This window comes from Thunnus thynnus, chromosome 4 (genome assembly GCF_963924715.1).
Source record: "Thunnus thynnus chromosome 4, fThuThy2.1, whole genome shotgun sequence".
Classification (NCBI taxonomy): Eukaryota; Metazoa; Chordata; class Actinopteri; order Scombriformes; family Scombridae; genus Thunnus; species Thunnus thynnus.
This window is the reverse complement of record NC_089520.1, coordinates 8,764,616-8,904,006: the sequence shown is the minus strand read 5'-3', so window position 1 is coordinate 8,904,006 and position 139,391 is coordinate 8,764,616. Positions and strand designations below refer to the sequence as shown.

General features: G+C 40.0%; 3 protein-coding genes across 6 annotated transcripts; all 3 read right to left on the bottom strand.

The window, feature by feature from the left end:
• Window positions 1-1,796: 1,796 nt before the first annotated feature.
• Window positions 1,797-16,710, bottom strand: cept1b (choline/ethanolamine phosphotransferase 1b). Of its 2 annotated transcripts, none has more exons than XM_067586452.1 (10): window positions 16,478-16,710; window positions 14,122-14,424; window positions 12,649-12,823; window positions 10,825-10,972; window positions 10,586-10,727; window positions 9,580-9,664; window positions 7,031-7,162; window positions 6,674-6,832; window positions 6,262-6,387; window positions 1,797-5,444 (listed from the first exon to the last, which is right to left on the bottom strand). In XM_067586452.1, the coding sequence occupies exons 2-10, from the start codon at window positions 14,310-14,312 to the stop codon at window positions 5,322-5,324; spliced, it is 1,281 nt and encodes a 426-aa protein (XP_067442553.1). In that variant the 5' UTR covers window positions 14,313-14,424; window positions 16,478-16,710; the 3' UTR covers window positions 1,797-5,321. The 2 variants fall into 2 exon arrangements, with proteins under 2 accessions (XP_067442553.1, XP_067442552.1); XM_067586451.1 differs by lacking the exon at window positions 9,580-9,664 and adding an exon at window positions 7,492-7,576 and having other exon boundaries at window positions 16,478-16,709.
• Window positions 16,711-20,053: 3,343 nt separating this feature from the next.
• pth4 (parathyroid hormone 4) lies at window positions 20,054-25,238 on the bottom strand. The gene is made up of 3 exons (XM_067586450.1): window positions 25,153-25,238; window positions 22,752-22,840; window positions 20,054-21,196 (listed from the first exon to the last, which is right to left on the bottom strand). Exons 2-3 carry the CDS (start codon window positions 22,835-22,837, stop codon window positions 20,926-20,928), a joined length of 357 nt encoding a protein of 118 aa, XP_067442551.1. The 5' UTR covers window positions 22,838-22,840; window positions 25,153-25,238; the 3' UTR covers window positions 20,054-20,925.
• An 8,703-nt stretch (window positions 25,239-33,941) lies between these two features.
• Window positions 33,942-139,107, bottom strand: LOC137181083 (plasma membrane calcium-transporting ATPase 1-like). 3 transcript variants are annotated; one of them, XM_067586447.1, is made up of 22 exons: window positions 138,611-139,107; window positions 95,642-96,078; window positions 82,313-82,510; window positions 81,188-81,445; window positions 80,590-80,715; window positions 79,840-79,965; window positions 74,804-74,839; window positions 67,416-67,601; window positions 64,483-64,697; window positions 64,154-64,396; window positions 63,062-63,303; window positions 62,708-62,945; window positions 59,640-59,819; window positions 58,443-58,530; window positions 58,043-58,149; window positions 55,352-55,543; window positions 52,241-52,454; window positions 51,887-52,098; window positions 49,960-50,067; window positions 48,370-48,552; window positions 43,602-43,727; window positions 33,942-40,463 (listed from the first exon to the last, which is right to left on the bottom strand). In XM_067586447.1, the coding sequence occupies exons 2-22, from the start codon at window positions 95,835-95,837 to the stop codon at window positions 40,218-40,220; spliced, it is 3,720 nt and encodes a 1,239-aa protein (XP_067442548.1). In that variant the 5' UTR covers window positions 95,838-96,078; window positions 138,611-139,107; the 3' UTR covers window positions 33,942-40,217. The 3 variants fall into 3 exon arrangements, with proteins under 3 accessions (XP_067442548.1, XP_067442549.1, XP_067442550.1); XM_067586449.1 differs by having other exon boundaries at window positions 40,331-40,463; window positions 43,517-43,727; XM_067586448.1 differs by lacking the exon at window positions 43,602-43,727 and having other exon boundaries at window positions 138,611-139,106.
• Between the last annotated feature and the right edge of the window lie 284 nt (window positions 139,108-139,391).

Genomic DNA, 139,391 nt, shown 5'->3' with positions numbered 1-139,391 from the left:
TACATTTCAGTGTAATTTATTTTCTGAACATGAAAACCATGGGCTCAGAGTTATGTAAAACAGAAAATACTGTAGTTCCATTTATAAGCCTCTATTGAATCATCTTTCCCCTCAACACTAACACCACATAATCAATGATCAGTCAACCATGCCATTAAAACAAATGCATTAACATAAAAATATAGTTTAATTTCTAAAGTGCCCATTTTTATGTTTGAGGTAGATTATGTCCATCTTTGCTGTCTGACATATCAACTTGTATTCTTCTGACTAACTGAATCATGCAAACCATCTGCACGCTGCGATGACATAAGTTACTATGACATTAAATGCAGGTGGTGTGTTGATTTGGCCATTTCACGTGGAAAGGTTGCAATAATTTTGCCAAATTGCAAGCTCTTGCAAATATTGTGGAGATTTCCAGTATCTACGTTAATTATTGCAATCACAAAATCGCAATTTCCTGGAAGGACTGATTGCAGAGTATACAGCAGAGGCCACATTTAAGATACAACTTCTCATAATTAAACTGACTCAGACAGGCTTTCATAATAATCAATATTTTGCAAAAAACCATAAAGTGTGTGATTATGAATAATAAAGTAGAAACTAGCACACAACATTGTTCTCTAATTAATTATACGGCTGTAATGAGGTATTATCAATTCTCAGAACACATAGGACAAAACAATCATTAACCTTGTTTTATTCAAATCATGCTTTCTTACAGTGTAACCTCCTTCACTGACTAAAATTTCCACTAAACCTCTCTGCAATTTTTATCAATTTTTCTGACTTAATTTGTCTTTTACACTCATGTCTGTTGATGTCTGCCCTCAATTGTCTTGCTTTGTTTGTTTTTTTTATTTATACCATGTTTGAAGCCAGATAATTTTCTATAATTTTCCTGTATGAGCTGCCTCTTCTGTATCTTTAGTTGTTCTGTTTTTTAATTGTTGAAATTGGAGAGACTGAAGAAAACAGTTGCATCAGCTGTTGCAGCTTTATGGGAAACTTTATGAAAACTTCTTATATTTTGTGTATTGTGATTATGTATTATGGAGTTGGGACATGTGCTTCAATCTCATCTTGTTCACACCAGACGAAAACATACCGTCCTTTGGAACTTGAGGAGTTCGGTCATAAAAGTTGTTTTCAGTGGCATCATCAGTAGTTTTCCACAGACGACACTAAGCCGCAGGACTTGGATCTGTCTGATGGTTTCCAGTAAAAGACAAGTAGAAACCTGGTTCCAGGTGGGAGTATGAAATTTATTTGCATTGGTAAGTGAAGGAGAGATTGTCAGGTGATCTTGTTTACCATAGTCGTCTAAGAACACACTGTCCTGCACACTGGTGATATACCTGAGCTTGGCAGTCTGGCCAACAGAAGACAAACTTTTACACAAGCCTTCGACAGTAGAGACGCACACAGTGACAATATGGTCATTGTGAAAGGCTTCATCTCTGTACAAAACAATAGAAAACAAACGCGTTTAAGGCAAACTTTTACTAGTAACAATGAGAGAGTGGACCTGACATCAGTAACTATATGCACACGACGATGCTGAGCTGCGGCTGTTGATACTGTATCTCACAGGGTCATTATGAAAAGTTGTTTAGTTGTGGATTTCACGAAGTGGGTTATACAAAGAATCTTCAGCTATAGTACAAACTGTACAGCAGTATAGTACACATGCAGATTAGGGCATCAGTCCATCGACCATTTCCTCCTGAAACACCCAGTGTGAACAGACATGACTACAGAGACATCAACAGTAGAAAATAAAGGATAAAAAAAAATCAACACTGTTCTTTAATGCATAATACACGTAATCATTTACACCCATGTAATCTGTCCAATTAAAACACTTTGAGAGAAATGGACCTTTAGCTATGTTAACATTGAGCTGTGTTCCTCGTAGGGTTAATTCACACGAATCACAAAAAATCCAAGTTGTTATCCAGCCATTCAGATGATTTTCTTTTTATGTGTCAATATTTTAAAAATTTCCGCTGCTGAGATTTTTGATTTCATCCCAAATACAATAAACAGAAGTTAGTTTGTGGTGTTCAAAGGATTCAAAAAGTACATTAAAAAACAACAGTGTCTATTGTTGAACTACAGCTTGAAATATCACAATTCTTCCCCTCAATATTACATCTATGATTTTTTTCATAAACTATTAAAACTTTTTTCTTTAAATATTGCAACTTTATAGTAGAATTACTACTTCATTCACATATTATGTCTCAAGGTTACACCTTTATCTCAATGACTTCTCAAAATATTGCAACTCTTTTCTCTTAAAACAACCACTTTTCTTCATATTTCGATTTTCTCAATAGTTAGAACTTACTTTTAAATTATGACTTTTTTTCTCAAAATTACATCTGTAGTCTCATGACTTTTCAAACTATTGTCTTTATTCTCAAACTAGTGCAACATTTTTTTTTAAATTATGACTCACTGTCAAAACATTAAATTTCTTTCTCCCCATAGTAGTTTTTTTCTTCTTATGGCTCAATGCATTACATTATTCTCAAAACATCACAACATTTTTCTTTATAAATTACGACTGTACTCATGACTTTTTTTTACAACTTTATTTTGTTATAACTTTTTACTCAAAATTAACACTTTATTTTCATTATTTACAATTTTTTTTTCTCAATTTTTAAAAAAATTCTAATGATTCTCTAATATCCCATCATAAAGACATCACAAGGCATTAAAGGACCGATGTTTTTGTGATTTGGGTGAAGTGACCCTTTAACACTTGTATGTGGAAGGCTTTGTTTCTACGAATCAATGACCAACAAGCTTTTTTTTTTTTCCCTCAACAGTGTTCAGATAACTGTGGCTTACGACTACACCACCGTGAACTCAAACAAACACTGTTCTGAGGTTATTGTACACAAAGGACTCCCACTACAGTCAACACTTTGCATTATAGATCTTCTTGAACATTTGTAACAAACTGCAGAGGCTTGATACAGTATCTGCAGATAGAACAGTTCAACGAAATATAAATAAAACAGGCACAATATGCAAAAGCAAGAAACTAATCTCTGCTGTTAAAGACAGACATGTTCTCCACATTAATACAGGCCATCACTACAGGTTTTCTTCAGAAGCAGCAACATTGAAACACCCACTCAGCATGAGGTGCTGTAACAGTATTGGATGATGTTGGTAGATGTGGAGGCAGAGCGAGCAGCAGCCACTTCAAATAAACAGGTTTTTATTAACTGTCAGAGACATAGTTTGATCCGATTCTCGTCATTTACCACCTCAAAAACTGTGATGTCATCATGTGACCTCATTTCCTACACATTCAGTGCATGTGCAACTGTTCTGCTTCAGCAGGTATGTTTTGGGGAAACATAATGCCGACTAGATTATTATATTAATGGATGAATTTTCAAAACAGTGATTGAGTGAAGTAGCAGCATCCACCGGCAACGTAGGAAGGAGTGTGATGTTTACATAAATAACCAACATGGCATCAGTCTGGTGATATTCAATGTTTTTCTGGTCAACAAATTCCATGAAAAGACCAAAACCAACAACAAACCAATCGTATTAACAAGAAAACTATTGCCTATGTATCCACAGCCTGATATACAGTATCTTATTCTTCTGTGCAGTGAAGCTACTTTGTTATTCCACATCCTACAAACATCATAATGTTGCCAAAAATACTCACTAGAGCACTAAATATGGATTAATCAACCACTGAAAATAGTCCCCAACAATTGCACAATTTTCTCTTCTTTGAGTAATGTTTGTTAAAAACTAAAGTGCCCGGCCATTTTGGGGAATAACTGAGTCTTTTTTAAAATTAAACAGTATATTTCTGAGGGGTTTTTAAAGATATACGTCTTCAGTAGCGACCAGTGGGCTCGGGGCTGAGTGGAACAGACAGAGGATGGAAGTATTGAGAGACAGACTAACACTTGGTTTTGGTCCTTTCATGGGATTTGTTGACAAGAAAAAACTAAAAACACCAGCAGATTTATCCTCATCTCCACCTGTTATTAACATGTGATCTGTATTTGGATACGTTATCCTGATCTGATCACAGGTTTTTACATTTAAACCTGGTATTAAAAAGGTGTCCTCATTATCTCCACTGCCCACATTGTGATTATATCTCTAAATCTGCAAATTAGGTAATCAGAGCTGGCAGACTTGTCAACAGACATGGTTTGTCTCAGGTCAGAAACGATGTTAAGAAGGTGTTCAAACTGTACAGATGTCATTTACACCTGCTCAGATCGGATTAAAATGTTTGGGGGGTTTTTTCCCCTGATCCAGATAAGGTATCCAAATACAAATCACAGGTTAATAGCATGTGGAGAAGAGGGATGAGGAGTGACAGAAAGCAAACTGACAACGTGACGTGCAAGGTGCGTTTCCTTTTCTATTTACAATAAAAAGAATAAAGTGTAGAGAAAGCCTAACACCGCGAACCATTAACCAAACTATCAACTTCATAATGAATATAGCAAATAACGTTACATGTGACAATAAACACAAAAACCCTCCCATGACTTGAACAGCACCCAAAAAACCCAACGTGTACCTTCACCTAAGTGGTTTTAGTTGACAAACTACATGAAAAAACGTTGGCAGTGAATATTTTGCAGGTTTGTTCAATAAGTACATTCTGATATGCAAAAAAAGAAAAAATGTGACCAAGTCGGCATTTAGTTTCCTCCAAAACCGTAAATTTTGCTGATGTGAAATAGTTGCACAGTTTTGTGTAACATGCAGGAAATAGAGTTGCTTAAAAATGATAAACATAAAGGAAGAGTTTATAAATGTGTCAAAGCAGGATTTTTAACTTAAAAGAGAAGCACAGACACCGTACAGTTTGGTATTTACAATAGCAAAAAGGTAAAGTTATGCAAATATTACAAAAATTATAATCATGAAAAGCAGAGTGATTCATTTCCTATACATTTTTCTTGCACATGAACTGTTAAAACACACTTAAGTTTAAGTTTCTCTCCTTGAACATACTGAGTAGCACCTGTACTCTCCTGAAATATTTGCTCTGAGTTTGTCATAAGGAGAATTCCTATTACTGGGGCAGAGGATGAAACTGGTACAAATTCATTTCTGCACTGGTGAAAAAGAAACAATGACAGTAATACTCCAGTATCTTAATATATATTATTTGTCCTCACATTCAGTTGGCAGAAGCACATACTTTACACCACGTCATCCCCTGCATCTCTACGTGGAAAACAGAGTGAAGAAAAGATGAGTGCAACTAACAGGAAGGGACAGAGTCAGTAATGGCCGGCGTGTCCTCAGTGAGGAGCTGAACTGAGCACTGAACAAGGCTTGATTTTGAAAACAAAAATGTGAAGATGGCAGGCAATCTGGTTGCAAACACTGACACAGTAACGCACCAAGTCAAACAAGGAAATGACCTGCATGAGAGAAAGAAACACAGTCACTCTTTTCAAGCAGGAACAACTCGCTATGGAAGACCATTACTGCCAAGAAAAGAAAAAAAAAAAAAAAAAAGATACATCTGAAATTTTACCGACTCTTTTCAAAGGTTTTGTCAATCTCTTTATTTTAACTAGATAGATATATTATTATTTTTTAATATCTAACAATATATAACAATTTACTATCTCAAAGTTTATAAAACATACTTTCTTTTTTACAACTTGGTCTGAGATACTTTTGACTTTGTATTTCAGTCTCATAAATAGACTATCTCATAGTTTTGACTCATGAAATGATACTTTTGACTTAATGTCATAATTACAAGTAATTTTGACTTAGTTTATGTCAGTATTGTCTCATAATTTTTACTTCGTATCTCATGATTTAGACTTAATTTCTCAGCTACATTATTTTGTATTATTATGTCATACATACACAGCATGTCATACTTGTTTTTCATAGTTTCATAATCCCATACTCACATATAAAAATTCTAACTCACCATCTCGTAATTGTAACTTTGTAAGTTAAGATACTATCTCATAATTTGAGATAGCATCTCATAATTATGACTCTGTGTCGGATACTTTTTAAATTTGTCATTCCAACCATTTCAAGCATTTTTTTCTTCCACGGCAGAAATGTTCTTCCATACCACACAGACAAGCAACAATCACTGACAATATGACTCGTCCTTCGTTCTTAAATATCAGTCAATAAATAAACATTTAAAAAGAAAAAAGAACAAAAAGTACAACTGAGTGAATCAGTGTTCGTCATGTGTGTACTTACCAATGCAATCCACAGTACCAGGTACTCATCAATAAAACTATTGAAATACTGATTCAGGAACAGTAGTCCTGGTCCAAGGAAGGCTAAATCGTGGAGATGCATCTCACTTTTTGTCATATGTGCTACCTGTGGACAGATATACAAACCACACAGTCAGCATCACACTCTACTCAGTTTACATTTGTCAATATAACCTCTGCTAACCTGAAATGGGGAAAACAATGTTTGCAAAATCTTTAACTTGGCTCATCGGAGATTAGATTTTTTTTTTTTACTGAATCTCAAAAAATGTGGCGTTTGAAGTGAAGTATTGTTGTAGTTCTATACAGCAGTTGTACAAAATGTGCAAACTTCCTCCATTCCTCCAAGCATTATGTTTAACCTCTCTCTTATAAAAGTATATTCAACTTACAACTAATTTATTGGTGATTTTGGCTGAGACGAAGCCAAACGCCAGGATATAAAGACATGGGTGTTTCTCAAAGAGCTGGACAGCAGACTTTTTGTATATCATCATCGCCAAAATTATGACTGAACCAATATGTAAGACTGGAGAAAGGACGCTAGTTCCCTGAGGATAGAAACAACAAAGACACACAGTTAATGTCAGTAAAAAGCATACAGTAGAGCTGCTCAAACAGAATCTATAGCATGAACTGAAGTTGATGTAACAACAGTCTACTTATTTTGATGAGAAATCAAACTTGCTCTCCTGGAGGAAAGGGCAGCACTAACAAATCAGGGGAAATGCTTAATTTTCCAGACTTACTGCTATTGTGGATCCGTTTTTGCCCACACCTCCTGTAAAAATAACTCTGAAGTAATTGGTGCAGGAGAAGATGGCTCCTAAAAAAGTGCAGATGGCAGGGACCATTTTCATCTGGATATTTAGGATCGGAATCTGGCAATCAGACATTAAAACACTAAAATTAAGAAATAATAAAAGCAACAGACATTTTCATGAAAAGATGTAGTGATCATACTGCAACTTTCCAGCTACTTCTGTCATTTGTGAGTAAATTCATCAGTATCATGAGCAATGTTAATGTGAATTATAATAGCATTCAGAGTGACATCCTTTATACTTCTGATATAATAAAAACAGTCAAAACAAGAATGTTAGAGCAGCGTCATAATTATATTAGCAATACCAACATAAACATGATTACATAATTATGGAATCAGTCTCATTAATCTCAATCTGTAGGAATTAGAACCAATCAGAATTACCAGTGACTGCCAAAAAGCAGATCCTCCCACGGCGGCCAGCAAATACATGATTATTATGAAGATTTGTACCTCAGTCACATCAATGCTGAGTGGGAGGAAAGAAGCAGAGTTTACAGTGAAGATTAGTGATGTCTACCAACACAACAAACACACAGTCATCCTACAGCCTTCCTCCACAACACACACTGCTGGACATGGAGACAAAGGGTTGATTTTCCTCTGCGCTGCACAGGCAAGAAGCCGCATTAAAGACGCAATCAGTAATATTACACTGGCTCTTTCAACAAAAGAACAATCAGCAAAGGGGTGGTGATTATTATGTCTCCTTTGTTCCCTCAATGACTGCCGGTCAGAAAAATTAGTTCCAGCATGCATCTCCTTATAAAACCTTAAGTTGTCCCTTTTATATCTCTATACAGATTAAACAAATATTAATCAATGAGCTTTAGAGGTGTTGGTAAGTGTATTTTTGAACTTTGGACAGGGTGAGGCTAGCTGTTTCTCCCCGTTTCCAGTCTTAATGCTAAGCTAGGCTAACCACTTCCTGTCTCCAGCTCCGAACATACTGAAGAGACATGCGGCTGCTATTCATCTGACTCTGAACACGTCACTCTCAGAAAGAGTAAATAAGTATTTCCCAAAATGTTGACCTATTTCTTTAAAAAAAAAAAAAAAAAAAAAAGAAGCCCTGTGGAGTTTTATTGTAAACAAAGATTATGTTTACATTCAGTGTCCCGCATATCTAACAAAAATGTGAATGAATGCATTTCATTCCTTATTAAACATTTGAAAAGCCAATTTTTCAAGTATTTTAAACCCTGGATTGTTTACATCTGTGTTTACTAGCGATGACTTTTCTTCTTCCCTGCTTTTGCTGGCAAATTCCTGCATTTCTTGGTGCGTTAAAGCCACCTGTAGATCAATGGAATAGTGTGAAAATGTTGGCAGGACTGTAACACGTCACCCACATGCACACTCATTAAAAAAAAATAAAATAAACTGCTCCATAGCGCCACTAGAGATCAGAATCTCCACAGGGCTTGTCTGGATGTGTGTATTTACTACGTCTGCAACTGGCAAATATGTTCATTATTAATTAATCTATTGATTATTTCTTAAAGAAGTGAGTGTTTAATCTATAAAACATCAGAAAATAGTGAAAAATGCCTGCCAAAATTTCCCAGAGCCTAAATCCTCCTGGCATCTACTGTAGCTTGGTGATGTAACATAAGCCTCTTTCACACATAGTTCCCGGTAAATTACTGGGAAAACCTTTCAGGCATAGTGAATAGTGATTTTCACTATTCACCCCTGATGTTTTCACACATGCCATGGCAATGCCGGAATAGATGGGGCAAGGGACAGTCCAGCAGATGGCAATAGTGCAACACTTACGTAATATGAGAAAGTTCATAACGCAACCGCAATGTTGAAAACAAACAAGCCAAAACCAAGCAACTCGCAGTACGTCACCCACACGTCAAGTCTTGGTGATTGGTTTGCTCGCTCCATGTGAAAGTGTCACAACACATTCATACGGGCATTTTCCCTGAAACATTACTAGGTCTTGAGGTGGGAAACTGGTGGTACAGATCTCCATCCCTGCTCCCGTTCACACATGACCCCATGCAGGAAATGTTCCTGAACATCTCAGGGACAGACTGCATGTGTGAAAGGGGCTATACTGTATGTCAGATCTCCACAGCATCTTATTCACTTTCATTCATTCATTCATTACAACATCCAGCAGGTCTCTCATCGTGCCTCGTCTTGGTGGAGTCTTTCAGGAATTAAATGTAAAGATTTGAATAATAGCGTTAGCATCTAAGGTCACGTGTGTCTGATGTGTATTTTTGCCAGATTCTAATTTAGTAAAAAGTCAAGTAAAGTCGAAACCCAAGGAGGAGATCATGCAGTTTGCAGATGGTTCATTTCCTTCATCTGATGTTATTGAAGAGCCATATTTTACTGACTGCACCTTTGAGCAGAACAGACTGAGGGGCGAGCCAATGTGACTCCATAGGAGGTCAGAGGTCATTGTGGAAGGAGACAGTAGGGAGCCATGCAGGCAGCAGCCAGGAGGTTTACCATCATATTCCACAAGCAGGGACCCACAGAGGCTGTGAGTGTCTGTAATCCTGCGAGACAGATCTGCACCTCTGTTATGTCAAATCTACACACAGAATACATCCACATTGATACACTTTTTAAATAACTTACTTAGAGCTGTGAATTCATAAAGTTAAAATGTGTTTTGCCTTGATAAAAGCAGAACTTTTGTTGTTAATCAACTTTCCAGGCATTCGAAAACACGTATAACCTTTTCATGTCTACCGAAAATATGTTTTAGATTTTATCCTGCATCATCCAGACAACAATAAGATGTTCTGGAGAAGCTCTCTCAATTTGATTAACTATCGTTGTCATGGCTCCACTGTGTTTGGCACAGCTGTTTCAGAGCTATCGACCCGGTGATGTGACAGGCTGAGAGTCTATTTATTCATCACCTCACCCTTTGATCTACAGTAGGGCTGCATGATTACTGCAAAAATACAATCTCAATTCAGGCTTCAATGCAATCTGATTCTTATGTGACAACAATCCTGCCGTGTTTGGATTAGCAGTGGGAAAAATCTGTTGCACTAAACCAAACTCGCCTAATTTCTCCCTAAGCTGCATCGACAAATGACAAGTGTGCATTTCTTCTATGTGACAAACTGTGCACAGGAAGAGGATAACGTGTGTGTGAAAAACACAGGAGTCAAATGATGATGGTGAGGAAAAACAAATACATCTATTCACACTCAGCTCTGAGTTCTTTGTCTTGTTTACATATCATTTGATCAGATATTTCCTCAACACCGATGCATTCGTCAAACAAGTTTATACTCTGCAGAGTGAGATCTCATAAAGTACTGTTTTGGAATCAGTACTGAAACTCTGGTATGATATTGGTGCCAGTATTCAAACATGACTCCCAGTAGACCTGCTACAGAACACACAGTAACTGAGATGACTGAAGCTCATAGATTAATAATAGAAATTATCTTGTTACTTCGACAAACAACAAAACAAGCAGCTTTAAATAACTTACATGCCAAAGCGCAGGGTTCCTGACACGTAGGTCTGCCAATGGGCACAGTAGAACATAAACATCCCAGCAAAGCAGCAGAAGAACATCCAGTCCGGGTTTGTGCCCATCTGCACTGCTATACTGGTTCCCAACACGACAAACACTGCACAGAGACAAACAACAACACAGACAGTGTTAAAAAGGGGCTTCAGATGTGCTGAGACTAAGTGAAATGGAGGCGAACAGGAAAACAAACTAACCGGTAGAGAGGGAGTCACAGCCGTGGTCAAATAGCTCGCCCAGAGGAGAGCTGCTATTGGTTCTTCTGGCCTGCTTCCCGTCGATGGCATCCAATGACTGGTAGACAAACAGACCCACCGCACACAGCAGGTACGCCCAGAGAGGAGCCTGAAACATCACACACACACACATATTCATATTCAGCAGAAGCCCACAAACATCCAGCTGAATAGAGCGATCAATCAGCTCCAGGTTCAGAGCGGCTTTAGACCTCATGTGACCCAGGAAGTGACCTGATACATCAATACATATGATCAAAACACACATACAGTGTGAAATACCTTGTGATAAATCGGTGGTTGTTTCCCAGAACTGACTAGTTAATAAAAAGACCCACAACCGTCCCCAAATATGTCCAGAACTTGTTGGTAGAGGATCAGACTCGGATGTCTCCAAAATCCTGCTTATTAAATGCACAGCTGGATACTTTCATTCATTAATATCGTTTTATGTACTAGTGAGCTGTTCAAAAGATTTCATTTAGAGCGCAGCAGCCAAATCTCCAAACTCCCTTTTGTATTTTTTTGTGTGATACAAGGACATTTTAAGGACTTCTATATTTCCTATTGGATAAATAAAGACTCATATTTTACATATGGACTATATATTTACTAGAATTACAACAATTCATTGCCTAATTGATTAGTCAATCAACAGAAAATGAATCAGCAACTATTTTTTCTAATCTATTCATCATTAACTGTCATTTTGTCGAGCAAAAATTGAAAATATTTGCTTCTTAATGGTGAATATTTACAGCTTTTCTTCGTCTGTCTCTTTCAACATCTTTGGGTTTTAAACGGTTGGTTGAACAAAATGATCTATTTGATAACAACTTGGGGTTTAGGATATTGTGACAGGCCTTTGTCACCATTTCCTAACATTTTATAGATTTTAGACTTCATAGATTTTAAACTATTAAACTGATGAATTGTGAAGATAATCTGCAGATTCACTGATGATGAATCATTTAGTAGCAGACCTAATATTTATTGCACTTTAATGACTTAAATTAGGCTTTTCAAACAGTTTAAATTGATTAATTAATGAGTCTATATTTATAGTTTGCATAACTATAACTGGTGATGCGGGTATCCATGCCAGCAGCTCAGTCACATTTTTCTGTGCCGCTCTTCACCTTTCAGTATTCAAACAGAAAGTCCACATATGATCACATGAGACCTTTCTGTCATCAGTCTTCGAGATCGAGACCATTTCTCAGGTAGACGGTAGTTCCAACAGAAAAACTGTTGACAGGGAGGTATGTGGATGATCCAGAGTAACCAGGATGTTGTTTCTGATTTTTCTAACGCCGTTGTCTCCAGCTGGCTGCAGCACAGCCGTCAAATGACGAAACCAAAACTCTCTGCTTGGATAGATACCAGTAGAGTGATTTGGGTAAACTAATATTGTAGATGGTCCCTTACAAATGAATCACATAAAGCTTCAACTGCAGAAGGAAACCAGGAAACCATATTTTGGACTTAAGTGAAATATAACTTAATAATGTAACTTATATAAATGTAGCTTTAATGTTTATAACTTAATAATAAAAGCTACCTAAGTCTTATGACTTTAAATGCTCTTAAATTTAAGAGAGGCCTCTGATGTTTGTTTATTTCTGTTTCTGTTCTGAGGTCACCCAGTATCGACTCTGTTTGGAGTGATTGTATAAAACATAACTGGTAGCAGTAGCAGAGTTTATGTTTACATGAATTTGAGCCTGTTTAATATGTTTTAAAGACCATCCAGAATAACACTGTCTCAGGATGAACTGAACTAACCTGTTCAGTGGCAGTTGGGCAGTAGTAGACGAGCACAAGGGTGGTGAAGACGTTGGTAGCCAGGCCTATGATGGTGATTAGATTGGGGGCAATCCAGGAGGGGACTCGTCCCACCAACCATTCCCAGTAACGCTGCATTAGAGGCTCCAGCAAGGAGCGTCCAGCACTGCTGTACCTGCGGCAACAAACAACAGGCAGGTGAGGACCTGAAAACTTAACCCTTGAGATTTGGGCCATGATTAATATAACTGTTAACTGGCTTTCATTACGGCAAAACAATTATTGGTTGAGTGAGGGCAATTTATACATCGCAAGAGCTGCAATTTTAAATCATAACTTACATAATTAACAGTCCCATAAGAGGCTGGAGAAAGTGACAGTTTAAGCCGGCAACTATTGATTTCATCAGCTAAAATTAAAACTGTTGCTGTCAAATGAACTCAGTGGTGGATAATTGAAGTCAACTGTGTATGTCGGAGTAAGGAAAAAATAAATCTTAGCTGTTGCTTGATTGATACGTTCTCAGTGAGCCACTGTCTGTAACAAAGACGGCCTTGTTACAGAAAAATAGTGCTCTGTATAATTGATGTTTGAGAAAATAAGGCATGGATTGTGTCTTTTTGCTGCTCAAGAAAAAAAGACCAAAGTGGCAAGTTTTTTTCGCCTACACGAATAAGTTAAGTGATCACCTCACATCAGTTTCAGACAGGAAGCAGGAGATAGCTCGGCAGTTGTTAAGTGTCAATTAAAACAGCTAACAGGGACAGAGAGGTCAGAATCTCCCACTAAACTTTTAAGCATATCGTCATATCATCTTTTTAAGCTTATAAACTCAAGAGTTCTGAGACCTCCAGGATTCAGAGCTATGAATCAATCTGTCCTGTCAGCCTGTGAAGCTAACGTTAGCTCAAGAAGCTACATAGCAGAGCTGTCAACAGTATATAAGTTTTTGATTTTTATCATATTATGCCAGTTTTAAATGTCATATTTGATTATCAAATAGCTGAGCTGAAGTGGTCAGTTTTTTTTTATACAGAAAAACAAGTTGAGTTGAATTTTCTGACTGAATGATTGGAACTCAAGTCAAGTTTGTCAAAATCTTGGTACAATCATCTCCACAAAAACAGACCTGGAGTTTAATTTATAGAAAATAATCACAATTAAAACTTGGTCAGGACAAAATTAATAAAAAATTGATATTTTCCTTAGATTGCTCAGCCCCAGCAGCTACTACATAAAAGGTGTCCACTCTGATAAAGCTTGATGATGTCACCAACACGACTTTCATAAAAGGTGAGCCACCACACAATAAACCCATCCATATCAGACTGGTTAATCTCTGTATGTTTCTATACATACTTCTGCTAAAAAACACAGAACTACACAGAATTACATGAAGTTAAATATAACTACCGCACAATATAAAGTTTTACTTCAGTTTGTTTCAGTCAGTAGAGCAGGAGTCAGTGGTACCTGTGCTCCTCCAGCCTCTTGAGCTGGTGTCGGGACAGGGGGGGTGAAGGCAGCTCGATCAGCCTGCGCAGCACTCCGGGGGCCAGCCAGCAGGCTGCCTCCATGCCCATGCCCTGCCCAGGGTCCTTGTCCCGGCCAAGACCTCGGCGAGAACGCAGGGCCCCCCCTTGCTGCTGCCCCGTCGTGCTCATGGAGCCCTGCTGCCTGCTGGTCTGGTCCCCGATGGCTCTGGCTCTGGTTCTGCCACTGTCCTGCCTGAGGGGCTAAAGATCCACAGAGGGGCTTGATGAGGCTGGACAGTACCTAAAAAAAGAGAAACAAATATCAATAGAGCTTCAACGATTGACAACTGTTAAATTAATCACCAACTATTTTCATTTGGAGTCATTTTTAAGTAAAAATTGTCCAAATTCTCTGGTTTCAGCTTCTCAAATATGAATATTTTCTAGTTTCTTTTTCTAGTAAAACTGAATATCTTTGAGTTGTGGACTGTTGGTCAGGACAAAAGACATTTGAGGACGTCATCTTGGGCTTTGGGAAACAGTAGTGATCAACATTTTTCACCATTTTATGTCATTTTATAGACCAGAGAACTAATCGATTAATAGAGAAAATATTTGACAGATAAATCGATATTGGAAATAAACTATTTATTGCAGCCCAAAATATCACAATACTGTCCTCTTAAAATATCACAATATATAAATACAGTCTCACAAAACCCACTGCTTCTGTTTTTTTCTGGATGAAGCATTTTACTACGCTGCAACTCATGATTATTTTCATCATCGATTAATCTGACAATTAGTTTCTCAATTTATGAATTCATCATTTGGTCTATAAAATGTCAGAAAAATGACATCACAGTTTCTCTGAGTCTAAGGTGACCTTCAGATGTCTTATTTTGTGCTGACCAACCGTCCAAAACCCAAAGATATTCAGTTTACAATGAGCAAAGCAGCAAATCCACACACTGGAGAGGCTCACAATTAATCAATTATCAAAAATATCATATCCTGAGATTATAAAGATACATAACAGGGACACTAGCATGCACGTAAACATACACTCACAGAGCACTTTATTAGGAACACCTGTGCAATCCAATATAACAGCTCTGTCAGAATTTCTACATTTACGAAACTTATAAATTTTCAGTTTTTGTTGACATAATTCTACTTTATGTTTATTATGGCTGCAACTAACGATTATTTTCATTATCGCTTCATCTGTTGATTATTTTCTTATTAATAGATTAATTGTTTGATCCATAAGATGTCAGAAAATGGTGAAAAATGGTCCTTATATGTCTTGTGTTATCCACAACAGTCAACAAACCAAAGACATTCAGTTTACCGTTATGGAGGACTAACGAAACCAAAAAATATTCACATTTAAGAAGCTGGAATCAGAGAATTTGGAAATTTTCTTCTTAAAACAAATGACTCAAAATAATCAAATGATTATCAGAAAAATTTGCAACTAATCGACTAATTGTTGCAGCTCAAATGTTTATTATTATTCCTAATATTACTGCCCCCGGGGTGGAAAAAATATTAAGAACACTTCTCAATATGACACATTCCAGTATACCACCACCCACTACGACTTCAATCATGAACAGAAAGTAGAATTATCACCTTTCTGAAAATGTGTCAACAGAAACTGAAAATGTCTGAGCTTCGTAAAAATACCGGACTGCATCAGATTGCAATGGGGGTGGGGGGTTTAGTAGCACTAAAATGGTTACAAAATGAACTGTCACACGTGTTATTGTCAATACGATTGATTCCATCAGGAGTGTATAATTTCCAAATGACTGATCAAAGTGCTTGACATGTATGACACGTTACAGTCGGACTATGATAGTGAACATATTATCTGCAAATAATCAGAAAACTTTTAACTATGTAAAAATCAAAGACAGTGTGAAGGATCCACGTGATGGACCGTATCTGTGTTACTGAAGTATTTCCTGTGACTGTCAGCAACACATGAAGCACTGACAAGCCTCTAACGATAGAAAACAACCCGCTTCGGCGGTTTGTTCCTGCTGCCGAGCACACAAGCTAAGTTACCGTCAATGCTGCTGTTGATGATTAGCATTAGCCGAGCTGGTCGTCACGTTAGCTCAGCAAGTAGCTACTTAAGACACTTCGATCATTTTAAGTCACGCACATGCAGTAGACTTATAATCACTTCTTTATACTCCCGCTGCTGAAAACGTCACTGCCCTTTTCAGATATGGATTAAAATCAGACCTCCCGTGATGACTGCGGCGAGCTGGAGCTAGCCTGACAAGCTAACCCGCAGACAGCTAGCAGCTGCTGAACTCTCGGGTGTAACACCGACTGACCTGGCCGATTAAAGGACGACAGCCGCGGGCAGTCCGAGGGACGGTGAGGGCGCTTGCAAGCCGACAGACAGGACCTCTCTGTGGGTGGCTGCTTTTAGATTTCCCCCCCTTTATGATTTCAAATATCAGAGGGACGTCTGCAGCTGTAGGTGGATCTCCTCGACCGGTGTCACTGTGGTTGACACAGCGAGCTAGTTGACGTTAGCCATGACGGAAATCTCGCGTAGCGTCGTTGAGAAACAGCGACTTTATACCCCGAGTTACGTCTCTCAGGCAAACCTCCTCTTCCTCTTCCTCCTTTGATTTACTCTTCTCTGAGTATTTCTGCTCTCCACAAGACAAAGAATAGATTACTTCAATCTCCAATCATTATCTCAGATATCGACCTTTAGCATGTTGGAACCAGGTTTCTCTCTGTTTGGGGGCCTTATGCAAAATTTAGTTTTTTTTTATTATATCTTTTTTCAGCCACACCAAATCTGCATCATATTCCATATGCATATAAATGAGCCCAAATGCTACTTTTTACACATAAAAAACTTATTTTGATTTAGGAAACTTAGCTGCATTGTCAACATCAAAATTAAAACAAACATTATAAATAATGAACCAATAAAATGACTTAAAAAACAAAATGTTTCAAATAAATTATAAATTTATCAACAAGAATAAATATTAGATTAACTATTATAAAGTGACACCAGCGAGATGAAGATAAAAGTGCAAAACCATTTTGCAACATCTAAAGTATTATTTATATTTATAATTTATAGGGCTTAATGAAACTGGCATAAAGATAAAAGTGCAAATGAACTATGAACATATAACAAATTACACAAAAATATCACTATGAAGATTAAACCAAAACTTTCACTTTCACGATTTTTCAGAAGCAAAGTCATCAATGATATCATCATAGGACAGTGCTGGTCAATCTCATCAGTGATTGATACTGATTATGACAAGACTGCTGAGGCGATATCGAGGCATTGATGACCTCAGGTCGTCACCGGGAGAGTACAAGCAGTTCTCAGGGCAATTCACAGATTGGGGTACAATTATGTTAGCACAACGTACGCACACGTGTAGTCCACATATTTACATAGCAAGAAATGGCTTTGGTTGGAATGATTCTGCTTTTGCTTACTGGTCTTAAAGAACAGGTTCACACTTTTTCTTAAAAGAACAGTCAGGAGCCCAAATGAACATTGAAAATTGTGATCATTCCTCCTGTTCATATTGACCATTAGAAGATTCCTTCATAATGCATTTACAATGTAAGTGATGGGGGACAAAATCCACAGTCGTCCTTCTGTGCAAAAATGTATTAAAAAGTTTATCTGAAGCTAAAATGAAGCTTCAGCTGTCAAAATGAGTCAAATCAAGTAGATATCTTTCAACATTACAGTCTTTTTAGTGTCAAAGTTCCTCTTTTTGTTACTATACTTCCACCGCAGACTAAACATTTGACTAATCGATAAAATAATTGGCAGATTAATTGATAATGAAAATTGTCTTTAACAGGCTTCAAAACTTTCTTTATTCAGGAACACTTTTTCATCTTAACTCTTGTTATTTTATTTTATGTTGTATGTTTATAACACTGTAGCACTTTGACATTCACTGCAAATAAAGAGTGCAGTACAAATTAAATGCATTATTATTAGTAGTATTAGTTATAAAATGACATGTTAAATCTTGGCTGTGGAAGTATTGTTACTACTGTAGATAGCTAGTAAGCCAGTTGACATTTTATCAGAGTATTGAATCCATTCGTCACACTTTTTTGCTCTTGTGTTTTTGGTTTTGGAGATGTGATTAAAAAATACACTATATTCCAAACTCTTTATATACAGAATATCTTTTTTACTGCAGCTCCATATACATCATGTCAACCACTTCAACATAAACAAATCCAATACTTGATGGTTGCAAAGCTACGACTGAACAATTGACGGGGCTTTAGCAAATGGTCAGTTAGCTAAACAAAACTGTTACCAAGTTTAAGCTGAACATTAACACAGACCACAACCATGCATCCATAAAGTTTACCAGATAAAATTACAGGCAGTCAAATCATTATCATAGAACCACATATCTTTTTATGCATGCATTAAGAGAATTACTCAGAAACAAGGAATTCATAAATGTCACTCTATACATTGAGTTATTGGATACTCTGAATAGTAAAAACAATTCAATCACTGCTGAGTAAAAGTCATCAGTACAGCACTCTGGATTTTTTTTATTTGAGGTCACGGATGAAAACAAAGTATCTGTATTGAAAAAACTACAACATGTATACAGACTCTACTACACATGGATGTTATTATACACTATAAGCATGTTATAACTGCAGCCGAGAAAAGATCAATGAACAACATTCACATTTCAGACATGCTGACAGCTGAATAAAGCTGCAAAAAAATCCATAATGATGATATATTGATATACTTAATATACTTAAGTATCTCCCACTATACTAAACTTTTATCTAAATCAAAGATCTTAAAGGATTACTGGATATCATTCCCTCCTCTCCTCTGCCTCATTCATACAACTGCATCAGTCTGCCAGCTGTGGCAGATGCAGCTTCAAAGCAGAACATTTTTATTCAAGCTTAAGTCTGTCTTAAAACAATACTCACATGGCCATATAAAGTATAAAGAGTTGTTTGAGTCTGTAATCATTCCTCCTGTCCATACAGGCTACCTTACACGAGTACACTGTAAGAAATGGAGGACAATATCTACAGTTCTCATTCTGTGTAAAAAGGACTGCAGATAATACAGATAATATGAGGCTTCAGCAGTCTGAGTTAAACCATACTTTGCTGCTGTGGCATTCTACACCTCCACCTAGTATATTATTTTCTTGTATCTTTGTATGTTTTTGTTTATGTATTGTACAGTGCAACAACATATTTTTTGCATGTAAGCTTCAATATTCATCTTTTGTCTGTCAGTTGCATGGAATCTGTGATTATAAGTGTTTTTTTGAAGTTTTTTAGATAGCACAGCTCGAGCTCTCATGAGTTTAGATGACACAATGAAGCAACTCTGCATCCTAGAAATTATGTTTATATGCTACTAATTTGCTTTGAAGGAATCATAATTCCTGCCTGGATTATGTTCCGGGGAAGTGGAAGTGCTAAGATACAGTACATAGCCTGCTGCGCACAAGTTAAATGGGAGGTGGTCTGGATGGATGGTGGACAGACCAAGGTTCTCATTCAGAGTCCGACATGTTGTTAAGTTTAGACAACAGAAATGAAAGTGATGTTGCAGCTTGTAGTCTGGTAGTGTGATGACATAGTGCTAAAACAATGACTTCTCCATTTATTTTCAAACACAGTGCATCAGTGTTTCTGTTGGCTCACGGTGTGAATTTGCAGTTGAATGAAGTGAGTTAGCTGGAGAAGACTGAAACAGAAAACGTGCTTGAATGAGAAGGTATATCTGTAGTCTTGCAGACCTATAAGACACACCCACTTTACTACATGACACACACCCCCTCGACCCCTAACCCTAACCATCTCACTGCAAGTGAATGAAAGATGGAGCAAATACAGGTGAGTAGAGCTGGGCGATATATCAATTTAATTCAAGCTATTCAAGTTTTAGTTTTGATACAATGTGTAAAATGTCTACATCATGAAAGTCAAATTATTACAAAATACATAATTTTCGGTCAAAAAGCATCGTAGATTAGCTGGTTACATCAACTCTATTGGGTCATGAAAGTCCCGTAAACTGTGACATGAATACTTACAGTGTATATGTCCACAGTTTACAGGACTGTCTTCACTCCAGGTGGCTAGTTGGCTCTGGCTAAAGTGTAGTAAAGGTAACAATCCCATCGAGTAACAGACAGAAAGAAGACTCGAGACTTTTCTGACAGTGTTTGTTGATGAGGCATCGTCTCTGGTTGTAAGACATAAAGCTGATTTGTGTACAGATTATACTTTGTTCAGTCTGGTACTGACATGTTAGCTGGTTAGCTGACACGATATCAGGGCAGAAGCATCTGGTACTGACAGGTCATAGCTGTGTGGGATAACTGGTAATTGCAAGTGGTGCAGGTCTTCTATTATACTTGCTTGATTGTTTGGTCATGTGAGATTAAAACTGTGAATCGCCCCCAAGCTTGAAAACATTTTTATTTTTTGTTTTGTATATTATAGCCCTAGATGAAAGTGTAAAATGATCGTACATTAAGACAGAAAAACAGTTTCTACAGCTTCAGGCTTCTCAAATGCAAGAAACTTTCATATCTTCAACTTAAATTTGCTCTTAAACTCCTGAGACATTTGAACACGTCTGCAGCTGAAAGTGTGTCTTGACACGAGATGAGTTTGTTGTTGTGATTTAGGTGTATTTTTGTTCAAACAATGGACACATTTAATCCTTTTTACATATGTGTAGCTTCATGTGTGCATCAGTGTGATGTTAGGGATCTCTGTCTGGCAGTTGAGTCAGGTACGGATTAAAGAAGTCTCTCAGGAGGCTCTGCACCCGGGCGGGCTGGGGGCTTCCAGCAGAAGGGACCAGTGCCGGATTGAGAACCAGGTTCAGGGCCTTTGTGGGGTTGAAAGCGGCAGAGCGAGTCTGGGCGGTGTGGAGACCCTCGATGGCGCTGGACAGCCAGATGAGTCTCTTGAGACTCTGGATGGTTCGGCCGCGGTCGTGCATCAGCTGGTGTTCAGTCACAGCTCGGCGACTGGAGGGAGACAGAGGAGAGAGAGAGAGGCCATCTGTTAGTCAGAACTGGTACATCATCAGTATGTGCCCTCACTGTTCAATCTATACTGGCGTGACCGATTTTAATAAAGATGTTTGGCAAAGGTTTTTTATTTTATCCAAATGCAGAGCCAGATTCAAAATGTATGTACAGTACAGGTGATCTACATGAACAGATGAACATTTGTGATGGTTGAACATGTGATTCCGAAACTACGGGTATTAATCTGCTGCTATAACAGCCTCCACTCTTCTGGTTTCAGGCTTTCCACCAGATTTTGGAACCTGGATGCAGGGACATGCTGCTGTTTATCCACAAGAGCGTTAATGAAGTCCAACATTGATGATGGGTGATAAGGCCAGACTTGCGTTTGTGTTCCAGTTCATCCTAAAGGTGTCGGAAGTTCTTCCACATCAAACTGGGAAAACCCTTTTTTTATGAACCTGGCTTTGTGCACGAGGGCATTGTCATATTTAAAAACCTAAGTTACAAAGTGCTTCACACGAGGCAGCAAATTAAAATCAACGAATTATAAAATCCAATGTAAAATCTAAAAAAACATTTTAAAAAAAACTCAAGTAAAGTCAGGATAGATTTTCCTATAACAGAATTAAGAGGAGATTTATAAGATGATACTGATTCAGTCAGTCTGATTTCTTCTGGCTGGTTGTTACAGAGCCTCTGGGTCCTGATTGAAAACACTCTGACCCCTCCAGTTTTAATTCTGGACTCTGAAACGAAGAAGATCTCAGGCTACGTACGGGCTCGTATGTGGTCAGATATATAGCGAGGAGATGGGGACATGAAGAGCCTTAAAAAACATGGAAATCTTTCCATGTTGAAACTGGAAAGCACCTTCCCCAAACTGTTGCCATGAAGTTGAAAGTGCATTATTGTCTAAAATATGATTGTATACTGTAGCGTGAAGATTGGAACTAAGCAACCTAAAACCAAACCAGGAAAAACAGATAGAGCCCATATAGTGTGTATCAGTAGGTAAAGAACACCTGCAGACACAAAATCAACCATCCCAAAGTGATATTTGATCATTTTCACATTTCACTTTCTGATTTTGTTTTGACGCTCAGCGGTGACTCACAAATCCTCGAATTTTCCTCCCAGCTCAACTGTGATAATCTGAACGCTTTAATAAAACACATTTTTTCAACCAGCATTACAGTAATTTTGCAGCACATGTAGCCACACTATGAGCTGTATTGTTATGGTTCTGCTTTGGAGCAGGAAATATGGACATTTTGACATGTTTTGCTGTGATTCTGGGTCTCCAAATAAATCCACTGTAACCTTTCAGAGTACAGGTGACAAGAAATACTAGAAATTATCTTTTCAGTGGAGTATTCCTTTTAGCTACAGCAGATGCACATAAAACATTTCCCTACTGCTACATTTATTAAGTTACTACTCTTTTTTTCAATGCATGCAGGAACATCAAACCGCATTATGATTCATAGCAATAAAAATAATTCCTTGCGCCTTGCAAATAAGTTGAAAACAGGAGGGGCGGTCGTCTCACCTCTCGTTCTGTTGACACTGGCCAGTTGTAAAGACAACAAGAAGCATGACAGCAAGCCACTGCACAGGCCTGTGGGACATCTGCATCTTCTATGGCAAAACAGCAAGAAACACATCAAAACTCATCATGTAAAAGACAAAAAAAGTTATCTTGACCCATTAAAATGAAGAAATGCCAACTTGTAAGCCCTCATCACTGGTTGCATATGTCTACTGGTGTTCAACCAGTTCGACTAAAGATTGAATCCCCTTGCTGGTATATTTTAATGACTTCTGAATAATTTCTGAAGAAGTGAAATCATCCATGAACTCTCAAGAAAAGAGTAAAGATTTGAGAAAAGTCAGGAAAATAAATAAATATAAATGAGCAGGAGAAACAAGCTCATGTGACCTCTCAGATTTATCTTGTGACCCCTTCTGGGGGTCCCGACCACAAGTTGGAATTATAACAGTATGCAAAACATTAAATAAATACAAACTCCTATTTAAAGGCAATGTATACATGCAATTTTCAGACACTTTTCTTCCTTTTTACCTGCACAAAATCTCATTGTGGTCTTTTAGTAAATAAGGACGCTAATAATTTGACTATTTAGCATCTAAGGAAGCAGACTTGGAGAGTTGTATTGTAAGTGTTGTATATTTTGTGTTTGATCACTGACTATGACGTCAGCAGGATGTAATCAGCTTTGTGCCTATTTACAGTATCCATATAACGCTGCCTCTCACATCAATGAGGTTTTGGGAGCTTTAATCCAGTGTGCAGGTACTCTACACTTTTTCCATCATGAATGTATCCTGCACCTAAACACGCTGTACGATGGGTTGTGCACTGCAACTGTTTCTGCATTGATATCAACATCCCATCATTTTTTAACATAAATAAATACCAAACTTGTGTTTTTCTTTTCAAAAATTTGCATCAGCCTGCTTTGCCTCCCTTACCTTGTAAACCAATTTTCCAGCCTAACAGTGATGTACACAACTATAATATGAGACATGTCAGATGTTTACACCTCCCAGTGTTCTGTACTGGACTCTATCAATTCTCTATTAGATATCAGGAGGCTCAGCTATGACACAGTTATATTCAAACTGCATTTCAGTCTACTTCTCTCAAGAATCTCAAACATAGGCTTCGGACCTGTCTGATGAGCCAAACTTAACTGTCTGTACTGATCACATCTGACTATAATTGGACTTTCTCTCACTCTCTCTTTTGTAAGGAGTTGACTGAACACACTCACGTATACGCCAAAGCTCACAAACCCTCATTACATTTGCCTACTTTTCTTACTTTATGTTTGCTTTTTGATCCTATGGTTGCTTGTTTGCATATTTTTGTGGATTACATGACTTTGGTATTTGCCTATAATGAATACTGAGATGAGATTCCTCCTATAAGCCTCCAGGGGTTTTCTAAATCCAACCTGCACAATTTGCTTCTTGTTGTGTTTCTGCTATTTTGTTTTATCGTTTTTTTTCCCCCTCTGACCACAACTGCTGTTTTCTGTGAAGAAGCAAACTACAAACTCTTTACAGCCTTCTTCTTTCAAGTGTTTGATACTGAAAAGATTTTGTATGAAAAACTACTTAAAAGTGAGTCCAAATTAAAATTTCAGACTCTTGTTTTCAGTATTCTACCTTTGAAGTGTTGCTGAAAAATGGAAAAACTGATGTTAAAGGCTCCGCTTCCTGAAAGCAGGCATGACGACAGGTAAGACACTTAGCTTCCTCTTATCTCAAGCTGAATTTATGATTCTCCAAAGCTACATATAACTGTCACAGAAAGGTGTTACTGTAGGTCACATAAGAGTCAACAAGCACAACTCCCAAATCTCAGCAATGAATCACACAGACATGAGTGTCAAGCAAACTGATCAATAAATCTAACTTCTAAAGTAGTAAACATTAAAACCGCCACGTGAACGACCCCACATGTGTGTTCGCTTCTGTCAACCTGCTGCATGGATAAAAATGGAAACTACTATTTTCTATTATATTTCTTAATTTTCTTTTGTTAAAATTTTCATGTTAATTTCACAAACAAAAATGCAATTTTATTTTTTTTAAAATGATTGAATGAGACAGTTTTTATCACGTTAGTAATTTTAAAAATTGAAAATACATCACACAGAACTATGATGCCACACTTTTTAAAAACTTTAACAGGAAAATTTGACTGTTTTGTTGCCTGAAAGAGTCACAAAGCTGTTTAAACAATTTAACATAAATCATCACAGTTATAGTTTATTCACATTTTTACAGAAATAACTCAACAGAATGATGAATAATGACTCAGGTTACAGAAGTGTAACTTAAAAAATGAGGCTAAAAATATCTTGAAATTGAAACAAAATCTGACTTTTTGTATTAAAGTGATGATACTTAAAGGTACTTACATTGTCCCTGTTGGTGACAGCAGCTCCTCTGATGATCAGACACTAAACTGACTTCAGGTTCGACCTCCAGACCTTTTATAAAGCTCCCTGACACACACACACACACACACGCACACACACACAAACGTACACGCAGACGCACACAGTTTGTTCAGAACCTCACACAACAGATTCATAGTGGGGCGTTTGATTTGCTAATGACACAAACGTCATCACCATCACCTCTCTGACATGTGATTTTGTGTCTGAAGAGGGAAAATATCAAACATTTTCAAGGTTTTTTTGTGTTAATACAATCCCAAATAGCCTCCCGCACCCCATTGTGACAGTTGGAGGAGGTTTACACACTGGCAGATACTCTTTACATAATCAGGTGTTTTGAAAAGGAGGATGAAATTCAATCGAGGGATTATCATTTTTCTATTTTCTGGTCTAATCCGCCCCATTCCTCTCGGAGAGATTCAGAAGTCTGACAAAAAGGAATTTGGAGAAGTGGAGGTGAATGGTTTTATTGATGTTGACAGTGCAGACACACAGGAATGAGTCAGCGTGGATGAAGTGGATGTCAGCAAACTGTCTGTCAGTTCAGGTCGAAACTTTTCTTAACACACTCCTGTCTGTAGTTAAGATGCTTGTCGCCTGGAGCTCTTCTCCAGCTCCTTGACATTACAACCACCTCCACCCCCCCCTCCCCCCAACTCTAATGAACCCGACTAAACTGGAGTCTCTGGTTGCCGCGGTGCTGCCACAGTCACTGTTAGAAACGCAGTCGTCTTGACAACACCTTCCAGGACGAGTTTCCCTCAGTGAGAAATGTAGGCCGCCGTCAGAGGCTCGTGGGCGGAGGGATGTAGAGAAGAGAAGTGACTTAGTCCATTAGGGAGTAAATGAAGGTGGTGTGAAGAAATTCAGAGAAAGACAGAAGTGATGAAACTGAAAAGAAAAGGAAAAAAAGAGAAGAAACTAATCAGCAGATGAAGGTGAACGTTTCTCACAGCAGGAAGCACAGGAGCCAATCAGAGTTGTGGTTTGGTTCAGTAACCATTCAGTAATCAAGTTGTGTTTTACAGTTAATTAATCAAACCTCTAAAAGTGAGATTTGGAATGAAAGATAAAAGAAATGACTTTTTCACTTTGACTCTTTCTCACAAACTTAAGAATAAAAACTATTTATCAAATTTCTTATGATTTAAACAACCACAGAGGTGAAAACACCAACTTTGTTCGGAGTGATTGTTTAAAAATATCATTCGTCATGTGAAGCAATGTGTGATATAATATAATATATAATATAATACACATAAAAGGTTTACTATTTGAATTTCATTTGAATGTTTGAGTTTGATGTTGCACCACTTCTTTGCGTTTATCACAAATAAAGCTAATGTGATAGTATTATTTATTATTACTGTGACGCTGTTGGCTACAATAATCGTATCATGAAAACTGGATGGAGTTGGAATGAGTCGGGACACAAGTCTTACAACCTTTCAGACCACAGATTATGGTTAAATGACATTTAATTGTCTGTATCACTGAATTAATTCCCAGTATGCCAAAGCCTGATAGCGTCTGACCTGTGTCAAACCCTGATGGAGAGGAGGATCATGATAGAGGGTCAGCTGACGCTCATGTGAGTCACTGAACTGGGTATTAGGCCACGGTACTCTGTTGGCAAACGGTGGAACTGCTCTCCCTTTGGGTTGGAAAGAATTCAAGTATCTCAGATCAGAAGGTGGACCAGTGCGGCGCTATACCGGACTGCCTGAGCCTGAAGCTCCTGATTTGTAAAAGTCATCTATATTTATTTTAACAGTCACAGACACAGAAGTAGTGAAGAGCAGTAGTGAAGGTAACGGAAGGAGCTGGGATGTCCTGATCTGGGGGGCAAATGAGATAAAATTGCTGCTTTTCTGACGTATATCAACAGACGTTTTTCATGGGAGTCATTTTGATATGTTGAAGTAGGAGAAGCACAGGTGTAAACAATAAAATGAACAATGTCTGACTTCCATTTAGCTGGTTTTGTGCATGCTGGCTCGCACTATCACACTGTCACAGTTTAATGGGGCACTTTAATAGAACAGAGCCATCGTTAATGGTATTAATAACACCCGTGCTCTTCTGACTATGACAAGTCAAAATGTGAAATGTGGAAAAGGCTGACGCTGGGAAACATGACAGGACATCTCGAGGCGTTGACATGTGTCGACATGTGCGGGTGTGTGTGTGTGTGTGTGTGGACTTGAATAGAAAACAATGGGTGTTGGTATTTTGATGTGCATCATACAGTGTTCTGCCAGTGTGTGTTGACCTTTAGCCCTCAGTGTCTTGTTTGATGCAGATGTATGAAACAGCAGAGAGCATGAGTCAGCGGTTTGCAGCAGAGACTGATAGAGGAAACAACAGAGAGTCAGGTGCAAATATGACAGCGACAAAGATTCACGTCATACTAGACTGTCCTGGATTATCAAACACAAGTCTAAAGTCGAAGAATTGTAGAGGAATAACAGGATAATATTTTAACAAATGGTGGCAATCAGCAGAAAATGTATCAGTAGTGTGAAATCTGTGAGATCATTTCTGGTTCACAGATCACAAGCATCCAAGTGATTTTTAATTTTAATTTTACATTTCCTGCACAGACTCAATTTTGGGTGATCAAAAATCTGTGTATCAATATGTATCAAAGTCAATATTTATTGTCAAGGTGACATCGATTTGTTAATAGTCGGGTCCCCAAATGAACACTGATTGATCTTTTTCTTGCCATAATTATTCCTCCTGTTCACATTAGAAGATCCCTTCATAATGCATTTATAATGTAAGTGATGGGGGACAAAATCCACAGTCCTCTTTCTATGCAAAAATGTATTCAGAAGTTTATGTGAAGCTAATATGAAACTTCAATCATACAAATGAGTCAAATCAAGTTGATATCTTTCAACATTACAGTCTTTTTAGTGCCGAAGTTCCTCTTTTTGTTACTATACTTCCACTGCAGCTCAACAGAGAAACACAAAGAGGGAATTTGATGCTAAAAAGACTGTAAATGTGGCAGATATCCACTTGATATGACAGACTGTTAAAAGACTGCTGAAGCCTCATATAAGCTTCAGATAAACTATTAACTATAAACTAAGTTGTTTTTTTTTCCATCACTTGTATTGTAAATGCATTTGGAGATCTTCTAATGGTCGGTATGAACGGGAGGAATGATTACAGCAAGAAAAACCTCTTTCAGTGTTAATTTGGGCTCCTGACTGTTGTTTTAAGACAGACTTGAAAAATTATGAACCCATCCTTTAATTTACAGAATAAAATGTTAATACTGCACCACATCGTCCATACACAACTATGATTAGTGAATCTGGTGTAAAGCAGCCTGTGTCCACACAGTGGCAGTGTTGCACTAAGCAGCTGAGTGCTGCTGAAGAAGAGGAAGTCTTGTTTGATCACAGCTGGAGCTGCAGATTTAAAGGGCGTCCGATGTTTAACATACAATAGGACCAGGACTGTTGGGTATCAGTGGGCAGATCCACCAAACTGTCAGATGCACTTTCCTGCTGAATCCAATGTTGTTGCTGGTTCTGATTATAGTGTTGTAAAATAATAAGCTCCCAATGACATTTATTTACAATGAATATCAAGTATGATTAGTGCGATCTTTCCCCCGTTGAGCTTTAGCAGTAGTGGAGCTAAAGTGTCGAGTTTGTCCTGAAGATGGCGCTGAAAGAAAGATTTTAGCATCATTTAAATCTAAAGGATTCATCCTCTGAGGAGCAGGAACATCAATTATTATAACTTAATGTAATGTCAATCTGGCCATTATCTTAAACATGCTCATCAACTTACCTGCAATACAGTGACACAGTGAGGATAGCACCAAATAAAGCTGCTCAAAGTAAATAAAAACAGACGAGCTGTTCTAGAGCAACATTATCATTCATTTGGTGTTTCTGTCCACCTGGTGAATGTGAGTCCAATATTCTCTCTCTTTTAGCTGTTTTTTCTCTTTACCAACTCCTGAGGGAAATATCTGGCTCTTTAGCTGCTAAATGCTCCACTATGTTCACCAGCTAGTCTACAGCTAACTGTGTTTGTTTGCTGTTTGGTGCTGAGCAGGTAGTGCACAGTTGGTTTTTAGAGCTTTTTCTCTGAAAACAGCTGCCAGCCGCAGCCGAAAACAACGCTATGAGAGCGCTGAGAGTGAACCAAAACAATAAAGTTGCAGTTGGACAGATAAACAATGAGCTGAAACTCACCATAAAGCTCCGTAAAGCTCCATAAAAATATCTCTCTCATATTATACATTGTCATTTGATACATTATTATAAAAAAATATCAATTATAGATGCTTTAAGTATAATTCTGGTGTTATTCAATTTTTTTTTTCTATCATCAACAAATCCCATGAAAAGACCAAAACCAACAATGTGTTAGTCCATCTCTTGATACTTTCTGACTTCCATACCCTGCCTGTGGCTCTTAGTCCCAAGCAAATTAGCTCCTTCTGAAGATGTAAATCTTTAAAAATTGATCACAAATATAAAGTTTTGTTTTTAAAAAAGTCTCAGTGATTTCCTAAAACAGCTGGTTACTGTAGTTTTTTAGCAAATGTTACTGGAACAGGAGGAAATAGTGTATTTGTTGGGGACTATTTTCAGTGGCGGATTAATACACATTTGGTGCTCTAGTGAGCATTTCCACTAACAGGACGATGTGTGTGGGAGTCAAAATAAACTACAGTGTGTGTGTGTGTGTGTGTGTGTGTTCATGGTGATGAAGGTCAAAGTGTAACAGTGTGGCTCATTTAAGTGTTTTTAATTGTTTTTGGGCAACAACGGAGCTCTACAGCACAGAGGAATAACATATATCAGGCTTTCGATGTACTGACAATATCTATTAGTAAGATTCATAATTAGTTTGGGTCTTTGTTTGGGATTTGTTGACAATAAGGAAAATATAGAATATCAACATCATTTAATGTCCAGTCCTTCATCATAATGTCGTAGAGCTGAGGTTGTTATGGATGAATAAATAGATTCTTGGTTAAAGCATCCAGGTTTCTGTGATTTTCAGTACAATGATAAATTTCATTAAACATTTTGGATCCCACTTCAAAACCCAGAAGAAAAAAAGTCTTAAGAATACATTAAAATGATAAATAAATAAAAAAGAACTCTGTATGACAGTAATCTTTTTTTAAAAAATCACAAATTGACACTGATTTATTTCAAATTCCAATGGCTTTATTTTATGTATATAGATTTGTATATATTTATATATATTTATATATTATATATATATACTTATGTAACAACTTTTACTCAGTTGCTTGATTATCATCTTTTGTTCAGCTTAAGTTCAAACGACATGACACTAAGACCAAGGCATTCCACATGATCATATCTTACAAAAGAGTAAAGAAAACAACATGTGTGCGTGCACCTGTCGTACACACACGTACATACATCAATGTACAGGTATCGTGGTTCTGTTTGTAGAAAGTAACGGGAGGGGGGGAAAAATAAAAAGCGGTAAAAGACGGGAGACGAGCAGACAGAGTGAGAGTGCGAGGGAGAGAGAGTGAGGAACCAAAGGAACCACCGGAGCCGAACTGGAGGATTCTGTTGCATAGATTGAAGCAAACAGGAGGAGGATGTTTGATAGGAACAGACAGGATGAGAGTGAATGAGGGAGAAGGTGAAACACACACTGAGGAAAACACAAGCCAACAGCCCACCTGACACCAACACACACACACACACACACACACACACACACACATATATATATATATATATATCTACGGAAGCACAGGAAGTTTTAGTTTGGTTGCCACACAAATCACTGCTGAGGCTCAGAATCCGCAAACAGGGCCGAAGATTATGACTGAAGACACTGAGGTCACGACCTCTGTATGTTAGCAACCTGAGGGCAGTTACACTTCAACAAGACTGACAGCCATGCTAACACCAACATGCTCACAATGACACACCTTACATGCAGATGTTTAGCAGGTATAATGTTCACCATTTCAGTTTAGCCTATTAGCATGCTAACACTTGCTAATTAGCACTAAAAAACAAAGTACAGTACAGCTGAGGCTGATGGGAATGACATTAGTTTTGTAGTATTGGACAAATCAATATTTTGACCAGATGATGGTGCTAAATGGTTCACCAGAGCTATTTAAATTAATCCCTAATGAGTGTTTGTAGGAAATTTAATGATAATCTAATAGTTGTTGAGACCACACTAGAGGAAAAGAGATATTTAGTGTGTTTACAAGCACATTTGTATCCTGGTTTTGATCTTACTCAGGTTACGATGTTTTACATCATTCATATTCCTGTGTACATAATTCTAACAGTATCAAGGTTTCTGATCATCTGTGTCCACTTGTAGCATCTCATTTCTCCACCAACAGAGATTTTTCAGAAACCTGAATCAGGTGTTTACATGCCACAGTGTCCTGGTTTCTATTCTAGGTAGCATATCCAGGGTTCTGTAACCAGAATATGATGATTACAAGAGCAAAACGTAACTGGTTGCTCCAAAAACCTGATCATAACCAGCATACTGGTGCAAATGTAAACGCACTCAATGAGATATTACAGCCTGGATCAAATTGGTGAACTGACTGACTGACTGACTGACTGACTGACTGACTGACTGACTGACGCCGCCTTCACGTCACGTGGGACGGATGGTAGAGAAGGAAATTGTTTCCCATGTTTATGACTTGTTGTGCAAATTTAGGTTTCTTAACTATCTCGAACAAAAGTGTTTGGCTGACGTGAGGCGTCCACATGTGTTTGGTTTTTCTGCCACAATTTAGCGCCAAGTTGGATACATCGAAGTTTGGATGTTCACATGAATGCTTTTTACAAGTCCGAAATGGTAATTATGGTCATTCCAGCACTTTTAGACTCAACAGACTATATAAATGTGTCTACTTTTGGGCCAAATCTAAATAAATAAAGGGTTTTCTCATGTCCTCACTAGAACTGTATTCTGGCAACGTGGAGACGGCTTTGAAATAGCATTTCGACCTTCATGTTGGGGAATAAAATATATATATATATATTGTTTATTTAACTGAATAATTAAAATGGGATGAATCCAAATAATTAAAGAGTGATTAGGAGCATTTAGGATTCATGACCTCAGTGTTTCTTGAATCCTGCTGCCTGGTTTGCTTAACTACCGTCTCAACATGCTGTGTGTACTTTAACGTGACCACAAAGCTCAACATTGATACAAAACATGAACTCAGATGCCACCAGTCATTTCTTCAGCTGACAACAACCGAATATTCTCAAGAACGTCAACTAAAAGTCAAAGAGGAAGAGAAATGTTCAGTTGTGTTGTGATGATGTCGGAGTTAGCCTACGTAGGTGTATGAAACATATAATCTGGTAGATTATCACTCATTCTTCTTTCAGCCCAGTTGTTTGCTAATACAGGTTTAAAGGAACAGTTCAACATTTTATGAAATCCAGAGTCAGATAAGAAGACAGACATCAGTTTCATCTGTTCGTCCAGCACAGAGACGTATTTAGCCTAGTTTAGCACGAAGACTGGAAGCAGAGGGAAACTGCCTATGACATCATGGTCTTCTTTATGGCAGTGAACGGTCAAGATTTAAACGCCAATCCAAGTAACTATCGAAGCTTTAACAGTTTTTCTTGAATTACAAATCCGTCATTACATCACAACACAACAACAACACTGTTCCCAACCGTCAGACTGACAATGATATGACTTAGAGCCTGACTGATGCTGATAACGGTCAATGTTGGTTTATAAAACAAATTTTTAAAAAAAACATTTTTGATAAAGTTCCCTTCAATTTGAAAGAATTGTGACCAATACATGAAAAGAGCAGGAACTTTTTACTTGAGCAGAAACAATTAGTTGCACAATTGATCAACAGAAAAATAATTGGCAAGAATTTTAATGATTAATCAGTCATTTTTTAAGTAAAAATGTCAAATATTCTTTGCATTCAGCTTCTTAAAATGTGAGGATTTTATGTTTTTCTGTCATATATGATGCTAAACTGAATATCTTTGCCACCTCACGCTATAAGAAATTATAAAGGACATTTCCACTATTTTCTGACATTTTAGAGACAAAATGATGAATAATTTAATGAAAAAATAATCTTCAGATTAATAAAAACTAAAATAATAATCCTTATTTGCAGCCCTACATTTTCCAGTTGTAAAATAAACTCTGGTGGACAAATAAAATTTCTAAATTACAATTTCTGTTCTGACGTTGTGACCATCTTGTAACTCATCAGCTGACATACACGCCGATATCAGTTGAGTCGGGCTCTGACATGAGACACAGACAACTTACAGGTGAGCGACAAACTCTCATTATCCTCATTTTTCTCCCCCACCTGGTCTGCAGAGAGAAGCAGGAGGATAATGGATGATGGAGATCAATGGATGTGATTGTTGAGATGACGACACCCGCGGAGCAGAAGCCTACCTGAAGCACATGCTGAATGTTTCAGGCCTGTTATACTGGTTAACTGTCATCGTCTCCCTCCTCCTCTCACTGCACAGGTGAGTGGGATGATGAGTTCAGGAGAATCTGTAAATCTGAGCGTTTGTGTGTGTGTGTGTGTGTGTGTGTGTGGGTGAATGTGACGGGAGGATGGGACAGTGGAGACGTGGATGAGCAGACAGATCTTTTAGTGATTTTGTTTCTGGATAAATGAGACGATGGAAACAAAAGAAGAATCTTCATCTTTCATCAATCCATCCATCAGAAGTCACACAGTTTTTAATTTCCTCAGTGTGTTTCACCTCACAGTGCAAATACAGGTGTGTTTGTGTGTGTGTGTGTGTGTATGTGTGTCGGGGGCGTGTATTTGAGATTAATTTTGGAAAACAAGCCAACATTTGGGATGTTTCATTCCATACTAAAACATGCAGAACACAGAACATTGAACACATATACTGAACAGTTAGTTTTATCCAAATGCAGTTTCTCTTTTTTTTTTTTCTCTTTTCGTACAGAGTGGCTTTAGGCTACACAGAACACGACAGAACCAATCGCACCAGGTTGGACATATTGCTTTAAACCACCAAAGTTTGTATATATGTCATGCATGCCACATAGATGATATTATGTTTATACAAAAATAACACCAACGCCTATTACTGTGTATCATAGTAATTACAGAAAACAAATCTTTTTCAGTCTTTTTTGCAATGAAGTTCAACTGAGAAACCATATATATACCTATATATTTATATCTAACATATATATACACACACACACATATTAGATATAAATATATAGATACAATATATAAATATATAGATATATATGTTAAGTGGTTATGACTTTTCCAACTGTGATATTCCAGTTCATTTGAACCTTTTTTTTTTTTATTTGTGAATTTTGAAGTGGATGTGAAGGCTCTCCAAAGAACTCCTTAATATCCGACGCTGTTCTGAGAGAGGCATTGCTCTGAGGAGGAAGCAACGCAGTCAAAATGCAACTATGACTGGATAAGAAGCGAGTTCCTTCTCCATACAGAAGTCCTAATGGGAAAACTGTGGAAAACTGAGAACTTCTGAATTCCAAAAAACCTTCAGAGAACTAAAACCGGGTGAGCAGTCCGCTGCTGAGTCTCAGTGGGACAGTTTGTTTCTCTTTTTTTGTTTTTTTTTTTGTTTTGTTTTGTGACGTGGCTGAAACCAGAAGCACAAACATGTCTGCAGCGTCTCTGATGACGGGGGGGGGGCTGCACTGTGCACCTGGCATGAAACGTGAGGGCAACCAGTCCAACCAGTCCAACAGACGACCACCACAGCGACACTGAGGCCATGGCGAGAGCGGAGGGACAATCTTATCCAGGCGGGGACAGGGAGGGAGGGAGCGAGGGGTTGGGGGGGGGCGTGGGTGGGTGGGTGGGTGGGTCATGTGACTGCCAACTTTCTAAAACAAACTTGTGCAGAAGAAGAAGAAGAAAAGAAAAGAGAAAACGACTTTGGCAGAACATTCTTAAAGCTATGCTGGGTGATGATTGGCTGATTGCCCTCTCTCCCATTTCCTGTCACCGACACAGACAGCAGGTACACTTCATTCACTTATATAATATTTACATTGTACTGACTGTAGGAGCACAGGCGTTGTGTCAGATTCAGCCGTAGAATAAAACAAAGAGGAAACGCGTCGTCGCTTGGAATGTGTGTCTCATTGATAGCCACATGACACACGGCAGGAAGAGGAAGTGATGTCACGAGCGCTCTAACAGTCCTGCTCTCTTCCCGGGAACAGTTTCTGAAACTGTCAGTTGTATAAAATGGTGATGACATCTACAGCTGAAGCTGTGTCCCGTCACAGGCGCCGCCTCCTTCGACGACCAAATTAAAAAATCTGGAATAAAGCCGAGAAATGTGGCGTCCTTTCTGACTTTGGGTCTGGATTTAGACGCCACTAAATCTGTGAGCAGACCCGAGACTTTTTGGGGCCTTAGTCATGATTAGAAAGCCCCCCCCCACAACACCTCAGTATGCAAACATGTACAGCAACAGTTATGAGGATTAAAACAAACAAAATCTGTTCTGTACAAGTCAAATTTTAACCTCAAAAACTTACAGCTTCTGTCCTGGTAACTGTAATTAAATAAAGGGATGCGCCTTTAAATACTGAAATTACAACAAATTAATAATCTGTTTCTGGGTTCAAATTATAATCGTCTAATCTGATCAGGTTTGGTGGGGCCTGTTGTACTTCTCTAGGCCTCAGATCAGGTTTATGGTCCTTGAATCTATTTGGACCATCCCAGCTTTAAGGTGCTTTTGGGAAACAGGGCTCAGGTCTCTATTTAAAAAAAAAAAAAGCATCTCATTGGTTTGTTTTATTATTTGGTCCGACTCTGCTTTGGTCCTCAGGTTACTTTCTCAGTTTTTGAGGGGATGGGAGCTTGTGAATAGCGGTGGGGGGCCGACACATCTTTATAGGCCACGCCCCGTTCAAAGGAGGCGGAGCCTGAAGGAGGAACACAGCTTTGATCCTCTTTAAAGTCGTCAGCTCTGACACCAGCCGGTTGGAAAACAGCATCAATCCACTCATTGAAAGAAACCAGTCGTAGTAGCTTCAAAGTACAGAAACAAAGAAACCCAGAGGTTGGATAAATAATTATACACTCCCATTTAATGTTTGATACAGTTAGCTGTATTCACGTTGCATTTGCTGAACTCTAATGGAGCTGGATAATTGCGAAATCACATAGCGTGTAGTGTGTCACAACATCTTAGATAAAGTGAATATACTCATGTAAAAGGGGGCTGATGAATCTAGATTGTTGAGATTCCAATTGAACGGCCAACAGGAAGTAAACAAGTCACTGCAGGTTTCTGAGCCCTAACATCAGGTGACCAAGACGACACACGTGGCATAAATATTTAGAGAGCTGTAAAAAGACAGTCCACGGTAGATTCATCTCATTCATGTACTGTACTGTCACCAAACTCTTCAGCCTATACATATATATTCATATATCTCCAAAATATTAAAAAGTACTTAATATAAAAATACAGAAGAATTGTAAAAAATGAGCAAAACATTGAATTTTATATGAAAACCATGCAAGAAAGATTCCCCATTTAGTTAAATAGTAACTCTAAGATTCAGGAAAGCAAGGGAATGAAAGGGAAGTGGTCGGATGAGAGAAGCGCAGGCGAACTGCCACCCACTCGCTTTTCATGTAAACATTGTAGAAGTCCTTTAAACTTGGTTCGGCAGTGACGACTGAAGATTTTCTCCTTGCTTTTTTGGTCGCATTTGGAGTAAAGGGCCAGGGGGAGGAGGGAGGGGGAAAGGAGGAAGGGGGAGGGGGGGTCGAGGGGTGAGAAAGTCCAAAGGAAACCTCGATAACAATGAGATAAAAAACAATACAGACAACCTATAAAATATGGCTCTGAGTTACATAGAAAAAGCTCATCAGAGGGGAGAGGAAGAACCTAGTCATGACAAAAAGTTGGAAATATGGCAGTAGTAGCACATTACTTCAATAACGTGTCCTAGTTCAAAGATAGGTCGATGGCTGCTAGTCAGACTAAGAGGGAATTAGAAGCATCGTTGCTTCCGATTGGAGGATGATTCCTTCTTCTTTTAAGACAGTAATCTGAGGACAACGGCGGGCAGGAAGTACTGAGCGGCAGCAGGGACACACAGTTGATTTAACTCTACAGGCTGACTGTTGACATCATCAGTCTCCCATAAACCTCAGCGCGGCCGCCACACAGACGTCTGTTAATCAAACACAGCAGAGCGGAGAGAGAGAGAGAGAGAGGGATGATGATGATGAGAGACACCCTCTCTGCTGCTGGCTGCGTGATGTCGCTGAAAGCTGATTTAGTTTATATTAATCGAGTCTGACGAACAGGGGAACAAAAGCATCAAAAGTGGTACTAAGATTTGTCTTTAAAACACAGATAGCCGGTCTAGACCCTGTTCAGAGATCCATCAACTTCCTGTCTGGTGAAATGAACTTCCTGCTCTGTGACCAAACACAGACTCATCAATATTATAGCTATCCCCCTTTTATTTAAGGTGAGACTGAACATGAAGCAAAGTTTAGAGGTGGCATGATTACGTATGAAGTTAATGGAAAGACATTTTTGCTCATCTTGCAGCTGTTTGACTCTTCATGAACGTACAGAGAAGAAACTGCTTTCACTCAGACTCTCAGTTTCAAAATTCAGACTGAAAAAATTTCACTTTGCACCTTTATTCATGATAAAGTTATGTATAATTATATAAAAACCAGTTGTTCAAGAGGAACTATGATAAAGCGTGAGGTTTAGTGAGGTGTCGGCAGTAATGTGGACGTTGTACCGGACTGTGGTGACGGAGAGGAAAGCGATCTACGTTCAAACCCTCACCTACGGTTCATGAGCTCTGGGTCTGGAGGAATGAAATGGTGGATCCAAGCTGCTGAAATGAGTTTCCTCTGCAGGACTCAGTCTCAGAGACCGGTGGAGGAGCTCGAAGGAGAACCGCTGCTCCTTCGTGTGTTGAAAGGAGTCAGTTGAGACTGTTTACAATCTGATACCTCCTATTCTTAAGACGTCCAACTAGCAGAGCCAGAGCACACTGGAGGGATTATACATCCCATCTGGTCTGCAAACACCTCTGGAGGAGCTGGAGGACGTGGCCGGGGTCATGACAAGGTAGACTCGACCTAGATAAACGGCTGAAAATGGATAGAATATAAATAATGAATGAATAAGGACTCAAAGACTTTGTCTAAAAGCACTTCTACTTTGACGAGACAAAGCGCTGAATAACTCTCATCTTGTGGCGTCCCGGGATTAAAGCAAGAAAAGATTTGTGAGCCTGAAAGGTTGTCTAGGAAGAAATGTGTACAACGTATTGAATTAAGGATTTAAAACTGCTCTATGGTGCCTGAGAACTTTAACTCCTGGGCATCTGTGTATTCACCTTCAAGATGTGACCAAAATGTTTAGTCGACTATGACGCTGTATTGAAAAGCAGAGCAAAGCCTAAATGACGATTTCCACATGGCTGTGAGGGTCTATGCAACATGGATTTTGCCATCTACAGATGTTTGCAAGTGCAGAGAGAGAGAGGCTGCAGCCCCTTTCAATCCGGTATATATAGGTGGACCGCAACCTTTTGTACAACTACGATTTGTAGAGCACGTCCACATACGTTAACACCCACTGTAGGATGTACATCAAGTATATCGGGGCGTTTCCTGCCCTGCTACGGTTTCCTCTGCGCTAGCCAAGTATTGACGAGTCTGTTTCTTCCCGTCGTATAACAGGATGTTCAGACCTACAGACAGGAAGTTCACGGAGCTCTGAACAGACGCTGCTGCAGACTAACACATAGATGGTCGTCTAAACAGAATCCCAAATATTCATTCCTAAGTTATCATGCGACTCAACACGAATGAAACATAACATGCATCCTTCTAGAGGGGGAAACATGAACTCCTCACACTCCTGTTTCCTACTGACACTGTGGATGTACGAAGGGTGGGGGGGTGGGGGGGGGGGGGGGTGGAAGAGGGGCAGAGAGAACCAGAACCCTGACTGGATGAGATGAGGTCAGACGCGCACTGAGCAGAAAGCGAGCCCTCTCTGGATGCCGCCATGGTAGATATTTTTGGGTAGTAAACATTCTGTCCTTCCACATGCAACACAGCAGCTAAAGGAAAAAGCAACACATAAAGACACAACAAGGGAAGAACAATTTTTTTTTTTTTTAACAGGTGAACCTTGTTGACTGTAGTGTCACACTCACAAGACATTCTCAGGATTTTGAATCAACCATCAATTAACATTCGTTAGAGGTTTTAGAAACAAACAAATGCTCAACATCTAAAAAAAAAAAAAAAAAAAAAAAAAAAAAAAATTAAAATAAAATAAAATAAAATAAAGGTTACATTTTTGCATTTGCCTAAAAATCTTCTGATCACCAAACCTGGCTGTTAGCTGTGTAAAAGAGCGGAAGCGTATGTACATGAGAATCACTGCACTCTTTGAAAAGTTCTGTGCTGTTTTCGAGAGCGTTACGCAGGAATGAAGCGAGTACAGAAACACGACATGCTGCTGCGAGTCCCGCGAAGATCGAACCCAACAAAAGTTTAAAAGCTTTTCAAAAGGATCATCGAGTAAAAAATATACATGAATGGACGAGGACAGACAGGCCTTTCCGCTGTGTGGAGACTCTGGACTCCACACTCTACTGATTCATGCGTGTGGTAGTGGTGGAGGAGAAAGAGGAGGAGGAGGAGGGACGAACTTACAGGCAGAACGACGCCACAGTCAGTATGAAAAACGCAACGTGGCAGGAATGACTGAGGGAGGGGCGGTGGGGGGGGGTGAAGACGATGTGAAGCATGTGTTTGGTGTGCGTGCAGAACGAGGGGATGAGCAGAGTGGTGACTTCCCTCCTCAGTGTGACAGTTCGGTTGGTGGGATGACAGATGATGCTGATGAAGAGGAAGGAGGAAGGAGGAGGAAGGAGGAGGAGGAGGAGGAAGAGGGGAGAAGAGCTCAGATGGATGACTCGCAGCTGCGGGGGAAGGCGCTGGGTGGCTCTCCTCCTCCCCCCGCCCCAGAGGAGGGGCTGGGGAGGGGGTCGATCTCGTCTCCGGTCTCTTCGATGGGGGGGATGCGGGCCTCCTCCTCGGACAGGGGGACGAACTCGGGATGGGCCATGAAGCTGTGGATGGAGCTACGGGACTCTGGGCTCTCCAGCCCCGCGTACAGAGAGCTACGGAATGCATTCACCACCTTAATCTGAAAGAAAAAACAGAAAATAAACATCAGAGGACGAGCGGAACGACAGCCGCACTTCTATTTGTTATGAAAGCGTGATGTCAAACAGGCAGCGGTGGCTGATGGGAAACATGATGGTCGTCTGAATCTGGGCGGGGAGGTGCAAACCGCAAAAACACAACATCAACAGGTGAAACACAGGTGGGCTGGATGGGAACATGGTTGGAAAACTGAAAGAAAAAAAAATATCCACAAAACATCAACACAAAAGGTTAAAAAAAAAAGGTTGACGTGATGTTGGAGGCAGCTGAGTGCAGGAGGGCAAACTCCAACCAAAACTCTGCCAACAGGCGGCTGAATGTGGAGGGATCACAGGTCACAGAAGCTACAACAGATACACACACACACACACACACGTGCGCACGCCCACACACACACACAGTATTTGTCTGCAGCAGAAGTCTGATACACCAACCGGCTTAATAATCCCATTTTATAGTCGTATATGTAGATAATAGCTGTAATTTTTATATCTACATTCAACACTGATGCACTATGTGTCTGTTCTCAGTAATCTGCACCAGATTTTGGAACCTGGCTGCAGGGATTTGGTCCCGTTCAGCCACGAGAGCGTCACTGAAGTTCGACGCTGATGCTGGGTGATAAAGCCCGGCTGAGGTCAGGACTCTGTGCAGACCAGTCAAGTTCTTCCACATCAAACTGGGAAAACAGTTTCTTTATGAGGCTGGCTTTCTGCACTGTCATGTTGAAACAGCAAAAGACTTTCCACAAATGTTTGAAGCACACTCTTGTCTAAAATATGAATATACAACCTAAAATAAAAGATTAGCCTTTGAGGATGGATTTTTCAGTCCTCAGAGGGGTCAGATCTGTGTCCCCTAAACCATGAACACCCAGTAAAAACCAGACTGGGTGCTGAACTGCAATGTCTTTTCATACCAAAGAAAGTAGAAAATTGCTTAGTATTTGTTTTGCCAATTTAAGACTGTATTTTCTTGTATGACTTTGTGTATTTAGACAACATTTAACATTTGATAACTTTTGCCTTTTTTTTTCCCAAAAAAGGTTTAGTAGAAAAACATGTTTATATTTCTCAGAAGATAGTTTAGATTTCTCAGATTAATCGCTGTTATCGGGGCCCCGTGACAAAAAAAATGCTGTATACACTAAAAAAAATTTGTAATTAATAAAATTTGGATGTATAAATACCAAACCAAATTGCATGCAGCAGAACTGGGACTTATGGGGCCCCTGGGGGTCTGGGGCTCACTTTGCAGACCAGCGATTCAGCTTTGATGGTGTCAGCACAAGTATGGAAACATTTCAAATGACAGCCAGCCCTAGTAAACACACACACGCACACACACACACACACTCGGGGAAAAACAACAAACACATGCGCACTGTTAAGTATTTATAATCGCATTCAGAGCCAGAATCATTTTGTCCTCTAGCTGCTCTCTTCTCTCTGCCTAAAGTTGTTTCCTCTGTGATGAATCCACAGAGGCTGCAGCTGATCACACTGATTTATACGCACCAACAGACACTCTTCATTATAATTAATAACCCTGTAGTTCAAAGCTCTCTATTACTGAACCACAGGGGAACTGCAGGCTGAGCACTGCAGCTTAGAGCATACATGCAACCATCACACACACACACACACACACACACACACACACACACACACACGCACACACGCACACACGCACATGCAAAGCTCACAAGTTAAAAAGCTCTTGGCTGTTAAACCATGAGAGACTTGCTGAGCCTGACAGATTTAACCCTGCTCAGGATTAACCCATAAAATTATCTTGGTGCCCAGGCTGTCGCCTCTGAGAAGAAGAAGAAGAAAAAAAAAAAACACAACAAAGAAAATAGGGCAGGGATTTTTTTTTTTCCACTCTGTCACGAATCAGAAGGATTCACAGCTTCTCGTTGGCCAACAGTTGTGATCTGTCGTCGTCTCGTCAGCCAGCAAGTCACATCAGGGTTAATAGACGGATGTTAAAGAGTTTAAATCTCTACAACATGCAGTAGGAGACGCAGCGGGCTGAGAGGGAAGCGATGAAGGGTATTAAAAAAAAAAAAAAAAGAAGAGAAAGAGATTAAGATGGAGAATAAGCTACAGCAGGAGAAGGTGAAGAAGGAAGCGAATGGGGAAGCAGATCAGGTGATCAGGTTGTCTGCAAGTTCATTCTTAAAGATTTTACACGGTTTTCTGTTAAAGGATGAAGCTGGATGTATTATATATAGACCAGAACCAACAATGTGTGACTTCCTGGCCCTATAAACATTTTTCCCCAAACATGGAACTGTTTCTTTAAATATCTCGCTGTGTTCGGCTCTACTTTGCATCTTCTGACTGAATCACAGCGGTTTGAAGTTTCCCTCCCGCGTTACTGTCTCATCGCTGTTTACTTATTGATTTCCTACAGATGTTTCAGAGCTGTATTTTCTGTTTTAATTACTAATGCAAATGCAAACTGAATATTTCCTGCTGCTGCTGCATGAAAAGTTTTCCACTGACGAACCTTTAGAAGACTTTTACTGTCAAGCAGCTGAAGAAAAATGGAGACACTTTAATTAAGGGTGCCCCCTTTTTTTAAAAATAAAATTAGTGACAATTTTATGCTATTCTGTCAGTGGATCTGTTTTAAATATCGCCGACAATGCTTGAATTATAGAGCTATCCTCTACTGCTAGATGTGTTTTGACCCGCAAATTACCAAACTAAAAGAATAATATGCTCTTCCTGATATTTAATTTATTCTAACAACTTTGACACATCAGTTTACATCAGTTCCAGCTCTATGTAAATTACTATCAAGCTTTATGACTCGGTTATCTATTATGATGATTAGGATAATCATTCATATAATTCAGAGTAGTTCAGACGTGCAGACACCCTGCTGGTGACAGAAACAGCGTGATGCATTTAGTGAGAGTCAGTCATGCAGCGTTCAGTGTTTCATGCAGTTCAAAAAGAGAAAAAGAGACAGAGTCCAGCCAGGTGAAGCGTGGTGTTAGCTGGCCTCCGGTCACCGACTCACTGCCTGCAGTGGAGGAGGAAGCAGCAGCAGCAGGGGGCGGAGCCCCGGCCGAGTTGGTGAGAGAAGAGGAGGAGCTAAGTCCTACGTGGGTGGGACTAGAGAGAGTTTTGGCGGCAGTGGCGTCATTGTGCTGGCTGACGACGGATGGCTGGCGGCGCAGGGCGCCGGGCACAGGCCCCTGGCCCGTCTGGAAGGTATAGACCACATCCATCTGAAGGAAGGACAGCCACAACACACCGTTAGACAGCAGAGATAGAGACAGAGCGAGGAGACAGGACAGAGGAGAAGAGACGGGACGGAAGGAAGGAAGGAAACAAGGAAATACTTCTGGAGAGGTTAGAGAAAGTTTTAAAGAGGCTGGATGTTGAAGTTTGGCTGGTTTAAAGGTCAGTAATTACATTTCATTTCTGAAGTGCAACATACACCAGACAAACAGCAAAGGAAAGGTCGTCGAGGCTTTTCTGGAGTGTTGACAAGTGTTAGTAATGAGAAACAGCACAGTGACGTATCCTGATGACTTGTTGTATATTAACCTGTGAGAACGTGTAACGCTGCTGAGTGTTCAGGCTTACAAAGACACGTTGCCAGTTTCTGTGTCTCCAAATACTAATTATCAACCAAACTTTAAAAAACTCAGTTGGTTTGTGGGTCACAAAGAGGTCTCAGCTCACCAAAAACCAGTTTCATTACAGCTTGTTTTTGGTTCAGAAGGTTAATGTTTCTTTGCATCGAGAATCAATAACTGTCATGTATCTAAAGTTGTCGGATTATCAGCCTCTTTGATCAGACAGACGTCATCACAGCCTGATATTAACATGTGATCCATATCTGGATACGTTATCTGAATAATGACACCTGATCAATAAAACACAGATGCATTTGAGACATTAAGCTTATTAAACAGGGTCGACATTCTTCAATGTAAGGTATCAAATAAGTATAATTTTGGTATTAGTACCAATACTCAGGTATGGTGTCGGCGCCAGTATTAAACATTTTCAGATGAGACCCTCCAGGTGTTTTCATATCAGAACCTACACACGACTGATTTGTTCTGCAGGAGAACAGTAACACTATAAAGCTGATAACAAAGTGGAAACAAGAAAGAGAGGATGAGGGAGAGATCAGGACGGAGGAGAGAGGTTTTAGGGGTGAGGAGGAGTTTGAGAGAAAAGCATAAAGAGAGAGAGAGAGAAAGCGGTCATTTAGTCAGTGAAAGACAAAATGTGAAAAATCCAGAAGAAGAAGCTCTGACAGAACGAAGGGACACGAAGGAAGAAACGGAACAACGAATAAAGAGCTTTTGAATCAGGCTGAAAGCACTTTGAGTGAAGTGGAGACAGAGAGAAAGAGGAGAAAATGTGTCACTCGGAGTGACTGATAAAGTTTCGGCAGCGAGGTGCCGCTTGTACCAATTATTACCCCACTGTGTCTGACTGTCGAGGCGTTGAGCGGCACAACGCTGCCCACCAGGATTAGAGAGGAGGAGGACAGGAAGAGGAGCGTGGAGAGATAAGAACCTAATTAGCTTGCAGCCTTTCGTCGCCTCCCCCTCCATCCCCTCGTCCTCCCATCCTCCCATCCCAGGAGGACGACAGACTGATATTACAGATACAAAGACGTAAAGAGAAAACAGAGCTTCCTTTTTCTTTGCAGTGTGTCTGATGGGGGGGAGAGAGAGAGACCAAAGAGCACGAGAGCTTCGAGGTCTGGTTCCTCCTCGCATCACCTCCTTCTCTCATGACGCTCTGAAGGCCGGGTGAAGGTTATTATAAGACACCGGATTCAAGGTTTCCAACCTCACTTGAAATCAAGCCCCGACCTGTTGCGGAGCTTTTGATCATATCACATGATCTTAATCAGCAGAGTTTACCTAGTTGTCATGGAACTGTTCGTTTTCTTAAGGACGTCTCTGTTTCTGACTATGTCCGACATGAACAAGAAGTTTCCAAAAGTGTTTTATGACGATGCTAATTGATGGAGAGAAATGTATAATGTTGATAAGAGAAGATTTGTGGAGAACACCTGACATGTTGAACCTTGAGATGTTACACTGTGTGCTCTGACTTTAATATCCTCCCTTCTTTATCTTAACTGCTGCAGAAGGGAGGCCACCACACAGCTGCACTTTCTTCCAGGGAAACCAACACACTCACGTCTGTCGGCTCCACTTCTTACCTTATATGTACTTATAATCAGTTTTTGCTAAATGTAACGTTACTGATCAAATAAATGAAAGAATAAGTGTTTGAAATGTTACTGGTGATTCCAAGGCTGCAGACATACTATAAAATTCCCAATACATCCGTTGTTGTTCAGATATTTGTTGAATTTGTTGTTATTGTTATGTGTATTTTCTCCAGAGCTCTGTATTCAAATAAATGACTGTTAACCGTCTCCGATTCCTGCATGTTGCAGAAGGACAGAGATCAACATTAAAGACAATTAATATGACTGTTGCAGAAACGTGTTTGAGTGAAGTAAAGAATCAGAAAAGATTGTTCAAGTTGTTTCTGGAAAGGAAACATTTCACGCCTGCAAACTCTGATATTCTGTGAGTTAGCTCGAGACTTCTCAGTCAGTCTGTGTGAAGAAGCAGCGAGCTGCAGGAGAGCTGCAGAGGTCAAACAGAAAAAAAAACTCAAGAGGACAAAGGAGAAAAACATAATAGTTATTATTAATTCAGATCTGTTTACCCTCCGGCAACAATAAGTACAAGTTAGTCCGCTGCTGAGAGGAAAACACCTGACCTCTCTGACACTGAGAGAGAGAGTGTGTGTGTGTGTGTGTGTGTGTTTCCGTGTTAGTGAGTGTATGTGGGAGCAGAACGCTGGCTGCTGTTACTGTAGGTGGGTGTTAGCATCCAGTCTAATGAAGCCCAAAGGGACTGAATGGGACTGCCTGTGGATATGCTAATGCTCAGTGAGTGCTGATCAATCCTGTAGGAGGATAACACACACACACACACACACACACACACACACGCATACACAAACACAGCATAACCCCAGACTGAGATGAGTCACTGGAGAAGACGGTGGTGGTGAAGGTGCAGCTAGTTACCCTCCAACACTAACAAACTGACTGATGAATGAAAATATCCAACAAGCTTTTTTGTCCCAAACGGTGCTGAAGCTCTGCAGCAGAGTGTGAAATTAACTTAACAGCTGCAGTGTGTGTGTGTGTGTGTGTGTGTGTGTGTGTGTGTGTGTGTGTGTGTGTGTTAAAATATCTCCAGTTTTACCTCCACACACTCTGCACTCTGAGTTTAATTTCCTTCCAACAGAAACATGTGGTTGAACATGTTTGTGGAGGAGAGTTTGTGTCACAGGAGAGACAACATGAAGCTCCAGTCAGAGACACAAAGCTCGTCTGTCTGCTGCAGCGACGCTAAACTTTTATCTAAAACTCTGATCGTCTGAACTGGATTTTTAATATGATGAAAGGTTTTACCTCTGACTTGAGACAGATGTGAGCAGCAAAGGGAACAAAAAAAAAAACAAAAAACATTAAATGTCACGCTTATTTTGGTCCAAAAGACTTTCTCATGTTCCAGAGTTTAGCGGTTTCGTCTGGAAATATTCAAAAGTTAAAATTAGCAAAGTTCAACAAAATGATTCCAACACTGAAATCAATAAAGTGAACGTTCAATAACCTCTGATTTAAGACGTGTCACGTTTTCACTCACTCTCAGCCTCTGGTTTGCAGTTACACAAACATTTCAGTGGAGGTTTATGCATAAATATTTATGATTAATGTTGAGATCAGACTGCGGGATATTTTAGAGATGGTCAGCGTGTTACATCAGGTGATCATAGAGTCATAAATTCTTGCCGTGACTTGGCAGAGAGACGTGGCTACAGGTCGGATCTCTCTGATTTTGACACACTATGAGGTCATTTTGTCTGTCTGGACGTTGCGAGGCGTCACAGATGCTGCAATGGTTGTCTTCCGCTATGACACACTACGCTGCTATTTTGGCCAGATCTCGCTTGTACGAGAGAGAATTATTATTATTATCATCCACGTCTGACCCCACTCAACATTATCAGGCTAAAATCACAGAGTCTGATCCAAACATTATATGTGAACATTTAAATCCGAGCAGAAATGTTTTGTTGTATCTTTGACCTCGTGAGTTTTTCTTGAACATTACTGTTGATAGTTTTTGAGTTTTGTAGAAACTATTATTATTATTGTTATTTTTTTTAGTTTGTATTAACAACTAAAAAATCTCATTACTGCCACTTTAATATAATTTTTACCAAGATATTGTGATTATTCATTCTTTAATTTTCATTGTAAAAACACAAACATTTGGATTATTTTATTTTTATGTTTATATGTTTCCATATTAGCCCGAAATGTCACCGCTTCAAACTAATCAGCTAAACTTTCGCAAATGTTTGTAGTGAACAAAGTCTTTCCTCACTGTCTTGATGAAACACGACGTCTGCCGGGACACACCGGGGCTGCTATCAGATGTTAATCTCACGTTGGTTCATCAGACGTTTGTTTGATTTTGGGAGAATAAAGGCGAGGAGGAGGAGGATAAAAACAACAACAACAATCCACCGGCAAGACAACTAACCAAAAACAAAAAAGTAAAAAAAAAAGAGAAAGAAACCGAGTATAATCAAAAGTAAACCCAGAAAGTCGTTTTTCATCTTCCGTACGTTACCATGACAACCGATATTTTCTGCAGCTCTGGTGGCAGAACAGACTTCTGCGTCATTTTATTACCTTCAAAAATACCAGTTTGAGAAACTTGTGATATCAGAAACCCTTAAAACAAAAAGTAAAGTTAGACGAGGTTGCGTGCTGGGTGTCATGGCGATTCGCAGCAGACGTACCTGCGTCTGGATGCGGTTCAAACCTCTGAACCAGAGGATCTGGCCTCTCCTCAGCTCCATCTCAGCGTGGTCGATCTCATCGGCGTCCTCTGTCAGCTCCTCCTCGGGGATCTCTTCTTTCGTGATGCCGTGACCCGCCTCCTTCAGGAACTTCAGGCGGTGGGTCGGGATGGCCGAGATCAGCTGAGTTAAAAAAATTAATAATAGCGTTCAGTTACTTACAGGATCACTCAAAGGTCAGTTTACTGGTCATGAATAGTTCAGCCAGTGGAAACTGTTGTGTAAAGTCTTTTGTGGCTCGGGAGGAGGAAATAACCCTGATGATGTCATAGCGATGTCATCAGGGTTATCTCAGCTTGGACAGAAAACATGAGTAACAAACTGAAGGTGTGGCGTTTGGGTGTTAACTAGCAGGAAGGGTGTTATGAAACTATCTCGAGTGACATTATGGGAAAAGTTTTTGGAGTTCAACTCAAACTAGAAACTAAGAGTCAGGATATTTTCCACTGCAGGGATTTTAATCTCTCCACCAGTTTAATGGAGTGTAATTCTACTGTGATTCATTGAAGTACCGTCTTTAAGAGCATCACTGAGTCTCTCCTGGATTTTAGTGGGTTTAATGACTTGTTGCCTAATTAAATAAAATGCATTTATTCATGATATAATGCTATACTACAGAAATGCTATTCATATTTCATAATATTTAATAAATTCTTTATCAACAAGCAGGAATGCCTGTTAGCTGTACATAAATAAATACATAACTTTATTATGTATGTATTTCTGTATGTAAACCCTGTACAATGTATTTTATTTCATTTCTCTTCTTTTACTATTATTACTTATTTTATTATAAATTAAACAGATCTGTGATGAACTGAATTTATAATTTACAGTATTCTATAGTCTTGTTGTATCATTGTTTAATTAAAAACGACAGGAAAGACACACAGAGACTCCTGCTGTAGCTGTACATCAGTTTTTTTATACTTCTGTCACCTCTTCTTCTCTCTCCGTTAAAACACACAGTGTTTTACCTCTAAAATAAAAGCACAGACCTCAGATCAGTCTGTTCCTCTGTCAGCATCTCTCTGTCTCTCTGTTCTGCGTCTCTGCCCTCCAACTGAACCCACCAGGCTTCTTACCACTGAACTTTTTTTTTACATATATATAATTATATGTATAAAAACATTTTTTTAAGCCTCTGTGTGTGTGTGTGTGTGTGTGTGTGTGTGTGTGTGTTCATGTTAACAGGATCATGTGTGTGATGGTGTGTTTGTGTGTGCGTGTATGTATCCACACAGGGACTGACACGCTGGGTTTGTTTTTCCCTTGTGCTCGTGAACAGGAGTCGCGCTGCTTTCATGTGCTGAGCTCATTACCATGGCGATGGTCGTGATGGCAACGCTGCAGCAGCGCAAGTGTGACAGGCAACAGTTTGCTGCTACAAACCTCACGTATCCACCTCTTCATCATCTCCTCCTGTACATGTTGTTTATTCTCACAACTCTGACTGATTTTTCTTGTGTTTCGCCTTTCGAGGCTGTTTGTTGAGTCTAAAAGCACCTTTGGTTCTGGTTCTGGTCTCACCTGTCCCCACAGAAGCTCTCCCACACCGATGAACACACACCACAGCCACTGGTCGATGGTCAGAGCTGTGCAGGAGAAAGGCTTCCCTCCGAACTGAACGATGATGATCTGAGGAGGAAAAGACACATACAAGATACTCTGTTAGCTGATCGTAAAGTCTTTAAGTATAAATCTGGTGATATTCTATATTTTTCTTGTGAGACCCAAACCAACAATGAACTAATCCTTCTGACAAGTACTGTGTGTGTATCCAAAGCCTGATATCTCATTCCTCTGTGCCATAGAGCTCCACTGTTGTCCAAAAACTATTAAAAACACATCAGTGAGTCACAACTTTGCACTGTGTGACATGTTCCTTCATTATCATGAACACACACCGTCTTTTATTTTGACTGACTCTCACACACACCATCCTGCTGCCTCACTATAACACTCACTAGGGCGCCAATTGTGTGTTAATCCACCACGGAATATAGTTCCCAACAAAAGCACTATTTCCTCCTGTTTGAGTAAAGTTTGTTAAAAACTAGGATGCCCAGATATTTTAGGAAATTAAACTATATATTTGTGATCTGAGCATATTACCCCGCGGCAATGTCAGACAGTACTGAGAGACTGATAAACACTTTATTCATTTTGTTTTTTCCTGTTGATAGTAACAAAAAAATAGAAAAATTCCAGCCTCATCCTTTAGACCCTGATCAGACATTGGCTTTTTAGCAGCCTGGGGCAGCTTTTTATAATTGTTTTCAATGAGAGTGAAGCTTCTTGCTTGCTGCTTTTGCGTTGCTGAGCCGCGTTGCCTCGTGTTTTTCTGCTCTTGTTTTTGCAGGAGCGCCCTGAACACCTCAAGTTGAAAAAAAAACTTCAACTCAGAGCTCGTAAGCGCCTGTCATTTGCGTTTCTTCCCATTGTCCAGTTGGATGAATTGAGAGACGGGCCTTCTGTGGTGGTGACAACAACAAGCTGAGATAACCAGTCTGGTCTGGGACAAACTACTGGTCGCTGTTGCTGGATACCTGGAGCTATATGATTTTGACTGCAGGCATGGAGTGAGTTTACTTGGTGACAAGTGATTTAGTGGTTGCTGAGCAACAATAAAAAAGACGTAGTAATTGGCTGTTTTCTTTAAAATTGTATGCTTCAACAAAAAAAGGCAGTGCGGTACTCCTCTTGTTTTGCAGATCTGTCTGATCGGGGCCTTAAGGAGTATGAACAGGTCATAAGATCTGTGGTTCCGAAACAGGGTGAGTTGAAACAGGGAGAGCACAGTTAATAAATGCTTTGGTATTATAGCAAAGCACGGCCAAGTTTATGAAAGGACTGTCATATTAACGTTAAGCAGACAATGAACCAGAAAACATAAGAACATGTAATAAGGCTGATTATCATACCAACTTCAAACTGGTAAAACTTTACAACAACTTACTTATTTAACCATGAAACACATGTACAATGTGATCAATCAATCACCTCAGACAGATCCATACGCATCGTGTCTCATGATCAGTTCAGTTGATAGATTGCATCATTAACTATAACCTTATTAAATACCTGCTGGCCTTTGTTGTGTGATAGAGTGCCTCTGCTCTTTCTCCCTGAAGATTAATGTTCAATAAATATCTTAAATAGTATAGAATAACTTTAGAGGTTAGTGGAGGCAAAGTGTTGCTATGATACGCTGCAAGAATCCCTGACAATAAAGTTTTTAGAGTCAAAATGTGGAAAATACTTTGCCATGTCATACCAGTCAGATGCAACCGACCCCCTTCTTCCCTTTATATTAACTATTCAATTTAATCATTTTTATACTCTAATTTTAATCTATACTTCTGTATCTATCTATCTAGAAGAGGGGCATGATAGAAAAGGTTTGAGAATGAAATGCATTACATGATGATGATGATGATGATGATGGTGGTGTTACCTGAAGGATGAAGGTGCCCAGCACGACGCTGCAGAAGATGGGGTTCCTGTAGATGCCCTCGAACACGTTCCTCTCTCCGTGGATCTTCCTGGCGTTGATTTCGTTGAAGAGCTGCATCATGACGAACACGTTGAACACGATGGTGTAATGCTCCGACGGCGGCGAGTGCAGGGGGGCGTTGCGGCCGCTGTCGATGTCGAAGAAGTTCTCACCTGAGAGACATTGTAAGAAAAGACACAAAACAAATCCATTTTTTGTCAATAAACACACTGATTTTTATAATAATTCCAATAATTAAACATCATGAGGCAGATTCTGGTTTGTCTCGTGAACGCTGTTAGTTGTTTAACTCACCGGCGAAGAGAAGGGTGAAGATGATGACGAGCTGATACACGGCGTGGCCCAGGATGTTCTTCATCATGGTCCTGGAGATGAGGGGCTTGTTGCGGCCGTATGGTTTACGTAACAGCAGAGATTCAGTCGGGGGTTCGGTGGCCAGAGCGAGAGACGCCAGAGTGTCCATGATGAGGTTGACCCAGAGCATCTGGACGGCCTTCAGAGGAGAATCCTGCAGGAGGAGAGGTCAGCGGTTTAAGTAAACATAATTAATAACCAATAACAAGCCGTCGTCTTGTTCTTTCTGTTATTTCCTTCCAGTTTCTCATCCTTTTTCTTCTCGTCTCTGCACATACAGCTTCGGGATAACGCATGAACGCCTTTTTAACCTCTTAAATTCACAGTTTAAGCACTGAGTGACACCTTATGTTGTTGTGATGTCTGCAGGTATTCAGACCACAGCCAGGCAGACACAGAGACATTCAAAGACATGTTTGTTTTTTTTCACCTGTAACTTTATTGTATGTTTTTAACTGCTGGATCCAAGAGTGTAATTTCCACTATGGATGGGAGTTATGTGTGTTGGTGGAGGTTGTTGGAAGACCTGCAGACAATACTCAGGGCAAAAAAAAAGATTTCCACCTTCTTTCCTTATTGTTTTGGTAAAAATAAATCATTTAATCTATATAATTATTTACTACAGTTAATATTCTCCTACAAAAATGCTGAATTGAAGATACTTCAGAGATTTTTGTAGTATCAGGTAAGGAAACTAAAGGTGATTGTAGGGTTGGTGCATTAATAATGCAAATTTCCATATTATATAATCATCATTATGGAAAGCACTACAACCGATTTAATCATAGTGTCATCATCGTGGTTAATCATTTGCGACACTGATTTAAGTGAATATCAAAGCAGAAAATAGCATCTACACGTGCCCCTGGGTCCGTCCTCTGTAAATAAAGACTTGAATCAGTTTCCTGTCTCTTAATGATCTGCGCTACGTTTCAGTGGCCGAACACAAACCAAGCGAAGGATGATCAGTGAGTATAAACACGGCGCAGAGACCACAGACCTGCTGAGTCCCTGTTATATTTCAGGATTACGATGGTGACGTGTTTCCATGGTTTCAGGCTGTATCTTAGCCTACTTTGTGTTCTTGGCTCTGTAGACGAGTTAGTTATCTGTCCTGCCAGCTGTGAGCCTTTGAATTAATACACGGCCGCAAGTTACTTTTTTTTTTTTATTGTGTCAGGAGTTCAGTTTCCTGATTAGAGACACATTATGAATCAAAAAAAATGTGACACGGCCGCCTCGCCTCCTCACAGCGCTGAGCTGGTCACAGTGAAATCACAAATGACTCGCTCGGTCTGATATCTGGATATCTGATCGATTTAATTTAAGACGGTAGAGACAGTGATTTACTGACAGCTCGGTCTTTGGTCTCCTCGTTTGGTTTGTGCATCCTGATTCAGGTTGAATCATCTGACTGAAAGGAGGGACATGAAACATTTAAACCTGATGATGATAAAGTTACAAGTCTATGGTGGAAATTTTGACTTATTATGTATCTTAATTGAGCTCATAGTTCTTATAATAGAATACAACTTATCCTTTAGATTAAAACCTCAAGAGGCATGAAGGTCAAATAGTGCAGAAAATGTTATAAATTTGCTGTTGTCAAAGAAATGCAGAGTCATTCTTGTCTCTACATCACTATTTTAGTTTAGAGTGTTAGCATGCTAACACTTTTTAATTAGCAATCAACACAAAGAGGCTGATAGGCTTTAGTTTTTCAGGTATTTGATCATAAATCGAAGAATTTGACAAATTCTGGTACTAGATGAAAAGTTAAGGGATCACCAAAGCTATTATAATTCATTCTGAGAGTGACATGAACGTCTAAACCAAATAAACAACTTCAGAATGTACAAGAAAAGCAAACACGGTGCCTTGTAACATCTGCATTTCTGACAGTAAAACAAAATGAACCGAAAAATACCAAAAAAGGACTCTTATAGTTTGGATAAGTGACTCAAAGTATATATTGACTTATTAGCAATGGAGCCAGCGGGATACCCCCTCCAACAAAATCACACTGGACAAAATCAACTGTGGACACATTCAGTATATTATTAGTAAGGAGACGAATGAGCTGCAAGCGCAAAGTCTGATTTGATTCAGATAAAAAGAGATATGGACATAATAGTCATACATCAAAATCACCACCATCCCTGTCCGTTCACATCATCGTGTATGTATTCTACATATTGAGTGTTATGTTACGTCACGGTTCGTCCTTTGTCTGTGGAAATCAGAAAATGTAAATAAACAATAATATAATGAATAATAAATAAATAAATAATAATTTTCCGTCTGTGTGCACATGATGTATGATGACATTTTAATTTCAAATCATTTCATATTTGAAAATGCATAATTCCTACAAAGATGAAAAAGACAATGAAAACTCAATGAAAACACTTCCATTATGATAAAGAAATTGATGTGGTGTGATTTTTTTCAAACTGGCAAACAACGTTGAGACCTAAACTTAAAAATTTAATTGAAAACTGAAATTTAATTTGAATTCTGTCCTGATCTGGGTTCAGTTCTAATGAAAACGATGTGGAAACGGCTTTTTCATGGTTATTTTCATAACAGTGGGATTTTCCCAGGCCTCTTTTGTGCAAAGAAAAAAAAAAAAAGTCATACATCAAAACCACCAGACAGGATGTAACATCCGATTGGCTGGAATGCACCAATCAGAGGACACCATTCACACCGCTCTGATTTCTGTCTGTCCAGGATCAGTGAATTTAGGCTTGGTTTTTTTTTGCCCTAGAAAGTTATATGACATTAAAGTGTACATAATGTGCACACAAATGGAGAATTTCAATTGGATTAAATTATTTAATTTCAATATTGGCAGCTCTGGGCTTCCATAGAAAAAACACCACAGACAGCAGATGTAACAGAGACTGAATGTTAAAGCTATAAACAATGTTAATTTCAGCTTTAACAGTGAACTCATGAGGTAACGCTGACCTGTTGTGACTGGTGTGTCTAACCAGTTGTAACCAGTATGAAGACCAGAGCAGGATCCACCTGTGAGCGACGGCCTACCTGTGTGATGCAAGCGCCGGTAAACGCCACGATAACCGCGACCACGTTGACGGTCAGCTGGAACTGCAAGAACTTAGAGATGCTGTCGTAGACGTTCCTCCCCCACATGACGGCCTTGACGATGCTGGTGAAGTTGTCGTCAGTCAGGATGATATCAGACGCCTCCTTTGCCACATCTGTGCCGGCAATTCCCTAAAAGGAAGCAGAGAGGGGCGATCAGATTCCGGTTTATGATTTTAGATGGAAACTAACCTGCAGCAGCGGGTGCTTAACTTCCTGTAACATCCTGTCTCTGAGTATTATAAACCGCTGTGTTGCATTTTAGTGTCTGATAAGCCTTCAAATTCACAGATCTGTTACACAAAATTCCTGGATCATATTTCCTATCTTGCTGATACCTGAAGCAGGACGCTCCCACACCAATATTTTCAGTCTGTATGCCCGCTTACTCTGCTGAACATGTAAAACAGTTCGACTGGTACGAGGGAGATGAGACTGAAATACAATATAGTTGAAATTTATTGTTGAAAAAGAAGAAAAACATCCAGCGTTCTCGGAGGGAACAACCTGACCGGTGGCCCCCCGAGTGGTTTGAGTTTGACACCTCTGGTTTAAAAAGGACAATGCAGTTAAAGTGTACGAAGCTTTGAGAATATTTTTGACACAGTGGTAAAAATAAAAACAGGAGGATCATTCTGGTGTTAACAGTAGCAATAAAGAAGCTGTGAAGTGAGTCGATGAGTCTCTTTGCAGAGTCAGACGCTTCCCAGACAGACGGAGGTGGATCGTTCTCTGTTCTCGACAGAACAGGTGATAATTGAACGGGGAATATTTGGATGCAAACTGAAAATATTCCATATGAGACACATTAGGACTGAAGGTCATTGGTTTAAATCCCCAGACCGTCTCGGTGATGTGTTTAGGAACAGTAAGTACTGTCACGGTGCAGCTGCTCAGCATCCTGCAGAAGACTCCTCGGATGACTTTTCATCAGTAAATAAAGGTCACAACAACACACAGAGGAGTAAGCTGACGTAACCGAGCTCGTCTCTGCACAGAAGTTTGTGAAGATGGTTTTTAATTGATCGTCAGCTATACTATCAGCTGATCGGTGTAATTCGTTGTGCTCTGATGTCTCACTGTGAGTCTTTTCTGATCTAATGAACAAATAATCAGCAGCAGCTTATTCATTCGTCAATGACAAACAGAGGTTCAGGTTTGTCTCTGTTTCAGCTGTATTTCTGAGGTGAACCATGTGCTGCTGCTGCTGCTTCACAACTGCATTTAACACTTTGAATCCTCACTTTGAACCCACAAACCCCAGGGACACATGAACCACGCTGATGAGCCGTAGTTGTGTCACAAAATGTGTGAAACTTTTTTTTTCCCATTGATTGTGTCACTCATGTTGCAATGTTTTGAGTTTGTGTCACTACAGTTCCCATCATGCTTTGGGTGATGTAAACAGGGCGTATAATGTTTCCACAGAGTCAGTCGGTTAGCTGTGGGCTACAAAAGAGCTCATGACAAGTTATTACAGTCACTCCCTAATCTCTCCTGTGCTAGATTTATCCTTGTAGGGAGCGACACCATCACACATCAAATCTCAACTCTATTCTGCATTCATTAACTTCATAAGTCAGCTTAGTGAAATGATACTGTAAGACACTATAAAACATTATGGGCTATGTGCAGTATGTTATTAATAATAATAAAATAATATAAATATCAGCCTGCATTCAGTATTAAAGGGCCATACCACAAGTTTTAGCTCCTTAACTGCAAATAATGTAAATAATGTTCATATTTTTGTTGACTGTTAGTTTAAGATGTTCCTGTGTATTTGTCTTTGTCTTTTCCGTGCAGCCATTGATTGCATATTCATTTCCACATGTCATAATAATCAAACGGCAGACTCTTGAAACTCGAGCTGTCTAATCCATCACTGTGAACTAGGACTTTTCAGATCAATTTGCTCTTAAAGTGCTTTTACAAACTTTTCACAAAAATGAACCCAGACATAATGTGCTAGTACTGTGATGGATTACACGACTCAAACGATTTTCACGAGTCCGTTAATTGATTTTATTATCATACAGAAATGAATAGAAAACTAATGTATGTCTAGAATGGAAAAAAAGCACCAGCATGGCTTTCAAAATCTTAAGCTGTGGTGTAAATATATATATAAATATACGCAAATTGTACTAAACAGGATAAAACATGGGATGAGGATATTGTTGCCAGTGCAGGGTTAACTGTCTGTGACCAGGGTGTAAGACATGATTTACTGTATACAAGAGAGGCTAAAATATAAGCAAGGCAGAACCAGTCTGCCTGCTGTCCGTCTCTGTGTTGGTCTTTGGAGAATAAAGGCATTAACATGGTGGTAGAGTGGGAACCCACGACGTGGATGAGTCGAGACATTCACGCTCAACATTTATTGATTTATTCTTCCATTTCACAGCTCTCTTAATGAATCCACTGGCGTCAAATTCGGGAGTTATTGCAGACGACGTTTAGAGAAAATACCGTTTTCATGGCTGCGATAGAAATGTAATTAACTTAAAGGCTTCTTTTTTTTTCATTTTGGTAATGATGCAGAGCAAACTGCACAGCAGATGAGTGATGCAGCGAGCAGATGGAGAACGGAGAGAACGACAGAAAAAAAAGGTGGAAAAATGTTGTTACCATCGCGAAGCCGACATCGGCTTTCTTAAGGGCGGGCCCGTCGTTGGTACCGTCTCCTGTCACTGCCACCACCTGTCGGGTTTCTCCCACCGTGCTGTCGATGATGCCTGATCAACAGAGTGGAACAAACAAACAAGTCTCCGTTTCAGTGGGTGAATTAACATTTTAGAAAAAGACATTATGAATAAATTAATTCTCTCCTTTAAGAATGCAAACATGAAAGGGGCATTTACTGTGATTTAATCAGAGTTCAACCGACATGAGCTCAGATTTAAAACTACAGTTATGTCACTTTGCGCACAAGGACCAGTAAACATAGAAGCAGCAGTAAAAAATGCTAAACATTATAATTATAAAATATACATCATACAAATGTGAATCCCAGTGAGAATGAACCCACCTTTGACCAGAGTGTGTTTGTCTGTCGGTGAGGAACGAGCTAGAACACGCAGTTTGGGCCAAACTTTGTCCAGACGTTCTTGTTCCACCTAGAAAAAGTAAAAAATAGTTACATTAAAATCTTTTTATACAACACATTATGTACCAAATACTGCTGAAATATAATCCCTTACTTTGTAGCGAAAGCTTGAAAGCATAAAACCTTCATAAATTTAAAGATAACCTTCCTGTATGTTGATAACGACCTCTTTATTTGTACGTTTTGAAGTATTATTTTCCAGAATAATGGAGAAACTTTCCCTTCTGGACATAAAATAATGACTAATTTCCAGTGGAGGACAGTTTTATCTTCTATGTGCTCAAAACTGATGACTCTCAGCAACCTGCTACTAACTAAACCAGAAATAAAACACCAGAGAATACTGGACTGACACTGGACAGGTAGCGAGAAACATCTGAAGGTCGACGATAAAGTCAATACGAACATCTGCTAAACTCAACACTTTTGTTTAGTTGCACCGTCTCCTCTGACACTACAACTTCACAAGGTTGACTATAATTAAAATACTGCTGCAGAAAAGTGATGTTTTATTCTGTGCAGCATTCAGGTACAACAGGAGAGAAAGAAACTTCAAACTGGTGACAGAAAGAAAACAGCTGGTTTTAATAAAAACAAAGAAATGTGAGCTTTCACTTCTATGAATATTTTTTTGTCTGGGGTGAGTAATGGCTGGATCACACATAAATATGATCATAAATAATAACATCATGAACAAAAGTAACAAGGCAAGTTTCTGTTACAAACGGCCGAGTGGTTGTTCAAGTGAACGCAGCGTAAAATCACAAGGATGGAATTTGTCACAGACAATACACTCCCAGTGTGAAAGAAAATTAAGTTAAATCTAAACTCTATGTTATAATTAACTTGTATATTCCTGTTTTAGCATTTGTTAGCGTAATTCCCACATTACTGTATCATCAAACTAAGCTAATTTATTCTCTGCTGGATGTGGAAGTGGGCAGTAAATGTTCTATACAAGGACTCGATAAGTCAAAACTAATCAAGGCTTGATTGTTGTGAGTTTATTTTCAAGTCATCATGTGGTCACGCAGCTTTAGGAAAAAAAAAACTGTACTCACATAGTTGGAGGCTGTGGTAAACTGCAGTAAACTTTTCTTTTTTTTCTTTTTTTCTCACCTCTCCCTTGTCGTTTCGGATCTGCTGGTTGAACTCTTTGCCCTCCAAACACAGAAAGTCCTCCCCAGGCAGCAGGATGCCACACTTTGTTGCGATAGCGCGGGCGGTGTTGATGTTGTCTCCAGTAACCATACGAACAGTGATGCCTGCACGCTGGCACTTAGAAATAGCCTCAGGTACCTAGAGGAGAGTCAGAGAAAAGAAATATTAAGTTTAATATATATATATATGTATAATATATAAGCACAGACAGGGCAGAGAAACTCGCCAGCTTCTACTTCCTGATCCATCCATAATTTAAAGATAATTTTGATAACTGGAGCCAAAAAGGAAGTTTCAAACCAAGTGAAACATGATGTTTGCATAGTTCTGGATGGTACTATGATGCAAAGCTACATCACAGTTGCACAGGTTGTGGTGGAAAAAAGTGTGTTGTCACCACTAATTGGCAGAGCAAGCAGGATTATTAGACTGGGTTTACTCTCTTTAATTGCAAGGTATTATATAAGCACTCTGCTCTTTGATGGTGGAAATATACAGTTACAGTATTTGTACAGTGACAGTGCAGACTAGTTGCTGTCAGGTCACGGCTACATACATGTTTGATGTTTCAGAAATATAAACAGAATAATTAGCAAGAATAATTTTACGCCCAAAAGCTAAAATACACTGAAGAGGTCTTATATGCATCTCGGGTCCTGTAGAGATAAACATTGAGCTGCTGACTGACTCCTGCTGCTCTCCGGTTATTTCCATCCTGTCTGTGATCTTTGTGCTCTGACATTAAAGCAGCAGGAAGCAGCGATGAGACTTTCCGAGCTTCATTACAGGCTCCATTTAACATTTCAGGGCATCTGTACGTGACACGCCTGACCGGGACTCACTCCAGTCTTCATGTTAGGAAGATAACATTTGCCCCTAACATTTTATTCCTTATAATACAAATATCAAAATATAAGACAGTCAGATCAGTTCAGTTACACTCTTCATGTGCAGCTGTGCTTTCTCTGCTTTATATATATATATATTTGTATGTTATCCTATATGTTGTTTGATTTTATATGAATGAAAATGTGCAAATCTGCCTGTTGTCCCAGTGGAAATAGGTACATTTCAAAATATCACAGTCCTGGTCACAGTGTTATCAAGTAGATCTCCTGACACCAGACTGAAATCTGGTTTTTATGTCGATGTTGCTTCAACCACAGTGAGCTGTGGGGCTCTTACCGCAGTTTATCAAAGTAACAAGTAAACACATAACAGCCACTCCTGTCACTTTTCATGTGAGCAGCCGAGTCTTAACACCTGAATCAATTCGAGAGGAGACTGTCTGAAAACGTTCACGGTTGTCCCCATTTGTACGATTCACGGAGGTGAGACTACAAAGGCACAAAAAGAGTCTCGGAGTTGCTGGAGAGAGATCAAGGAGGCGGTGGATGCAGCCAGGAGGAAGCTATGACTTCCTGTGTGGATATTCAGAACAGGTAGAAACACTTTGGCTGCTTCTCTTTTGTCTTAATTGTTTCCTTGTTTTTCTCACTTGTGTGTATTTTTCCTCGCACCTTAGCGCCTGCCACATGTAAAACAAGAAGAGATGTCTTCTTAGAAAGTTTCGGTGCCTGCATTTTTCAGGCAAAGTGGAAATTATGTAAATATATCTCACATTAAAACTGGTTTCTACTCGACGCGCTGGGATTTTCAGCTTTACATGACTGAATGGAAATGACACTAATAGATAATTAAAATCTGTTTATGGCGAATAACAACCCACTCTCCTCCTCTTTGCTTTGATGGTGAGAATTATTTTATGATTACTCTGTTTATCAGACCTACAGCGGACCCAGATCCACCACTTTTAACTAGTTGATGAAACGGAAAATCTAAACGCCGGAGTAATACGACACCTTAATTGTATTTGTCTCTGTATAAAACTGGTGTTGAAGCAGACTGATGAGCCACAGTGTCCGGCCGCAAACAATAATAAAAGGGGAGTAAAAGCAAAAAGCTGGTCTTGTGGATCCTCGCTCACGTCTCCCCCAGGAGTCCTCCTCGCTCCTCAAGGCAGAAATAAGCAGACTGAGACATCATTCATGATGGTGGGTCGGATCAATTTGCGGGTCACCCGAGAAGCAATAAAATAAAGCAAATGAGAAGCATCTTTTGACTTGATGTGGTTGAAACTACACGATACAAACTAGCTTGTTTAAATATACTGAAGCTTTCAGACTCAAATTTTAAGATACATGACGAATCAGACTGGTATGTTTTTAGCTTGTTTGTTCGGCCTTCATGACTGTAAAACACACCTGACTGCAGGTTTATGTTATCTGTGTTCAACAGGTTCTTGCTGCCTCCCTTATTGGTGGGTTCTGTCTCACTTAATGAACTCTATCATCGACTCAAGTAAAATGTAATTACAATTTAGACTGTTGCAGTCTGTCTGCCGCAGCCTCTGCTCTTCTGCCGGCTCTGTGTGTGTGTGTGTGTGTGTGTGTGTGTGTGTGTGTGTGTGTGTGTGTGTGTGTGTGTGTTTGTGTGCGTGTGTGTGTTCTGCCCTCATGCAAACACAGTACTCACGACTAAAAATTACACCTAAAATCATTTTTCCGCTCTGTTTGTCTCGCTCCCTGGTGTTTTCAATATCGATAGAGGAACTAACCTTAAAAATACTTCTTATTCAGAAATGGTTTTCATTTAGAATTGAGTTTCGAGACGTATCCTGATGCTGAGGAGACTCAAGAATCAATAAGTGGTACTGGATGATAGATTGTTTTTTGATACTTTGTTGTACCAATAGAGGTAAACAACGTGGATACCCAGTTTTACTCGAATTGAGCAGTTCAACTGCTGAAAACTCCTGCAGGGATGAACTGATGATGAAATACGATGCATAACGACATTTACCATCGTTGATCAATCAAATACTTAACGGTGATGATCAATCAATAACAGCCCTACTTTCAAGAAATGAACAGTATGTATCATGCATAACCCAGCATCAGGTGTTGATTACAGGAAGTGTTTTCAGGCGTCAGGTGTCATATCTGTGCGGGCGGGTTGCTTCGTACCTCAGGTCTGACGGGGTCCTCGATACCGACCACGACGATGCAGGTGAGCTCGTTCAGGATGTCGTTCTCAGAGTCCCAGTTGGGCTCTCCGGCTTCAGCAGGGAAGTCCCTGTAGGCCACGCAGATGGTTCTAAGCCCGTCGCACGCCATCGGCTCGATCACCTTATGCACCATCTCGTCGCGGTCCTTGGGCTTGAAGACGCGAGGCTGGCCCTGGGCGTCCAAGATACGAGAGCATCTGGGAGAGGAGAGAGAGAGACAAAGGGGAAAGGGAGTCACTCCATCCATCCGTCTACCCGTCTACGCTGAAACAGATGATTCATTATGTACAATTCATTTTATCTTCTTTCTTACTTCCTCAGGATGATCTCTGACGCTCCCTTGCTGTACATGCGGAAGCCTCCATCGGCGTTCTTCAGCACCGTGCTCATGGACTTGCGGGAGGAGTTGAAGGTGTAAACCTTGTACATTTTCTCTTCGGGGACCTCGTCTCTGATTGGTTGGTAGTCCCTCTTCAGGTCCAGCACCAAACCCAGCAGAGCGCACTCGGTCTTGTTTCCCACGTGACGGGGCAGGCCGCCTTCTTTCTCCGGAGGCTGAAAGAGGATAAAAGGATTTGAGTATGATATGATAGCAGATTTTAAAATTAGTTTTACGTCATCACAGGCTCTGAGGAACATCAAGACCTCTTCATGTACAGTGGTTGAGTTAGTGTTTGATTAAAATGTGTGTTAGTTAACCAATCTCTGTTTTTGGTCGGGATAGACAGCTTCTTATTGTCAGTCTGATGCTTTTATTGGTTGAATAGTTGTTACAGTCAGCAGATTATAACACCTGTAGACCAGTCTGCTGTGTAGTACCAGACACAGCAGACTTGTCAATAGTTGTAAGTGGTAGTAGAGTACAAAGAGCTGAAGTAAGATAGATACTCTACTTTTTTTTTTTTGCAGATTTCTCCCACTCTTTATCAGATTTGGGGAAGTTTACACCCCTGCAAATGCAGCCAAACCTGTTATCCAAGATATCATGAAGTTTGCTAAACACATCGGTTATTCCTCATCCTCAAAGCCTTTTCTCTTGTACATGTCAGACATATAGTTTGAAAACACCAACAGTAATGCAAAAATCTAACTTATATGTTTTCAGTAAGCACCTAAGGGTCATTTGGGGCTTACTAAGTGAAAAAAAACACTTTTTTGTTTTGTTTTTGTTGTCTTGACAGTACATTTCAATATAAATATATAATACACTAATAATACACTCCAAAGCTGAGCTATTCTTCTTTCTTTGCTTTGAGATTATGTTCTGCAGATGAGACAGGAAACAGTCACACTTATTTTCGTCTTCAAAGGCCTCTTTCAAACCGGGGTATTAGGAGTTGAGGTTAGGTTTAGGTTCCTGTTATTGTTGTGGTTAGAAATGCGGCTGTGACAGTGAAAATCTTACCAAGATCTTGGTGGTGTATGCAGAGTTGATAGAGATGCTGTTGACCATAATTTCTAGAGTCTCTGGTTTGATGACTTCGGGTTCGGGGACGGTCTTGTAGTGCGTGTCGCCGACGTATGCCTGCACCACGGTCATCCGGTTCATGGTCAGCGTGCCCGTCTTGTCGGAGCAGATGGCTGTGGCGTTGCCCATGGTCTCGCAGGCGTCCAGGTGACGCACCAGGTTGTTGTCTTTCATCATTTTCTAATAGATGGAAGAAGTTAGAGGCCAAGAAAGAGAACATCAACATTACACTTTCCATCAGCCCCTTTGCTCACTGTCCTGCTTACCTTCACAGAGTAGGCCAGAGAGATGGTGACGGCGAGCGGCAGCCCCTCAGGAACGGCAACCACCAACACCGTCACGCCGATGATGAAGAACTTGACAAAGTACTGGATGTAGATAGGGGTGCACGCGGCCACCCAGGACCGACCCTGGATCCCGAAGGTGTGGACCACAAAGTAGAGGATGAGGATGATGACGGTCACAGCCGACATGATCAGACCTGGTTAGAATGAGCAGTTTGTTAGCATCAGCACATCAAGTCAGATCAATTTTATTCATAGAGGCTAATAATCGCAAATTTGTCCTTAAACTGATGTAGTAGTGAATTTCTCTAATATCCCCTCATATGACTCTGTAATATGATGAATACTGTCAGTATTCTATTACAAAGAAAAGCTTATGTTTTATTGTCATAGTTATTCTTTGGTAACACTTTTAAAATGTCTTGGTGATGCATTCAAGGACATTGTGATGTTCAGTAACTCATATCAACTTAATGAAAAGCGATGACGTGTCATGTTCAATTCAATTCCACCATTGGCGCCAAATCATAACAAAAGTTATATCAGTGCACTTTTCACATGGAGCAGGTCAAGACCGTACTCTTTAATCACTCATGTTGGAACGTTAAAATTCAGAGAACACAAATTAAGAACAGTAAGACTGTGATTCTGGTTGTTTTGTGAATCAAAAAAGTTTGCAAACTGGCGTCTTTATGGCCCAGTGATGTAAGATGCAAACCCTGTAATCACAATGTCCCAGGTTTGACTTCAACCTTTGTTGCGTGTTATCCCTTTTGTCTGTCTCTACTATCAAATAATGGCAAAAAATACCACAAAGAAACAAAATAATATATATAAAATAATAAATATATACTGTACATATTTTTTATTGCAGATTTTGAATGCACCTTTCGTTTATTTGTTTACCTATATATAATTATCATTTGACTTGACTGACTGCTGAATGCAACATTTGAATATATCAGGCTTATAAAACTGGAGTCACACTTATGGCTAAAAATAGGCCAAAAACATTTTTGTTCATATTTTAGAAAGCCGGTGAGGTTTGGATGCAAAACAAAAAGTTAAAAAATATTGGCCTAATGAGAAGCCTCTGCACTTCACAATACAATTAAAAAAAAAGCTGCTATCTTTTGGTACATCTGACAACATCCTGAGTGTAAAATCAGAAACAGGTGAGGGCAGGTGAAACAGAAAAATCCACTGCTTATATAATTCTGCTTCGTCTCTCCTGTCAGTCACCTCTTTTCAAAGCATTTTGGCCCAAATTCTATTTCTGTCCAGAAATGAGGGGCTGTTTATCACTGATGCTGGTTAGTGGCTGGAGTCCCCGCCTCCCCCCCACTACCCCCCCACTCTGTCCTGAAAGCCCCTCAGTGTATTAAGGTCAATTGAAATGACACTGAAAATGCCTTCAATTCCGGGATGAATCATGTTCCCAATAAAACATCCATCCAATAAAACTGAGTGCATTCTGACCCTCAGCCTCTCCGACCCCTCACCGCCTGATCACTTTATGTGCTATTAAAGGAACAGTTCCACATTTCTGGAAATCCTCTCGTTGTCTGTTTTTCTCAGAGTCAGATAAGAAGATGGTTATTAGTTTCAGAACAGACAGAGGTCCAAGATGTTTAGCCTAGCTTAGCACAAAGACTGTAAGCAAGTGGAAACTGTTAGCCTAGCTCCATCAAAAGAGGAGAAAATCCACCTTCCAACGACTCCATAGCTGTCTGATTTACATGTTGAGTCTTGTTAGCTAACAAAACTATGACTGATCCGTCCTGCAGTGAGTTGGGTATAGATGACAGTAGAGTTAACAAAGAGATCAAACCAGGCAATCCCATAATGAGTTGTCAACAGTTAAGCACATATGTGTGGGTAGAAGCATTTCCTCAAAAAGATCTGTCTCAGTGCGTCACATAAAGGATAAATCGAGCATAAGCCGATCATTTTGATATGCTTCTGTGTAAAAAGACGATTGAACTAAGACATCTAGGGTGAAAAAAAAGTTATATGCTGAGTATATAAGCAGATTAAAGAAGGCCAGTTTCTTTGCAAGATCATGATCCGCTCACAATTTGAGATTTCATGCTGAGCGGGATGAGATTTTACAAAGGAAAGTCGATTTGATCTGTGAGCTATGGCCTTCAACTGGTATTTCTGATTTATTATTATTCAGTTTTGACGTTTTACGTTACAAGAACTGCTCTGAACTATGGTTGGAGACCTCTGGTTCTAAGCTAGTTTAGCCTACTAGCTAGCTAATGTTAACAAGCTGTTGTTTAAAGACACAGTAAAAACAACGCACTCTGGGCGTCGTGGTAACTGTCCTTTATTCAGAGCTTCACTAGATATTTAGGGATGGTGAACAGTATGTCTTATTACAACTGCTTTTGAGTCTCCTTAATTATTAATATGGCTACCATAGTTGCTTTATGTTTATCTGTTACATTTATTTACCCATTTATTTTCATTTTAAATATTCAATTGTATTATACATTTCTCTGTGAAGCACTTTGGTTGTTGGAAGGTGAATTTTTCTCTTCTGATGGAGCTAGGCTAGCAGTTTCCACCTGATTCCAGTCTGTATGCTAAGCTAGGCTAAACATGTCCTGGACCTCTCTATACTGAGAGCACAGAGATGAAACTGATATCCATGTGAAACATCTGACCCAGAGGACTTACACAGATACACAGAAAAAGAAGGTTTCAGAAAATGTCGGACTGTTTCTCTCAGAGAAGTGTAATGAACTGTATGTTCCAACAGCTCAATATTTTCCCCTTGAGACTCAATAAAGCTTTATTATTTATATGAGTACTGTGTGTGTGTGTGTGTGTGTGTGTGTGTGTGTGTGTGTGTGTGTGTGTGTGTGTGTGCGTGTGTGCGTGTGTGTGTGTGTGTGCGTGTTCCTCACCGGCCTTCCCGATCTGAACAGCCAGTCTGGTCAGTTTGCCCTGCAGCACAGACTTCTCCTTCTTGGTCACATTGACCTTCTTCTTCACAGCTTTGGCCTCCTCTTTCTCCTCCTTCTCCTCCGACTCGGCGGCCTCCTCGCTCTTCAGCGGTTGGATCTCCAGGGCAATGCCGTCCTGGGTCTTGGCTGGAGGAGGAAGGGCGGGGACAAGGTGGTGGTTGGGTGGTAAAAAGAGGAGGAGGAGGAGGAGGAGGAGGAGGAGGAGGAGGAGGAGGAGGGGGCAGGTTTTAAGGGGACAATGGGTGAGGATGAGGAAGGTAGGATGTAGTAGAGAGTAAAGAGAGATGAGGAGGTTTAGGAGAAGTCGAGGAAGGAATGAGGAAGAGGATGAAGGAGGATGAAGAGGCAGGTACGGGACAGAGTGATGGATGTGGCGGAGAAAACAGATTGTGAAAGAGAGTCGGATGGTTTGTAGTTTAAGGAATGAAGAGGAAAGTTTTCAACATGGTGAGGGAAGGCGGGACGGGTTGACAAAAGGTGAATTAATTGAATTAATAAATAAATAATAATAAATCACAAAAAACAAAACAACAAAAAAACAAGAAGGTGGGAGAAGGGTTGAGGAGTGGTTTGGGGATGAAGGGTAGAGAAGCAGAGAAAACGTTCAGTCGGAGGGAAAGCTGGAAACAAACGGACGAGTTTTTCTCAGAGATCAGAGAAGCTCTGACTCTTAATCATTAACATGGTGACCCTTTGGCTGAATGTAGAAAGTAACATTTCATCATTTTTATGATCACAGAACATTCATGAAAAAGGTCCAGGTAGCTTTCAGAGAGTGTCACAGACGAATTTGGGAGCAGCAGTTCATAATGAAGAGCAGCAGACAACAGAGAACAGCAGAAACAACAGAGAGGATTTAACAGGACTGTCAATCACACACACACACACACACACACACACACTCTCTCTCACACACACACACTGTGTTTGTTTCACATCAGAGCTCAGAGTTTGGAACGAGGCTTAGTTCTGAAGTCTGACATGGCGTCTGCTTTCACATCCTGCTCGGCGGCTCTGCTCCTCATTTGCATAAACAAACTGTATATTTGCATTTCACTTCATCAGCAGGGGTCCTGTTTGGACTCTAGTACTAACTTTTTTTGATCTGTTTGATCTATGCCGTAGAGCTTACAATGAATTCACTCCCTGCGTCCATTGCCGTTTGTCATATTTCCATACCAAAGATACGTGAGCAGGTGATGAACGGAAACAGAACGAAGCTACACTGCTCTGAGGTTTGATACTCTGTTTGTCCTTGTGAACGACTGACAACGCTGACTGGAACGGGGATGAATTTATCTTCTATCAATTCCTTGTTAGGTTGTTAACATTAATACAAGTCTTAAAAATACTGGAAATATCTTGATTGGGCTGTTAAATTAATACAAAAATATTCAAAGGTTGTACTTCAGTTTACTATATATATTAAACCCTGTTGGAGAGTCACTGTTGGTAACAATATCCATCACTTCTGGAACTGACAATACTAACAGATCATGGACATAAAGCAGGTTTAGATTCCTGGATGACCAAAATCTAACCAAGGAATTTTAATAAAAATCTAACCAGGGAATTTTAATAAAATTCAAAAATGAGGGGGGGGGGGTGTTATTATCCTATTTCTGAGGTGTCAAATAGTTAAACCTACTGGGTCAGCAAATGTGATTGTTGAAGAAACTTTTACTGGAAGCAGTCGAGAGCGAAATAAGTCAACAATAATAATGAGGGTTGGAGTCTGGGCTGTTTGAGAATGGAAAAACATTCAGTCCTCTTTTGTGCTGTTTCTGCATTGAGTTAAAATTAATATGTGGTAAAATAAATTGACTGATTTGGACCTCATGCAAGAACCGCTTGTACAAACTGAATGTTCTTTAGCAGCACATTCGAGAAATTCACGGGAACTTAAGTCTACCTTTCTCCACGGGGGGAAAATGAATAATCGCTGCCGGGTAGTTTTACAGGAACACAGAGAGCTGCGTCGAATGTTTAGGTACACTGAGGCTGGTGTTGTGGCTGTAGTAAACCAGTACGTGGTAATTTATTTGGGGAAATGTGGAGGAAGCTTAGTGTGTTGTGTTGCAGGTCGGGGTGACTGAGACAGGTATACTGTATGTGTAGAAGTATTTGCCGGGTGTTTTTAATCTTTTGTTGACGTTTTAAGGGGTCGTGGACAAGGTACTAATGGAGACTTGGAAACCTATGTCATTGTTCTTAATGAGACTGATGTAATAAAGCTAGTTAATCATTTATCTTGCTTTATTTATTTACTTATTTTATTGGCAGGAATATTCTGGCATCTTGTCCACCTTGTACGAGTCAGTAGTTGTTGGAAGAATGTCAAACACCAACAGCTGCTTCAGGGTCTTTATCCAGGTGAACATCCTCTGTTACAACAGCTGGGAGGGTGACATCAGCATCTGTAGTGGAATGATGTCATCCTTTTCTGTGACATCACACTGACGTGACCGCCTCCCATTTTAGACCGCTTTACTTGAGCAAGACATTTTTTAAACATGTAACTTCATGTCAAACTATTCCTCATTAAATTCTGTCACAGTTTGGCTCACAGTACGGATCTGTGATTTCTGACAGAAGCACTTGAAGCTCCGCTGTGTGAAGTTCTTCTTTTCGCTCTTGGTGCCATTTTTATGACTGAAACTTGTCCGCAAACGCAGCAGAACAGGTGGCCGGCCTTACACAGCAATTTGGGGGTGTTGATTAGGTTGATGATAAAATCTCACAAATTCAAACCTGTTATAGAACAGGTGTAGTTCATCAAGTTAGAACAAGCAATTTACAACAAGTTTGTACAGTTAACTGGGTTTGCTGAATCTGATTTGGAACTCTACTGACGGAAAAAACATAGGAGAGATTTAGGATTAGAATATGAAAAAGTTCTTGCATGAGGCCCAACGTCTCTGAAACGAACATTTCCTCTCAGCTTACAGTTGATATTTTATCCACAGTGATCTTGGGAATCTTCAAAGATTTGTGAATCCTAGAGCAACACCAGGGCGTGTATCTTTAATGTTTAAAAGACTCAGTCACTACCTCACTCAAGTTGATAATAAAAAGCTTCCCACACAGAAATTTGCCAAAAGGGAGGTAACTTCAAGACAGCATGACCTAAACATGACATTTAGACATTCTGAATGTAGGGATGAGTCGGTGTCAAACCAGGAAGCTGTGGAGCTTTATGCACATGGTCCACTCTGAAGACAAGCCACAACATGAAACTAACTGACACAGCTTCACATGAACAGGACTGAGACCCACTGACCAACCACAGAACTGTAAACAGGCGCAGCACTGAACCATGAGAGAACGCACGGCGGGCAGAGGGGAGAGGGTGTCTGACAATCAAAAAATAAATAAATAAATAAAAGAAAAGAAAAGAAAAAAGCAAGTCAACAAACAGAAGACAAAATCAAAAGGATCACCCGCAAAAAACGAGAAAAAAAAAAAAAACGACAGCGATGCAAGAACCACGACAGAGAGAGACAGGAGGAGGAGGAAGAGGAGGCTGCAGAGCTGTGGAGGCTGCAGGAGACTTCAGCAAGACAGAAAAATAACAGAGGAGGGAAAGAATCAAACAGTGATTACAAGACAACATGAAGTCCTGAGCAACACCCTGCAAGGAGGCAACAGTGAGAGGAATGAGAGGAGTCAAAGGCCAAAAGAAAGAAACTGAAAATACACAAAAAACAGAACAGACGACAGCCCACAGCCCACTAATACTGCAAGGGTGCAACTCCCACACACACACAGTGACACAGTCTCGCTTCAGCCAAAAAAACATCACAGCGCTGTTTGAATCTGTTTGTTTTTCTCACCAGTGTCATCGGAAAAGTCACATTCATCAGAATATAGTAAATATATTGAAATGTGTGATGGGAAAAATGAACTGTAGCATAAATGTAGCATTAAAAATCCTCCATAGATTCTCAAATACAACGAGGCCTCAACGTTCCTGTTTTTTTTAACGTCGTCAACAAAACTTAATGTTTCATGCACAGATGTTTCACTTTTCTTTATGTGGTAGTAGTAGAAGTAAACAAAACACCTTTGGGTTTTAGATTGTCGGTCGGAAAAAACAAGCAATTTTAAGATGTCAACTTGGGCTTTAGGAAAATATGACTATAAGCTGAGAGATACGCAGCCCTGAGAGCTGAAGTGAAACCAAAACTTCAAGGATCTGTTCCAGAAATAATAAAACCTCTTTCAATTGACATTGTAGTAACGTAAATAGAAAATACAGCCTTAGAAAATAACTTTTCTCAACAGTGTATTGTGTTGTTCACTCTCCATTTTTTTGACATGGATCATTTTTGAAAAAAAAAACCCAATATAATATTGTTCTTTATTCAATATTTATATTGAATACCTCGAGTGAACAGCATTTCCCATAAACCCTAGACCATCGTGAGATGGTGGGTGTTTTTAGACAGCAGAGATTAAAGCTAAAAATTTGGAAGAAATGACATCAGAAGATTGTGTTGAAGATTGTGTTATGAATATAGATATAACCAAGATACGATGGTGTAAGTACCAGTGCTGCCGTGCTGGTGAATTTTCATAGGAGCTTTCATAGTTTTCTGTATGCTCACAAAAATAATCTTTGTTTAACTTAATATTACGTGTGGATGCTGATCTGTCTCGGAATATGCAAAGTAAACAGGCGCAAGATTTTTTTCAGACAGACTGATGAAAGAAATGAGAGATTTCCATGATTTACAGGAGCTACAGAGGGTAACCCGGACGTGACGTCATGACTTCTGCTCTCTACGAAGAGCAAACGGCTGCAGTGCTTCCACATAAAAAGCTCTAAAAAGCTCCGTAGAGCTGCAGAGTTGAACTCTAAAGTGACAAAGTAGCGGATGTGACCGAAGGTGTTTCTGCATATTTTGTTCTTCGTGCGTTTTTAGTGGAGGTCGTCCGTGTCTGCAGGTCTGTGAATTATTTGTGTGCCAAAGTGTGATGAATGTCCAAGAGCAGAGAGCGAATGTGTGTGTGTGTGTGTGTGTGTGTGTGTGTGCGTGTGTTTCTATGTACATCAAGAAGCATTCTGTCTGCAGCAGATGCTCAAACCACAGGAGGTCGGGAGGAGGGGAGGTGTGTTTGTGTGTGTGTGTGTGTGTTTGGGTGTTTGTGTGTATATGCATGTGTGTGTGTGTTGAGACAGCTTGCAGAGGAAGTCGGACATGTGTCGGATCACACGGGACACAGAGGACGGTTGGCTGGTCGGGTTTGAGGTTGGAGCGATGACGCCATCAACACACACACACACACAAACACACAAACACACACAGTTAGTCCATTAAATGAATCAATAAAATAAATATTTAAAAGCACTGAGGGTGCGCTTGATTTCAACACTGCGTCACACATCAAGGACACCTCAGAGGTCGGACGAGTGTGACCCATCACTGGTGGTCGATTGGTGGAATTATATTTGCGCCTCAATTCTGAGAGCATGATGGGACATTTTGAGCACACGGAAAGGGTTTTTACAAGCACATAATTTATGTTTTGTAGATAAATTATCAGTGAAAGAATCATTCAGTTTTCAATTTGAGCAAACAATTTATTTTGCACTCAATAAATGTATTTATATGCTAGATTGTGCACAACGATAAGCTCGGTTTTAGTAATTCTTGTCTCTCAGTTTGCTCTCAAGTTTACCTGAACACTCTCAATCTCAGCAGATTATACACTTTTGGTTACATATCTAATTTTTTTCTAACCCTTTATGAAATTCCAATTCAGATGTTAAAGTCCAGATGAAACTTCCATATTGTGATGTATTTCTGAGTGAATCAGGATAGATGAGATGTAACGTTGGGAGGAATTTGATTTGAACGTTGAAAAGCGGGCGTGTCGTAATGAATCTCAGCTCTGTGCTGCTAAAAGTTGAAGACTGATTGATGGATGGATGTCATGATGTTATTGGTTGAAATGGGTTGGTTCAAGCCTATGTAAGCACACGTCATATTTTGCTTTAAAGGGAGGAAACATAATTGGATTTTGATATATGAATACAGAGATATTGATTTTTGTTGGTTTTTTTGGCATATATTATTCAATATGTGCACAATATGACCACAGATGTGATCTAAAAGGGTTAAAAAGACATTTTTCATTTCATCTTAATGTGTATTTTATTAGTTTGCAGCGTAGTTATCTTGGTTGGTAGCTACAATCCTAACGTATGCCAGATAAACTGTTGCTAACTAAGCTGTTGTTCAATTAATAAACTGAACTTTAACTGTGTCTCTAAATGTTTTAATGCAGTACAACAGTGTTGAGCCTGAAGTTGAGTGTAATATTCATATTATCCCACTCACCGCCTGCAACTAGCAATATTCTAAAATCTTCTATTAAACTGCAATTACTCTCTTGATTAATCATTTACTGTAGTCTTTAAAATGTCGGAAAATAGTGACAGATGTCTATAACAATTTCCCAAAGCCCAACTCGACGTGTTAAACTTGCGGCCAACAGTTCAAAACCAAAAGCTTCTCATTTACACTTACAGGAGACCAAGAAAACCAGCAAATATCCACATCTTAGAAACTTCCAACAACTTAGAAATCTTTGTTTCATTGACTGATCAGTTAATCAAGTAGTCGTTCCAAATCTAAACCACCTTATGGCGTGTTTTAAAGATGACATGCAGCACAATGAAATCATATTTTAGATTTAGATTTATTTAAACTGAGAGAGAGTTTTTTTAATGGAACCATATTAGTGATGATAATGCCTCGGCTGTGCAGCTGGCAATCATCAAAGTAGCCAATTTGGCTTAGTTAAAGAGGTTATTATTGTGCGCTGATGTGGATATTGGCACACACATTCATAACAATTCATAATTTTCTTCATCCACATCCAATTATTCTTTGAATGATAATGGCTTCTCTACAAAATGTAATTCATGTACCTGCAAAACTTTTTTTTTTTTTTTTCTGTGCTCAAAACATCCCATTTCACACTCAGGATTGACAAATAAATAATTCCTTAGTCGTCCCTTGACAGTTACCATGACGACTGTGGACTCTGTGATTGGCTGTGCAAAGACTTGAAGGTTGAGAGTTGCACCCTTTGACAGGTAAAGCAAGGCGAGAGAAAACGTCCCCCTTTATACAGCAGAGAAGGAGAGAGAGAGAGAGAGGGAGAGAGAGAGAGAGAGAGAGAGAAAGAGAGAGAGAGAGAGAGGGAGAAAGAGATGGACTGGACACTCCCCTCCTGCCGCTGGGTGGAGGGTGAGGAGGGGGATGAGCAACAGGAAGGATGGAGGGACAGAGGGACAGATGGATGAATGGAGGGGTTACCTTTGTTGCGATTTTCGGGGGGTCCTTGTTTTTTACCTGTTCGGACAGAGAGAGAGGGCGGAATGCTGATAAGATGGCTCAAAGGAAAAATAAGATCAAAAATAAACTGAGGGAGAACACAAAGTTCAAACTGATAGAAACCCACAGGTGTGTGTGTGTCGTGTGTGTGTTGTTGTGGGCAGGAATGGACCAATCAGAGGAGAGAGATTCACAACTTCCTGCTGCGGAGAACCAATAGCCACAATGTCTGACAGCAGAGCTAATCAATTATCAGTATATTAGTAATCAAATAAATAAAAATGTAGTGTGCTTTCGTATTTGTATCATAACGGGCTTAAATGAAGATTGATCACACACACCAAAGACAGAGTATATATTGATATTCATTTTATTGATCTTTAAATGATTGGGAGAACTGTGCAATGTTCCTAAACTCTCTGATTGTGTATTTATGTTTCCCATAACTCAATGTTGTATTCTGTATTTCACTCCCTTTTGTAGATTTTCTGTTTTGGATTTAACAGCACATAATGTCCTCTGTTACACTGTAAATACTCATTGATTATATGTGAACTGCACATTCATACCGTAGTTATTCATCCACTCCATATTTGTTTTGTTCATCTTGTGCTGATAGCTACATTCACTGGTCTGTTGTTCATACGGTGTATTAGTTATGTAGTTATTATTTGTATATCTACAGTACATGTACATGACCTACTGTTTGTACTGTCTGGTTAGTCTTACAGTAACAGACAGTCAGAGATCTCCCCGCCTACCAATTATCTGGAGATCTCTAAATGCACTGTAGTTGATCGAAGGGCTAACATACCTACGCCCTTTACATTTTGTCAAGGACACGCCTATCCAGAAATGATGCTCTTCCCCTATTCTCCTCTGTCGTGAACTGCATGTCACCGCATCAATATGAAGGGCCGCCCTAAGCACTTTGGATTGGTTCTGCAATGCAGGTTTTTTCTTTTTAATTGTTTCCACCCAGTTTTAACAATGAAACCTGGGAGATTGTCCTCAGTCTCTAGTTACTGATCTGTGAGTCTACTGTCTGGTTAGATGCTAAACTGCACTTCATTGTTCTGGTTCTTAATCAGCTCAGGTCTATTGTGATTGTCACACACTACAGCTATGACTACAGGGATGGAGATGTTGGTTAGTCAGACCATTATTTTGGTTCAGACTGAAATATCTCAACAACTATTAGATGGATTGCCATGAAGTTTTGACGCCCAGAAGATGACTCGTTGGTCATTCTCAGACACTTAGATTTTATCTGAAATTCTTTTTGTCAACAAATTTAGTACAAAGCAACAACAACATTGCCAGGCACCATGACAACCAGCTCTACATAATTTACATATGATCATCCATGATTGGCAAAAACCTTTTAGGGTGGATGTGAGAGGGCAAACCATCAACCACCCTCCTTATTCCAACAAATAGATGATCCATTTTGTCCATCTTGCAGTATATAAGTCATTTCTTAATCATAAAAGGAAAGTCAGTCTTTCCATCTCATGCATTTCTTTGATGATTTCAGGCCAATTATCTACTGTAGGTGGGTCAGCCTGTAACCATTTATGAGTGATTGCTTTTTTTGCTGCCTTAATGAATATTTTAAAAAGGTCATCTGTTATTTCCTGTTATTCCTTCTGGCAGATCACCCACATTGACTTTTCATTATGTCAAAAATTCTAATGTGTCCAATACTTAGATGACTAAATATCTGCAAATGGTGCTAATTGGCAAATGCTAACATGCTGACACAACTCAACTGCATCCATCCTGCAGCAGTTTGAAGATCTGAAGGTTTAACATTCTTGGTTTTTAGGGCATCATCATGGCGGCTTAGAGGTTAAAGCGCTCGCCGACCATGAATCATCTCCCCAGTTCGAGTCTGGCAGAGAACTTTTACTGCATGTTGTTCCCTCATTTAATTTCCTGTCATCTCTCTACTGTCGACTTTCTAATAAAGGAGGAGATCAAGGTTTGATTTTATTTGACATGAGTGCCTAACAATTATGCTAAACTCGATTAAGAAATGTGGAAAAGGGTGTTGATTGATCAACCTTTCAATAATTCTTCCAACTTAAACATTTATTGCGGAAATATTGGAGAAACCTGGAAGTTATTTCAAATAATTTGTATACCAGTTTAGATTTTGTTCATTGTTGGCGTGACTCTGATGGATTCGGCTTCCTTCCTTCACTGCAGACATCTGGAACTTGTTTGAGTATAAACATGCGGTTCATAATAGCATGTTATTGATTCATGTCAGCTGTCTGTAACATCCTGTGATCATGTATTGATCAGATATGTAACAGGTGCAGCTCAGATGTGTTATCCTCTTTAGGAAAAGAGACAATAACTTCCTGTTGTCCTAATATGGCCACACACACACACACACACACACACACACACACACACACACACAGCTCTTTGTTATTCAGCTAGTGGTTCGTGATTGATGACAGAGGCTGAAGTGCTGCAAGTATGTGTGCGTGTTTGAACATACTGAAGGCTCTTGTGCCTCTAAGATAACCGATGGGTGTGACTTGTGTGTATGAATGCATGAATGTGTGCATGTGTGTCAGTGTGTACAGGGGTTTGATGCAGCCATGTGTGACAGTAAAGTCTGCTGTTACTAGAACACAAGAGACACAAGTGTGCGTGTGTGTGTGTGTGTGTGTGTGTGTGTGTGTGTGTGTGTGTGTGTGCTCTTGTATTTCTATCTTTGTGAGGACTGATTAGCATTACAGGCTTGGTGGGTGTGGACGATTTAAAAAGTGAGGACATTTTTGTAAAGTGAGGACATTTTGTCCAGTCCTCATTTCTTCAAAGGGATTTTTTGGAGATTCAGGTTTGGTTTTAGGATTATGGTTAGATTTGGGTTAAGGTTAAGGTTATGGTTAGGTTATGTCAACGAGGGCCCTCACAAATGTCAAAGTACAGACATGTGTGTGAGATGCTAATCTAAATGCTCTGCCGCCTCTTTTTCAGTTTGATTGTAGTTGAATCTGAACTGAAACTTGTCTTGTGGCAGCTTGATCGCATGGTTCTCCTCATTAGGAAATCATTACATGGTTTTCTGTTTTTAAAATCAGTGACTGGAGGCCGAAATATAAACCTGGACGTCTCTCTCCGCTGAGCTGGTACATTCGGCCAATTCACAATGAATGCCTGACGAACTCAAAACTTTAGCCAATAAAACAAATGATCAGACAGAAACAAACCAAATAAGGAGACATGAGTAAAAGGGGGTTAGCATGATCACAAGCAAATCAAAAGCAATAGAGACCGACTGCAGAAGCCTGTAGGTTTACATCAAACTGCTCTGTGATAGTACGAAGACTGGACTTTGGCTTTTGAAGGGTTCCACTTCAAAAAGCAACTGTATGTAAACAGGAAGGTACGTTTCGCATTTTCAACCAACGTTACATCATTGTCAAAACGATACCTCAGTATAGTGACCATAAATTACCACGAATAAATGAGACCATGGTGTAGAGTTTATTCAGGTGACCAAGCTAACAGATTTGTTGTATTTTGGTGGATTAGTTTGTCCTTTTTTGAGTCATAGTTTTGGAAATAAGTAAAGAAAAGCAGCTTCTAATTTTTGATTGTCGATTTTGCTGAAATTAGCTCTACTGTAGCTATCGAGCTAATGTCGAATCCCCTGCATTTGTTCAAACTGACCTGTTTGAGAATGAGAACCTTGTAAAAGGGCTCTAAATGTGAATTTAATGGCTACATATTATGATCATGACTGAAGCTAAAGCTAACAGGTCCCAGGTAAAAAAGTGAGCATGCTCACCAGCTAATGATACACGTGGAAGACATGGAACCGCTGTTGTTACCCTAAACTCTGATATTGAATCACTCAGGACCGGCTCCCACATAGTGGATTTTTCTAATGTAACCTGTAACCTCACAAAAGAATGTAATTAGCTAATGATATGCTAACTTTTGGCCTTGGAAGTGACAGTAGGGCTGTGTCCAAAATCATGTCCTATTTACTATCAAGTGCACTACATTAACCATTGTCCTTTTAATTTGAGGGTCCAAATTGTGAGTGTGAAATTTATGCTCTATATACCCTCTATTCTTATGAGGAAAGGGAAAAGTAGTGTTCATAGGATGTACTTTCTACAAACAAACCCATAATGCAATGTGTACCGTTTTATAGTTGCAAAAAAATATACCTGTAAGTGATGAAGACAGAAGATGATGATTCATATTAATTCACCTCAGTTTACTGCTCACTCTAGAGTAAACTACTGAGTGTCTATTAGGTAACAGTGAGCAGGTGAATGATTTCAGAGAGCTTTGGTTACAGCTTACGTTAGAGCAGACAAACATACAGTTTAATTCATTCCTTACACTTTTTCTCTTGTGTTTTTGTTTTTGGAAAGGTGATAATGAATGACACCACCCTCCAAATTCACATTTTCTCTGTTACTACAGCCTCTTATTAACACCGCTTCAACATGTAGAGAAATCCAAATACCTGCCAGGCGTAGTTTCAGTTGCTAAGCTATGATTGGACAATCATTGTTTGGGGGAGGGGTCAGTTGTGTTTAATTCACAGTCACAGTGTAAAATACCATCATCATTAGAGATGAACTCATTCATGGTCTCATTTATTCATTGATGATGCTTTTGTGCTCAAGATTGAAGCTCATTAATATTAAAATACTACAGTTACACCCTTCAAACAGCTCTGCTGCTATCAGCCCAGACTTGATGAACTCTACCTGCCGACAGAGTCCACAAGTGCGACAGCAGAAACTTCATATCAACGCCAGCTGATAAAAACGTGCAAATAGTTCCAATCAGCACTGTTCAAACACTAGAGTATTCAGAAGCTGACACGGTGATTGTTGTCTCTCTATCTGAACCTTCCTCCCAACACTTCACACACTTACTGTCCTCGTATGACCTTAAACACTTCAACATTGAGTCCTGTGTTTTTTTTTTTGTTTTCTGAGACGTGTGTGACGGGGCTTTGTCTCATGTCTTACTTTTCTTGACCTTCTTCTCTTCGTCGTTCTCGCTGGCGCCCAGAAGGGTAAAGATGATGCCGGTTTGAGAGTTGAGGCCGACGGCTGACACCATCATCCTGCCTGATCCCTCCATCACGTGGGTCCCTGAGGAAAGATTAAAAAGACTAACAGTCAAAAGACTTAACAACGGAAACTTAAACTGCCAATGTTGATGTGATTTCTTCATTCGTTTTGTCAGTCTACTCTCTTCTGCATCATTAAATACCTTTAAAAGATGCCTGTAAGCATTTTTGTTGTATTTCAGTGTTGTTTGATTGATCTTAGGATCACTACTGTTGGTATGGAAAATCATATCATTCATAAAGATAGGCTTGCATTGAATTTTGTGCCTGTAATCTTAGTTTTGTAAGCTTGTACTGCATAATCAGTCTGCTGCATATTCAAGTCTGTGCATGCAAAATTCATTTAAGGTCTGAACATTTAAATGTCTGCCTGTGAAACACTGTTTTGCCACTGTTTGTGCATTCATTACCAGGCTTGTAAGCTTACTTTTACAAGCTGGGAGGTGAAAAAAGCACATGTGGAGGTGCATGTTCATAGACTTTTGAAAGGTTTACAACATGGTCAGGTTTGCACACAGAGGTTTATCTGTCATCAAGAGGCAGTGAGGGAGAGGACGGGACATTCAATAAATAAATTAACAGAATCACTTCAGAACACAATCATCAGTGTTGGTCCCAGTCCATGTGACAGTGAGCAGGCACTCACCGGACAGCAGCATGGGGTCCTTCTCCAAAGATTTGCGGACTTGGTCGGACTCTCCCGTCAGAGAGCTTTCGTCAATCTTCAGGTCGTTGCCTTGGATCAGAATCCCGTCAGCAGGCAGCAGGTCACCTGTAGAAACAGAAGTCAAAGGTCAGAGGGTCTTATTCCCATCAGCCCTGGGATGGGAAAAGGATTTTATACTGGACGTGATTTTCATTCATATCTCAAAACAGCTCAAGTGTAAATAAATTTTTGCTTCATCTCAAACTCTGATGAAGACGAAAACATTACATTAAGCACTGAACAACTGAATGGGAACAAATTCCTGCAGCCAGATGGAGGCTGTTATAACATCAGATCAACGTCATGGTTTTAGAATCACATGCATGTAGCTGTAATGTGTCCACATACTTTTGGCCATGTAGTGTATATGAAGCTATTTCTATTTAATCTACACAATACAGAGTAAAAAGAGTTTATGTCAGTTTGTTTGAAAGCAGCTCAGACAGAGTCACGTTTGAGTCTGTCCTTAAACTACTGAGGCTGTTACATTAAGGGTTCACTGGTTTGATGTTTCTTTCTGGTATCTGAAGTCTCGTACCGTATTTGATCTGAGCGATATCTCCCACCACGATCTCGGCGACGGGGATCTGGATGACCTGGCCTTTGCGGATGACGGTGAACTTTTGTTCCTGTTCGATGCGACTCTGAAGCCCACGGAACTGCTTCTCCTTGGACCAATCGTTGAAGGCCGTTACCAGAACCACGATGATGACCGAAAACAGGATGGCAGCGCCCTCGATCCAGCCGGCCTGGGCCTCGCCCTCGTCCTCCACGCCGCCCGCAGACTGACCGCATTCTGCGAGAGGAAGACGACATGTTGAAGCCGAATCGTTCTCACCAAACAAAAACGACAAGTCAAAAGAGATCAAACAGTACGACTAATTTATAGCTTCAAATAGTAACACTAGTTTTAACAACACAAATGATTTAACATGAACTTTTTCTATTTTCTTTTTCATATTTGCAGAAGAAAAAGACATTTTTTAATTCTTTAAAATCATTTCTCTTTTAGTCTTTGCACAGGGTCATAGCCAGGAATTTAGGAGGTTAAATTATATTACTGATAAATAAATAAATGACCGCCACTGGCCATAATCTACTGTTGCAGCTGTAAAACGGTGGATAAACAGTTTTGAGCGTCACACAACCCCTGCGAAGTGACTCATTTCACTATCAGAATTTGATCCATTTGGTCCGATAACATTTGGAAAGTCTAGAAGAACCGCATCATTAACGGCCAAACTGCCAGCGCAGGACTGACGCCCACGACATGAGATTTAAAAACTCTGTATACTGTGAAATACAAAAAGATTTATCTGGTGGAGATAGGCTTAATGAGCTTTGTGTGAACTCGTTTGGCAAGGCCTTGAATGTAAAGGATGTTCTTAAATATGTAAAAGTTCCACACTGCAGGTTTACAAAAGTTAAAGAAAATGAATGAACAAAATATTTAATATAATAACATTTCAAATTAAAATAAATAAAGAACTGTAAAAATACAATGTGAAATACTGAGCCCAAAACAAAACGAATTGTTAAAATAAAAGAACCCCCAAACAGACACTCACATAAAATAAAAACTAAAATAAAATAGCGGAGAACATGACTTCCGAGTCATCAATGTTATCTACTGTCTTTGCATTCATTTTGAGTTCAGACCAACCTTCAGCGTCTCCTCCTGGTGGATGGTAGAAGGACAAGCCGAGCGAGATGATGGCAGCAATTTCCAGAATTATAAGCGTGACGTCCTGCAGAGCCTCCCACACCAGCTGCAGGAACGTTTTGGCCTTCTTTGGGGGGATGAAGTTCTGTCCAAACGCCGCATGACGTTTCTCCAGATCAACGGGGTTACCAGACAGACCTGCAACCACAAACACAAGATGTTAATATTCACAGCTACACAGAAAACTTCTCTTTAAAAAAAAGGGAACAAATGGACAAAAACATTTTATTTATCAAGGAAATATGAGCTGACAGGCTCCGACCTGTTGATGTATAGATGCTGAGAGGCTTTTATAGTAAGTAAAATCATTGGATTCATTGAGCACTGTTTGTTTGCTTTTGAAGTTATTTTTAAAGTCAATCTCCTCCTCTTATGAACTCAGAAATCCAGAGACACACTCATTTCTTTCATCTTGGATCCCAAGATAAAGAAGTTAAAGATCAACCGGCTTACATCATCATAAACTGTATCACCTGTACAGAAACATGTGCTACCTTTGTCCCTTTGAATACTATGAGTTTAAATCAAATAGATGTTCATGCACAATAGTTATGAAAACTCAGGATTTTACAGACTTCTATACACAGTAGTTTTGCAACATGACCCACTTTTGTTGCCATGAAACACTGCAGTGTTTCCATATATAGTTTTTATTTGGGTGAATCACCAAAAGAGATTTTTCCCACCCAGAAAAAATATTAATTGTTTTTATTCCTTATTTCTAACTTACTGAAATGTTGGAAAATGGTGCATTGAGGTGCAGCTGTACAGATTGGGAAAATCATTTCCCCTGATCAGAAGTGAATTATAAACTGCTGTAATATGTTTGTGCAGTTTAACAGGTTTTACTGGTCCCAGTCTGTTGATTCCAGCTGTGATTCCCAACATTTTTGTGTCAATCATTCTGTGACCCTTGTGTGGGCCCCGACCCCCAGGTTGGGAACCACTGATATGTGTTGTCTCTGTTAGTGATTAGTCTCTGGTAGCCTGAACTGACCAAAAACTTCCCCCCTGCTGCCCACCTCCAACTAAACACACAATCTGCTGCCCCGTCAGAGCCAACTGCTCCACGTAAACACCACCCGATCAGACCGAGCCAGTCTGGATCAGCTGGCTCACACCCAGCTACTGAAGATCTTCATTAAACTCTCATTTGGGAATCAAAATTTGATATTGACAAAGAAACCCAAAACTATGAAACACCAAAAACAAAGAAAGCAGAAGAAGGTAGCACTACATCCTCACTTACAAACTTATTAGTCACTAGATTTATTCAACTAATCAATTAGATCAGTTAACTAAAAAATCTGATGTTTCTCTTCCTGTTTATCTGCAGAAAGATCTCTTATTATCATCTGTTTACTGAAGACCAAACAATATCTGTGACTTATTGATTCCAGAGCTCTGACAGTCATTTTCCAGCAGTGACTCATATCTGACTGCTCATTCATTCGCCATATAAAGACAAGAAACACAAAAAGATTTCCCAGTCGACCTGGATGCTAGCAGGGGGCCAGAGCTGCAGGGCTTTGTCTTTGGAGCTCATTTAATTTTCGTTTTTTATTAAAAACTGAGAGAAAATCAGATTTTTAAAAAACACCGTTTGCAGTTTATCTATCACATTAATGAAGGGTAATCAGCAGCTTGTGTTTATCTTCACTTTGTATTACCGGAGGATTTTCTGAGCTGAGCTTGTCTCCACAGGACCTCGTTAACATTAACTGTGGTGAATTATGTTTATTTGCAGCAGCTTCTGGGTGCACAGGGACGAATCTGAATCAAAACTGGTCGAAAAAAACTGATCCCCCTTTTTCTGGGTACTTTTTTAGTAAGACCGGAAAATCTGTTATTTCCTCTGCAAGGCTCTGTGGACGGCAACATGGCTGCTGTGGAGTCTTGGTGGAGTTGAGAGACGTGCAGTGGAACGTGATCTGAATGTGAACAGACCGCACTGCCACAGTTTCTAATGAAGGAGGACTCTCTATGTCAGCATGAGCTCGGACATGTTTCTGTCTTCATGTGTTTTAATAATGGCCTTTTATTCCTTCTCAGATGATTCTCTCCAGACAGACTGAATGAAGAGCTCTCCTCCTCCTCCTCCTCTTCATGCCTTCTCTCTATCGGTCTCTCTGTTCTTTGAACAGCTAAAGCTACCAGATACTAGTTTCTGCCATTTTGAGATTTTGTCTACCTTAAGAGCACCGCGCAACCTCAAAACACACACAGAGGGACTAGTTTCCTCATCAGTCACATCACTCATGTGATGTAACCTTAACTGAATTGCTTCGATGTGACAATTATTTGCCAATCGAAAGCTTGGCTGACTGACATAAGATGAGGTGAGATGTGATGTGGTTAGGTAAAGTGTGATGAGATGACATGAGATTGAGGAGCAGTCAGGAGAAGAGGTGAGATGATTTGAGGGAATCTTATTGCAGGTAAAATGAGTAAAGATGATGTAATAAAAGGAGGCGAGGTGATAAACTGATGTGAGATGAGATAAGATGAAATAAGATAAGATGACGTAATGTCATGGGAGATGAGATGAAGATGAGTTGAAATGAGATCATGACAGATGCACAAGGCCAGATGAGGTGAAGAGAGAAGAGATTAGATGACATGAGATGATTTGAGATGAGGTAAGATTAGGTGAGATGAAGTGGAGTAACCTTTGATGAGATAAGATAAGAGGGGGGGGTGAGGTGAGACATTGATGATATAAGGTGACATGAGAAAAGACAAGATGAAATATGGTGAAGTAACCTTAGATGAGATGAGATGAGATGAGATGAGGGGATCTGAGGTAACATGAGATGAGATGAAAGGAGATGAAGTAAGATGATGGAAGATGGAAGAGACCAGTTGAGGTAAGGTGAAAAGAGACTGGGTGAGGCGAGATGAGATGAGATGAAGTGAGAGGATTTCAGATTAGATTATGTGAGATGAGATAGTTAAGTGAACTTGGTTGACATCAAATGAGATGAGGTGAGAGGAGGCCAGGTAAGATGAGATAAGATCAAAAACGATGCGAAGTGATGTGAAATGAGATAAAATGAGGTGATGTGAGATGATGGCGTGAGATGAGATTAAACAAGACGTAGTATGAGGCAATAAGGTGATGTGATGTGAAATGGTAACGTGATCTCAGGTAAGGTAAAAGGAGATGAGATGAGGTGACATGAGATACAACGAGATGAGGAAGAATGAGACGGGATGAAGTGAGATGAGATTAAATGAGATGGGATAAAAGGAGATGAGGTCATGTGATGTGAAATAAACTGAGATTAGATGCAACGAGATGAGATGTGGTGGGATAACGTGATATGAGATGAGGAGAGTTAAAATGAGATGAGATGACGGGGGGTGCGAGAAATGAGATGACACGTGATATAAGGTGGGCGGAGATGGAGGTGACCCAATGAGATGAGGTGTTATGAGATTCGATGAGATGAGTTTAGCTGCAGTTAATCAGGCCAACAGTAGAGCTTCATAATATCATCATCTTCATGAGCTGGTGCACAAAGAGATTTTAAAAATACACCGCTTGTCAAAGTGTTCATCAGCAGTGTTTCATCACACTGTAGGTTAGTTTAAAGTTTGGTTTGATCATTTTAAGACAGTCATTGATGCTGAAAGCTCCTGTCACACTAAGATAAAGAAAAACAGAATCACAAAGCACCTTTTTTTGTCTGTTTGATCGATACAAGTCTGTTTTTTTTTTGTTTGTTTGGTTTTTTTTTAAAATTCATTGCTGTGATTGTGATGGCAGGTTTCATCTGGTGCCTGACGTTGGCTCTTGTTAGCGAACGTCCCAGCGGAGGCGCAGATTAAAGCTCCGAGAAGATGTTCCAGTAACAGCAGAGTTCCAGAAACTGCACGTTCACTGTCACAGATGTTTATGAATTTCAGCTCCCGGTGGAAATGGACTTCATCGCTCTAAAAAGAGGTCTCTTCAATTTGCAGCATTCTCAGCAAACATACACAGCATGGTTTTCACTTTCATTCACACTCCCACTGGCAGATGAAACTACAGCAGCGGGTTTCAATGTCCTGTCTCATTGTTCAGACTTTTTGATGTCCACAACAAATACTGAGGACTGTTTCTTCTTCTCTGTTCCTCTGTGTTGTCAGAGCCGCTTCCTGTTTTCTTTATCATCTCTGCAGTTCATCCAGTAGATCTGTCTTTGCTCCTCAGATGCCTTACGCTGGAGGTGATGTGACTGCATATTGAGCAGAAGACATGTCTTTCCGAGTTGAAATATTTCAACTTGAGTAAGATATCTGCACAATATCCTGAGGCTTTATGAGTCAACCTCATAAATGCAGAGATGAGATAAAAAAAAAAAAAAAGGCGAAAGACTGACCAGAGTTCCCAGATCAGTCAAAGTCTGAACTGACACAAATTTTGACATTGGAATATAAATTTAATTTAAAAATGATATGTGATTTGTATTTAGAAGGTTCAAAATCAGATTCACCCACTTAAATTCAATCTGTAGCGATAATCCCATAATTGGAGTTACCGTACTAGAAGTGAATCGATGCGAGTGCACATTGAGGCTCATGTTTCTCAACTAGACGATTTGAGAGTTAAGATTCGTAATGACTTGTAAAGCTGAAAAAAGAAACCATGTCAGACGGGTGTAAAGTAACACAAAAAAACATGATTTATTCCAACAGTGAAATGTCTCCGCAGCTAAAGTGCTGCCACTGGTGGCTGGAAGATATATGGCAGCAATATTAGCTATTAAAACCCTAAACTTATACTGTATCTACTGACCACCAGCCATCTTTGATTTGATATGTTTTGCATTGGTCTTGGTTGGAGTAAACACGTTTTTTGTTGGTTTGCAACTACCTGATTTCAATTTTTTCACTGTTGAAGTCACTTAGAAGATGTCAGACCATGGAGTTTGTGTTTTGATATTTTTCCTGTAACTTCATGAATTCAGATCAGAATATCCTGGATCAGGGAAGACCTTATGCTGACCTAAATTGACGGCTCTGGGAAGCAAGTTAAAAAAAAAAAAACAGCATTGTACATACTGATGAATGCATATCTTACAAAACTTGGTATGGCTGAATTCAAATGGAAAAGGCGATAATTATGATTTAAATTAGGAACTATGCGATCAACAAATAACTGAACAGGATTATGAATCTGATCAACATTCAGTACAAGACAGTTTATGATAGCAAACACAGTCGGAGTGCAGCAGTGTTTCCCATTAATTACATGGCGTGGCTGCCCGCCACAGTCTAATTTGTGCCTCCACAGTTTCATAATGAATTGAGAATATTTTTACATTTGTCAGAGCAGTCTCCCAGCATCTATCAAATAAAAGAAGCATATCTGTGGCCTGAGCTGCCTTTTTATAAACTGCGTGTGACATGTGACCATGTGCACAGTTGCCATGGTAATGTCTACAGAAGCTGACCTCTCAGCTGGTGCACCCCCCCTTTACGAACCCAGTATAAACTTACAGACAGTCATCCTGGTCATTATTACACTTCTGTCTCCTGAAACCTGTTCCCGACATCCGACCGAACTGAATTATTCTGGTGACTGTTCTTTTCAAAAACCGTTCTGCGTTGTATGTCAATTTCACAATTTAAAAGATATCCAACAGTGGCTGCTGATCTAAATTCCAACATACTGGAGTCAGAGGATATTTCAGATTTTTCCTTTGGTCTTTCTTGGGGGAAAAAAAAATCCTTTCATTCTGCTTAATAATGCATGAAAATATGTGGTGTAATAGCATGCAATGGTATGTGATGGTGACACACAGGTCACACACAGAGAGACATCTGAAGTATCAAAGCCATGTAAACACCGAGCCGCAGTTTGTGCCTCTCATGTATTATCATTACATTCGAGTCACAGAGCTAAAGCATCGGATTTTCCGAAAAAATTGAAAACTCTAACGATCTTTGAAAAACCCTTGAATCGTTTAAAACATTTATAGCTGTTCTGAAGGTATTTCCACAATCTCTCCTTTGACTCTGATGAAGACACAGTAGTGTTGAAACGTCGGTCTGTGTGCACTATTAAAAGCTGCAAATCAATCAGCGCTGCAAATCAATCAGAGGCACCTGACCGAGTTGCAAATTGCTTGAGGATGCACAGAGAATCCGTTTCTACTGGTATTTCCAGAATCCTCAGACATTTCCAACCATCTCTTTGAAAATATATTGCCTCTGCTGCACAACAAAAAAAAAAAGATTTTTTAAGAGTACTGAGGTCCATTAAAGATCTTGGGACATTTTTTTCTTTAAGGAAATTAACAAACCTCCTTATCCTCTAGATAATCAAAATCAATTCTTACACTTTTCCCTGTTTGTGGTCTCATCTGAAGTCAGACTTCTGCTCTACTCACACTATTTACTGTACAATAATGGCATCAATGTACCCAGAATGCAATCTATTTAATTAATTAGATAAAGACAACAGATACAGTCAACAGACACTAAAATGTAAACATGCTTTTTATATTCTAACTTACTGACCACATTGTCACAAATAACTTTGTGCTCATCATCATCACATGACGAGAGTGTCTGCGTCTCCTAAAATATAAAATGAACATCAACTTCCCTTGAAGGCAAGCTGATGTGATTGGCCATCGTTGAAGCCCCACCTGCTGTTGTCAGAAATAGTAATGGTTACTTTTTTCATGGTGGGAGAATAATATCAGTTATCTTACAGTAATAAACCCGGCAGTATGCAGAATGATGCGATGTATAAGCTTCATTTGTCTAGAGGCAAATACCCGTTACACAACAAAATTACATATATTTTAGATTTGTATTACTCTGCTATTTTCTGGGTTTTGGAAAGTCAGGAGAGAGAACTTGAGAGGGTGAGAGACACTACGACAGAGACAACGGTTAATTATAAGTGATACGACGGGTGGAAAAAAACAGCTACAAAAAGAAAGAAGGATATGAAGAGAGTTGCATGTCTTGGTGTTTGTCTCCCTGTTGCTGATTGCTCAAAGGAGCATTCTGCTTCAACTGGCACGGAGACACGGATGACCTGAGGCTGTATGTGTGAGTGTGTGAGTGTGTGTGTGTGTGTGTGTGTGTATGTGTTAGTTACAGTGAATGAGACTCGGGTCACGCAGCTTGAGCTGAATCTCAGATTGGTTGCTGACTTCTCACACCACACATCTCGGAAAGATCCGACACGCCAGCAGGCCAAGAAACCTCTGAACTTACATGCACTAATAATGTATGTTGCGTGTGTGTGTGTATATGTGTGTGTGTGTGTGTATGTTCCCTCAGTTCAGATTTAACCCTGACTGATGATGAGCCACTCCTTCTCTTTGCTCAGTGCATATCTCAGACACTGTTCTAAGGAATCTTTATCAAAAATGGTTATGTTTGGTTTAAATGTTAAAAAGAAACTAAAAGTGATGACTCCCTACTAAAATGTTCTCCAGGGGACATGGATTTTTGGACGGACGGACACTGATGATATGATTGGTGAGAAATATCTGTGTGGGTGGGTGTTTACAACAGTTTGTAATATCACTTTAATTCCAACGGTCACACAGCCAGTTAACCAGCTGGCGGCTGACATTGTTAGCCGCTGCTTCGTCTCATCTGTTATTCGAGCACTGCTTACACATCATGATCTGCATCACAGAGTAATATATAACATGCTGAAGTTACAGGACAACCCGTTACCGTGACTTTTAACAGGAGCCTCCCTCCTTTCTGTAATGCAGAAAACCGAGTGACCGATGACTCAGCCGGTGTTGAAATAACACATGAGCCAAAAAGTAACATCTATCAATGTTAGCACGCTTAGCTAACTGGCTTCCACTTTCCGAGTGGAACAGAAACTTCACAGCATGATTGGTCCTCCCACATACTGAATGTTGTAATCACCAACAATACAGAACCAACACTGTGTGGGCTTGTTGGAAAAAAAAACATCTTATATCAGCATTTGTAGGCTAAACATTTCGATGTTCTCAAGGCAATAGTCACCATGGAAGTTGACAGCACGTCTCCTAGCAACGCCGGCTCTTACATGCCAGTCAGATGCCACTATGGGAAACACTCAACCAGAGGCTTGAAGCTTAAGACACTAATTTTCTCTTTTTAAAAATGACAATCTGCCAAATAGCAGTAGTGTCTTTATATGTTTTCCTTTAAAAAAAAAAAGTTTAAATTTGTTTTAATTTGAACTAGTTTCCTACATCACAGCTGTTCAGGTGTTACAGATGACTTTGTTGGTGGAGACATGACCTGTGTAGTCGTTCTGTTGCGACGATAAAAATATTAAAGATCAGCCTCGTTGCATTGTTTATTTTCCTCCTCCTAATCAAAAATATTAAGCTATACTGTACAAACCTCTGGTTGGGAATCACAGGACTGAACTATTTATCAATTAATACAAATAATAAAGAGCTAAACAGCTTAGCGTGTTAGCTGCAGACCTGCTGTAGTTACGTCCAGCACAGATACATAAATTTGCCAGTCAGTGACTGTTTTTATCTGTCTGTTTCCGCTCTGGATCCTTGAGGTTTATTTGGAGACACTTTTACATGAAGGGATAAAAGTGACGCTACAGAGACAAAAAGAAATCATCTCCTGTCTTCTTCTCACCTGAGCGGTGACAGAACACGCTGCTGTTCATTAGCATTTTCCTAAAATAGTCGGTTGTTTATTTTTAGGTCTGTATGTGTCTCTTTGTGAAGCTCTTTGTAGCCCAGGTTATAAATAAAGTTTACATCTCATGCTCAGACTCAAGAGGCGGCTGCGTGTCATGAATACACTCAGGTTTTGTAAAATAATGACAAGGACATCAATGACCTCCAGAGAGGCAGCAGACTGATTCATCAATACACATTAACCAGCGGGACGCACGGCTGCAGCTGAGCCGTGTGTGCGTGATTTGGGATGTGTGTGTGTGATCAGGTTGAACTCAGGACAACGACAGTCAGCTACAGGTCCAATCAGAAGCTGATTTCACAGGCTGAAAGTAAAAGCAGCTGAAGACGAAAACATCTCATTATCACACAGTGAGCTGATACAGACACACTTGACACATAGTTAAATATAACTGTGTGAACTGTGTAACTGTTAACTCGACGCTTCTGTTACAGAGCTAATCAGGTTAGCACACTGTCAGCTAGCTATCAGACAGTGGGACAGGTTTTTTCTGTTGCGTTTTAAGGACATGAGAAGCATGATTCATCTCAGCTTCGGTTCAGGATGGACGCAAGAAAACAGATTAATGTGAGAAATCAGGTTGAATTAAGGTGAAAAAGAGATAATTCATCCACATGACAGTCTGAAGTGGAAAACTCAGTTTACATGCAGGCTTCCCTCTCTGCCACAAAGACACAATCCCCATTTTTGATTATTTTTCAGCATCAGCATTCAATGTATTTACATTCTGTAATTACCTCTCTATATATCGGGGGAGGGGGGAGGGGGGGGGGGGTGTTTGTTAGCGTTGAAGTCTGCCTTTCCTGCCCCGGACCCACTAGACAGACATCACTCACATGTCTGCATGCTAAGTATGAAGCTACTGCTAACTTAGCTTAGCACTGTCGTTTTTACACTTCAGTGTCTGTATGGATTAAAAAAACGGAAGTATGTGTTCATAGTTTTAAAGATGCTGATAGGGGGATTTTGTTCTGTATATTTGGACAGAACCAGGCTAGCTGTGGCTGCTTGTTTTCAGTGTTTTTGCTAAAAATAGTTAGCAGGCAGTTGGTGGTAGCTTCACAAACATAACTACAAGATAAACAACTCCTTTTATGGTCCTGTGCGCAACAAGAAATCAGGCCAATTAACGGCCAAAGGCCAATTATTGACTTCCTTCCCCTTTGCTTGGGTGCACTGTAAACAGATACACCAGTTCTTCTTCTTCTGTTGTATTTCTGACACTAGCCGCTCAAGGTTCTCAGCGGTCGATACGTGTGTGATTTCCAGCAGGACTCAGGGGCCCGTAGCAGTAAAAAACACCATATCACACAGTAGCTATAACTTTTGAGTCAACACAGACCATGAAGTCCTCATAGTGCTATAGATGACATCATAACACCCTCTGAGATCCATCTTCATGACAAATGAGCAAACTCCATCCACTGATGAGAACCATATAATAAAAAAAAGCCTAAGCTAGGTCTATAATATCTGCCAAATGTATCAATTGGACCCTAATATCATGATATATATGGATATAACAATCACATTTCTGTGATAGAGGATTTTAAAGATACAGGCCACTTTGTCTTCACACCTTCTGCTCCCCAAACTTGACACTTCCTGTCACAAAGTGAATAAAAGACAAAGGATTTATTTCGGAGCGCAACGAGATAATCTACGACACATTCAGGCAGCGTAGCAGGGGTGCTATCAAACGGTGAAATCCAGCACTGAACTATAAATCAGCTCCTCCACTAGACTCACGAGTCAGTTCACTGCTCATGTATAATGTCATCTGGAGGACAAAAAACAACCCCGTTGATGTCATAGTGATGTCATTATGGTTATCTCAGCTTGGGTTTGGACACTACAGATTTATGATAGAAAGTCTGCATTACAAATTGGAGGAGTGGAGTTTGAAAGACAAGGGTGTTTACCGGACAGGGACAGTCTAATGGGAAAAGAAAAAAAAAAAAATGATTCAGTTGCATTATGGGAAACGTAGGATCCAGTGGATTCAGAGCCTGACCCATACTAGGGACAGGGACTAGACTCCCAGATTCATGGAAGTGACAGATGATGTACATTAGAAGATAGACAGACAGAACCTGGATTGAAACTGTACTGACACTTGTCCGTTATCACACTAGTTAACTATCACAGTCCATCATTGTGTGTGTGTGTGTGTGTGTGTGTGTGTGTGTATTCGTGTGTGTGTGTGTCCTCAATCTTGCATTTAGGCTTCCCCCAATTTTTTTCCCCCCATCCTCCCTCCCTCTCTGCAGTGAAAATATAATTACACTTTCTTCATTAAGGAGAGTAATTTCTTGCGTGGAGGACGCGACTATAGCTGTCCCCTGATTACTAAATGGAACAGAGCAATGATCTATGGAGCCATTAGGGGAACGGGCTGGAACTAATTTCAATCCTGGAATGGACCGATGGCTGCAAACACACACACACACACACACACACACACACACACACACACACACACACTCACAGAGGGATCAAAGGATGATAGAGGGAGGAAGAAATAACAAACAGCAGCATGTCGGCCATTTTCTGGCCTCACACGAAGCTTTGACTGAAATCTAAAACTGATCATCTTTCACCACAAAAGAAGAAGTGTTTCTATCTGTTAACAAACATGTCATCTGTTTCCATGAATCATCTTTGTTTCATGGCTCATACAGTCACCTCTTGATCTGTGAGTGTCTGTGTGGTAAGTCAGTGATTCGCCAATTTGTTGTGTTTTTGTTAATTAGATATTTTAATTAGATATTTTAGCAATACTGATACCAATAGAGTACTTCAATAGATACCCATCATGTGAATGGAAGCATTCAGCTGTGTAAAATGCCACCACTCCTCCCCATTGAAATGATTTTTACACAAATACATTTTGAAAGTGTTCAAATTATTGTAACATCTATTAAATAGCTGTACAATGAAGTATTATCCCCACAGACTGTATGGGTTGTAGCTGCTGCGCTAGTGGGCCAATCACACCTTTTTTTTCCCCCCGACATTTCTAGATACAAAAAGGATCAAAGTCGGCTCATGAAAAGTTAAACTCGGGGTGTCATGAAAATTATTTGGTGCAGTAACAAAGAAAACTGGATTCACAGACTCTTTGTCCTGCTGATGAGCATCCAGAGCTCAGGACTATAAACACTGCAGCTCTGAGAGCCAATCAACATCAAGCTGAGGACGATACACCAGTGAGAGAGAGAGAAATCAACTGGGCCAGCGTGTGTGTGTGTGTGTATGTGTGTGTGAGACTGTGTGTGACCAAAGTGGGCATTTCAAACCATCACCACAGATTATGTAAGTGCACATCAAAGGCTGCCCTCCATTTTTCACTGTTTAGCGATTTTAACACGAATACATTTGGAAAGTGTTCATATTATTGAAATATTTATTAAATAACTGTACAAAACTGTACAATGAAGTATTATCCCCACAGACTGGATGCGTTGTAGCTGCTGCAGAAGTGGGCAAAACCATACAAATAGTCTTTTTTTTTCTAGATCTGGGTACAAAAACGATCAAATGCAGGTATCGTTTGACTGGAGAGGTTTCAATAATAATACTGGGTTATTTCAGTTGATACCTTAAAGCTATCGAGTATCAATACTCAGCCCTAGTTTTTTATACAATCAGCATTGATTGATTTTCATCCATACACTTAACGTAGAATTATAAGCTCAATTACACTACAGTCACCTACAGAACAGCCGCCCCACATCTGTACAACACAAACATACATGTGAAGTCTTTGATCTGTGATGCGAGAACATCAGAAGACACATATGGTATCCTGAGGTCATAGTTTAGTAATAAATCCTAACACGCCGTGGAGCGCTCTCCTGATTGGCTGCTGACAGCGATTTAGTGTTTATCACACTGTACGGTGGGTCAGCAAGTGGAGCAATTAAGCCCCGGAGCTGAGAGTGTCTGTTTCCATGATAGTCAGGGTTGAAGGCCATGCTAGACGAGGCTCTCGTGCTGTTATCTTATGTGCAGTGATGCGGAAAATAATTGCAAATTGCAATGCATTTGTTGATACTGTACGCTAGTAGTGTAAATTGTCATTAAATCAGTCTTGACGATGAGTCGACTGAATGAGATTCGTATCAGCGGCTCCCGGTCTGATGATTAAAAACGTCAACACTGATTACGACACTGTACTTAGCTATTAGCCTATTATGGTTTATGTTTGCAGTAATAACCTTGAACTTGGCACAGTCTTTGTCTGCTGCATTTCCTCGCTATTCCCTCTCATACACACAACGACAGGATATCGATCTTGAACTTAAGTGGGTAATCAGCAAGTCATCACCCGCTTAGCACAGTCAACATATTAAGATTTTGATGGAGGTTGATCCTTTCTTCAGAGGAGTTAGGGGAAACAGGCCTGATGTGTGACGTATAATATCTAAATGTTTTAAGTGTTTCAGTTTTTCCTGCTGATATAATGTTTTTTTTACTAATTAAACCAGGAAACTCACATCATAGCAACATCTTACTGCAGTGAGTAGCAGATATGACTGACGGGTGTTGGTTTAGTTCTGGTTCGGTGTGTTGGACGTGTCTTACCTTCTATAGGTGATGTTTTCAGGCGGCGGCAGATGCCTTGTACGTCTCCGTACGTGTCCCGTATTTTGTTGACGGCCTCGCCGCTCCGCAGCTCCATCAGGCCCCTCAGTTCCGTCGTGGTCACCCCAAAGTCCCCGTCATGGTTGCCCTCAGCAACCGAATTCCCCGGAGGGTGGTCCGCCGTGTTGTTGGCCATGTTGATCTTCTTCACAGCAGTGTTGTTGTTCTTGTTGTAGTAGTGAGTGTCTTTTTTTTTTTTTTTTTAACTGATCTATATGTCAGCCTGGGTCGTCAGTTCACTGGGATTGTGGGTAGTGTAGTTTTCACAGGAGGCAGGTGGAGGAGACAAACGCTGAGGTTAACTCCTGTCCTGGACGTGCATGCTCCTCTCGGTTACCATGGAAACGAGGGAGTAAACATGTTCTGCTGGCTTCACGCTGCGGAGGAGACAAACAGGAAACAGATTTTATAAACCAGATCCAGACAGGAAACAGACAGAAACCACGACAGTTAAACATCATCATCATCATCAGCAGACAGATCGGTGCAACATTTTTACTAATTAATAGTGCAGAGACTTATTGGGCCAATTAGAGGAGAGTTTATCATCTCAGATTATTAAAGGAGTCCCCTGAATCACAGAGGTCGTTATGATATAAGCTGATTATCGGTTGGCGTTGCTCCTCTGAGACGCATGATAGGTTGGTAAGTATCTGCCCTCCCTGAACTGTCTGCTCTGACTTTATGACGTATAGCCTACGTGATGTAGAGTATCTTATCATTCACAATCTGAGTGTATGTAAATATGTTTCAGTACATCCATTTCAAGCTTGAAAAATAAAGAAACATTAATTTAAACATTCAGATCAAAGGTCTAAAAGGAGAGAGAAAACCAGCAATTGGATCTTCATGTGGAAATTAAAAAATAAAACATTTACACATCTCTCTTCAACAACTGAATAAATCTACAAATCGTCACTCGTCCGCCCTCGCTGTGTGTTCAGGCGCACGGTTATACAGCGAGCTAAACACACACACACCGCTGAACGTCAGAGACCGCAGTTGGCCTCCGAAGTCATTATTGAAAACAAGCGTGAAATCTGTGAACAACTGATTCGAAACAAATGAAGAACATATTAAATTACAGTGATTACAAATCAGTCACGAAAAGTTAAGACCCGGGGTGTCATGAAAATGAATTGTTACAGCGACAAACAAAGACGCCGGGATTCACAGACTCTTTTGTCCTGCTGATGAACATCCAGAGTTCAGGACTGAATACACTGAGAGCCAATCAACATCAAGCAGGAGGACGATACACCAATGAGAGAGAGAGAGAAATCAACTGGGCCAGTGTGTGTGTGTTTGTGTGTGTTTGTGTGTGTTTGTGTGTGTGACTATGTGTGACCAAAGTGGGCATTTCAAACCATCACCATCACCACAGATTATGTAAGTGCACATCAAAGGCTGCCCTCCATTTTTCACTGTTTAGTGTTCTGTCATGGACACACACACACACACACACACACACACACACACACACACACACAGAGCATCAGAGCCCATTAGAGAGGTACTGTTACTGGTGCTGCTGATTCATGCACAGAGCAGAGTGGTGGTTTGTGGTGTGTGTTTGATGCAGGTGCAGTAGGATATGTTATGCTATGTTATGCTCTGCTGCAGCGGAGTCGGAACGCACATAAAGTTTAAAGACTCCGAAGCTCTTTTATTACATCAAATTGCCTCATCGAGCCCCGTTAATGATAGCTCTTTCCTCATTCAGGCGGAGGTGACTTTACCATCATTGTTCCTTTTTACAGCTTTATTCAGACGTGACAGGACATTTATAGAAAGAGCCGAACGCCGTTTGCGCAATGTTTGTCATCTGCTCCGCGGAGAGAGCCGAGTCACTGCTGCAGAGCGGCGGCGGCGGCGGCGGTGAGATGAAAAGTCTAATAATGAAACGAAGGGCAAAGAGTCATTTCTGTTCTCTCACACACATCACTGGTAGATTTTAAAAGATTTTCTCGCCATTCAAGCCTTTTTTTAAATAAATGAACGACCGTTATGAGCATAAGTGACACTCGACCCCTTCTCTTCTGATGAATTAGTTTTTCATTTATTAGATATAGAAAGTGCACAAGCATGGAATGAGGAAATGTGAAGCTGTTTTCTATTTGCTCACTTGCTCTAAGTGTTTGCTGGATATTCGTGTATGTAAGAAGGGCAACAGTTGGACTGATTATTGTACTGTATTATTACTGTGCAGGTTTCTTTTTCTTTGATCTTTTTTGTCATGAACTTAATAGACCGAGAGAGGAACACTAACAATGTGAAATAGGCTCGCTCACATTGCTCATTCCTGCTGCTCTCGTTCTTTACTGTATTGGCCTGAAAATAAGATATTTTATGTTGGAGATAACATGTGAAATAGTGTGAATGGAGGGCGCACCACTGTAACACTGGCTCCTACAGAGAGTGTCACATCATGGGTTGTTTTTAGTCTTAATGTTGCTAAGCTAGCGAGTGTATTCAAGTCTCGTTCAGAGTGTTTGTTCAAGTTAGTCAGACACTAAAAAGTGTTTTGTAAGCTCGGTTTAACTCGCAGGAGTTTCTGAATGCTCGTGTCTTTTTCTTTCACAGGGGAAATAAATTCATGACGGGTGAAAACGACTCCAGAGCGTTAGTTACTTTACTGCAGAAAGCGAACGGGGTCCAAATAATCTGTCAAGCAGCCAAGAATTCCTACTGTCACTACTGATAATGAGGAGCTCAAACAGACTGTCTGAAAAAAACGCTAACTGCCGGAGAAAATCATTTTGACCGTTTCCAAGAGCCTGACGAGAGAGAGAGAGAGAGAGAGAGAGAGAGAGAGAGAGAGAGAGAGAGAGAGAGAGAGAGAGAGAGAGAGAGAGAGAGAGAGAGAGAGAGAGAGAGAGAGAGAGAGAGAGAGAGAGAGAGAGAGAGAGAGAGAGAGAGAGAGAGAGAGAGAGAGAGAGAGAGAGAGAGAGAGAGAGTCTGAGAATGTGACTTATAAACAAGCTACACAAATGTGGGATTTACATTCTGGTGGTATTTGACACGATATGAGAGAAAAAGCTTCAAGGAGGCTGGAAATAGTGCTGTGCTGTCGAAATGCAGTTAAAAGTTCCTAAAAAGGCTCCTGGAAATACGTCCTGTCTGTTAACCTCTAGTCTTCTTCAGCTCCTTTTATTTTCCGTTTCAAACTTTCTTTTAGATTTTTTTTATATTCCTCATATCAGGTTTCACAAAGCCCTCTATCTGTGTGTGTGTGTGTGTTTTTATCCTGAACAGAGCAGGACAGATGCCCCCTCTCTGTGTTCAGTAATTATCCGTCTGTTCATTGACCAGAAGTTGAGTCGTTATTACAATGAGACACGTGAGAAATGAAATGAAATTAAATGAAATGAAATGGAATGAAATGGACGTCCTACAGACCTCATCCAATTAATGTTTGTTGTATGTTATTCCGCAAATAGTCGGTGATGTCATGGTGATGGAACGTGTTAATTATAGATAATGAGATGACTTAATTATATAGGCATTAACAGGAAGAATTTACAACAATTTCATTAGAACGGATGAAAAAGGAACATAAACCCACATGAATTATTGAGATTCACGTTAAAGCGACAGAACATGTTCTGATCGTTATCGGAAATGATGAGAAAACATACAGACGTGACGTAAAACAGCCGTTCTGTCTCATTTTATACAAGGTAAAAAGCAAACATCATCTTATTGTGCTTTGATTCTGAATCAGTATACATCTTTCCTCCGGTAAGACACACACACACACACAAAAAAGCAAAAATAGTGGAAATATTTGTCCTAAATGACCAGTGCTGTATGTGTGTGTCCGTTTGTGTGTATGTGTGTGTGTGTGTGTGTGTGTGTGTGTGTGTGTGAGAGAGAGGCAAGAAAGGTACAACAATCTGTAGGATGAATAGAAGAAGAATTGGGACGGTTATGAAAGAAAAAAAACTACAAAAGTGACAGTTTCACAAGCATAACACACACACACACACACACAGGCTTCCCACACCTTCTTAAACATCTAAATCAAGGCCTTTTCAATGACTTTCCAGGCCCCAATTCCCTCAAGTTCAAGGATAAAACACAGCACAGTTTGAGACTTGGATCAAAGTTAATTACTGTTACAACACATCATTTTAATCATGAGAACCAGCAGGTTTTACAGAAGTTGTGGTTTTGTTCCATCTCTGACTCAACAAAGCAAAACGAGTCTATTCTAGCACAAAATATATTAATCCAAGCACTTTCAATGACTCATGTCTATTTATGTCTGCTTTCAAAACCTTTCGAGGCCTTTTTTTCCCCTCAAATTCACAAACTTTCAAGGATTTAAAGGACCCGTGGGAACCCAGTGCTCACACACACACACACACCTTTATGGATTGTAAACTACACCACCACACCCACCTCTGTCCAAAGGTGAGCATTCCTATCTTTAGCCTAAATGACACACCTGCTGACACACACACACACACACACACACACACACACACACACACACTGTTCTCCACTGCCATGTGACTAGGTGTGTATGTGGCTGATCTGCTTTAACAAGCAAGTGTTATATACACACACGCTGATAACACAAACACACACACACTCTGCCACACCGTCACTTAAATGACACTAAGATTTCCATGAAGTCAAACCCTAGTTTTCTAAACGTTTTATTGCCACCATTCATTCCTCCTGTAATAATCATTCAATGTATTTACTCAGCAGTCAGATTGCATCGTTAAGCATGTGGGATTCACAGGAAAACTATGCAGCATGTAATCCGATGTCATTTTATCTCATTGAAAAATGTGACTGTTTACTCTTCGCTCTCTTTAATAACTTAATCATAACTTTATTTGTTTTGCACAGTTGAAAATCACAAGATTACAAAGTGCTTCGTACCGTGTCAGAGTTGTATTAAGTTACCGAACATTTCCTACCGCCGATGTTTCCAGTGTTTCCCGTACATTGATTTATTTGTGGCAGCCCGCCACAATATCAACATTGACCGCTGCATATTGATTTTCTATTTTTTTTTTTTTACTATTTAAAATGGGAAGAATCTTATTTCACTGTAGAGCTGCGTGTAGCGCATTGATTCGCTCAGCTCCTCCTCGCCCTGCTCTCGCTCCCTCTCTCTCTCTCACAAACACGTTGACAATGTAGCGTCTGTGAATAGCCCCGCCCCTCCTCACCTCTCCTCTCCTCTCCGTGCACACACCTGATCATGCGCAGGAGGAAGGATTAATGTTGGTTTTATCCCTGCCGAGAAGACTGCTGGACGCATTCCTGAATCAAATCAATCCGGAGTTCACGGATGTTTCATGAACACGTCTGCACAAATCTGTCCCAAACTGATGCATTCAAGTTTAGTCTGTCTATGTTCTTAACACAACGCTGTCAATCTCAGTTATTAGCAAGCATGTAAGGATCTTAACATAGAGGTTATCTGCTTATATACAGCATTATTTAATAAATAATTTCAGAAAGTGTGGATGTGCCTCCTTTAATGCACACATGTCACCGCCTTTATATATGATCAATAGAATCCAATTATGTGGGAAAGACTGGATTCACACTGAAAGCGTTCAACTGGTGAAACAGAGGGTGGTTTGTATTATGAAGCAGTCACAGGAAATGCGATGTCTGTCGCCGTGGTTAGCACTGACTACGACCATTCATCAAAATCTATAACTGTAGATGAATAAAGTTGCATTATATTCAGTTGAATTGTCTGCATTTTTTCGTCAGTAGATATTTTTTCTATTTTGTGCAATGGTTGTGCTGACGGCCGAATACAGCACTGACCTCAACCTCTCAGCAGTGTAACCAACTTTACAACAGCGCCCCGTGGTGTGGAAACCTCCTCGTATAACCACGTGCAGTGAGAAATCAGACTGTGGTTGCAATTATTGCTGACTGACCTCTTCATTAAAAACAACCTGAGTTTGTTTGGCTGCGCTGGAAACAGATGCAGGTGGAAAAACAGCACCAAAAAACGCATCGTATTAGGTTTCTATAATATAATACAAGATGTAACCACAACTACATGTAACCACAACAAAAATATAAGTACATTCAACATGTTCATCAGGGCTCTGACCATTTTCCCTTTTTGAAAAACAAATATTCTTATCTTCAGAATGAGAGAGCGGAGCAGAACACGCCTGCTAATTTTATGGCAGTTTATTTATTCATCAGGCTGTTGGACGATGTGTAATCACAGTCCGCTGTGGTAATCCACTGGTAACTTTCTAAATCTAGAAAGAACTATAATATAATATAAAGCAGGCAGATCTGATCTCCCTTCAGTCTATTTTCTGCTATGAGGGAAGCTAATTATATTGAACATTTTGCTAAATTCTGATTATAAAAGTATTAAACATCCACTGTAGATAATATCTGGCATGAATGGACGATTATTGATTGTAAACTACAGGAATAAGTTTCACTTTTTCAAAAAGACCAAAGACAGAAACCTTCAATGACAGATAGGATTGAGTTACAGAAGCTAGACAGGAAGTGAGGTCATGATGTAAACTCTCTCTATATATAGTTTCTATTTCATCTATGCAGCTATAAGGCCAGTTTCAGTGTGTGTGTGTGTGTGTGAGAGAGAGACAGTGTGTCTGTTCTTTGTCCATCTTATCTGTTTGTTATTGACTCCAGATGAAATTATGCCGCAGCCACCATGTTGCCAGCCACTCGGCTTATGTATGTGTGTGTGTGTGTGTGTGTGTGAGAAATGATAAGCCTGTGTGTGTGTGTGTGTGTGTGTGTGTGTGTATAAAATGCCTAAAAAGGCCAAGCAGAACAAACTGATAGATGTGTGATGGGTGAACAGCAGAGAGGACAGCGTGTAGTCCTGGACCTGGTGTGTCTTGAGTCTATTTGTGAACTCTCTCTCTCTCTCTCTCTCTTCACAGTTTTTTTTTTAAAGTGGTTTTCTTTCCTCACAAGGTTTTTTAATTTAAGCTGAAATCATCTGTGTGGTTTACAGAACCTTTAAACATTTCACATTTTGTTCTACACCGAAAACCACAAGCATCCCGTCTCATGCTGCGTTCGCATCATGTGGAATAGATGGTACAGATGGAAAGAATCCCGTGTTTATGTCTTGTGAGATGTTGGGAGTTGTCGTGACTTATGTGTTTTGGTCGTGCATGAATTTTGGATTTTCCATATTCTAATATAAATGTAAACTACACAACAGAACAGAGGCTGGTAGAATATGAAGTTACATCTTTATTATGTAATCAAACAGATTTGCAATCAAAAAAATAGATTTGAGCGTAAAACTATAAACACTGCAATCAAAAAATGTTTTATGTTTTAATTTGTGATTAAAATGCAAATTCAAAAGTTTTGTTTCCTGTTGAGCTAAACTTTGTGGGCGGGACCTAAGCTGAAAGATGGAAGACACGTCTCTATTGGCCAGTCTCGAACGTTCAACATTCACAGTATTGGTTAATACTTTAACTATCGGTTTAAGAAATTGCTTAAAATTTGTATCCCTAAATGCAACAAACTCATATATATCGACTACGGTTTGTTGCGACTGTCACAGTTAAACAAGAGTTCAAAGGACTGAGTGATAATCATTATATAAGATTTTGCTCCAGTCGGGTTTTCGGCTTTGAATTTGATTTTTGGAAGGTGTTTTTGATCATTCCTCTCACAGTCTCAGCTAGCAGTTTGAACAGAGTTAAAAGGGTTTTGAACTCCTTGGATTCAGCCTGTCAGACAGTTATTTTCTCGAACTTTAAAATATTTTTATCACAAACACATTTCTTAACAGTTTGACTCTCTGCGGTCTATTATTTTACATTTCAGCCAAACCAAACAGTCCCAGCTGCTGTCACTGGTATGTTACTGTGTCTACTGGGAGATGATCGCCTACATTAAAAAAAAAAAAAAAGATTTGAGAGATATTTTCGAAATCTCTTTCTTTCACACACACACACACACACACACAAACACAAACACACACACACACACACGATCAGTTTTTCAGGTCATGAAAAATGTTGAAGTCTTTTCTCCGTTGATTATCTTCCATCAACCGTCCCTCTGTTCCGCTGCCGTTACCCTCCCTCGTCTTTGCTCTTTGCCTCTGCAGACACACCTGCTCTGCATACTAAAGCAGCAGCCTGCACCGCCCTCCTCTTCCTCACACACACACACACACACACACACACACACACACACACACACAATCCCACTATGCAAACTCACTGCTGGCCACACCCTCCACACAGAGAGGAACTTATTTTCTTATTGCACCCAGCAACAGATCCCACAACACACACATGGAGCACCTACAGACACACACACACACACACACACACACACACACACACACACACAAAATCCCATTGAATCACGTCACAGTGGCTTCACACAGACATTTCCACATGCAGGGCACGTCAAACGGCCGACACAGTGCTGGAGTGTGTTCGGTCTAGACGGTGTGTGTGTCTGTGTGTGTGTGTGTGTGTATATGTGTGAAAGAAAGATAGTGTCGCAGAATGCCAAACGGAGGGAACGAGTGAGCGAGAGAGAGAAAAAAGAGAGAGAGGCCAGGAATGCAGGAGACCACACCCATATCTGCAGTCATGTGACCAGAGTGGAAAAAGGAAATCCCCACACTGCAGAGAGAGACGAAAGCAAGCAGAGGTCTGGAGTCATGCAGCATCACTCACTCGCTCTCTCTCTCCCTCTCTCTCTCTCACACATACACACACACACACATACACAGCTGTTAATCTCAGTTCAGTGTGTGTTAATGATGATGACACAGTATGGACAATTACGAGTGATCATCATAAACAACAGTAAAGGTGGGGACTTCCTGCCGGTTTCCTGTTTGTCTCTTTCTTCACTTTAACCTGCCTTCTTAACCTCTTTGACATTACCGGTCAGTGAGTTCAAACTCACACTGTTTGACCAAACTTTGATCAAACACAAAGAACTATATTTAAAATTGTAGTATGAACCCCGAAGCTTCAAAGCATACCAAATACATTGTCCTGATTATGTTATGTTAGTCTTAATTTTGGAGGAAATGTGTCAAAAATGATGCACATGACATGTAGAATAGAATAGATTTAAGGTAACTAGTTATGTTTACACTACCAGTGAAACAAGGACGGACCAATGAGAAGAGAGATGGGTTTAAATCTATGATAATAATAATAATGATCTCAACAGAGCCTGCCTCCTGTATTTGGAGAGAGACTTTATTCCAAAGAAGGGGAGCTCTGAGAGCAGCAGCTCTACCTCGGAATATTTTTTTTAATTAAATTTAGTGAGAGCCAATGCAAAGACATCAGGACAGGTGTGATATTGTTGAACTTCTTAGATCTTATAAAGACCCTTAGCTGCTGCGTTTTGGACCAAATGAAGACCTCGTGGGTAGATGAGAGAAGAGAAGAAGAGTATGTGGCAATAATCAATTCTGGATGATATAAAATGTTATAAAAGCATGTACAACTATTTTGGTGTCTGTACTGGATAAAATGGGACGTGTCGTAGTTATGTTATATAAATGAAACATGGGTGGGTGTGGGTTCTGGATATGAAGGCATTTTTTTTTAATATGAAGGAGGGTGTGTCCGGGTTAAAACAGGGTTTCTAAGTAGTTCTGCTTTGCCCCGGTGAATATCGATCACACACACAAGAGGAAGCATGAAGCTTGAGCTCGTCTTGATGATAAATCCATTATTGACAGCAGCCCCTCGCTTCTTCCTGATTGGCTGAAAGCCCAGGAGTCAGTCTGACTGAACACTGGTGAGCTGCTGTCAGTGTTTGTTCAAGGTTCAACTGGTGTCTCAATACCTAACATTTCATTAAACGCTCGTACTGGAACACAGGTCAGGACTGAGTGTATCAGAGGTGATGATCATCAGATGGTATGTTTGACATCTGCACAGATACACAGAGCCTGTAGATACATATTTAGACTTGTCAATGTGCAGTCAGAACAACGAAGACAAGCACAGATTTGTGCATATGGATCAACATGTACAAACACAACATTTGATCTTAAAGAATGATCAGTCATACAGCGTGAAACACGAAAAAACCAGAAGAAACTCAGAGAGTCAAACCTTCTGATTTCAGTAGGTTTACAGTATTTTGGGTTTTTTTGTATTCTGAACACTGCAAGACAGAAAAATCTTAAACTCTAAGCGGATAAACTTTCTATGAACTAACATGAAGGCAATACTTCAGCTTCAGGTACGTTTTCAGATTTGAAAACTAACAGACGAGGTTGCCTCTGACACACTATCAGCTCAAGGAAGATATCAGTATGGGATGAATATCATGTCATTCATTTCAGACCAGAGCTGCAAGACAACGCTGCCAGGAATCACGTGACTCGCCAGCCGGCAACTAACTGTGTGTGTGCAGATCTGTGATGAGTGGGTGTTGTAAACTCAGCTCTGAAAGAACGGTCCGCAACACAAGTGCAAATGTACATCCCCAAAAGTTTCAAAATAAAGATTCGCCCTTTCGAAACTAGAGTTTCAATGTTTCAAAACCTTTTTCCCAACATTTGGTCACCGGTTTTCAGATCACTATTTATAAGGTTTCAAACCTGGAAATCAAACTGATACACCAGGAGAGCAGTGACGGATTTGAAACTCTGAAAATGTGTTTAAGAAAAAAAAAACTGCAGTTGTGAAGAAGGAAAACTCAAATACACGTTTGCAGAGATTTGTTTTTTTTTTTTTTGAGCCATTCAAAACATTATGTAATCCTTCAAAACATTAATTCAATCTTGTAAAACCCTTTTTTACTAGATTTCAAGTACTGAGTTTCAACCTTTCAAAGCTTTTTTTTTTCAGTTTCAAAATATGACATGATATTCATCCCATTCATCAGCCACTGTTTATTTGTATTGGTTTATTTCATTTGGCTCACGCTGGAGTTTCATCTCGTCATGATGTACTCAGAGCCCGGTCGGGTTCTGCTCGAGGTTTCTTCCTGTTAAAGGGGAGTTTTTCCTTCCCGATGTCACCAAGCGCTTTAACGGGGGAATGTAGGGTGTCTGTAAAAAAAAAGAGTAGGATCTAAACCTGCTCTGTGTGAAAAGTGCCCTGAGATGACTTCTGTTATGATTTGGCGCCATATAAATAAAACTGACTCGACTATATTTGTAGATAAACTGCTCACAATATAGAAAAAGACAAGAGTGGAAAAACAGATATTGATGTTTGACACAAGGGAGGAGACGGTGTCGACTGATGAACCCGTACAAAAACAATCTGATCTGTTCAGTGAGACTGATGAGCGACATCGTCACCGTCGTCATCACTGTGTGTGTGTGTGTGTGTGTGTGTGTGTGTCATAGCTGTAGCAGGCAACACAGTCTAGGTTTGGTGTAGAAAGTTCATTCCTGGGATTCCTGACTGACTGGCTGGATGAGTAGACAGTTTAGACAACCAGACTGAGGCCCCAAAGTCTATTGTGTTGTTGTGTGTGTGTGTGTGTGTGTGTGTGTGTGTGTGTAATATTCAAATATTTGAGCAGCTGAGCATCAAATTATGGAAAGCCAGGTGACCAAAACCTTATTGATTCTTGTGTGCGTTATAAAAAAAAATGTTTTATGCCTTTACTCGCTTCTTTACTCGTTTCTTCTTCTTAACGGATTAAAATTTGGCATCTTAACATGTTATAAGTGCATCAATACGTTGAATTTTGTTATTATGACAATGTTGACATAAATTTCATCTGCCAGTGTCTGTGTGGACCGTCTACATGTACCCCAGAATTCATGACCGCACAACCCTCAACAAACAACGCAGTATAAAAGAACTAGAGCTGCAACAATTAGTTGATTGACAGAAAATTAATCTGCAATTATTTTGATAATCAAAAAAAATTGTTTTAGTCACAAAATTACTGGTTGCAGCTTCTAGAATTTGAGGATTTGCAGCTTTCCTGTGTCATACGTGATGGAAAAATGAATATCTTTAGAGTTTGGACTGTTGATTAGATAAAACGAGACATTTGAGGACGTCACCGTGAACTCTAAGAAATGATAACGGGCATTTTCTGACTACATGATAAATTGATAATGGAAACAATGGTTAGTTGCAGCCCTAAACAGAACTGCATGTGAATCCAGTGTCCATATCCCATTTGGATTACATCTGGTCCTTGATGCTTCCTTGTCATTAGCTGGCACTACCGGTGAGTTTTTATTCACTAGTTGAGAAGCTAATGCTGGATTTTCTTAGTCTACTATGATTGTAACTGGATATTGTTGGGTTTTGGACTGTTGTGAGTGAATTTGGGTTTGGAAGAATTGTGACATTTTTCATTATTTTCAGGTATTTTACAGGCTAAACAGAATAACAGTCAAAATAATCGATTATGCAGCCAGAATGTAAAGATCCTGTGTGATAAATATGCAAAAGAAACTACACAATCTAACTGTCTGATGCTCTGTGTGTGTGTGTGTGTGTGCCTGCTGACAAGGATTCCCTGCCATCTGATGAAACGAACGAACACGGTGACGGCAGAGAGACAAAGAAGTGGAATAAGGGGACGCTGCTGATAAACTGTGAAGGACACAGGAGACGGCAGCACAGCACTAAACGTCCGTTTTGTCCTTCACGTCTTTTTAAGACCACACGAGGGAAAAGACGGATCCGAATCAAACAAAGCAGCAACATCTGGAAGCCGTCCAGAGGGTTAATAATCCTGTTTACAGCGTGAAGCTCTGAAGCTGCAGAGTTCTGATCTACACTGATCATAACCCAAAACACACTGAATCAAACCTGCAGCAGCCTGTGTGTGTGTGTGTGTGTTGTTTGTTGAGGGACACTTCAGACGCCGGTGGTGCTGGTCAAGTCCCCAGGTGTGAATGTGTATGAGGATCAGTCAGATAAAAGCCTCCATTGTTAGAGCAGATGAAGGGAAACAGCGAAACACACGGCAGAGCTGAGAGATTTAGAGCACTGTCCCTTTAATGTTTGGGCTTTTCATGACACGATATTGTCCACATGTGCCAACACTGGTTTACTCGACAAGATGAGCAGGATAAATTATTCACGGTTTTGATTTTCATAAAAAAATATCCAGTAATTGTCAAAAACATTCTTATCATGAGATCCACTAGCTTTTGTCCTACACTTTCAGCCACATCTTGTGGTCTTCATCTTCTAGTTAGAACTAATGGTTGTCATTTTAATTTTAGCTGTCAACCTATCCTACCAAAAAATAGAGATAACTCCTCCGAAACAACATGTCAGACCGAAGGACGGAGAAAAAATAAATAAAAAAAAGGGTACAACAGTGTAAAAATGTGGAATTGGATTGAAGAAACGCCATCTCCAGAACAAATAGTCTGTCGTTGTGGGTGTTTGTTTTTTATATCTATGGCTGATGAGCAGCAGAGTCAGCAGGTCTCAGGTATATTCTGGTCTGACCTCACCACCAGAGGACCCTGTTTACTGTAAACGCTCCTCAACTCTGCAGCAACAAACACTAAAACTCGGTGATACGCTGGGAACATTAGATCAAAATCGCCGTTAATCCATCTAAATCTTTTCGAAGGTGAGGGCGGCGTTCGCTGGTAAAATGATGAGTACGTGGGACTCGATATGGACACGATAGACTGTGTGTTAAATCTGCATGTTAACGTGAGTCTGAGTGTTTGTGTTCATGTTTAACAGTAAGCACTGCTGGGATGACAGGCTGAGCAACATGCAGAGTCTAAACATCACCTATGTGGTCAGAAGTATGTGGACAATTTCCTGTAGGTCTTTTTAACAGCAGTGTTTTATTAAATGTGATTTGGGGCGACCGGTTAACCCCACCCGGCTTATAAAACCACATGACCACTCCTGGGTCATGGTAGCGAGCAGAGTGAAGTGTAATTGAGGTCTCATTTCTGCATTTCTGCCTCTTCTTCCTCCTTCAAATCTAACAACAGGGGTCGATGGAAGTGCGGCTGAGAAGCAAACAGCTTTTCATCACCACGTCTTCGCTAAGCCACGTCCACTTTCCAGCCATCTTATCAATTCTGAAGGATGCGACAAAATCCCTCTTGTTATTACACCCGGCCCACATGTTTCATCTCACTCAGAAATATCAGATGTTGTAGCTGTGACTTTAATATTGCAGCATACAAATGATATTTTAGACAACTTTGGGCCAATAACCCTGTGCACAGAGCTCCATAAAGAAAGGGTTTTCCCAGTTTGGTGTGGAAAAACTTCACTTCCCTACACAGAGCTCTGACCTCAACCCATTAAACATCTTTGGGATGAACTGGAACACGGACTGTGATCCAGGCCTTATCGCTCACCATCAGCGCTGGACCTCGCTAATGATCTTGTGGCTGAATGGGAGGAAATCCCTCCGTCCTGATTCCAAAATCTGGCGGAAAGTTTTCAAAGAAGAGTGGAGGCTGTTATAGCAGCAGATTGTTGCCTCATGGTTTGGGAATTACATGTTCTCCAATCGAATGTGGGTTAAACGTTCATCTGTCCGCATACTTTTGGTTACATAGTATGCGATGCAGACCGATAATTAGAAATATTACGGAACTAGACTCACCGCAATAACATTTATTTCAATTGTTGATTATTTTCTTGATTAATCGATTAGTTTTTTGTTCTATAAAATGTCAGAAAATGGTGAAAAATGTTAATCACTGTTTCTCAAAGCCCGAGATGACGTCCTCAAATGTCTGCAAACCAAAGACATTCAGTTTACTGTCATAGAAGACTGAAGGAACCAGAAAATATTCACATTTGAGAGGCTGAAATCAGAGAATTTGGACTTTTTCTTTCTTAAAGACCCCCTCCAATGAAAATCAAGTTTTTAACCCTGTTAACGTGTCCATGTGGTGTTTTTCATAACCTACAATACAAATCAGGAGATAAATAATCAGTCAACGCCGTGGCTGAGCATTTCTGCTTTGAAACTGCAGCGTACCAAGGACAGTCTCTAAAAGACGGATTCATTCAGGCACAAATCTAAGGAACCAGTCATTTATAATTAAAGATTATTATACGCAGAGTCTCCTTCCTCAGGTTTCCCCCCAACAGCTGATTCCAATCTGCACAGAAGAGTAACAGCCCATTAGGCATAAAAGTTGAGTCCAGCATCTTGTTGTTTAGCCAAGTTTCTGTCAGGAGAAGAGCAACATTTCTTCATCTCCTAATAAACACTCAGCCATTTTGTTACCCAGTAAGCAAACATTGACCAAAAGGAGCGATGGAATGGCTGGCCTGGTTACGTTAGCTTTTAGCTTGGCTATCAGACCGGCCCGCTAACCCCTCTTCTGCTTGCTTCTCTTGCTTCTGTGCACACCGCTTCCTCTCGCCTCTGAGCCGTTGTAGTCTGCTACGCCGGTCCGCTGCCGCAGGGCATTGCATCTTCAGGAACTGCAGTCTGCTCTAAGATTTAGTGGAAACGAGGCGGGCGAGTTGTTGATCATGTTCAGAAGTTCGGTTGGGCTCTAACTTTTTGGCCTAGTTGCACTGGTTGTTTTATCTGCACACTTATAACACATATTAGGAGCACTTAATCAAGAGCCAGAGAAGCCGCTGCACTGCAGATGCTGGAATATTTAATGAGGGAGAAGGATTTTAACGTGGTAATTATACTTTTTTTGCAGAAAAACTATATCAGACACACATTATTGTTCCGAGCAGATAATCTTTATACATCTATGTCTGGAGAGGATCTTTAAGAAATGACTCAAAACAATTAATTGACCATCAGAATTGTTGGCGATTAATTTAATAGTTGGCAATCAACTAAACGCTGCAGCTCTAAACTCAACTAAAATGATTTCAACCAGTATTAAACAAAAAGGCAGCTGTGAAGGACCACTTCTCTCCAGGTTCAACTGTTCTATAAGAGAGTCAAACAATTTAACATGAATTCATGCATTTATTCATGTTCCTCCACCTATTCCCACTCTAACCTGTCTGCTCTTTGAAGGGGAACTCCTTTGAAGTGCGTCAGCATCTGTGCAGTCAAGACCCTCCCAATTAGCTCAGAAAGCTAACGAGCTCCGCAGGGCTGTGAAGGAGGGGCGTCTTGACTTTGATATGGCCCAGGTGACGGTACCTGCAGCTGGTGTCAGAGCCAGCTGACCTCCTCTGGGCTGAACCAAAAACCCTCTGAGGTTTCAACCAATGACTGCTGCTGCTGCTCTGACAGACAAGACCAGGACGTTTACACTGATCATCAATTCTTATTGAAAACTGACTCATTTACTGTTAAAAAATTAGCTTAAAGAGAAATAACACAATGAAGACTGAGCCGTAACTGTTAGTTAAACCATGCTAGTCAGATTAGCCTAGCATCATTAATAAGAAGAAACTATCACATTACATTTCTGCTCTGCTAACAATCACCTGTCTTATAGTTAAATCGATTTGAGCCCACCTGATGGCCAAATTTGCATGCATGTGTTTCACTCTTTCAGTGCAATCTCCAGCCAGCTGCAGCGGACTCGCACCTTTACTCAACTCAACGTGTACAAGGTCGAAAAAAGAGATTAACCATTAAGTGTTAAAACGCTGCATAATTTTCAACTTTGTGAAAAGCTGCTGTTAGCCTGCAAGACATGTTAGCTCTCGCAGTTTATGCTTACAACCCAACACTTGCTTCTTTCCCTGTCACACCTGCTTTTTCCCCTCAGTGTGCAAGTAAATTGAAAAAAGGTGAAAAATCCAGTCTGACCATGTTCTGTTCATCCGCAGTGCCTCCACTGCCTCTCTGCAAAAAGACCGACCACTGAATTTTGATTTCGAATGTATTACATTTTTACCCACATTTGAACAGTAGCTCCAAATTTAAATAAAAAGTGACAACCCTATCCGTGTCAAAACTGTGACATCCTCTCGAGGACTGAATTCAGGTCAGTTTCATTCAAATCAAAGACTAATATAACTCCCATAATGTAGGAGCTTCATGACTTCCAGTCAGTTTTAACAGTCAACGTTGTCCAACTTGAATCAGGCACCGTCACATCAAAAATCAAATAAATAAGGTGGTGCAAGAACACTTGAGGGCGTCGGGGACATTCTTACTGAAATGTGGATTCCGAATTGCGACACGTACATCTGGCCCGCAACTGTTGACTTCTCACACGAACATAAGGACAGACAAAAACACAGACTGAGAAAGGGCCTGTTGTTTCTGTGAAAAAGTGCCTCAAGTGACTTTCCATCACAATTATTGAGAAATAAACAGTTTCTCCTTAAAAACATCATGAAGTCACCACATCTACAGTAGTGTGTGTGTGTCGTGTAAGAGGCAGAAAGCCAAGGAATGCCAACAAGACATGGAGAGTGTCTCGAACATGTTAGATAACAGCAGCTGTTTGCAGCTTGTTGATAAGCGGGGCACACCAAGTGGGACATGCCTGCTTGTTCCTCAAGAGGTAAACGAAAAAAAATGATGCTAAAAATACGACGGTACGGGGCTGCAAACATCCTGACAAGACAACACAAAGAGACAATACATCCTTCAAGTCAAACCGCAGGACGCGCCCCTTCCTGACGGGTTCAGAGAGTTCATTGCTCAACACATTATAGATATGAGAAGAAATCAGGACCCCTGGTCAAGTTTCCATCCGAATGTGGTGCGAATTTGAACTCGATTTCCAGAAGTCCGCTTTACATTTCACAGGCTCCACCGGCTGTGACAACAGGTATCAGGTGTCCACGGGGATGGGCTTATTTTGCTTATCAGACTGGTTATTTTAGAACCACTCCAAACACTGCAGCTCCTTTATAATGCATCATATATCACTGGTGTGTCGCCATCAACAGTAAATGTGGAATCGAGTGGAGTTTTTATCGTTACAAGGTCTAAATGCTGTTTGAAAGGCTCTGCCCCCTCTGACCTCTGAAGAATACAATTTTGTGCAGACAAACAACATTTGCAACAGTTTTGGTTAAATTTACATACATTTTAATCCAAATACAGCGAGGATAGGCATAAAATAGAAGCAGCTTGACTCTAAACAAGGACATACGGCGCCCGAATGAAAGAATTAATGAATATGTAAGTGAGCTCCTGGCTGGCTCATGCATGTAAACATGCAGTACTGGTTTTAATACCAGTGGGGGTCAAAATGTAGTGATTCAACAACAGAAGGAAGCGACTTATCTCAATGGTTTAAATCTTTAAAGAATAACTTAGCGCCTCGTTTAGCCTGATCACTTCCCCTAAATCATATTCAAAGGCTGGAATAAGTCAGTGCTTTGAACTGCTGCTATGAAGAGGAGAAAAGATTAGCGGTTAGGACTGCAGTCAGTTTCTTTCCTTCCTCCTGTGCTTTGTTTTATGTTCCACTCCCTGCCATGAGTCTCACTTTCAGTTCCTCCCTTCAAATGCATTGTTTATTACACAGCCTACTGTATACACACACACACACAGAGTCCTGAACTGGCAGTCATCACCACAGTAAACAGCCTGCAGGTTAGACATGTTTCGGTAGAGCCGGCAGACACATTTATAGCTCTTCTGCACTAAACTTTATTGACACAAATGTTCCATCGGCCTGCATCTGTTAAACAAACAGCTGCTTCAGACCACATGATGTCCTCGCTGCTTTCTGTTCAGTCACTCGTTGTTGGTCAGAATCTGTTTGTGTCCGCCGGGTCACCGGTTTTTGGACTGTGTCATGATTTTGAAACTTGAGACAAGCTGTTGTGTTGCTTTCCTGCAGCGGAGACGAATAAGGAGCCAGCAAAACCAGGCAGCAACAAATTAAATTAAACATCAACCTTATGAAAGCAGCTACGCATGTACATCTTGTTACACTGTTATGAAACATGTGTTAAGATTCAGGGAGAATGAGCACAGACACAAAAGGCCGTGTATGTGACGGCTGAGTGAATAAATGACACTGCAGTACAGGGGGAAACTATGTTTTTTACAAGTTGGGAAAAGTCAAGACAACCGGCACAGTCAGTCATAGTCAGGTGTTCCCCATCTCTGCAAACTAATTTCCTGTGGGGAAACACTGAGTCATATTTCATGATATATTGATTTAGATGCCACATCAGGCATATACAGTATATAAATAAATAAATAAACACATTTTTCTCTTCCCTGTCGGCTGAAAGGCACAGCAGCAGTGACTCCGTGTGTATCACACGCAAAAAAAAATAAAAAAATAAAAAAAGGGATTTTCTGGCAGAGACAAAGATGATTGTACACAGAGGTGGGAGTGACCAAACTGGTGAAAACTATCTAATGGAAACAGATCTGAAACTGTGTCCTCCCAGTTCAAGAACTCTTAAATAATGTTTCCGCTGTTTTCTGCTGACTGTCACTTCATTCAGCTTGCGGGTGTGTTTCTGGGTTTTAAAGGGGGTCTGAATTATGCAGATTTTAACAAACGATACACAACAAGAACAAGAGAGCTTTGTACGACTGACAATGACGACATGTGATCTTCACAGGATGAATAAAATCTCTTAAGTACGATTACTGTGAATTTCCTGGTTTCCATTCTGGTCATGTAGGTGTTTTGGGAAATCAATGAATCATCGCATAAAACGATGCAGTTTTCTTCCTGTATAATCCTCATAGAGTCAATTGTGAAACAGTTTTTATCCAGTAAATTTCTGGAGGATACTCGGAGGTCAAAGTCATTGTGGATTGAACATCTGATGTAATCGCATAAGAGAAATTCTTATAGCCTATTTTATTTTATTTTTAATCAAATTTTAAACCTTCAGTGACAGAAATGTAGGTCACATGTTTAATGAGGTAACGGTGTCATCTTGTTACTAAATTCATTACCAGATGAGTCATCATCAGGTGACTGATTGATCACTCTGCGGGTATTAATCAGAGCAGCATGTCACAATGTTGAGGAAGAAAAAAAAAGGGACCTTATTAGTATTTTGGGGAGCATTTTATGCTTTTATTAGAAAGTCGAAGGTAGAGAGATGACAGGAAATGAGCGGAGAGAGAAAAATGGGGAGCGGTGTTGCTCATGGTCGGTGCTTTAAACTCCTCGGACACCATGTTAACTGAGTCACAATGTCCCAGTTTTTAAAATACATTAAAATAATACATACATGTTGTAGACAGAACAAGTTTATGGGTTGTTAAGTTCCTCCAATGGAAAACAACTACAGATATGTTCCTGTATCTGTTGTTTTTTTTTAAATCTAAACATCTTAATCTAGTAATTCCTAACCAGCTCCGATTTGCACAACATTTGTTTGGACATTTTTCTCTCCTATTGTGCATTGAAATTACCCGAACACCCATCAGCGTCCTCCAGTCCTCGGCAGCGAGACGCCTCATTACTCAGCCTCAGATGACTGTTGGTGGAGCATCTTGTGACTTAGAGCAAAGTGGAAAAAAAAAAATGCTTCACAGTCTGCTGTTTGTTGGGCTGAAAACGATTTGGACAATGTGACACCAAACATTCCCGTGTTTTATCAAAAAAAAGGGAAAAAAAAATGTTTCAAGCTGACAGAGAGCGGATTCTGAGCTCTAGAGTGCATGAATGTTGAAAACACAGGCTGCCATTCATGTTAATGAGTGGGAGGAGTGTATCTAACAGTCCAATCGGAGAGCAGCTGACTGTGTAACAGGGTTGTATTCAGAGGAGGAATGTGATGTGAGGTGTTGACAGAGCAAACATGTTTTCTGTATTCGTGTTCAACATGTGGATCCACCCTGAGTACAATATAAAAGACAAGAACATGTCTCAGAGTCCTGTGTTTAAAGTGCTGGAAACAGGTTGAGGAAGTGTGTTTACAGGTGCGAATGATTTAAATATGGGCCACAGGTAACCGGTATCCTGAACCCTTATACCTGCACTGCCTAATCAAATGAGGCCTTTTGTTTATGGGTACATGTCAGGTAGCTGGTCTTACGTTAACGGGTCAGGTCTGGTACGGAGGTTTGCGTGCAGATCTCTGGTCTCCTCAACGCCAGGGTCGTGTAGGGTCACGGCAGGTATATCTAATTATTTTTTATTAATTAAACACTATATTATACAATAATAATAATTCCATTATTGATTAAACAATAAAAAAATAATACATAAATTAGAAAATATAAATACATTCAACAAAATAAATTTAGTACAACACTTAAAAAATAAGAAATAGTGATATTTTGATCATTTTGAAAGTAAATAACAAGACCAGCTGCTGCATTTAAGGATTATTTTCATTATCAATTAGTCTGTCTATTAATCAGTTAATTAAACGTCTTCTTGTCTTTTTGTTTGACCAACAGTCTAAAACTCAAAGATATTATGATGATATAAAACAGAAAAGCAGTAAATACACTGGTGAGGCTGCAACCAGAGAAACAAACGGTGATTTTTGTTTGATAAATGATTTAAATGTGTAACCAATTATCCCAAATATTTGCGATTCATTTTCTGTCAGACGCCTAACAAAATAATCAACTTATCATTTGAGCGCTACTTTCAACTTAACTCCTCTCAGCGTTTGTTATTCAAATAACTATTTGATATATTTCATATCAACTGCCGCTTCAGCAGAAACACCTGTTCAAAGCCGATGACACTTTTATGCAAAGCGGCGCACGTGTCTGTCACTACCGACACACACACATCAGGATCAATTTGGGGTTCAGTGTCTTTCTGAGACTTCAACACAAAGAAATGAGGAACTGATCACACCACCGACCCTGCAGTGTACATTTACAGTACATCTACATGTTAGTTTAGATGTATGGCCTCATTTCTGCATTTTCAAGCTCTTCCCATGTTATTGAAAACAGAACCACAGTATGACACATTCAAAGTCACGTGAAAACATGACAGCTTTCTAAATGTTGTTGACCACGCTGACCGCGCTGAATGGACACACACACACACACACACACACACACGCCAACACACTTGCATGCACATACACACACACACAGCTCTCATGTGCCTCTCCTCCACCCCTCTCCAGCTCAGAAGTCTTTTTTTTTTTTTTTTTTTTCTGGTGAACTTTGAAATGAAAAGCCACTTCAGTTTCATTGAGCACATGATCTCACAGAGCTGAGGCTAAAGGCTAAAGCTGACTATAGCGAGAGTCAGCCTGTGAAGATCTGATTCTGGTCCTCAGAGTCAGAAGTTCCTGAGTTAGAACGACGTTTAGAGTTCAAGAAACTGAAGTGGAACAGCTGAGAATGAATTTCAGCCTTAGAACAAAAAAAAAAACATTTTTCCCAAACACCAGAGGAGCGAGCAGGTCCCTGTTTGATGTTTTTAAGTTTTAACAGATTTCATCTTGTCCCAGTTTGGAGCGTCTTGGCTTCGACAGAAGAATGTGAGCTCGGGTCTGAACTGTGCGTTTCTGTGTGTGTGCGCACCGTGTTGAATGACTGCATGCTGATTATGTTCACGCACACTGGACAAACAGCCACGCCCAGCTCTACAACACAAAACACTGCATTCCACCCACCCTGCTCCTAACACGCAAACACACACACACACACACACACACACACACTAGAGACCAGAGACCAGGATTGAGGTCTGACCAGGATTCAGACCTGGTACACAGAAGTGTCTGTTGCAGAGTTCCCTGTCAGCTCACTGACAGGAGGACAGAAAACAACCCACAGCGGGGGGATTCTGTGCAGCGTCTGCAGTCTGAACAGGAACCAGGACTGACTGTCAGCAGGGTTTCCTCACAAAACTGTTCAGCCACCCACATCCTGACACATCTAGTCTCGTGATCACATTTGGTGGTGATTTAAAAATAAAAATGAGGCCCCAAAAACATGTGTGTGTGCAAGAATGTAATCGATATCAGGGCTGTGCATCTCCTACTCTCTTTGCTAGGTATCTACGTGGTCAACAGTTCAATACAAAAACAATACAGATACATTTACATTTTAATAGATTCTATTAAGCTTCTCCGACGAGTAAAATGTTTTCACTAAAATGTAAACAAAGCAGTCCTTGTAAACAAAGCAGTTTATGACTTCAGTTACTGACGTCAAACAGGAAGAGGTGGCTAGTTGGAAGTAGCATTAGCTGCTAACGCTGGCATTACTTGCCTTGGGTTGACTGTTCCTGTCTGTAATGTTATTGTTAGTGCATACTTCACTTTCTTAAATAAGCAACAAGGTTTGTGGTGCCACCAGCAGGTTTCATAGTGAACTCTGGTCAGATCTGTGGTTGTGTATCAATGTGGTTGCGTCGGTTTTCAGACATATATCAGTTCATCTTTACAATCCTGCTTTTTTCCCCCTCTGATGTTGCGCCGTGTTGCTCTGATTAATAAATGCAAAGTGAACATACAGTGTCAATAAATCAGTCACCTGCTGAGATATAATCAGACAGATCCTCACACATCTCGTCTCATTATCATGTCGTTACTAGATGATGGTTAAAACAATCACCTCACTCATTAAACGCCCGGCCTTTGCTCGTTGATGTAGAGCCACTGCTTGTTTCCCCTGAAGCTTAATGCTCCTGTTAAGCTTCAGGGATTTATATTTTACACATATTTCCTAAAAATGTAACTGTGACTGTGAGTTTCTCCTCTAGAGAGAGGAAGCTGTTCTCAGACTGGATTAATGTCAAAATAGATTCTTAGTGACAAGTTTTGACAAACTTTTTCTATGTTCCGCTCATATTTTCACCAGAACGTGAACATATACAGCTTCGAGTGCTATATATATATATATACATGTACAGCTTAAGAGCTTTGGATAATAGTGTGACAGTCAGAATCAGTGCACACAAATAGGTGGTTTAAAAAAAAAATCTTTCATTTGTACTCTGACTCCACCTATGCTGCTTTTAGATATCATATGAAAGAGAGGAAGAGCAGGACTGAAATGTGACAAACACATACACAGCACCTGTAGGCTGTGTGAGTACAGGGAAGTGAAAACCTGACTGTTGCCAACACAACATGAGGAAACCATCGAGCCTCCACTTCCTGTTGGCTCTCCATCCACCCTCCATCTGCTCACTTCCTCCTCTGACCGACGCCTTTCTCTGACTGTCTCCGAGAAGACATACACACACACAATAACACACAGACACGTCTCCCTCTATAGTTTCTGAATCACTGCGTACAGGTCTGACTGGAGCCTGACCCTGCTGTGGGACCCAAGGTTATTGGTGTGTTTTCAATGTGTTTGCGAGACTTTTATGTTTTTCAGTCTCTCTTTGCTGTTGTTTTGTTTGTTCATGCTGTCGTTTTCGGGTTGTAAGGAGTAGGGTTACACCTTTAAAAGCTGCGATATATGCTATTTGTGATTCTCTGTTATTTTTATATTGTTATGATGTTGGATATCTATGTTAAATGTGGTCAAAGCTCCAAAACTTGATGTGTAGCCTTGGTTGCTAAGGTTGTTGCTAAGGTTTTTCCATATGTTGTTTGCAAAGTTTACATTTCAAGTAAAAAACAAGAAAAAGTAGTGAAATCCTACTACTACTACAGTTTGTTCCAGTCATCCCTCTCTTTATTCACTCGTCTTCATCAGTTGTTAACATGCTGCAGATGGATGCCAAGTAAGCTGCCAGCATTAAATAAACAAAGACACACACACACAAACACACACACACACACACACACTACAGAATCTGCACAAACACTGATCTAAATGACACAGCTGCTCAGTGTTGGAAATGGGTCAAGTTACTGGTCCTTTTAATACATAATATATAAAGTTGAACATTGAAGAACTTCAGACGGTGAGCGGTCGTTGTCCTTGCCTCCGTTGCCTCTGATGTAAACACGACACTTGCCCTCTCCGCTCTTTATTCTGCCGCTTAAATGATTATGTGGCACACTTGTTGTGTGACCATGGCAACAACAGAAACCACACAGAGGAAAACGATGCAGGAACCGATTTCGCTGGTGTCTGATTTCTCTGAATGACTGGTATACACGCCTTCACCAGCAGTGAACAAACAGATCGAGAGTTCATTTGAAAAAAAACAATAAACGCCATCCTTTAAAAAAAAAAATGAACTGACTGTCGTGAGTTATTCTTGACACTTGGCACATTCATGAACCCTGAATACCTTTTGTCACAAAAGTTGTTACTCCATTGTCCATTGTCAATGCATTGCAAGTTCACATTTTACAGCAGAGAACGTTAAACGCCAGTGCTGTTCTTGAACAGAACCCGATTAACCCGTTCAGTAAATCAGCGCACTCTGACAAGCAGTCACTGACGGTGCGGTCCCCACATCATATCTCCCTAGCCGCCCTGACGTGCAGTTACATTTTTGAGAACGTCAGCCGCGACGTAGCTGCTGTAGGTACGAACTACATTCTATCTTAATTATTACTAAATAACACATACGTACATGTTTTGAAAATATGAAGATCAATCAGACGGATCAATCTGTGGAGACTGACTATCATTTGATAAAACACAGCAAACTGATTAATTGCTCTGTATCGAAACTATCGACGTCGACACTGTAACAACCCACAGAACAGCAAACACAACCACGTGTAACATTCCCACACACACACACACACACACACACACACACGTCTGTTAGTACACAGCATTACACACACACATAGACACAGCTCAGCTCACTACAGCTCAAAACATTCACAAGCTTCAACACCTCTCTGCATCAACGGCTTCATCAAGATGATGAAGCCGTTGATGCAGAGACACACAAACACACACACACACACACACACACACCTGAATGTGTCACAGCAGCACCTTCACCTTCAGGAGGTGAGAAAAGTTAAAGTTAGAGCACAGAGAGGAAAACTGGCGCTAAAACAGAAACGAAATCCACAAATCCTCCTTTGGGATTTCAACCCTAAAAACTAATTACTAATGACTACTAATAATAGTGCAAAGCTGCACACATATATTGAGATATTTAGCATTTATATTAAGGATGTCACTTTAGGTTAATTTTGCTTGCTCTATAGACCGACAGCCATTAACCGCTAACTAACTGGTTAATTTTGCAGAAAAGCTATGATGTCGCTTTCGTTTGAGAGAGCTGTCAAGCAGCTGGTGGTCAGAGATAGCTTGTCTGCCCTGGTTAGCTTGACTTTTATCTCATCCTTCTTCACCTCAAAGTGTTTTCAATGCATTTAGTCACAGTAGCTCTTGCTTGAAGTACCAAACTAGCTCTTTCAGTCCGTCATCCTCTACCACACTGATTGGCAGCATGTCGGTCTCAATCATTCAGTACACCAACTGGGTGATGGCCTAATAACAAAGTAACACCTATGTTATTATTACAGATAAACTGAAGGATTAGCATGCTAGGCTAACTGTCAGTTGTGTGACTTTTTATCTGCGCTGTCAAGTCTTTCAGAGCACATTAACACCGTAAACGTACCAGTCACCTACTCAGCACAGTGCTGTTAAACTGAAGACACCGCAGCTACACCTTTTTTTTATACAGTCTATGGGCTACACACAGTATGGCACAGCCATGCTAACGATGCTAGCCACGCCAAATAGCTGCTAGCCACCATGCAGGACGGTAAAATGGATCAATCACATCTCTTTGTATCTGCGGGTTGTATCCTGTCAGTGTGGGACACTTCACTTGGTAAACGTGTGTTTTTAAAACGCTCCTTTTGGTTTTCATGTTTAATTTGTGTTATCAGTTTACTTTATTCTTATGATTTCAGCATGTACATATACGGCAAAGGGAAGCATGAGGCCAAGAAGCAACATGACTCTTACATCTATAAGAATCAGAGGGCAGCGCCACGGTTAGCAGGGTTAAACATGAACCACCTGTGTTTGAATAATATAACTGACTGATCCCTGTAGCTTGGAGGACAATATGGATTATCCATCACACAGTGTGGGTTATCTCATATTAGAACTTGTCATTATGAACTTCTGGTCTTACTGTTGGCTGTACAGGACCGTACAGCTGTTTTTTGTTAATTGGTTTCATATTGGCTTGTTTGTGTTCGTATGAGTCGCTGTCATATTTGATACTGGTTATGTTGATTGATTTATATTTATCAAGGATATGAATTATGTCTGGTCATGTGAGGTTTTTACCAGACTGTTTTTATTCTTCTATTTGGTTAACAAAAAACAGACGAAGTAACAGTTTGTAAAAAAAAAAAAAAAAAAGAAACTGTAATGGTTGTGTGTCAGAAATATCAATTAAAAAAAAGAATTAGAGGGCAGCAACATGGTTTTTTTTTTTTTTTTTTTTGATTGGTTGGTTATTGAAGAATAGTCGTTGCTTCCTCATCAAATTAAGGGTTTCATATTCATGTTCACACTTCAAAACCTGAACAGTGTGTGTCAGATGGTCACAGTTTCCACTTCATTTGAATTTGGTATACAAAACAGCACATGCTGCTTGTGTCGACCTGCATCGATGTCAAAAAAAAAAAAAAAAAAAGATCACATGAAGGATGGTAAACAGCGGCCTAGTTCCAGACCTCTGAATCGTTGCCGCTCTTTGAAGGCTGTTTCTACAGTTGGAAAAACAACCAACCAATCAGAATTTTGCGGGTGGGATCGAGAATGAGGAAGTCGTCTTTCTGTGCCAGAAAAACACAACTTAACATAGTTTACCATCACTGAATCCAGACAGAGGGGAGGACCGGACAATTAACTGAACATATCACATTACAGACACTGCAAATAAAGATTATTTTCATTACTGAGTAATCGTTTAGTTTACGAGTTGTCAGAAAATAAGGAAAAATGTGCACTATTATTTCCTACAGTTTAAGCAGATGTATTCAAATGTCTTGTTTTGTCTAACTAACAGTCCAAAACCCAAAGATTTGGGTGCCGGTTTACAGTCATATATGACACATAAAAGCAGCAAATCTTCAAACTTGGAGAAGCTGAAACCAGAGAATTTTTGACATTTTTGTTTGAAAAAATTACTAAAATGATTTATCAGTTATCAAAACAGTTGATTACCTTTCTTTCAATCATCTAACCGATTAACAGACTAATCGTTTAAGCTCTAGTCAAATTTCTAAATAATTACACTGAAAATGTCTAGAAACCAGTAACCATCTAACCAACCAAACAGGCCACAATCTAGTCCAGAATCATAAATAGGCCTATACAAATACAGCCAACACAAGAAATACTATGTTAACTGTATTCTTCCTGCAGCCCCTGAATGAAGTTGTAAGTTTATCGCAATTATGGTTGATCCTACTTCATTGTACTTAATGTATAAAACAAAGTATTTGAGCTCGACTGAGTTGCGTCATTTGTGTGAGTGCTGGCAGTTACCGGTAATACGTCAAACCTAGAGCTGGATTCTGCCATCTTCCATCTGGTTTCCAGTTTGGAAAATATCTGGATTCAGTAAGCCCCGACGCTAATTAATCTCTTCTCAAACCTTTTATCTCTCCTCACTCTTTATTAGCAAAGATCAGTGCAACAAAACATGTAACAGCTTCTCAGTTTTATCTGCTGTTTCCCCCAATTAAAATGACAAACACCAGATAATCAGATTAAATATCAGATTATATCAACTGTAAATAATTAATGTTAATTCCATGATAGCTAAAATCAAACTTTTGGCTGTTAGGTTAACGTGTTGTCTGCAGCCGGTGTCTGTACTCGAAAAGAAATGTCACATTGACACATGTCACTGTCCTGTCGATTTCAGTAAACTCTTATGTGTAGTCTGGACTTCTTCATAGTTGTGAATCAGGAACTCCACTATTTGGATCAAGTAGCTGGTGAGAAATAAGGTGTGAAGTCAGCTGTATCTTAATATATCACATACATATTTAATCAACATCTCATATTTCCTGCAGCTCAGCTCATTTTCAGTTTTTCAGCCACAGGTTGTCAACATTAATTACGCCAACAATGAAAACTTTAGTGTTTCTGGCTTCTCTGCCAACAAATGTGATTACCAATCTAATTCGAATCTTTCAGTTTTAGTTATTTATAATTTTATTTACTTGCAAATAATGAAAGTTAAATGGAATTAGATTTATATAAGCAGATTTGATAAAATGCTATTAACCCCAAACCCAATCACACAAGTACTTGACAACTGACAAATGCTGCAAATTTACATAAAGACACAGACGTTTTGATGCACTTCATCCTTTTTAAAATATTCTGAGGAAAATGCTGTTGTTGAATGTTCCTCCTGCTGCTCAAACCTTCCTGTCACACACACACAAACTCCCACATTCCCACCCACTAAACACCTGCTAACAAGCACATGCACGCGCGCTCGCACACACACACACACACACACACACATGCATGCGCAGGCATTATGCAAGTGTGTGTCAGGACGACAACCTCAGATGGTCCAGTTACAATCATCGATCCTGCTGACGCCTCCATGTCATCTGCATCCATGTGTGGATATTTACAAAAAGCGAGTGCAAAGTGAACCCACAGGAATGAGGTGTCCTCATGTAACACAATCATTGTCCAGTGAGGGGGCAGACGACGCCATGATGCAAATCCATTTTTGTCTCTACATGGACACCTGGGAGTCCATTATTTTGTTATCTACCTTGTCCACTGACAACAGGCAAAAAAGGCTGGCTGTGTTTAAATCCTCCTCCATGTTTTAAAGTGTGTTTGTTGTCTGTTTAATCCACGGTTAGGTTGGTTTCATCCGTCAGTTAAATGCTAACAAAGCATGAAACATCACATTTACTCACATTCCAAAATGGCCACAGCGTGACTGAGCGCAACTTAGGCCTGTCCGCTTGCTTACTCTTGTAGCTCTACAAATCATCCTAATAGTGTGAAGAGAACATGTTTCTTCACTAGAGCAACAGATCAGGGCAAACAAGGACAACCTCCTGACTGGGACCAAAGAGCTAACTAAAGATAACGCCAACCTGATAGACAAGATTCAGGATCTGGAGAAGCGAAGCAGATCTTCTAATCTTCACTTTGTTAAGATTCCTGAATCCTCTAAGGGCCCCGATATTCTTGGCTTCATGCCCCAGTTAATCCCACAGTGCCTTGAGCGAGAAAACTTCCCCATTCCTCCTGCTATCATGAGAGCTCACCGCATTCCCACATTCCTTTACAACGATAGAGCTGGTCCAAGGCCTATCCTGATAAACTTCTCAATTTCTCAGGGTAAGGTGAAAATCCTCTGTCTTGCCAGAGAGAAGAAGGGGCTGGTGTTTAAAGGTACTCACATTTACATATATCTTATATTTCAGTATTGAACTCGCAAAGATGCACCGTTGTTTTGATACAATTAAACAGAGACAGAGACAGACAAAACTGTTCACTTGTCACAAAGTCGCTGAAACTGCCTTCATGTCTCCCATAAACTCTCCATCATAAGAACAGTTAATGCGGTTAGTTGACACATACAAGCCAGGACATTTTAATATCTCCTGCTTTTCGTATCGGTTGCTTAAACTCAATCCGTATTTAATAAGCTGAACCTCTGCTGAGGTTACGTTGACACGGCTTGATACGGTGTTTTTCTTTTTTATCAGTTAATTAATAAATTTATTAATTTATTTATTGGGTGACTTGTTTATCTCTGCTGGCCCTTTTAGTTATCTGGCACAAATTGATTTGTTTGTTTACATCCAGTTGTCATAAAACCTTACTGTTGTATTGCCAGCTGTTCTCAGTCACAAAATTGTGATTTTTTTGTTGTTGTTTTGTTTTGTTTTACATTTTGCTGTAGGCCTATTGATTTGAATACTGCTGTCCTTCTACCATTGCCAATGGTTTCATATTGTTGCGCTACCGTCACTGCTTCTATCTCTGATGCAGTCTGACCTTTGTGTGGACTATTAATGGAATATGCTTAAATTGACTTAACTTGGTCTTCTCACAGAGATGCCTTGGCTTAGGATGGCTGGGGCTGCTGGACCAGATGTTGTGTTTTTTGTGTTCTTGTTTGTTTTGTGTGTATATATTTTGTGTGTCTGTTTTGTTGTTATATTATTACAACCCTTGACAACCTTCTTAGATTTTTTGATCTGCCAAGCTTCTAACTTATCCTTTAATAGTGTTGGTATCCCTATGAACTCTTAACTTTTAAACTGGATAATATTAAAGGTTTAAAAATTATTTATCTGAACATTATAAGTCTTTTGTCAAAAATTGATTTACTCTGTGTATGGGTAGTCCAACATAATCCTGATATTATTACCCTGTCTGAAACATAGCTGGGTAGCAAAATCTCTGACAATGAAATCAAACTTGTAAACTATGCACTATATAGAACTGATAGAAGCTCCAGGGGCAGTAGTGTGGCTACATACATTTCTTCTAACTTGGTATCTGAGCTAATTACACATACAGTTGAAATTATATATTTTATTTTTTCTTTTATTTTTGTTAAAAAAAAAAAAAAAATTCACAGTCAATATATAACTACTACTGGAAACATATATAGATGTCCCTCTGTCCCTGCTGAGTCAGCTGTCAACTGTTTCATTTCCACCATTGATTCTAACTCATGTGAAAATGAAATCATTTTAGGTGATTTAAAAAAGAAATGGTTAGATAAGTCTTCTGTTAAAGATAAAAAAATAATTTTGAAAATCTAAACTTAACACAACTAATCAAGGAACCCACTTGAATCACCCCAACATGTCAATCTTTACATCATTGGATACTTGTAACTCACCCTGACAGATATATTAAAGCTGGCATTTTGTCAGACTGCTTCAGTGACCACTCAGTTATGTATTGTGTATGCAAGATTAAAATTCCGAAATCACCACCAAAAGTAATCAAAATTGAATTATTAAATAAGAAAATGAACACAGACCTATTTATTCATGATCTAATCTCTATTAACTGGGAAAGGTACCAATTAATACCCAATGTTCAAGACGCCTGGGATTTTTTACATTCAGAGTTCACTCAAGTAGGTAGACAGACATGCTCCCTGGAAAATCTCAAAGGTCAAGGGAAGACACGTACACTGGGTAAGTGCAGAACTTATGAGTTTCTTTAGGCAGAGGGATAAGGCTTGGGCAATAACACATAAGTATGAATGTCACACACTGACAAGATTTTTTTTTTTCTTTTTCTGTGCGATGTCTTCCCTTTAATGTTTAACCATGCCAGTAGACTATTTATTTTTTAACTTTAATGTCTTTCGGTTTTTAACTAACCTGGAGTTGTGCTTTCTTACCACCTGGGGCAATGATAATCAGTCTTTAAATGACTTTTCCTTTTCCTCAGCTCCATTGAGTTTGTTTGTAATTCTCTTTATTATCATAAAAAATGTCTCTCTAATAATTTTAAGAATCCTAAACAATTCTGGAACAGTATAAAAGCCATTATAAACACTTCGGATAAAGAGGTGTACCCCAGGGTTCGATGCTTGGTCCACTTCTTTTCTCTATTCTTATTAATGATCTTCCTATAATCTGTTCTAATTTTTCTGCTCAGCTATATGCAGACGATACCGTCATTTATACTTATAAACTTCATTTACTGCAAATCCAAACTGCCCTTTGATTAGATTCCAATGTCTTACAAAATTGACTCTTTTCTAATAAACTACTGCTCGATAACACAAAATCTTACATTGCGGTCTTTGGTACAAGACAAAGCCTTTAAGGCTTTGTCTTGTACCAAAGACCAAAAGACCAAAACCAAAGACCAAAATCTAATAATCTAATAAAAACGTGTAATGATGGTGCTTATCTGCAAAGAGTTGATCAAGCTAATTACTTGAGTTTATGGCTTGACTCTGAACTTACATTCAAATTTCACATTGATCATGTTCTCCACAAAATTAATTCTGGAACTAGTGTTTTATTTTGATCTAGAAACTGTTTCCCACTTTGTTTGCTCTTTACGTTTAAGGCTCCTTCAGACTGGAATAACTTACCCTCAAACATACGGTTATTTCACATGTTTAAAAATGGCCATTTATTATATTATATTTTTGCTGGGCAAGCATTTGTTCATGGCCTGTCTGTGGCTATCTAAATGACAATGTACTCATCTTTCTGATGTTTGTGTGTTGATTGTCTTAGTTGTAGTGTGTCTGTTGAATTGTTGATTGTTGTTTTGTTTTTGTCTTTCCTATTACTTTAATGCCTTTGTTTCATTTTTTGTTTTTCATTTTTGTTTGTATTAAGCGTTGCTTTACACTTTTTGAAATCAAATTTAATCCTTTTTAAGACCTCAACAGAGAAAATTGAATACCCTTTCCACAGCAAAAGAAATGCACATTAGTGCTGAGTTTCATGTTTGAAATCAATTTGACAATATTAGTAGGTAGATATTTTTCTGGATAATTTTGTATCTCCATATAACAATCATATGTAAACTCACATACAGTAATCAAATTAATGGAAAACGCAGGGAACTGTGTCCCACTGTTACGCTTTACATTAGATGAAACTATGTGTTTAAAAAAGCATTTTAATTTAAAATTTTAATTTTAATTACAATTTGCTTAGAATTGTTCATTTTGACAATATTATTAAGACACATATATGTTAAAGTTTGTCTACCATTCATCCACTTTAACAGTCCATTATATCTAAAACATTATTATCCAGATTGTGGAAACTGTCAGAAATAACAGAGGGCTTTGTGTCTCCTTTGAACTCCCCTGGCCAGCTGTCTTTAGCTGAGCATCATCTGTACTGTTTTGTTTTCTTCTTTAATCCTGTTACCTCCGTTAGAGCAGGTGGTAGCCTGTGGAGAACCGATCGAAAAAAAAAGAAAAGAAAGCTGGATTGGAGTGAGTCGTGACTGAAGACCAAACCATATTTAAATTAGTGAATCCTGTGGGGAGATATTTCTCAAGCATCATCTCAAAATTTAAGACCTGCCATAACTAAAAATAAAACTTTTTACAACCTTAAATTCTGAAAATCTTATTTAAGACTTTTTAAGGATCCACAGGAACCCTGGTATTGTTTTTTACGGCCCCCTCAAAATGAGATGGTTCATCTCAAGGGGTTTATCCTAATGAATAAACTTGTATCATCATTAGGTACTGTTGCTATGGTGACCTGCAGTTTAACATACCTTGTATAGCACTGCACAGGTCTGACAGCTGCATGTGTTGCACATTCTGCTGATCAGTATACGGTATAATGAGTGGATCAATGAAACCTCTGTCCCCATGTAGACTTGAAAAGATACATAAGACACCTATCAGCCAGTCAGAGATGGCCAAGTGTGAAATAATAGCGAACACACACACACACACACACACACACACAAATACTGATTTGTAGCATATTTTGTGTGATCTGTCTTGCTGTTAGTCTGTAACTCACTGTTATTGTTGCCCATGTTGGCAGGACACTCTTGGAAAAGAGATTTTCAATCTCAGTGGAGGCTTTCTTGGTTAATCCACAGTTAAATTTAAGCATAAATGAATAAAAATGTTACACACAGTTATTTTTTTAACAGTTCTACGTTACTGTGGGGTGAACTCAGTGATATAAAATAATGATAAAGGCCAACAGGTCTATTATAGCCACAAACACTGAGGATCTGCTGTGCAGAGAGCATCCATATCTTAAATATAGGACTGAGCTTCCCACAGCTGCACTGCATCCATTAATAATTGATGTGGACTTACATAAGAGACAAAGTATGTGCTGTTGGATCTAGTTCACAGGCAGGGATTCCGTCTGCAGAGGGGTTTCCACATTTTACTGAATTTTAAAAGCCTATGTCCACACCAGTGTAACGGACGGTGTGTTCGGTTGGTTCGTTGGGTCCCAGTGGTGCGTGATAATGCGCGCTTGCTGCAGGACACAGGTGCATTTGTCTCTGTCAGTATAGGACTGCATGGTGCTGTCACAGTGATGGAGGTTATCAAGTACATCCATCACCTCAACTCTGCTCAGAGGACAGATTCACTGGATTTTTGCATCAATGTGAGGAAGTACATTTATTTGACTGGAATAACAATTCAGTGATTATCAAAATGGCTGCCAGTTAATTTTCTGTGTCTATTCAACTACTTGTTTCAGCTCTAATTGATACCATGATATAAAATTACATAAATGTGTGAGCCATCAACCATCTGTGTAACATCTGTGTAGCCAAAGAGGAAAACCGTTTTTTTTTTCTCTCAAAATACTTCTCAAAAAGCAGAAGTCAATCAAAGACAGTGTTCACTCACTTCAAGTTCAAATTCAAAATAAAACTGAAAATGTCAGAAAGAACAGTAGGCATCAAGGCAAAAACAAAAACCCTGAGAGCAATAAAAGATCTGTGTTTGTTCAAATAAAGTGGATATAGTGGAGTAAAAAGACTAATGAAGATATGTTTCTATTTCATTATTAATGTGAATAGAAAAGTAGCACAGTGCGCTACAAAGCATCTCTTCTCATTACTTCACACTGTTCCTGATGACTAAATGTAACCTGAAAAGAAATATTTTCTGTTTCCAAATTTAACAGACAGCTGACATCAATGAATGTGTGTGTGTGTGTGTGTGTGTGTGTGTTTGTGTGATTGTGAGCCGGGCCCAGTGCCATGACGGGGCTTAAGGGGGTTTAGCCCCCTCAGTTGTATTTTTTGCCCCCTCTCTCTAAGCTGAGAAAAGGTAAGGAAGAATTTTACTGGTTTATTTTGTAAGAATTCTGTTTGTTTGGTGTGTCGGAGAATGACTTTGCCAGTATAATTTTCGGCTATTTGCATAAATGTATGCTTTGGCTGCACTGTCCATACAGTACTGAAAACAGAGGAGAGGACATCGATAGACCGATAGACAGACAGACAGACAGACGACAGACAGAACACGTCACTTAGTTCGGTTTCGTAGCCCTCTTGCTTTTCGGGGTTGTAAATAAAACTTTTGGCCCCGGTTCCATTTTCCTCCCATCGTAGCAATCCACAGACAGAAGGGAAACGACGGGGAAGTGAAGGGACAGCCAACGAGCGAGAGGGAGAGAGCCGCAAGCCGCAAACAGCTGTTTCTAGGTGCCTCCCCCTGCTGATTTTGACAGAGAATCGTTCATAAATTTTCAAAAGTTATTTAGCGTTCTGCGAGTGCTACATTCTTACGTGAGTACTCTGATGAATAGTAGGTTATTCTTTGATTTTGAAACAGTAGCCTTATGTGGTTGTTATTTAGCTTTTCTGAGGCTATTGGATATTTACATGACTGAATTTTATTTTATGAAAAGAATTGCCCCCTCACAATTTTTAACAGCCCCCCCCCCCCCCCCCCCCCCTCAGTCACTTCACCCTGGTGTTGGGCCTGGGGTAAGATATTTTTAACACAAACAGTGACACGAGTATCATCATTCAATAGTAAAACACTCATAAACTGACAGAAGACTCGAGTCCCACCAGTTACGAGTTCAGAGTTCAGCAGTGAGCTAGGAAACTGTTCTGTCTCATGGTGACTCAGATCTCTTCAGTCTGTAAATCAAGTCCGGTTTGTCTGAATCACCAAGATCAACATAACTCACTTGTTTGCAGCATGTTGGTTTGAGGTGTTGGCACCGGCATCAACTTACACTGGAAACCACACGTGCCGGGAAAAAAAAACTGTGTTGGTTCCATTTGGTTGCTGAGTAACATTTTTTGACACCCTGACTGTCTACATCAATGTGTTTCAGCCATGTTATCACCTAGATTTACATCCACAAATCATACAACCCTGGTCACATACGTTAGGGCTACAACTAACAATCATTTTCATTATCGATTGAGCTATTATTTTCTTGATTAAACGATTCGTTGTTTGGTCTATAAAATGTCAGAAAATTGCGAAAAATGTGGTGAAAAATGTTTCCCAAAGCCCAAGATGCAACCTCAAATGTCTTTTTTGTTCCAACCAACAGTCCACAACCCAAAGACATTCAGTTTACTATCACAGAAGACTAAAGAGACAAGAAAATATTCACATTCAAGAAGTTGAAACCAGAGAATTTGGGGATTTTTTCTTAAAAAAAAATGACTCAAAACGATAACTGATTATCAAAATAGCTGGCAATTAACTTTCTGACGATTGACTAATCAATCAATTGATGAACTGCAGCAGCCATAATATACATAATCTTCATTTTGAAGTCTACACTATCCAAGGAACAGGTCACATTACGCCCCGAACATGACGTTGCCTCATAGCTCAGCAGCATGAAGTACATCTTTTCATGGAGCTCATCTTTTCAGATAGTGTTTCTAATCTAAAGGACAGAATTAATGGATTCTCCTTGGAATAAGAGCTGCTGTTACAATAAACACTATAAACCGGGACCTGAATCAAGTAATAAATCAATAAAGAGAGACTGTGCATATAACGAAACAACTCAAAACATTGGATTTAGAATCACAGAGCGAGGGCTTTTTTTTTAATAATAACAATCACAGAGAGGAAATCCATCAAAGAACAGGAAATACAGAAACACAGGAAAGGTTGTACAACCGCTACACAGTAATGGAACAAACGTCATTAATGCTCAGTGGGGAGAGCGGCTTGTTCAACCGCACAGAACAGACGAATCTGACAGATCCGTTTAAAAATTAAAATATGTTTACCAGAGGACAGGTTCTGAAATTAACACCCGCCAAGCGCCGAATGCGAGTAGATTTTCCGTTAAGCGAGTAGATGTCGGAAGGCTATCCGCCACACTGGCAGGTAACTGTTTGTACCAAAATAGTCTTGTAATAAAATATCTGGAATGACGTCTCGGAGGAAATTACTCATATTCGTCCCTATACAGTGTAGACATGCACCATATGTGTTTTTTACACATGTCTACTTCATTGTATCTGATATATTTTGTTTCTTTCATTGTGTGTCCACTGTTTGGCATTTTTGCACTCTGTACAGCACTTTAATCAACTACAGTTGTTTTTTAAAGTGCTCTACAAATAAATTTGATTTGATTAACCATTTATAAATATATTAAAGTACTTTTGCTTCAAATTTTGATCTGGCCTCTTCTTAGGCCAGTGGATTTTTTCATCTACCATTCCCCCTTCGGCAGGTGAGTCAAAACATTAATTTCGGACATCAGGAGCTCACAGGCTGCTACATAGTTCTGTCTGGACATGAGACAGAGCTCTTTAACTCAACTCTCAGTCACTGATGCGATCAAAAAAGGAGCCATCAATAGAAGTCCAGCTACTCAATATCTATCCTTAAACCAACTTCAGCTCCATGCAGAAACATCATGTCCAGCTGGTGATTATAAAACTTAACTTCAGCCTCTCATGCAGTGCAGCCATGACTTTTTTTTCCTCACATACTGTAGAGGATTGAGCTGTTTCCCAGCTTGTAAAAACTCAAGTTTCATTTTTTTTTCCTGACACTGTAACATTCTGCTTTGATTAATCACCACAAAGCCGAAGTACAATCCGATCGATCAGTCAGTCAGTCACTTAATGAGCTAAATCAGACAGATCCTGCCACATGTCAGTTTGTGATCAGTTCAGCTACTGGATGGCGGTTTGCTCACTAATTAAATGTGCCTTTACTGTGTGATGTAGCACCTCTAGATGTTTTCCCAGATGCTTCGTATATTTCACAGAAGTGTCCTAACTTCTTCAGACATTTACAGAGACGCTCTTTGTTCCAGGCTAGGCCTCAACTATGATACGCTGTGGGAATCCCTGAATTGAAAAGATCAGCAAATTATTCAAATAGTCAACTGATGAAAAAAATAAATATCAAATTGATAATATGAGTCATTCAAACATACTAGGAACTTGCTGTTATAGTGTTAAAACATAAAGATTTGCAGCCTTTGTCTATTAAACATCATTAAAAACTGATGATCAAGAAATTAGAAGAGATCATTTATTCAGCTACCAGTCAGGTGTGATGGCACTAAATATTTTTAGTGATTCTGCTAATTGATGATTAATAAAAAAAAATGGTAATAATAGTAGATAACAGCATTATACACCTGGTAGTTTCCTCAACACTTCACAGTCCCTTCAGTAAAACCACCCGGAGCATCAGCAACAGGTAACCGAGGTGAGAGTGACACCAGGGATTACACAGATCCCTCTTCAGGAAAGACTCTGACTGCCTGATCTCTGTAAATAAAGCAGTGAAATATTGAATCCGTTCTTCTTGTTGCTGCGTGAAGCTCCTGCAGGACGTTAGCAGGACAGACACACTGAGTCAGCATCTGCCACTTCCTGTGGTCATCAGGACCTTAACAGCAGCTTCAGACACAAACAGAGCACTCATGTGTCTGCAGGTAAACCTGACTGTATGTCTTCAGCTGGGAGGACGGTTCACGTTGAGGTTAGAGAGATATTATTCATCAGCCAACCATCTGCTCACAATAAACAAAATGTCAGGGAGCCACCACATAAATGGATAAATTGTACCGTTTCTTCTTTGCTGGTTTTATGTGGCTGGCTTGTTCCGTCTGTCCTTTGCGCATGCTCAGTAGGAGGTGAATTACTCATTTGGGGTCTGCAGAAACAGACTGAAACACCTGGTGTGGAATGTGGATGCATTTCGTTTTTGCATGAAAACAGCATTTTAGAATTTAGCCGACTTAACGTAGACGTAGTCTCGGACTGGCACTGACTTATGAACTATAACTGCAGACATTCATATGCTAACATCAGTTTGCTGTAGCTAGGACTGCAGCAATTAACCTGTTATTTTTTTTAATTAACTGATTACTTGTTTGATCTATGAAACGAGAGAAATTAGTAAAATGTAAATTACAGTTTAAGCAGAGTGCAAGTGATGTCATCAAATCTATGTCATATTTTGTCCAATCAAAAGTCAAAAAACCCAAAGACATTCAGTTTACAGCAATATTAAAAGAAACTCCTCACATTGGAGAAGCTGGCTGATGTTTAGCATTTTTGCTTGAAAATTTTTTCTGTTGATAAACTAATCGATTAAACTACGTGTCTCTAGTTATAGCGGATATAGACCACCTCACAACATTAAATTACAACGTCAACCTTCAGGGGAAAAGGGCAGATGTGCTATTTAACACGACAAAAGCCATTAGTGTAGCTATTGTTAAGGCCGTCATCTATTAACTAATTATATCACAAGACAAGACGCATTAGGATCTGGGTGGCAGACCACCTAAGCTGCACCATATCCTGGGGAAAACCCTGAACCTTTATAGGATTGTGCAAAGTTTAACAGAAGAAGAAACCCTAACCACGTGTACTGACTTTATTAAAATCCGTTTGAATTTTACCTGATCAAGACTGAAACTCTTAACTCGTTCATTAGGTTAAAAGTTTTTGATCTTACGCACTTTTTGATGTGCAGGAAATTGTGTCGCTATGTGGATCTCAGGTCTCAGCACATCAGATCAGTACACCACTAATTATCTGCTTTCTCCCTTAAAAGAATACGACGCAGGATTTTCTTTAAAAAATAATGTATAGACTCATACAAAAGTAATCCCTCTAAATCATCACTTATGACCCATTACAAGTGTGTGCCAGTGTATTTATCTGCAGAGACTCTGCCCTCTGCCTGTATTTTCTTATTATTTTGCTGCGTTCAGGACGCTTCTGGGCGTCGACCTTTGGGCAGTGGGTGTATCCCCCAGCCAATAACAGCGCACAGGGTGTGATGTCTGGACCTGTAGCATAGTGACCAGGTTACATCGCTGTCTCCGTCTCTCTCTCCTCTGCTCTGCTCTGCTCTGTGTCCCTGTGTCATGGATGTATAAAGAGCTGCAGGTCTGTGTGTCTGCTTGACCGAGGGCGGGGCTGAGCTACACACACACACACACAGAGCAGAGAGGCCACAGCAGACAGGATGAAGCTCTGCATTCACACAAAATCCGGCAATGCGGCACCTTCCCGCAGGGGTGTGTGTGGAGGTGTGGGCGTGTTTATTTGTGCTTCAGAACTTAATCGCTGTGAAACAATCAGAAAATAATATTTGATTTCTCTGATTCATGACTTCCTTATGACCAGCACTGCTCCCTCTCTTCATTCATTCTCTGTCTCTCAGCCGGAAAGAAGGTGCCAACTTTGAATGCTGCGTGTTTACAAACACCAACCGACAAATCCTGCATAGTATACCTTTAAATTTAAATGGATAAGAGCAGGTTTGCAAGATTTGGTTAGAAATTGCAGACCTGTGAACTCATCAGTGGAAAAACAAGGACCTTTTATCAAAACTAGCCATTCTCCTTTTAGGATCCAGTAAACAATCGAGTCATTGTGCCATCGCTCTCCGCAGAATCACCCAAAATTAAACCTAGCTCTATAAATAAGCTTTAAAGTTTTTCCTTGCGACTGATTTTCTTTGCAAAAGGTCTTCTCTTTTTTTGGTGAATTAGCAGCAGAGGAAAACAGAAGGAGCAATGCCCTCTTTTGGAGGTCACAAGCTGAGGAGGAGTCACCATGAGCCAAGATGCGGGATCCCCCCTCCTTTCTAACGCAATAAGGCAGGACACACCCAGATAGAGAGGGGAGGAGGTGGAGGAGGAGGAGGAGGAGGAGGAGGAGGGGGGGGTGAGTGAGAAGGATGAAATGACAGGAGAGGAGAAAAAAGAAGCAGAGCTGCTGCTGCTCCTCATCCGCCCATCTCAACAGATGACGTAAGGATGATAATTCGCGATCTGAACGCCTGTTTAATTAAAATAAAACAAGCTCCAGGAGCTCGTTTAAGATTTTTTTTTATCACTACCTCTCGTCATTATGACAGCATGAAAAGCACAAGCACAATGTGTGTGATAAATGTGGGGAAACCACTCCAACAAGCTGAACAAGCTCATCCTGAAGGCGCCGCATTCATGACCAAAGTGTGAGGACACCTGTGATACCAGAATTACAGATTTTTAATGTAAAGACCGGAGCGAATAACTGCAGCAACCAGTGTTTTCGCTGCGGGAGGGGAGAGAAGGGGGGGGGGAGAAAAAGCCATTTTCTTATCAAGTTAAACGAAACGGCGTAATTTGCTGATGACAAAAAAGGGTTGGATTTGTGTCATTCTTTTAGTTACCAAGGGAAATGTCGGAAAACAAAACATTGTAGGCAGAGGTTATGAGCAAACTGTTTCCAGACACTCGGAGACATCTGCATGCGGTCTGATTTGCTGCTTTCGTAGCCACCGCAACAGCCGATATGTGCCGTCCTATCGTCCGGGTAGACCGGTCACAACAGCGCCATTTAAAACCTGCTCATTTAAACTACATGTCCTTGTTAGGTCGTAAACATTAAGAGTTTAGACATCTTTTAACCTCCTTCTATATCATTATAAACCGCTTTTCAATTCGGCATCCATTTACTACACCTCAAACACCCTTATTTTACTAAATATGACAACTTTACCAAGTGAATCACACTCATGCTCTCTTGGGTGGATAATAAACAGCGGAGGGAGGCAGGAAATAGCGAGCACTGCGTACCCCGTCTAAAAGTTAATCTTTTATCGAAAGTGGATGTTATTCGATAAATTACATGTGTTATCAATTGTAAACCGTCGTACAGTGTCACGGTGTGTGTTTAACGGGCGGTTGGGTTTGTCGGAAACCGGTGTAAGTTGGCGTTTTCACGTCCACATTTTTTGAATGGAGACTTGACAGCGTTCACTGCAGACGAGAGAGAGGCACGTATCGGGGCTGTAACCTAGCTAACTGTCGGGACGTTAGACGAGAAGAGAGACAGAGAGAGAGAGAAAAAAAAGGGGGAAACGTGCCTCGGAGGTTCGTGAGACACAGTAGAGATTAATCTTAGCAGAAAAATCCAATAAAACAAGAGGCCATATTGTCGCTGAACAGGAGAGTTGCGCTTTCACACCTGTGGAAAATCCCAAATTCGCTTGTAGTTGCTAATAAGTGGATGTCAAGGTAAAGAAACGGCAGTTTGTCAAACGTTACCCGGATGCTAAGCAGTGCGGACAACCGGGGACACGACAGACTCCTTAAAAACACGTTTTTAAAAAAAAAAATTCACCTTAACGTCTCCTGACAGACATCGACGTTATGTTTCTTATCTGTTAAGTCACAAGTGAATTGAAAGGAAGCGGACTTGTGGCGAGTTAAAGTTTTTTTTAAAAAGAACTGTGAAAATAGACGTTACCTCCAGTCGGGGGTGGTGAGGGAAGGGGGGGGGATCCTTGTCCAAACCTCGTCCTGTGGTTGTGTTGGTTGAAGCAGAGCAGCGTCTTCAGTTCAGAGGGGTTTGTCCATTTCCCCGCAGGGCTCCAACTTGACAACTGCAGTGGTGAAAAATGATTGACAGACCGGCTGGGAGAAAAATCTTCCAACGTCCCCTTTTTTTTTCTTCTTCTTCTTGTTCCGACGTTTATATCAGGTTTTTTTCTTTTGACACTAATTGCATTCGTGCAAGCATCAGCTCTGGTCCTGCAGCGGCAGCCCCGGGGAAAGAAAAACAAACCGGATCCAGATTCAGTCAGAAATCAATCCGTTAAAAAGGGGGGAAAAAAACAATAAACTCCCCCCTCTCTCTCTCCTGGAATAAAAGCAGAGGAGGGAAAGACTGATAACAAAGAGCAGATCCAGTAAATGAGGACTGGTTGGTGTGTTTGTGTTGCAGAGCGGTGGGTGGGACTGGGGAGGGGGTGGTGGTGTGGTGGTGGTGGGGTGGGGGGGGGGTCCGGCACATTCAAACCAGCCCAGAGAAAAGACCCAACGTCCGGATCAGCGTCTTCTCCTCCTGGCTCGCTACGCTGGGGAAGTGAGAGAGGGAGGCGAACTGGTGCTGGAGACCGCGAGAGAGGGAGGGACCAGCCCGGGATTACCCTGTTTTTAAGGTGGATCTATGAAATAATTAGCTAATCAGGCAGAAACAGAGCCCTGCTATCGAGAACATCAGCCCCGGGGTTGTGATGCAGGCTGAA

Bases quoted from the DNA above. Each gene is read 5' to 3' on its own strand.
- cept1b (XM_067586452.1), bottom strand. From the start codon at position 14,312: ATGAGCACGACGGGGCAGCAGCAAGGGGGGGCCCTGCGTTCTCGCCGA. The intron at 9,665-10,585 runs GTAAGTTATTTA...TTCTGTGTGTAG, and splicing joins GGAACCCTGCGCTTTGGCAT to ATTTGACATAACAGAGGTGC. The intron at 6,833-7,030 runs GTAAGTCTGGAA...TTCTATCCTCAG, and splicing joins AAAACGGATCCACAATAGCA to GGAACTAGCGTCCTTTCTCC.
- pth4 (XM_067586450.1), bottom strand. From the start codon at position 22,837: ATGCAGATGTCCCACAGGCCTGTGCAGTGGCTTGCTGTCATGCTTCTT. The intron at 21,197-22,751 runs GTGAGACGACCG...GTCTCCCTCCAG, and splicing joins CAGTGTCAACAGAACGAGAG to TCGCCGAGCTGTGACTGAAC.
- LOC137181083 (XM_067586447.1), bottom strand. From the start codon at position 95,837: ATGGCCAACAACACGGCGGACCACCCTCCGGGGAATTCGGTTGCTGAG. The intron at 62,946-63,061 runs GTAAGAAAGAAG...CTCCTCTCCCAG, and splicing joins TCAGAGATCATCCTGAGGAA to ATGCTCTCGTATCTTGGACG. The intron at 58,150-58,442 runs GTGGGTTCATTC...TCTGTTGATCAG, and splicing joins CAAACACACTCTGGTCAAAG to GCATCATCGACAGCACGGTG.